The sequence below is a fragment of the Sceloporus occidentalis genome, unplaced genomic scaffold, assembly GCF_023333645.1.
Source record: "Sceloporus occidentalis isolate IW3139 unplaced genomic scaffold, rSceOcc1.0.p SCAF_4, whole genome shotgun sequence".
NCBI lineage: Eukaryota > Metazoa > Chordata > Lepidosauria > Squamata > Phrynosomatidae > Sceloporus > Sceloporus occidentalis.
This window is the reverse complement of record NW_028316984.1, coordinates 98,944,794-99,056,100: the sequence shown is the minus strand read 5'-3', so window position 1 is coordinate 99,056,100 and position 111,307 is coordinate 98,944,794. Positions and strand designations below refer to the sequence as shown.

Genomic DNA, 111,307 nt, shown 5'->3' with positions numbered 1-111,307 from the left:
TGCCTGATGTCATCATGGCAGCCCCCATGTGGACAGGAGGCCATCATGATTATAGCACTGCCATGTACTAGGGTTGCAGGGTGTGCGGTCGCTCCGCCCCCGCACAACCCTAGTACGTGTCCAGGCTGGCGCAAAGATCAGGCCTAAAATGATTAAACTAAGGCCATTGTTCTTTGGACATATCATGAGGTAACTGACATGAGTCATTGGAAGGGAGAATAATGCTTGGTAAAGTGGAAGGTGGTAGGAAAAGACAGTATAGGTGGACAGACTCAGCTGTCATTACAAAACCTGAGCAGTACTGGGGAATTATATAATGTGCTGGATGTTTCTCATTTAGTGAGTCACCATAAATCAAAACTAGCCTGATAGCAGCTAATAGCAGCAGAAAATCTACATGTGAGTTGCCTAGTCTTGTAGTTCAGTGCTGTCTCCAGAATGGAGATCAGCTAGTTTGAGAGGGGGGGCAATTGCCTCCAAAACTATTTCTGCTCTACACAACCATTGCCCTGTTACTGGGGAGAAGGGAAGATCTACTTTAATCTGCACCTGCTTTGCATAATTAATTGGGCAATATGTATACAAAGCTTCCTTATATTACCAGATCACTGGACAATCTAGAACAGAACTATCTAGTTTGAATGTTTAAGTCAACCAAATAAGAAAATGCACACCTAACCCTGTATTTTACTACCTTTCATGTTGTAGCTTGTCTGCTAGGTATGAAACAGCTGTATTTAACTGAGTTATTTTTAAGTATTAAAAGTGTTGCACTCACATTTTGTGAAAGAGCCTGATTATATTGCTTGATTACATGCTTTCTGTATATGGGCTTCATGCCTACATGAACGTATTCACTGGAATCCTATTTTGTTGTTAAAATCATAAAATCCTAGAGTTGGAAGAGACCACAAGGGCCATCCAGTCCAACCCCCTGCCGTGCAGGAACTCTCAATCAAAGCACACCTGACAGATGGCCATCCAGCCTCTGTTTAAAGACCTTCAAAGAAGGAGACCCCACCACACTCTGAAGGACTGTGTTCCTCTGCCAAACAACTCTTACTATCAGGAAGTTCTTCCTAATGTTGAGGTGAAATCTCTTTTCCTGTAGCTTTCATCCATTGCTCTGGGTCCTATTCTCTGGAGCAGCAGAACACAAGCTTGCACCATTGTTGTTGTTGTTGTTGTTGTTGATTTGTGTCTTCAAATTGTTCATGACTTATAATTACCTGGAGAGAAGGGTGTGATTCTCTGCTCAGCCATGGAAACCCACTGTGTGACCTTAGGTGAATCACACACACTCAGCCCCAGAACCCCCTGTGATAGGTTTCCCTTAGGATTGCTGTAAATTGGAAACAACATGGAGGCACACAGCAACATAAATTAAACTTATAATGTGGTTTTCTTGGCAAGATTTCTTTAGAGGATGTTTGTCATTCCTGCCTTCTGAGGCTGAAAGAATATGTGACCTGCTCAAGGCCGCTCAAGGGGTTTCCATGTCTGAAGGGTGATTTGAACCCTGGTCTCTCAAAATACTAGTCCAATAATAAGACCACCACACCACATTAGCACCAGACTAGTAAATTTTGTTGAATTCAGTGGACCTGATTCCAAGGTTATTGTGTATAGGATAGCAGCTATGCCATTCACAATTATTCTCAAGGGCACTTCCAGCTGAACAGAGCATTTCCTACTATAGAATTGCAGCACTATGATTCCCCATTAAGTGCCATGATTCCAATTTATAGATTAATGTGATTTGCTATGTGGGGGACATTTAGAACTATGAACCCCAAGATTCCCTAGGATGCAACCATGACTATTAAAGTGAAATCATGGTGCTATGATTGTGTGGTGTGAGAGAGCATCAGATGATAGGAAAGATCTCAGGCTGAAGCACCGCTAGCTGGTGTAAAGATATTAGCTGGACATATCAATGTCCTTATCTTCCATAAAGGCTTCTTGGGTATTCATGGGACCATATATCTGAAGCAATTTGCAGTTATGGGATAAAGATAATTGCTAATATAGTCAAAAATTTGGAAAGCTTGAACAAATAGATTTTACTCCCATGCAAATGTAATGAAGATTTTAAAGGAAGTATTTTTTAAAAGGGCTTTAAAAACACTTTATACAGTTCATTTCATAGACAAGATGATTATGTGTACATACAGTCTCTTGGAACTTTTAGTTTGTTTGTTTGTTTGTTTTCGGCCTGGTTCGGCCTGGTTCTTTCCCTTGTGGTTTGAATCTGTTTCTGTGCAGATTTTTAATTCTCTTTTAATCCAGTGTTGTTCAAAATTATGTGTACTTCTACGTTTTAAAACTTTCTTACTCATAATCACAAGTGACATATAAGCTTATTATTTACAGAACAATTAGTAAAGTCCCTGGCCCTACCACAATTGCTCATTAGAAACAATTAAAATATTATTCATATGAGTAGCCAAGCTAGAATTAAGACAGAATCAGAGCAATTCACTCATTGGGACAATGTTGAACATTTTAAAATAATTTTAAGGCTTTGTTGCCAGTGGGGGATGGCAATGTCATGGATGGCGACTGTAGGCTGTGTTGTTGTTTACCACCAAGTTGGCTTTGGCTTGTGGTGACCCTGCGAGTGGTTCCCAAACTTTGGCCCTCCAGATGTTTTGGACTGCAGCCCCCAGAATTCCTGATTCTTGGCCAAGCTAGATGAGACCTGTGGGAATTTATGTTCAAAACATCTGGAGGACCAATGTTTGAGAATCACTGATCTACAGGAACTCTGATCATCAACAGCCCTTCTCAGGTGTTACAAGCTCATCTTTGTGGCTTCCTTGATTGAATTAATCCATCTGGAATATGGTCTTCCTCTTTTTGTACTGTTGTCCACTTTTCTTATCATTTTCAACTAGCTTTGAATTTCTTTCTCTTCTGACTGTGTAACTGAAGCATAAACTTGGACTATATTTGCACTGATAGGTTTTCCATGCAGTCTAACTAAAATTATTTGGTCACACTTTGCATTATATGCCCCCAACTGCTTTGCTACATCTTATCTCACTGTTAATGCCATGTTTTTGATTCCTTGGTATCTTCTAGAGTAAAACACTGTATAATTATCTGATTGAAATTGTCCCATTGCCATGCACTTCAGCACACTTGCACCAGATATTGTAATGTTTATATGTTCCATTCCTCATTTTAAAATTACTCACTTCCAATTAATTCTTCTCACAATCCCCATTCCCATGTGCAGTTTTGCACTTACCCTGATCTATGTGATAGCCCATCAGGTACAGTGGGCCCTTGGTATCTGCTGGTGTTTATTCCAAGAAATCTGTGGATGCTCAATTCCTGTTAAATACAATGGCGTAATAAAATCACTGATGCAATTCCCTTATATAAAATAGCAAAAGCAAGGTTTGCTTTTTGGAATTGATATATATATTTGAATATTTTCAAGCTATGGATGGTTGAATCCATGAATACAGAATCCATGGGCATGGACGGCCAACTGTATTTGAAGATTACCAGCTTGTCTCCATCCATCCACTCTTTCCTTTTCAAAATGCTTGCAAAATTTCATTTTGAAGTGATACCTCTGGAATATTTACATGATACATACTGTGGTTTTCTGGCAAATGAGTGAGGGGGGGGGGGAATCCTGTGGAAGATTGTTGACAAGTATCCTTTGTATGATCTTTTGGAAAATATTTTTTTACTTTTAAAAAAGATGACATTTATAGCTCAGTTCTCTACAATGCTCACTCTGGAGTAAATCCGCTGAATTCAATTGGATTTACAAAAAATATGTTTAGGATTATGTTTTGTATACCTACAAGAGTCTTTAAGATTTAAACATGTTCCTTAGATGGGTTCTGACAAGTGTTATCTGTTGACCAATTTGGATAAATGTGTCATTCATGTCATTTTATAGGCAAAGGATGGTTTGTATCAAATCTATTCCTATGTTTTGTCAAGGGAAACACTTACCGTGTTAAGAATTGGGCTAAGACTTAGCCTAACATTTAATGTACTTCTTGAAATTGTTGCTCTGATTCTCTCTTGGATTTAATTTTTTGTGTTAAATATTTTTCTTTTTCTCTCTTTTTGTCTTTTTCTGCTACGCCCTTTTGTTTTAGCAGAAAATAAGACAACTGGCAATGCTGAAAGAGGATTACTTTGCTAGCCATGCTCTGCAGATAGTTACTAAATAATGCATGTGTTGCAATTGCATCAGTGATGTAACTATTTTTGTCATGCAATCCCAAAACAAGCCAAGCTCATGTCTTCTGCTGCACAGTCAAAACCAGAAAGTGTTTTCAACTCTGTATGAACTTGTGTCTAGAAGCTATGTAGAAGAAAACTATCTTTTTTCTAAGGCTGCAGTCTTGTCCATGCTTGTAGGGGAGCAATCAGAATTGATATCTACATCTGAGTAAACATATATAGAATTAGGATGGCAAAAAATCCCATTCTGAGATCTTTTAATACAGGGTGCAATACAAATATTTTAATGAATAAACAGGAAAAAATACAGTATCCATAAGCAATGTCCACAGAGAAGCTGGAACATATGTTTTTCAGTGCTATGATTTGGTCCCATATGTATGACGTTAATAGTGATCCTATCCATGCATTCCTTTTAAATTCCAAAGTGTAAAAATGTAAGTGTATATACTGTTATAGAGTGTGCTATGATACATTTTAAAATTGCTTTGACTCTGGTTATTTCTCTGCAGTTCATACTGACTAATTACCCTCAGAGCTGGTTGTTGGGTTTTCTTTTCCTGCAGAAAGGCAATCTACTCTGGGGCAACCATAGTAACATCCATAGTTCTGGATTGCTTGGTATAATTCTGTAGGGAGGTATCAGGTTGCCATATGAAGAATTCTTCTCAGTAGCAGAGGACAACTGACTTTAATTTCTCTTCCCAGACTTCTGAGCCAGGTGTTTTAAACTGCAGTTACTTCTTCATTGTTGTGTGCCTTCAGGTCATTTCCGACTTATGGCTACCCTAAAGTGAACCGAACCTATCATGGGGTTTTCTTGGCAAGATTTATTCAGAGGGGTTTGCCATTGCCATCTGAGTCTGAGAGAGTGTGACTTGCTCAAGGTCACCCAGTGGGTTTCCATGGCTGACTGAGCTAGGATTCAAATCCTGGTCTCCACAGTACTAGACCAGCGTTCAGACCAGTACACCACACTGGCTTTTGCTGTTACTTCTAGTAATGGCTTTTAGTATTTTCCCTTCCATTATTTGGTTCTAAAGTCACTGCTATTTTCATACAGGTTTCACTTTTCCTTTCTTTGTCCTTTTCTGTCTGAACTGTGCTGCTGCTTCCAACATAGTGTTCCTTTTGTGAAATAGAGCACACATAATCTTATTAACCAAGTGAGGTAAAGGACGATGTTGTTTGTTCAGAAATGCTGAAAGGTGAATTTAACGGAACATACTGTAAAAATGCTTCACAAGTGCGTTAGCTACAAATCTGCCCTTCAAGATGTTAGGACAGATTTGACAGATACATAAATGATCAGACTGTGTCTTCCTTATCCAGAACTCTGAAATCCGAAATACTTGAAAAACCAAAACTTTTTTCATGGGTAGCTGAGATAAGGCAATCTTTGCTTTCTGATAGTTCAGTATACACAAACTTAGTTTCATGCAAAATTATTTATTTTTTTTGTATAATTTGTATTGAATAAAATTATCTTCAAGCTATGTTTATAACAAATGTATGAAACATAAATTAATTCTGTGTTTAGACTTGGCTGTCATCTCCAAGATATCGCATTGTGTACATATAGGCAAATACAGGTATTCCAAAATAAAAATAAATTTAAAAACTTTACTTTTTTTAGATACTGTAAGCCACTCTGAGTGCCACTTTTGGGGAAAGGGTGGGATATAAACAAACAAACAAACAAACAAACAAACAAACACAACCCTGAACTGTCAGTGAGATTCTATGCTTGTTACAGCCATAAAACCTCTAAACTAGTATCCAACCAGCAATCATTAATATCATCTCATTCTCTCTCATTGTACTGAAGAAGGCAGCAAAAATGGATGGTGGATTTGCTGGCTGTTTCAAAAAGGGGAGGGGTAGCACATAAAGTTATTTCAGTAAACATTTGTAAAACACTATTCTTTAAAAGCCTTTTTTTTTTTTACATTTATGGCTCAGTTCTATGCAATGCTCACTCAGAATTGGATCCACTGATTTAGAAACAAAATATGATTTAAGACTGTGAAGTTGAAGGCTTTCACAGGCAGCATCCATAGTTTTCTGTGGGTTTTTCGGGCTGTCACCTGTAACTGGCATCTTCTGAAGATGCCAGCCATAGCTGTTGGTGAAACTTAAGGGATTAAGTCTTCCAGAATGTCACCACACAGCCCGAAAAAACGTCAGAAAACTATGTTTAGGATTATTGCTATGTCAGGGTTATAGGCCCCAAAGGATCCTCCATGTACCGCAAGTGTAAATTAAAACTGCCAGGATTTTCATACGGACAGAGATGGGATAGAACTTTTGTTGACCTTCCAAAAATCTATTTTGGGGAACTCATATATGTCTGATATCTCTTACAGGTTGCAGGCCAGACACAATGTCCTTGAACAACCTTTGCTGAGAAGGATTTCTCACAGTCAGGAAGCAGGATTCCATAATCTAAGAAGACATGAAGGTGAAGGGAGAGAAGTGGGGGATTCTGCAGCTTGCCTGCCTTCTCAGCATCCTCTTTGTTCTCTCTGAATAGATGTGAATACAACTGGCTAATACAGGGATGGGATGACAAGATCCAGAAAAAGTAGCATCACAGGCAAGAAAAAAACATGGGGCAGGTATTTTAATAGGTTCCATCCCCGCAGTTGGAAGAGCAGTTAGGGCCTGGATTATAAATAAATAATGTTATAAATAAAAATATAAATAAATAAACAAGTGAATTAATGATCCAAAAAGCACAAGTGATAAACTCTTTTTCTTGGACTTCTGACAATTCAGGTGGAGATTGTAGGTAAATGAGGAGGAAGGGAGATTGTTCAATTTCTGTTTAATAACTCATTATTCTTGTATTATTCATTTGTGCCTCTGAGTACACCAGATATCAGAAAGCTTGAGTTCAGACATGGCGTGTGGTTGTTGTTGTTGTTGTTGTTGTGTGCCTCAAGTTATTTCTGACTCATGGAGACTAAGGTCAGAACCGACTCATCCATATAGGCGAACTAGGCAACCGCCTAGGGTGACAAAATGTAGGAGCAGCGTGGTGGCTTTTTTGTATAATTTTTTGTGTAATTAAACAATATTAAAGTGAAAACTCATTACAGCAAGCGACGTAAAAGCAAACTACCGTATGACAGTTTCTTTGTACAATGGCCAAAACATAAATGTGCCCCCCCCCCCCCCATGTCTGTGGCACAGTTTTTAATAGGATTTTTTACTAATTCTCAATACTATGATGAGAGATTGGAACCTAAATTTTATGTCATGTTTAGCTTTAACAAACGCAACAGCAGAAATCAAGGGGTGAAAATAATTATGAGGGGTGACAGGGGGTGCCAAAATATTTCTCGCCTAGGTTGGCAAAATACTTAGAGCTGGTCCTGCCTAAGGTGAACCCAACATGGGGTTTCTTGGCAATATTTGTTCAAAAGGGGTTTGCCATTGCCTTCCTCCAAGACTGAGGGAATGTGACTTGTCCAACGTCATTGCCACCCAGTGGGTTTCCATGGCCGAATGGGAATTCGGACTCTGGTCTCCAGTCCTAGTCCAATTCTCAAATCACTACATCATGCTGGCTCTCTGGTGGCAGCAGTTAATCAAGGATGGTGGTATCTGATGGAGTCTGGGGATATAAGATTAATAAAGTTTCACACAGGAACCACGAGGCTATCTAGGAGGTCCCCACAGTTGGTGGCAACAATGGTGGAATAGAAGGAACTCCACACATTGGTGACAGAGATGTGGATAAGTGGAAGCCCTCGCTTTTGGAGGCAGTGATGGGATTTGAGAAAGCTCGCACAAACCCACAACTACAACCTCTACATGCAGAGCTGACCCAATACATTTCACTGCCTAAAGCAGAGTGGCAATTTGCTCCCCCCTCCCCCCCTTAAGATGAATATTATGCAAAGATAGCTAAGCTATTTTGACACTGAGGCAGAAATCCTACATGCTCCTTCCCACTTTTCTAGCAGTAATAATAAAATTAATTACAATGCTCTGCCCCAGTGTGCCTGAAGTAGCCATTTCCCACAGCCTAACAGTAGGCTGTGCAACCCTTGTGGAAAAGAAAGTCTAACAATAAATTTTCATTTATTTACATTGTTTGCTGCTGCTGTTCAAAGTCCATAGAGATAGTAACAGAACTGATCTCTGCCCTGAACTTTACTCAAGGAAATACCCCAAGCCGATGCAAATAAAGGAGATAGTGTGCTGTCTACCAGTAGCATATCAGGAATTCTTTTAATAGGTGACCTCTTTCTTTAATATCCGCTGATCTAATCCCTAAATTCAGGATGTGTTTATATGTAACCATTGCTTTCCTTATTGCCTTCTACACAATGCTGCCAAATAAATGTCAATAGCAGTTGCAACAATATCTTTGTAGTTTTGGTATTGAAAGACTGGCAAGTGAATTAGGCCAATTGCTTGTGAAAGAAAATCTGAATTCCCTTGCATAACAGAAGGATAAGACTATGAAGTAAGGGGAAAGCTTCAGAGATGCAATTTTGTAGTAAGCAATTTTGCTGAAGTTATTCTTAGTTTAGTAGTAGGGACCCCATGGCCTGCTAGATGTTGGTCAACTGTTGTTTCTATTATCTCTCACCACTAGTCAGGCTGATGGGAACTGGAGTCCTACAAAATCTCGAAAGCCCACAGGTTCCCAGTCAAATAGTATTTAGCACTTCTGTGGCATAAGGAATAAACAATAACATCCTCCTGGCTGCGTTTCCTCTTTCTCACTTCCGTCCTTTAATTTCTGTCCAGCATTCAGCTGCTCGCATTATCACATCCACCCACCACTGTGACCATATCTCTCCTGTGTTGGCATCCCTTCACTGGCTCCCACTCCCTTTCCGCATTCAGTATAAGCTCTTGTTGTCTACGTTTAAAGCCCTCCATGGGCTGGCCCCTTCTTACTTATCAGACCTTATTTCTCCTCACCTTCCCACTAGGGCCCTCCGTTCTGGTAGTCAAGGTCTGCTGTCCCAGCCCTGGATTTCCTCTGCCCCATCTTGGATTCGCCCCTTTTCACTTGCTGCCCCTCACTCCTGGAACCTTCTTCCCCCACAAGCAAGAGCCATCACGTCCTTAACCAGCTTCAAAACGGAGTTGAAGACCATCCTGTTCAGAGCAGCTTTCCCAGGCATTGCATAATTGTCGCTTGCTATTTGATGTTCTTTTGGTGCCTGTTTTATCAAACCATTTCCTGTATTGTTATGTACTTTATATGTATTATCCTACTTGAGAGGCAGGCTAGCTCCAACAGGCCTCCCTGGAAGACGATTAACCATCCATTATGAAGTCAAGCCCTCCCTCCAGTCCATCTGCCTTGGTCCAGGCCTCGGAGGTAGAGAGGAACTGCTGGACCTCATCGCCTTCCCCACCACCTTTCCCTTCTCTTTTTGTGTCATGTCTTTTTAGATTGTAAGCCTAAGGGCAGGGAACCGTCTAATTAAAAAGATTGTATGTACAGCGCTGTGTAAATTTACAGCGCTTTATAAATAAAGGTTAATAATAATAATAATAATAATAATAATAATAATAATCTATTCATAAGAGAGCAATGGATGTTTAGATAGACAATAACTTTTCAGGCTTGTGTGTGCTACAAAATTTAAAACATTTCCTGCACATCCCTCATGCTGAAGGACAGAAATGTGTGCTTGCTTTTTCCTCACATAGCCCTTATTCTTGTATAAATGAATCTTCAAACCTCCTGTATGCCAGAGATGGGAATCATGTGGCCCACCAGATGTCACTGAACTGGAACTCCCAGCATTCTTTACCATTGGCTATGCTGGCTACGGCTGATGAGAGCTGCAATCCCACAACATCAGGAAGACTCTAGTTTCCATTGTGGTACGTCGCAAATCCAGCTGAAGACAATGAGCCTACTCTTGAGGAAGTTGTTTGTTTATTGCTGATTCATTATTCAACACTCAGTGAAAGGAAGGAATCAGTCAAGTAAATGCTACTACATGTAGCTTTATTGCAATGTAAATCCAACCAATTATGAGCATCTGGGAGAATTACAAGCTAATGCAGTGGATCTATTGCCATAAAAATAAGCAAATGAGTGTCCATTGGTTAGTTTCAATAAAGCAGAGACTACTCCCAAGAGTACAACTTGACACACTTCTTCACCACTGCATGGCAACATAAGTAGCTTTCAGCCAAGGCATTCATTAGATACTGCTTTGGGAAGGATAATTACACACTTACTGACTCAAGAAGCTAAGCAGTGCTATTCAGAAAGTAATATGCCAAGTTGTGTGTGCGTTTTAAATTAAGGTTTTAAAAACAAAACAAAGCGATAGAACAAAATATAAGTCTGCAAGCGTAGGTCACCATAAAAACAAATTCCAAAAACCCTATATTAGCATAGACAACACAAAGGTCACAAAAACGAGCAGGCCCTCCGAATATGAAGGTCACTTCATCAGGCAAAATGTGACAAAAAGGTAAAGACTTCATGTTCAGCAGGATTTACACTGAAACAAGCACCCATGGAACTCCGTCTTAAGGGTCAAAAGACAGCTTGTGTTAGCCTTTACCTTTAAAAAGAAAGAAAGAAAGAATAGGAAGAGAGTGCTTAACACGACTATTTTGATTTTGAAGGTAATGCAGATCAAAAAGTAAGCAATAAGAAGTAAGGTTTATTTCTTTTCCCATCACCAGAAGCTGGAAAGGGGGAGAGAAGGGGTCTCTCCGCCAAATGCCCAGACACACAGTCCAAAACACAGTGCAGAAATAATCCAGTTTGAGGCCACTTTAACAGTCCTGGCTCAGTGCTAGGGAATTCTGGGAGTTCTGTGAGACATTTAGCCTTCTCTGTCAGAGAGTTCTGGTGCCATAATAAACTACAGTTCCCAGGATTCCCTAGCACTGAGGCAGGACTGTTAAAGCAGTCTCAAACTGGATTATTTATGCAATGTGTTTTGGACCCACAGCACCTTCTCTTCCTTGGTAGAAAGGGCTCATGAATAAAAGCTAGTGTCCACATTGTGCCAAGAGCTAGAGCACTGGCCACGGCAACTTGTGTGGAAGTGTGTGGTTTGGCCCAACAGAGCCCACTTCCTTCTCCCATTATGCTGCCCCAAAAGCTGCAACAGCACTGTTTAAGTTTGGACTGAAAACCTGAACAGATTCACCACCCCAAAATTGTTGCTGTTGGAGAGTAAGAGCAAACAGACAGGAGAAGGATTATTTCCCACAAGCATCGGCCACTGCCTCCTTTTTCTTCCTCTCAGGGCTGGCTGAAGACATTTAGTGACTGAGGTCACAGGACTAGACAGCTCTCCCTCCCTGTTCCATCTAGAGAAGCAGACTGAGACAACACTTGAGTTTTCAGTACTTCTAATGCATCGCCATCCAACCCACTTAGAGAGCCCAAGATAAGTTGTGGGGCAGGAGAGGGCAGCTGTGGGATCCAGAAGGAGGCAGCCCCAGCACCTGCTGCCTGAGGCAATCCCCTCATTGCGCCTAATGATACGGGCAGCCCTGCTTTCTTTTTATGGCCAGACCCAGTGATTCCAGCTGGGCCAACTCAGAGGGCACACAAACAGGTCAGTCTTTGCAAAGGGCGAAGACAGGTAAGCAACCAGACATGATGGATGCAACCATCACTCCCCAAATCTTTGCAGGAAAGACAGGCAGAAGGATACACAATGGTATGGAAGCAACCCAAAAGTCATTGTGGTGTGGCAGTTTGAGTGTTGAACCAGGACTCTGGAGACCAGAGGGTTTGAAACCTTGCTTGGCCATGGAAACCCACTGGGTGACTTTGGGAGAGTCACACACCCTCCGATTCAGAGGACGGCAATGACAACCCCCTCTGAACAAATCTTGCCAAGAAACTCCTGTGTTATGTTCTCCCTGGAAGCCAAGATGGTCAAACTGAGGCTGTTGTACTTTGGCCACTTCATGAGAAGACATGACTTATTAGAAAAGACAATAATGCTTGACAAAGTAGAAGCCAGCAGAAAGAGGGGAAGGCCACATGCCAGATGGATAGACTCAATCAGGGAGGTCACAGACATGAATCTGAGGGACCTAAGCAGAGCAGTGGAGGACAGGGGCTCTTGGAGATGTCTCATCCACAGGGTTGCCATGAATTGGTGCTGACTTGAGGAACGTTAACAACAAGAAGCTGCATTTTTAACCTCCCTATGCCAGACTTTCTCCCCCATGGCTGCGTGTTCCTTAGGCCTCTGCTTTGTTCTTAACTGCCTTTGAGTTGATCTTGACTCCTGGAGGCCGTGTGGATGAGACATCTGCAAGAGCCCCTGTCCTCTGTTACTCTGCTCAGGTCCTGTAAATTCATTTCTGTGACCTCCCTGATTGAGTCCATCCATCTAGTACCCTCTACCTTCCCTAGCATTATTGCCTTTTCCTGTGATCTGTGTCTCCTCATGATGTGGCCAAAATACAGCAGCCTCCATTTGACCATCTTGGCTTCCATGGAGAGTTCAACCTTGATCTCCCTGGAAGCCAGGATGATTAACAGAGGCTGTTGTATTTTGCCCATATTGTGAGAAGGCATGGAATCACTAGAAAAGGCAATAATTCCAGGAAAGGTAGATCTATCTGCTCTTGGATCCATTTGTTTGTCATGTTTCTGTCTTTTGGCTGTCCACAGTATCCTTGGTACTCTCCTCCAGCACCACATCTCAAATGGATTGATTTTCTTTGGCTAAAAATCTGGGGGGGGGGGGGGGACAGCCAAAAAAGACAAAGAAATGGGTCTTTGAAGAGATCAAGCCGGAAATCTCCCTGCAAGCCAAGATGATCAAATGGAGGCTGTGGTATTTTGGACATATCATGAGCACTGGAAAAAGCAATGATACTAGGAAAGGTGGAGAGAAGTAGAAAGAGAGGAAAGCTGCATGCTAGATTTTGTTGTTGTTATCCATCCTCGAGACGATCTTGACCCATGGCGACCCTGTGGATGAGACATCTCCAAGACTCCCTATGCTCCACTGCTCTGCTTAGGCCCTGCAAATCCATACCCCTGACCTCCTTAATAGAGTCCATCCATCTAGCATGTGGCCTTCCTCTCTTTCTGCTTCCCTCCACCTGTGCTAAGGTTATTGTTTTTTCCAGTGAGTTGTGCCTCATGATGTGGCCAAAGTACCACAGCCTCTTATCATCTTGGCTTCCAGGGAGGTTTCCAGCTTCATCTGCTCTAGGACCCATTTGTTTGGCTTCTTGGCTTTCTGTGGGATCCTCTTCTCCAGCCCCACATCTCAAAGGCATTGATTCTCTTCCTGTCTGCTTTCTTGACTGTGTAGCTCTCACAGCCACACGTGGCAAGAGGGAATACAGGGGCTTCTATGATTCTAACTGTTGTGCTGAGTTGTATGTCTGTACATTTTAGGATCTTTTCTAGTTCTCTCATAGCTGCCCTCCCCATTCTTAGGAGTTATCACACAAAGGCGATTGGGAGTTTATCCTGGGCATATGCTGGGAACATTGTGTAATTCTGTGTAACTATTTCACTCACAGGACATTGCACTCAACCCCCATTAAAGAGACATTAATGCGCATCTTTTGTTACTTGTGGTATTTCAGTGGCAATGCATTTCTGACCTGGCTTTATTCCCTCCAGTGCATGCGATCACCATTGGCACCATTCCTTGCCATTTCTGCCTCATTGGCAGGAGGCTTCAAAGGTGCCCTTTCATCTCTCCTGAAGGCCGAAACCAGCTCCCGTCTTTTTTGACTGCCATCCCCACTCCGAGCCAAGTCTGATCCCGGCTCTGGGGCTTCTGGGACTCTTTCTCTTGCTTCCTCGTTGCCTCGGTTGGATCATGGCTTCTATTCAGGGGCTCCTGCTGGGCATGGCTTTGCAGGCGATGCAATGGAGGGCAGGAAGCCCCCAGCCTTGGGGGCTGCCGGCCAGGGCCCCTCCCTGTCCCTCCCTCCTCCGTCCCCGCCGTGTCTCCTGGCACGTCCCAGGCCGGCTGCCCAGCAGGGCTGGCCCTCCCCTCGACGTCACGCGGGGATCCCTACTTAAGCGCCCTCCGCCTCCGCTGCGCCCGCCGTGCTCCAGTCCAGAAGAGGCAGAGGCAGAGGCAGCAAGAGCGGTGGCTGCCCGGGAAGCCCAGGTAGGCTGCTCCCAGGAGGGGAGGCCCTGGCTCTCCAAAGACTCCTTCCATCTGAAGCTCATGCTGCTGCTTCTTAGTCCTGCTCAGGATGGAGGACCTCTGGGAATCCCTCCCGGACAGAAAGGGGGTGGAGGACATTGTCCGGGGAAAGGAGGACCCCTGGTGCAGCCTGGATAGAGAGGGTGCAGAAGGGGGATCCAGTGGGATCTGGTGGGAGGGAGGGAGAGATGTCGCACCCCCTTCTCAGAGCCTGCTCCTCACTCCGTCCACACTCCAGACACAACCCGCTTTAACCCCGTTTTAACAGCCAAGGCCGCTTTGGGAGTTGCTGTTCCCGGCCCCTGGCCGCCCCAAGGCAAGGTGTGTCCAGACTGGGGGCTCTGCCCTGGCCTCGCCCTGAGGAGGAGGCTGAGAGAGTGTGACTGGCCCAAGGCCGCCCCATTGGGCCTCCGTGGCTGGGCCGGGATTCGAACCCTGCTCTCCTCCTCCAGAGCCATGCTCCAGTACTGAAACCACTCCTCAGGCTCCTCTGTCACCCCTTTGGCCTTCTCTGGCCGAGAGATGGGGTGCCCCCCAAAAAGACTGCAGAGCCCAGAATTGCCCTCGCCTGGAGCCCGGGCAGTTAGCGGGGCCAGCGGCGGGTGGAGGCGGCATGGCGCACGTGCGGGTTGCCAGGCCTGGCCCTCTCCCTCCCTGCCTCCCTCCGAGCAGCAGATCCCGCCGGATCCCTTTCCTGCTGCCATCCCGAGCGGATCTCTTGCATCCAGACCCAGAAGGATGGCCAAAGGGGGATCCAGGCGCCCCCAAAGGGAGCAACTTTCAGGGGGAAAAGAAAAGGGGAAGGTTTCCAAAGAAGCAGCTCCAAATGGAGGAGGTCTCGGGGCTTCCTCCCGGACAGAAGGTGGAAAGGGAGCCCTTGAGGGAGGCTCCAAAGGGAGGACATGATGGCCTCCCTCCCTCCCTCCTCCATCGAAGGGGGAGATGGAGGACAGGTCCTGGGAAAGGAGCTCTTAGTCAGGCTCCAAATGGAGGAGGCTTTGAGAGTCCTCCCGGACAGAAGGCTCAAAAGGAGGACAGGTCCTGGGAAAAGGACAGCTTAGTGAGGCTCCAAATGGAGGGCCTTCTGGAGCTCCCCCTGGAGGGAAGGAATGGAGGACGGGTCCGGGAAAAGGAGGACTTTCAGGCTGCCCTTCTCCATTTCCAGGGGGAGGCAAAGGAGGCAGCAGCCAGGGCAGGAGACTTTTTATTTTGGGACCGACTGGTTATGTAAGCAGAGAGGCTGGGAGGAGGAGGAGGCAGAGGAGAGGAGGCAGCCTCTGGCTGGAAGGAGGTCTCTCCTCCCCACTCCACAGAAGGGCAGCATTGAGCACATGGGGGGGGGGAGATGGTGCCATCCCCGGACTATACTGCTGGGAGAAGGGATGATAGGTTAGCCAGCGAATTTTTAAGTGGGTAAGAAAAGTAGGGTCATGACAGTCCTCCCCAGGACTTACTTGTAGGGCACCCTCACCCAACCTTGCAGCTTCCAAATGCCATATATTACAGCCCCCATCACTCTCCACCATGGGGATGATGGGATCCTTGTGTCCCAGCTCCCATCATCTCCAAATGCCTGAGATTGCGACCCCCATGATCCTCAACTATGCTGACTGGGGATGATGGGAGCCACAGTCCAAGGCTCCTGGAAAGCCTCTCTTATGCAGGGTGACGCCTTTTCCAGGACCTATCCCCCATTTCAGCCTTTTCTCCAGGAGGAATCCTGACCTGTCTTCCTATTTGGAGCATGACCAAGAAGAATGGATCTACTACATTTATATGAGTGTTCTGAGCTTTCATTTGGTCGTGTTCTAGATTTCCCTTCATTTTTTTGCAGTGCCTTGTCCTCCTTTGTGGTGAAGACAGTCTTGTCTGGCTGCCCCCCACTGACCTCCTCCCATCCCACCCCAGAGAGAATCCTTAGTCATGTCTTTGGTACTAAGGTTACTCCTAAATCCTCATTCTCATCCATCCCTGAAGGTCATGGCAAGAGTTCTTCTGACGTTAAACACCGACAAAATGGAAACAATATCTGGAAATTACAATATCATACGCACAGCCCAAATGTATTTACGTCCATATTGTTTCATAGGATTAACATGAACATTTGGTGTGCTGTGATGTTCAAGGTCATGTTAAAAAGAACAACAATGGAATCTGTGGTAAATTCATGTTTAAAAGAACTACAACATTATAACTCCCCCCCCCCAATATTTTTTAAATTTACATCAGTTCTACCCCATTAAACCCCCCCCCCCCCCATATTTTCTAACTTTAGGACAGTTCCTCCACTTGTGGAACCAAGGACCAACAGATTATTGGCAAAGATGTGATGTTTGTAAAGAAAATATTTTAAAGATTTTGTTAAAAAAACAACATTCATATCTATCATTTTTAATTTTAATTTAAAATTCAGCTTTTTTAAAAAGCTAGGGGTCTCTCTTCCCCCAGAGCCTCGCCCCACTCTCTCCATCTCTTCATCATTTTAAAAGGATGCAGGTGAACACTATAACCCATTACTGCCAAAAAGCAAATGTTTTGGGGAGCAGTGATGTCGCACTCCATTTAGGTCAGCGGTTCTCAACCTGTGGGTCATGACCCCTTAGGGGTTCGAACAACCCTTTCACAGAGGTCGCCTAAGACCATTGGAAAACACATATTTCCGATGGTCTTAGGAAATAATTTCATGGTTGGGGGGGCACCACAACATGAGAAACCGTATTAAAGGGTTGAAGCATTAGGAAGGTTGAGAACCACTGCTTTAGAGTGTCATCTGGTGCGATCTGCACCCCCCAAGTGATGCCCCTGCCCTGCAGTAAATCCCTTCACCTCAAGGAGAGGCAAAGCCAGTCTGGCTACAGGCTTATGCATGCCCCGTTGGATAGTGCATTTCCAGAGGAATCTGGCAGAGTGTCCCCAGGGCAATTCTCCTAATAACCCAATGGAATTCTAGGCAGGTTAGGAATCGCAGAGTCGTCTCAGCATGTTGGGGTGCTTTCATGCCGGCCAACTGTAGTACTTACTTTAACTGCCCCAGCAATATCTCATGGAATCCAGGGACCTGCAGGTTGCTGCCACACTGCAGAAATAAAGCAGGTTGACACTACTTTAGCTGCCATGGCTCAATGATATGGACGTCTGGGAATTGTTTGTTGTGGCACGTCTGAAATAGAAGGCTAAATATCTCACATAACTATAGATCCCAGAATTCCATAAAATTGAGCCTTGGCAGTTAAAGTGGTGTCAAACTGCCTTATTTCTGCCATGTGGCAGAACCCATAGTTGAGGAAAGTGTATGTGGGATTTTCACCCAGACATCTGCCGTGGGTACATCCTCTGGGATTGGTAGTTTGGTGAGGCAGTATAGCTCTCTGGCAGAGAATTCGAAATACCCCTTCCTCAACTACAAATCCTGGGATTCTATAGGATGCAGCCGTGACACTTAAAGTGGAATCACATTGCTATAATTACATAAAGGGCCCCAAATTCTTAACTATGCAACCAATACTTTGCACAAGGAGCCAGCATTGTCCATGCAAAAGTGGGCTGAAATCAATCGTTACTCCACTGACTAGAATAGAACCATTGAATCCATGGGAACTTGGTTAATCAATGCTTATGTTCCATGTTCACGCTGTACTTTTCTGTTACCCTGCAAGTTAACCTGAGAAAGGGTGATTTACTTTTTCAAGTTGGAAAATCAGGAGATTTGAATTGCGTCAGTGCTATTCATTGCATCCGTTGTGGCCCCAGGACTGATGCCACAAATATGATTCATATTCATCTCATCATACAGCTGCAGTTAGCTGGACATAGAAATTTCCAAATGATTGCCAGTACAGATGCAGTTGTTCACTGAATTAACCTTGAAGCAGTGGGTGGATTTCTGTCTGTGGGGAAGGAATAATGCAATTGCTCTGGCTTGCCATTCAGGCTGCATTTGTTATGCTGATGCTAAAACTACTCCTAGCATCTTTGGGGTGATGAGGTCCTGAAAATGCACAAATGTCAGATTCCAGCTCAGAGTTCTGTGGACAGGACAACCAATACCCTTTACAATGCAGTTCTTTGCCTGCCACATGCTAAAGTTCTGTGTTTGAACAAGTCCATGTGATCATGGCCCCAGGGACCAGTGGAAGCTTGTTGTTGCTTTAAAAAATGACACCCAGTGTCTGCTGGTGTCACCCCGGATGTACAGTTGGGGGAAGGACCACTTCAACACCAAGGAAGTCTGTAGTAAGGGTGTGGCTTTAGAGAAAGTGTTGCAATTGTTTGTATTAAAAAAAACAGTCACAAAATTACACCATATGTGGATTTCCTGTGATTGCAGAAATAAAGTACATAGTTGAATTTATTGCCAGGTCTTCGTCACCTCCACTTATGACAAAAGTATACATGCCACAGAAAAATGGATGGACAAAAATTCCATTTTTGAATCTTGGTTAATTTTATTTTTACTTTTTTCTCTTCATGCACAACATTTGGCCATATGTGGCCCCTATCCTATTTGTACCTCTCCCAAACGTGCTTCCTTGTAAAAAAAAAAAAAAAGGGGGGGGCTGCAGTTCAGGGAACCCACAGGGTGTATGATTCTCTGTTAAAGTGTAACAGCCCTGCTCTCTTTTGTTTTGGAGAAGGAGAGGACTTCCAGTCACATCCCAGGTTGAGGGTTGGTGCAACCTAGGGTGGACCTTTGGAGGTAGAAATTACACACACACACACACACATCCTGACACTTGTCCACTCCTGTTTCTAGGAACTCAGGGCAAGGTGCATTACTCTGACCCATCTCCCCCACCTCATTACATTCCTGAGATCATATCTAAGCTGAGAGAGAGTGACTGGCACAGGGGTCACTCCGCGAGTGTCATAGGGTGAGTTAAAGATTTACACTGAGGTTTTGTGATCCTAGTGTAAATCTGGCTACTACACCACATGATGGGGAATTTTTAAAAAAATGAGTAGCACAACAGCAAATAATGTGAGTGGAGAGCATGAGGACTGCATGTTGCCTACCCCGTTGCAATTTTTACCCTACCCTTTCCTCTTAATGCACAACATTTGTCCAAGAGTTGGAGCAAGAGTTCACCAAGACTCTTGGCCAAGAGTGTAGCAAGAATTCCAAAAGTCTCCCATCATTAGCATCCTTCAATAGGAATATACTTGGGATTTACTAGTCATACTCCCATCAATCTAGCTATGCTGTAAGGGGAAAGGGCATAGCCCAGATCCTGGGCTGCAGTAGACGGGAAGCACATTCAGTGTGTTTTTTTTAATGGGTTTCCATTGTGGGTCTATTACTAGATTAAGCCTGGGAAGATCTTTCTTTGTTCATTTCTCTTGAGGCCTAGGGGAGATGCATTCTCAGACTTAAGTCCAGTTATTAGTCCAAATAGTGTCGATCCAATGAATGGATAAATCTTAGATAATTGTTGATTTACTAAGTTACCATTCACATTAATGGGTCTAACGGGGCCTAACATTTGGATTTAGGCTTCAGATTGCAGGAGAATTGGAAATAGGGCCTCCCTCAGAAGACCAGGTATTTGATATTATAAAACTGCTAACCAGATGAAGAATTTAAAATACAGTGGTGCCTCGGGTTACGAAATTAATTCGTTCCGCTGTCAATTTCGTAACCCGAAAGGCTTTCGCAAGCCGAATTCCCATAGGCGCTAATGGGGAAAAGCCGCGATTCCGTGTGAAATCGCGCAGAAAAGCACCAAAAGTTTTTTCGTAACCCGAAAAAACTTTCGCAACCCGGAACAATAATTTCCTATGGGTTTTTTTCGTATCCTGAAAATTTCGTAACCTGGGTATTTCGTATCCCGAGGTACCACTGTACAATAAAGTAATGTGGAGTGTCATGGTGAGTCATGTATTTGTCTGTACTGCCTAGATTTAAAGTGCATGAGTGTTAAATTCAGCCTCTTCCTGGAAGGGATCATAAAGAGTGGCTTTTAGTACAGATGGAATGAATCACATTGTATAATTAAATAGCTAATTCTCCGTTATGAAATATATATTTTTCCTCATCTTAAAATCCTACAGAAAAGTTCCTAAATAATTAACATGCCACCTGCTTTGAAGTACCCCTTCTTGGCATGTACCTTTAGCTACTGTGTATGGCTAAGCAAATGGCCTAAAAAGATAAAATCAGAGATTAGATGTAAGTGGCCAGACTTCAGTCTGTGTTTTTAATCACAAGGGATTTTTCAATACTCACTCAATGCCACAGATTTTCCAAATGTTTATTAACCACAAAACTGGGATTGGCTAGCAACTAAGATCCTAACTCCAATTACTATATCCACAGTTTCATAATTTGGAGTTAACACCATGTCATGGCAGTGTGAAGGAAGTATGTTGATTTGTGTGCTGTATATGACTAACCGGTAGTGCCACGGTCAAACTAGTGATTTAACACACTCTGTGATTTAACAGAGAGCAAATTAGTGTATTTTACAGTGCATGATTATACAAATATGATACTGCATTAACTGTCATGGCTCTGTCCTACAGAATCTTCAGATCTGCAGTTTGGTGAAGTGCTTAGAATTCTCTCCTGGACAGCTCTTCTCCATTCTCCTGAGCATTAGAGCTCTCCAGGAGAGAATGCTAACACCTCACCAAACGGTCAAATCCCCAAAATCTGTAGAATTGAGCTATGATAGTGAATTGTCACTTGTTAACTGCTATGTCTGTGCAATGTGGATGCATTTATTATATATGTGGGAATTGTAGAGCTTCCTATGCTTTCTCCTTCCTAAAGCTATGGGGCTGCTGTGTGCACAAGTATTTTGACCATGAGAACTGCCATAAATTGGGCCTGCAGTGTTAGATAGGTCAGTGAATAGTTTGCCATTTTATAATCTTCTAAATGCTAATCGTGAATGAAAAGATGACTTCAGTGGCGTTGGAGGTGTCATTTGAACATTTTCTCTCTATTGGTGTTTCAGAATGTACTGTATATTCACAGATCTTTCCAAAGACTCCGAGCCCTGTCATGTTGGGTATATAGTACTTTCCCCTAAGATGCCAGTATCTCTTCCTGTTGGTTAGCAAACTTGGCTCTCCACCACATCATCCGTTAACAAACACATGCAGGTGTTTTTGTATGGCTTGGGTCCTTTGCACATTACGTTAATATCTATTAGACTTTGGTGTCGGGGGAGGAGACCCTGCAGCAACAACAGCAGCCCAGCAGCAGAGGTGATTGCCTGGGCACCTGTGGGTGGAGGACCCTTTAAAAGGCCTTCCCAGAATTTCCTCAGAGACTTTGGTGTTGGGGGAGGAGACCCTGCAGCAACAACAGCAGAGGGGTTTGCCTGGGCATTTGGAGGCCCTTTAACATCCAAGGCCAAGCCCAGGCCTCAGCTGAGCAGCGTGGGTGGAGAAGGCATAAAGCCACTGGCACCCTCCCTCCCTCACAACCCTTCGGCGGAGGTAGTGAGAGAAAGGAGAGGCAAGGGCCCTTTAACACTCAGGGCAAACTCGGGACTAGTTTCTGTAAACCTCTCATCATTTGATGACTATTGGATGGTTATTTTCTCTCCTGTATAGAATATGAATAGAGAGTTTTATAAATCCCTTAGTAGTTCGTCCCCTCCAGACCAACATTTGAAAGAATGCAAGGTACAGTCAAGGATAACCCAGTTTTTTACTAAGAGGGACCACAAATTACTAGATAAGGAAGCCAAATTTAAAACAAAATCCAATTTAATTGAAATGGAAGAAAAAACCTTGCAAAATGAAATGCCAATATTGGACTGGTCATTAGATAATATAGGCTCACTGAAACTTATATCTAGGGATCTCTCCCTTCCAAATCTTGCAATGGAGATAGCAAATGCAGAACTAATTAAATCCCCTGATACTCTTAAGACTGATAATCTATTCTCTTCTGGACTTACTAATCATGATATTATTACAGTAAAACAACCAGCTGAACTTGAAATGGATCAGATGAATCTTAAAACCAAGCCTGATAATAAGCGTAGCATACAGAGACCCTTAAGTGAAAATGAAGCAATAGGTGACTTTATGCCTACATTACTGGATGACTTAACAACAGTTAAAAAATTCCTAGCTGAATGTAATAACCTGTTAACCACATTGGTAAATTTACATTTGCATTCACAAACGAATTTTGTGGCCACCAAGGAGTGAAACATGCCACCTGGGATTGATAAAGCTAGTACACCCCAAAAAATATCTGTCACATTATGTGATGAAAATAACTCAAGGAAGGGACTTAAGCGAAAGAGCCAAAATGAGAAAGTATTAGAAAATCCTAGGAAAATTTATAAAGCATATTTACCCTTAAATCCCCCAGATTCTAGAAAACCATTATCCGGAGATGAATATAAAACTAGAGGAAATCTCTCTTCCCAGAACCCCTTGGCAGAGAAACTGTTGACAGATATAGAACATCAGCACCATCCACAAAATGAGAAATTAAATGGGAAATGCTTGACTCCTAGATTGAGACAAAATTTCCTCTCAAATGCCAGTATGGATGTCTCTTCCCATAAAAATTATGTCTCATTGAATACCTCACAAGTCTCTAGACCCCATACAGATGTATCTTCCTACAACACAGAAAAGGGCTCAATTAAATGATACAAATTCAAAAAAAAAAAAAAATGGAAACTGGTCGTGGTACATCACAACATTATACTTTCCAATTTTCCAAAACCTGTACGTAGGCTTACATTAGCTGAGCGTAAATTTCATTTTTTAACGATAATAGAAAAGTTCTGTCCTAAGCGAATCATTGCTAATGATATCCTGGAAATAAGATATCTACACTCGAATAATTCACGTACCTGGATATTAATTACATTTAAAGATTCAAAATTTGTAACCCTACTTCGCAGCCGTCAATCTCTTTTTGCAGCTAATTAATATCTATTGAATCTTAGGATGTGCTGTGGTGGAAAAGGCATTTAGAGTTCTCTGTCCGAGAGCTCTAGTCTTTCACCAATCTACACATTCTGGGATTTCATGGCAAACTGCCGTGTACTAATTTTTGATGGAGAGTGCTATGGTTTGTTACAGATTTGGATCTCGATTCAGAAAAAACTGGCACATTGCTTCCACTTTCATGCTGCTAAAAGCCCCCCTTAATTCCAGCATCACCTCAATATACTTTCAGGTCTTTGCTTTCAGACCAAGCTTTGTGTCTCTAGTTTCTGCCCCTATTGATGCAGCTGCTGTTATTTCAACAATGTGGGATAGAATGTATACATGTGAGTTTTTCTAAAACACACACTTTGGAAGCTGAAAGGATACTGCCATTAACCATTTGCATGGTCACACAAGAAAAGCAATGCATGCAAAGGAATTCCAACTCTTTCAACACCCTACAGTGCTAAAGCTAAAAACTATCCAGATAATAATCCTATCTAGCATATGTCATGTTTAGAAAGCTGAGATGAGTAAGGCACAACAGGCAGTTAACAATTTATCCTCTACATTGAGTAGCATACACCCTTGAAGTCGTTGAATGCAGAGATATTGCTGTGTAAGTCTGTAAAATAAGTATGTAAAGAGATCTCGTATCTCTTTGAGCCTAACTGAAAGAAGTTGGCAGCATGAGCTTTCGTAGACCCGAGTCTACTTCCTCAGATGTATAGAGATACATCATGCATCTGAGGACATAGACTAAAAACATGGTGACAATGTCTCCATTGCCACTAAAGGATGCTGGGATGCATTTGGGGCCCCTTTTTTGCTATGAATATGTGTGTGAGAGTGTGGAGGGTATATCCCATCTTGGGCTGCTAATCTTCCTTAGTTGCCCACCTTTATGTTAGATAAAACCATATAGTGCTTAACTCTGGGTTTTTGGGAACCATCAAGAATGACAAAGTCAAGCCGTACACCAAGAATGAGACTAACTAAAATAAAAATATCATGCCATTTGTTCTCTGCTGCAAGTGTGCTCTTTATCTTGTTGAATTAATCCACCCAAAGTTAGGCAGGCTGACAAAATTGACACAGAAATATGGGAGGGAATTTCGTTTTTCCCCATTTATTTACCCCAAGCACTTATAAGTAGTTGTTTAGGACTAAGGCCTCAGAAGACTGTGTATACTAAACAAATGAAACAATGCTCCATTAGGCAAATCAGGTGTGGATCCAGTTTCTGGAAGGACAAACATGAAATCATTGGTCTACTGTTCACAGTTATCTAGGTGATGAACATTTAAATGTTGTGGTTTCTCTCCTTGTAATGGAACACCTTGGTGCCAATGGAGAAACACTAAGCTTTGCACATTTTAAAAAAAATAATTAAGATGCCCTTTTCAGAGAGCAAAAGGTCCTATTGTGCTATGTTCTGTGGTGCCTTAAACCACTGGCAGCTGGTGGATCAGATCCCATGACAGTGAGCAGTAAATCTATTCCATTTTTTTGCTTCCTATAAACGAGCTATTAAAGGTGCTTAACTGTGTTAGTAATAGGACTCAGCAACTTGGGTTTAAACCTGGAATGGATTCATTAGCTCACTCCTGGGAGCCACAAGCCACCACCACACACAGAGAGAGACGTTTTGTCAGAGATGCTGGAGAGTCATTTGGGCCATCTGAATGATGGCATGGGCTGAAGTTGTCTTTGGGAAATTGTGGCCATAAGTCGTGGCAGTGGTGGTCCCTCATTGGGCGGGACTTGCTGCTTCTGGGGCATGGAGTGCCTGCACAACCCAGTGTGGCACCTGTGTGGCAATGAGGAGCTGAAATGGTGCCCTTGCGGGCTTGAGAGGTACCCACCCGAGCCCAAGGAGCACCCGCACAGCCCTGAGGAAATGGCACCTGCGCAGAGCCGAGGAACACCTGCATGGTCTTGAGGAGCACCCGCAGGGGCAGGGGGCCAACTGGGTGTCACCCTCCTTCTGGGGTGTCACCCATTGTGGTCTGCACCCCACGAACCCCTCCAGTGACACTACTGAGTCATGTCTATAAAAAGGAAAATTTACATTTTTGAAGGGCATCTGGATAAATCCAGATACTAAGTCAGGGCCATGCAAGGGATATAGTGTCAAGCTAGGACTGGAATAACCAAGTTTGAATCTCTACTGTGTGTGACTCTTGCTGGGTTTCTTCACAGGATGGTTATTGGCAGGATGAAACAGGTAGGAGCAAGATCTACTTACGCTGTCCTGAGCTTCCTCGAGGGAAGCCAGGGTATACCATGTGAAAGCTAAACATGCTTAGGATATCTTTACAACAACAGTGATTGGGGAAAGCAGTACTTTAAAAACACAACCACAGCTTCATTCCCATCAACAAAACAGGTTGGAGGCTGAGAAGTAACTTCACAAAGGATTTATGGTCATACAGGGAATGGAAGAAAAATGCTCCTCCATTCTTCAGGGGCCACCTTTATTCCAGTCCTACTGATACTGAATGTGTAGATCTTTGGGCTCTAGCTTGCTACTTTGTCCTTTCTATTTCATAGCCCTTTCTCCTTGCATTTTGTAGGTTTAACTGTTTTTTTCATGATATATCAAATCAACCTAATAAAAGAAGAACCACTGCTTGCTTTCACTGATGGATGTATAAAGACATGGGAAGGCTTCACTAATTTAGTTAATACCCATTCTGTTAGTGCAGTAGAGTTCACATCCTGGGCAAGGTTGTCTTGCATCATAATCATGAAATAGGTTGACTTTATAACTACAGATTTGTGGACTTTCATTCCAGGCAATCTGTTGCACTGTGACAGTTCTGTGATCCATGCATCGACAGTGCACTTGATCAGAGTCTAACTGTACATTGCTTTCACTACATAGATTTTTATCAGTCTGTGCCTCTTAATTTCTTAATCACAAACTAGACTTTGTGCTTGAATGTAGAATGAACCAAACTAGCAAAAGACTTTGTTGCACTATACCATCCCAATGTGTTCTGCTCTTGCGAGATCCTCTGATAAGATATGATGTGGTGTTAACCATGTATATTGTCTCTCCACTTCCTGGAATGCTCAGCTTGTATCTTGAAACCTTCACTCAGAGTTTCTAAAGTCTTTGTATTCACAGAAAAATTAAAATAAAGATGTGAAGGCAGTAGTCAAGATTAAATTGGTTGAGGTTTCATTCCCATTGAAATTGTAGCAGCCCCTTTCTAATCTGGTACACTCGATCCAAAAGTAGTAGTGGACCAATCTGGCACATTCCCCCACTCCCCCAGTAGGGTTGCCAGGAACAAATATCCCAACCTGCATTGCCTCATATATGACAGAATTCTGGATCATGTGGCCATCATGGTTGTTGTTTTTTTGCTCCAACCAATCTCCACATCATTGTGTGATCTGGAAAACCCTGTAGCAGGACAGAGGACATGTATTATCTGTTTATGAATGTTCTGCAGCTGTTGAGTGACCAACACCAGACTAGTTGGCTACAGGCTGATAAACATAATGGTTAGCAAGCGTCCAGTGAGAATTTATTTTTTCTATAAGGTTTCCCTCCTCAGCCTCATGTTCTTCTTCTCTTTTGAATGAAGTACATCCACAATAGTGAAGACTGTGGATCCAAACATATAGAAATTTTTGACCCATTTCTTAACATGGCAAAATCATTTGCAGTAAAGCAAGCACTGCCAGGAAAAAATCCACTGTGACTTCCATTTCAATCCTCCCGAGACAGTAAAATAATAATGGTGAGGGGAACTTGTGTGAAGGCCAAGGATAAGGTTACTGCCCAGGTAAGTATGTACCTTCTTAGGGACTTTATCACATGGGATGTATCCCATGCAGAAACTGGAATTAAAGTAAAAACAACCCACATGACGTTTGGGGTTAACCCAAACAAAGCAAAAACTCACAAAAGTGGGTAGTTTTTCAGACACAATGGCATCAATGGGAAATAATGCGACATTAATCCGAACAGAAAGTCGACAAGCTTTGGAGAACTTCCATAAGTAAAAAGGAGGGGGTTTTGTTGACTTTCTGTTCAGATCAATGCCACATTATTTCTCATTGACATCAACGCGTCTGAAATACAACCCGCTTTTGCGAGTGTTTTGCAGACTTTTAAATCCCGTTTCTGCATGGGATTTAACCAATTGGCCCCCAATTTGCCTGTGTGTGATAAATTCCTAGGTATACATGCCATACAGTAGGAGTACAGGTGGGTGGCACAAAAAGCTATTTTGTTTAACTTAAGTAGATATATGTAAGTATTATGCATGTATACTGGGAAGACAAAAAACACCCTACAGCTGATGTGGTTTTGTGGCTGACAATAATCTGAGCATATATACAAGGCAAGGAATGCACTTTTGTATCAATGTGAGTTTGGATGAGTGAAATGTGTGGCACAAAAACAAATTGCATTTGGATTAAACTCTCTGTGTGTGAGATGCTAATGGGGTAAAACAAGGACAGGATACTGTGTACAAGATCTGAATAATAGCCCACATGTGGATTTAGCCTCAGTTCCTGCTGAAATTGGGAGTTACACAGCTTGACATATTGATTTAAATTAAACCAATTCAACCAGTTTAGTCTCAATCTATCTGTTCTGAAAAGTGAGAAAAAGAGTGGAACAATTGAATGCAACTTCTATTGATTTGTAGTGGGCTCACACCCCTAACTTTAAGCTTGTGTGCCTTTCTTTACTTAAATCCACAGTCTGTGCAAAAACATCGACACATCTAAGCCCAATGTTGGAATAAAAAGAAAACTGGGGAAATGAAAATCCTTGTAAATTTGCTCAGTAAACTCTGAGCAGTAGATGAGTTGTTTCAGTGATGGGATCCTTACTACAAATAGACAATGCAAAAGTACTGCAACTGCACAATACATCAAGTGACCAAAGCTAATGGGATTTACATTTGGGAGAAAGGTGGGATATTAATTAATTAATTTCTATTAAATAAATAAATAAATATATTTATATTCCTAGTGATTCAAGATGTCTCTCAAGGAGAAGCTGATCGTAAATGTTCACAAAGAAGAGCAACCCCATGCCCACAACAAGATTACTGTTGTTGGGGTTGGTGCAGTTGGCATGGCTTGTGCCATAAGTATTTTGATGAAGGTAGGTAGATTGTGCATCATGTGTTGCTAAGCCAAATGGCCACACTTTAGGTTGGTTCTTGTTCTTGTCCCTTTCAAAACTGTCTGGGGATGAGTTTGGGTGATATGAATGATCTCAAAAAGATGAAACACAGGAACTATTCACCTGACACTTCATTTGCCATCTGTGTTTGCTTGTTGTTATCAAGTGTATCAGGCCTGATCTGGGGCAGCTTATGATTTAGTGATATCTTGTTTAACTATTTCACATACTATGTAACTCAAGTTGTTTTATAATCTGACAGCTTCCAGATGTGTTGGACTATAGGTTCCATGATCCCCAGTGCTAATAAAAGTTGTAATTCAGAACATCTGGTAACACCAAGTTGAGGAAGGTTTGCCCCAGTAGAATATATCTTAGGACCATAATTATAGCTAGATTTTAGGAAGGGCAGCAGGCAGTGGAGAATAACATTAAAGAGATGTGTTTTGAGATTAGTTTTGGTAAGATAGATGAAAAAACTCTGTTTCTAAGAGGAATCTAAGAACTGGCATGTTGGTTTAGTATCCATACATATTAACATACACATCTTTACATTTTGCTCTGATGATGTTGTATAAAGCACATTTAGAGGCCATTAAATAGGCAAATGTGTTTGTATAGATAAATGCATGTGTGGATACAAATTCTAAACTACAATACTATTCCAAATGCAATCGCTGGGTCACTAAAATTGACCCTGTTGGGAGTCACAACTTCCTAAACACTGATGCTTGTACTGCAATAACTGGTAAAACATATCTGATCCACCACACCAAATGCAGTCTGCCCGCCATTTATGGTAACCTCTCAGTAAGCATCCTAGTACCAACAGTCTCTGGTCTAAGTGCATGAGGGCTCATGCCACCACTCAGTGAGATAAGCTTCCCTCTGCAGTAAGATAATGGGGCACCAATGCCTTCCTGAATTGCTGCCTGTCTAAAACTACAAAAACAGAAAACTTGTCAAGCTCATTGGCTGCAAGAAGGATGATTTCCTACATTTGGCTTGGGAGGCTCTTGGGCTGTACAACCTTGCTACAGGCACAGGATTCAGGTAAACAGACACTGGTACAGTTGACATTCACTTTTTACTTTTGTAGGACTTGGCTGATGAACTTGCCCTTGTTGATGTCATAGAGGACAAGCTGAAAGGGGAAATGCTGGACCTCCAGCATGGAAGCCTCTTTCTCAGGACACCAAAGATTGTTTCTGGCAAAGGTAAAAAAAAAATTCTCACTGTCCCAGCTATCTAATTCAGACACTGTAGTTGTAGTACAAGGCAGCAACATCCAGTCTTTCTCTCCCCTAGAAGAAACCCTTCTCTTTATGGAAACCAACATGATCCCTTTCTTGTTTGAAGGGCCCTGAGGATGATGTTGCTTGATCTTGCTATCATTTTAACTGTCATGAGTTCCATCCTCTGGAGCTGTGGGATTTGAAATTTAGTTAAGCGATTTAGTTTTCTACTGGATTATTCTAATTCAGAAGAGTGAAATGTGTTCTGTCAGAGACAATTCTGAGTATCATACTAAACTACAAATCTAGGTATTCTTCAGGTTGGAGCCATGGCAGTTAAGGGTGGTATCAGCTGCAGTCCATGTGAGGAGCTGGACAGCTGATTTAGGCCTCATCCCCACCGAGTTCCCATTGATTCAATGGGTCTGGCTGTAATGAAGAATTGGATTTAGGTCTCAGTCCGAAAACAGTTTGTAGATTTCTAGTGAAAACAGGGAGATGTACCTCTGGGATATTTAAGTTGCTATGTGTTTGAAATGTAGCAATATGCCAATAAAACACTCAGATTTATGCCCAGTGTGTAACAGTTGCTACAGTGTTAGAAAAGCCACATATGCAAAGTCTGTGGAGTTGCATTGTAGAGAAGCTTTAGCTGTCATTGCTGTTTGATGAAGCTTCTCTTTGCTTCATTTCCTATCCATAGCTTTGCCTATACAATCATAATTAACAGAACAATAAAATAACTTAATTACTATGCCAAATGTATCCAACTCTTTTTGTCAGTAATGTTAAAATCACACCAGAGAGCTAAAAATCACACAGTTGCTTTCATTCTCTTTCTAATGTATTGCTATTGAAAACTGTAGCTCTGGGAGGGAACTGAAAAGACTCCAATCGTATTGAAAAATGTGATTTTTGATTAAATGCAATTTCATTCTCTCCCTTTTTTCTCTGTTGGCAGACTATGCTGTGACTGCACACTCCAAGCTGGTCATCATCACTGCTGGAGCACGCCAGCAAGAAGGTGAATCTCGCCTCAACTTGGTTCAGCGCAATGTGAACATCTTCAAATTCATCATTCCTAATGTTGTCAAGTACAGTCCCGACTGCAAGCTGCTTGTTGTTTCCAATCCAGGTTTGTCATTTCCTAATCAAGATGCTTATAGATTGCCATTGCTCCCCCCAGTGCTTTGAAAGCAAAGAGCAACTGCTCTTGTGAAGGAAACCAGGGAATTCCTAAGAGATTCATGTCTTTCTGTAAGACTGTAAACTACTGATGTGCCGTTTTCAGTCCAAAATGGCAGACCTCTTGCAGGGATGATGGAGAGGGGCCAATGTCTTCTTTCCTGTATATTGGTGGCGAGTCTTCAGTAGGTCATGTGGGCTTTCAGCTCTTTCCCCCGTGCAGAATAACCATATTTAAGGGCAATATCAGCCTTGAAACATTAATTGTAGAGTTTACTAGCACCTCACATCATAGTTTAATGTTGAATTTAGATGATGGCTAAATCAGAGGGACCTCCAATCGACCTGTTGCAGTCTTGATTGCTTCAGGGTTCCAGTTCAGATATTCTGTCTTCCTGAGTTTTCTGATACATTCTCCTTTCCTCTGTCCCCACTTCTAATAGCATGCCTGTATTTCATGCCTATTGAGCATACCCAATCTTAATGGGCTGCATTTTCCCCGTCCATCAATTTTTCTGAAGATTCCTAAACTCAGTAATTATTGAAATCCCATTGGATTTGGTGGGTCTCCCTTAAACACACTCTGTATCCAACCCATTGAGACTGCCAGTTTCTCACCAAATTGTTTCCCCTCTCTAACAGTGGATATTCTGACCTACGTGGCATGGAAGATCAGTGGCTTTCCTAAGCACCGTGTTATTGGAAGTGGTTGCAATCTGGACTCTGCCCGTTTCCGCCACCTGATGGCTGAAAAGTTGGCGATCCACCCTCTCAGCTGCCATGGCTGGATTGTTGGGGAGCATGGAGACTCCAGCGGTAAGTATTAAAATGTCTTTCTTACACAAAAACTTTTTTCCCTGTCAGATGGTGAAAATCATTTAGCTATGTGCTAAAGCAGTGGTTCCCAACCTTTCTAATGCCATGACCCTTTTATACAGTTCCTCATGTTGTAGCGACCCCCAACCATACAATTATTTTCATTGCTACGTGCAAATATGTGTTTTCCAATGGTCTTAGGCGACCCCTGTGAAAGGGTCATTCGACCCCCAAAGGGGTCCTGACTCACAGGTTGGGAACCACTGTGCTAAGGTAACTGTCACTAACACACCAGCACCCTGTAGATGTGTTACGTTGCAACTCACAGCCACCGATGCATTCTGTATTCTTGGGAGGTGGAGAGGGGCATTTTGGGAATGTAAATCTAAATGTCATGTTTGCATTGTTCATGCCATCGTAATTGGTTGCCTGGTAGAAGGGAGGGGAGGTAGGACATCTCCTTTGCCTAGATTCAGTCCCTGAACATCATGTCAATATTCCTGGGCAGACCTGGAGAAAGTTTTCTGTGCTGCTCTGTGAATATAAAAGTCAGCTTAGCCTTTCCTGCTGCATGAAGGTAACACTAGATGATCTATATTTGACTCTGGTGGATCTGTTCAGAAAAGGTCAGCCCTGTAATCTAAGTAGGCCAAACTCTATCAAGCTAAATTCTACCCTTTACTCTTAAGAGAAGAGTTCATAATAAATCCTCTCATTTGTGAATATGAATGCCCTAAGGGGCTGTTTAAAAAAACGTGTTTGTCTTAGCTCTCTGTCATCCTAAATTTAGGAGATAACGTGCAGTCAGGTCTTTCTCAGAGTAGCTAGTAGGAACTGATAGGCACAAAATATAATGATGTGAAGGAGCTTTTAAGAGAAACCTAGTATTGGCTTATGCCCTCCCTTTATTTTTTTGGGAAAAGGCATATGTTGGAGAGAGAATGAACCTGGAGTGCTAAATTACTATCAGCATAATGAGACTGCTGCCCTTCAGAATATTAGAATATCTAATACCTGTTCTGGTTACACGCAAGTTGCTGTTCTCTCAACAATGTAGGAGTCTTGTTGCATTAGATCATGGTCTTACCCAGCATTCTCATCCCATAGTAGTCCTCAAGGGAAATCCACAAAGTAAAAATTCCCCAGCGACTGGTAGCCAGAGATAATCTGATACTGGAATGTCAAGTGTGTATAGTCATTGTTTTGGTAATTGTTAAGCCATATTACTTAAATTTCTGTCTCTCCTGGCATATGGTTCTTATTGGTTCAATGTGAATACATGGAATCTGTATTCTGAAGGGCAGGATAATTTCCTAACTTGCACTGAAAATCTTGTATCATTTTATTTAGTGCCTGTCTGGAGTGGTGTGAATGTTGCTGGTGTCTCTCTGAAAGGCTTACATCCTGACATGGGGACTGATGGTGACAAGGAGAACTGGAAACAGGTCCACAAGCAAGTGGTAGACAGGTAATATTTTAATTCATCTGGGTGTTTGTGTTTCAGCCCTGCCTTAAAGGATGAAAAGACCCTAAAACTCATGTTCTGAGCAACAACAAATGCCAAAAGTTATCTCAAACTGGGAGAAAGACAGCTATAATATGGCAGGAGTGTGAATTACTTGGCCCACAAGCTAGACCCCAAAGTCATTTTAGGGTGGCCCTAGAGCCCCTCCAGGGAGCAAACTTCTTCCTAAAGCAAGGTGGAGTGGGCTTTTGCCCTAGCAAAAACAGCTCCATAATCATATGGTTTCCCACTCATGACATATTGAATTGTAGAACACTAAGAGCCACATACATGGCACAGCTGGGATTGTTTCTTAGCAGACATTTCTGAAAAATCTTGACATCACCTTTCCTCACATCTTTTTTTTTAAATGATCTTATCCATGCAGTGCTTATGAGGTTATCAAGCTGAAGGGGTACACATCCTGGGCAATTGGTCTCTCTGTGGCTGATCTAGCCGAAACCATCATGAAAAATTTACGAAGAGTACATCCAGTTTCTACAATGGTAAAGGTAAGGCATTATATCCTGAAGCTGGAGTTTGTGGCTGGTTCACAAGTGTTATTCATAGCTGCTCCAGCACCACTGATCTCTGCCCCAGAACACAAATTGGTTAATGCAATAACAGTTAGGCTTTAAAAAAATAAAATGAAATGTTGATACGGACCACGAATATTCCTTTTGAATGGCTGAAGGAACAATCACTTACAGGTGCCAACTATCAAGAAAGGAATCCAGTTTGTTGACTCCTCCCTTTCCCGACACTATTTCACACATTTTCTTCTTCTTTTGAACCAAAGAAGTAATGTACTTGTGTTTTGGATTCTTTGAAAATAGAATTTTGTGACTTTGTGCTACTACTTTTAGCGCTTACTGATCTATTATGATGCTTCCCCAAAATGCAGCAACCTTCCCCCTATAGCACTTTCAAGTCAGAATTACTGCCTTCCTCCTGAGTTTGCTGTACATCTTGGCTCTTGCAACAGTTATTTGTTGTCTAATCTAAGGCCAGTTTCTATTCCACTGAGGCACAATGGAGTAACCCACCTGTAAGTGGATCGCTGTGATGTGCCATCCATAGAATGTGCTTTTGGCATGACAGACATTTAAATTAGTAAGATTTGCCATTTTGTCATTTTCCTCTTATGACTCCTTTTCAGCACACATTATACAAATATCTGATACCCAACACAGTCTTTATGAGACAAAGAAATTTGAATGTAACTTTATTAATCAGGGATCAGGCCCAATGGTATAGTTGACTGACAGAAGTAGTTCTACTACCAGGATTTCCTGCCATCACAATCTTAAACAGAGGGCTGGAGCCAGGAGCAAAGGAGTCCTATAGAGGATGGAGGTGCTGCCAGGGAAATGCCCCCCCTTCCTGGTTCCACTGCCAGAAATGCTTCCAGCAGCAGAAACAGACTGTTGGATCCTGGCCAATATGTGCACTATTTTACAAACATGATTGTCATCACAAATGTGGGTATTATTCTGAATGCACAATCTAGCTAAGATCAGAACAAGCAGCAAGTTAATGAGGTTGACTGAGCCAAGGAATGTACAAATTGAGTGTAATATTTGGTGCATGCCCATCACAGGCAGACACAACTTAGAGCCAGCAAACCTCCAACAGGATACTTTCCATATTGTTTCTCTGCAAGGTTTGGTGCTCTCCTCCCACCAATGGGAAAACCATTTATTTACACGCAAATAAATATGTTTGCTAGTAGTCTACATTGGCTACAGTCAGGCCTCCATATCCACAGATTTTTTATCCATGGCTTGAAAATATTTTAAATATATATAAGTTCCAAGGAGCAAACCATTATATTTGCTTTTATATAAGGGACACCATTTTACTACGCCATTGTATTTAATGAGACTTGAACATCCATGGATTCTGGTATTCACTGGGCATCCTGGAACCAAACTTCAGGGGGTATCAAGGGACAATTGTACTTAGTTACATATGTGTAACTGAATAACATATTCTGGCTTGACTTTCCCAGTCCACCTTAACAACCAGCAGCCACATTGGGCAAAGATCTGTTTAGCTGCTTGGAGTGCAAGGAAGATAATGTTTCCAACGTTCTCCACTCAGTGAATGAAAATGGGACAAGGAATTGTGACAGGAGTCCTGCTTCTGATTGTCTCACTGACAGAAGGAAACAGACCCTGTTAGCCCAATATGACTGGCTGTTAAGGTGGGCTAGGCACATTTATGTAGCCTTGCAGCAAGACTACAGTGTTTCTGAATATGGAACTGTTACTGATCCATGACTTAGGAATTCACAATTGCAATATTGAATGCCATCAGTTAATTTTATTGACTCCATTCCTTTCAATGTTCTCTTCATCAGGGCATGCACGGAATTAACGATGATGTCTTCCTGAGTGTTCCTTGTGTCCTGGGCTACTCAGGAATTACAGATGTTGTGAAAATGACTCTGAAGAGTGAGGAGGAAGATAAATTGAGGAAGAGTGCAGATACACTCTGGGGAATCCAGAAGGAGCTTCAGTTTTAATCCTGGTGTCCTGTCATGTCACCACTTACTAGTATTGAATGGGTCTTAGTGGATTGTTTTGTTGCACTTTTCAAATAGGTCAAATCCTTTATTCTGTGTCTCAGCTACAAACACATGCAGAGCTAAAACCACACATAACACAGTTTTCTATTTAGTAGGAAACTTGCAGCTCCTGTGTAACACAAGCTTGAGCTGTGGCCAGAACTGGATTGTACATCTTACTATATGGCATAGAGTAATTCTAATATGCCCAGAACCAAGACAGCTGAATAAAAACCTCCTGGCCTATCCTTATCTAAAGTTAATGTCACTGTTCAGCCAGTCTTCCAAAAACTCTAGGGGAAAAAACCAAAGGCTATCTTGTGATCAAAAAGGATTGGCAAAGACAGACCAGTATTCTCTGCTAAAAGGTAGCTTGATTCTGTACTACTGAACAATCCCAAATGTATTTCCCCCAACACTGCAGCTTATCAAATCTTTGTGCATACTCTTCCAGAGACCTTTGCGTAGTCTACTGAATAGTTGTCTTAAATGTAAAGAAAAAGAACACCCTCTATGCAACAATTACAACTGATGCAATTGTCCAACTGTAGTACCAGCCCAACCAATGAAATAAAAAGTTAACTGCTACTCCTGTTTTGTCTTTGTGGTTTGTCATATATCCTATATTTAAACACTAACTTTAATGCCTGCTGCTTAAGAGTATTGTTTGTAGTGGAAACTTCTTTGTAAACATTACCTGAAATGAATAAAATTGGCTACCTACTAGTGACCAGAACAGGTTCAAGGTCTTACTGCTGACATAAATGCTGGGATCCTGCTGATGATACTGGCAGCCATAAACGCCTGCTATGCCTGTACATATGTTATCAAATTGTGCAAGGGATGTTCAGTACCTCCTTATCTAACAATGACCATGCCCTGATCGCAGTCTGGAGTGTAGAACCACAGCCAATCAATTGCTGGGGGAAGGATATCCAGTAAGCTTCTGTCATGTTTTTGTAGCTAAGAGAATTAAGATGTTATCCTCGGGTTGTACTTCCAGCTGCAAAAATGCAGCCAGGCACCACCACCCTTTCTTCACCCAGGTTACTAATTAGCATGGGGCACCCTAGCAGCACATGAGCTGCATGACAGGGACACTGGAAGAATTTTATGTGCCATCATGTTATGTAAGAATCCAAAACTTGAAGTTGGGCTACCTGGAAGATCACCTTCACTACCTTTTGGAATGCCCTTGACTTCTCATATTAAAGAGGTTGCAACCATTATGTGCTTCAGGTTCCTGCTAAACTGATCTCTTCAGCTAGCTCTTCCTAAACTGACTGCTGTGCAGTTTGAAAATTGTGTCCTGAGGCTACAATTTTTAATCTGCTGTACATTCCTTTGAAACAGAAATAAGTGGCAAATATTAATATAAGCATTAAATGTTAATCTGACCATCCCATCATAACCAGCAACATCTTGGACTGCCTGAAGGAAGAGGCCCCTCCCTCCTCAACTGTCATCTTGGCCTCAGAGGGAGTCATCAGGCAGACCCAGTAACATCAGGGACTGTCTGAAGGAAGAGGCCCCTCCCTCCTCAACTGTCATCTCGGCCTCAGAGGGAGCCATCAGGCAGACCCAGCAACATCAGGGACTGCCTGAAGGAAGAGGCCCCTCCCTCTTCAACTGTCATCTCGGCCTCAGAGGGAGTCATCAGGCAGACCCAGTAACATCAGGGACTGTCTGAAGGAAGAGGCCCCTCCCTCCTCAACTGTCATCTCGGCCTCAGAGGGAGCCATCAGGCAGACCCAGTAACATCAGGGACTGTCTGAAGGAAGAGGCCCCTCCCTCCTCAACTGTCATCTCGGCCTCAGAGGGAGTCATCAGACAGACCAGCAACATCTTGGACTGCCTGAAGGAAGAGGCCCCTCCCTCCTCAACTGTCATCTTGGCCTCAGAGGGAGTCATCAGGCAGACCCAGTAACATCAGGGACTGTCTGAAGGAAGAGGCCCCTCCCTCCTCAACTGTCATCTCGGCCTCAGAGGGAGCCATCAGGCAGACCCAGCAACATCAGGGACTGCCTGAAGGAAGAGGCCCCTCCCTCCTCAACTGTCATCTTGGCCTCAGAGGGAGTCATCAGGCAGACCCAGTAACATCAGGGACTGTCTGAAGGAAGAGGCCCCTCCCTCCTCAACTGTCATCTCGGCCTCAGAGGGAGCCATCAGGCAGACCAGCAACATCTTGGACTGCCTGAAGGAAGAGGCCCCTCCCTCCTCAACTGTCATCTTGGCCTCAGAGGGAGCCATCAGGCAGACCCAGCAACATCAGGGACTGCCTGAAGGAAGAGGCCCCTCCCTCCTCAACTGTCATCTCGGCCTCAGAGGGAGTCATCAGGCAGACCCAGCAACATCAGGGACTGTCTGAAGGAAGAGGCCCCTCCCTCCTCAACTGTCATCTTGGACTCAGAGGGAGTCATCAGGCAGACCCAGCAACATCAGGGACTGTCTGAAGGAAGAGGCCCCTCCCTCCTCAACTGTCATCTCGGCCTCAGAGGGAGCGATCAGGCAGACCCAGTAACATCAGGGACTGTCTGAAGGAAGAGGCCCCTCCCTCCTCAACTGTCATCTCGGCCTCAGAGGGAGTCATCAGGCAGACCCAGCAACATCAGGGACTGCCTGAAGGACGAGACTTCTCCCTCCTTTGTCACCTTGTATTTGTATTGCATTAAGATTTTTACTGTACACCGCTATGATCATTGCGGAATAGCGGTCTATAAATAAAACATATTATTATTATTATTATTAAAGTTCTGTTATTAATTTGTTTCAGATAAAATTGTGGTAAAACCATATCTATGGTAACAATGAGCAACTTGTGGGCTTTAAGCATTTGAACTATATAATTCTCATCAAGAGCCCTAACCAGCACCGCCATTTGTGAGGAACAATGAATTGCAGCTTAGCAACATCTAGAGCAGAGGTGAGCCACTGCATAAAGCTTGGCAGGTACATTAGCTTACCAGAAGACCCCCCCCCCCCACTGCACCTACTCTCCCAAAACAATTTTATTGTCTGCGCCCCCCCCCCCCTTTTTTTTTGAACTCCAGGAAGTAAGCAAAATCGTTTCCTTTTCAGCTCAGGTTTCAAAAAGGAACTCCTAAATTTGCCCAAAAAGTTGACTTTTCTAAAGCTGAGTGCAAGGAAACACCTGAATACTGGAGTTGCTTTTTCCTCCAAATCAAACTATCTAAAACTGCAGATCAGGATCTGGGAAAGAAATTTCTTAGTGATGAAGCTTCAAAAGAAATACTGGAAATATGTTATGGAAGAAATGACAGCCTTTGTTGTAGTGTGCCCTCAAGTCGTTTCTGCTTTATGGTGACCCTAGAACAGTGGTTTCTCAGCAAAATTTGTTCAGAGGGTTTGCTATTCCCTTCCTCTGGCTGAGAGTGTGACTTGCCCAAAGTTCCCCAGGGAGTTTCCATAGCTGTGCGGGAATTCGAACCCTGGTCTCCAGAACCATAGTCCAACACTAAAACCACTGCACCTTGCTGGCTCCTTAAATGACAAGCTTAGAAGCAACATATTTATCAAGACTGCTAACTGGAAGATGCTGAATATAGGTCCTGTAGTAAAAACTGTAGTAAAGAAGTACCTGCTCCACTGTTGCTTTCCACCAATTCCTATTAAAAGGACCCCCTGCCTCTGAACCTGCAGGTTTCCTATAGCTATCATGACTAATAGTACACATACTGTACATAAGTCTAGATATTTTAGTTGGAAAGAAATAAAAATAATGTGTAGTGGAAATTAAATGAAATAGCAATCTCGATGAAGCAGCCTCCCAACTGAACTGGAATCTTTCCTGCTAACTAAACTATTTTGTTAGCACATAAATTTAAAATGTGCAGCCACTTTAACCCCACTTTTAATCAGTCTTCTTCTGTCTGTGCCTTAAATAATACCTTTCTTCTAAGAATACACAGTATTGCTTTTAAACCAACAAATCTGGTTTTATGTACTCTACCAAGTGACTTTTGCAAAAAATCAAGATAGCCAGGCACACCAATCCAGTCTGTTTTTAGAAATTAGGACTAGCCACTGCTTCTGTGTAGCAGAAGCCTAGCTGTAATCTGACACCTTCAGCATCTAGCAGTGATTAATTCAGTCTACAAGCTCCACCTTAATACTGTGATCTAAATGCAGCTTCTCTTGTCACATTTGGACTAATTTTTATTGTAATAAAATAATTCTTCTTTAATGTACCTATTTTTTTAATTTAATTTAATTTTTTATGTTTCTACTTGTACTGTTTTTAATGAGTCCCAGTCCTGGGAAAAGAGCAGGATACAAATAAATATAATAAATAAATACTCCTTTCTGGTCCAAAAGTAACCAGCACATGTCCTCAAGAAAGCCTGAAGTACCTGCTCCACTGTTGCTTTCCACCAATTCCTATTAAAAGGACCCCCTGCCTCTGAACCTGCAGGTTTCCTATAGCTATCATGACTAATAGTACACATACTGTACACAAGTCTAGATATTTTAGTAAAAAAATTGATTCCAAAAACCTGAGTCAATTTATCCACGGATCAATGTAAATACTGTACTTTAATTCTTATAAAAAGAGAACAATCTCCTGATGAAAGGCAAGAGTTTAATCTGTTCTGGAACCACTGACAATCCTGCCCTTAGTACGACCACAAACAGTTATGCTTGCTGAACTTCTTTGGCATCATTTTCCTTTGCTTTTCTCCTGGAAACTTTGCTTTGTTACATGCCCCAATGTTTTGATCTCGACTTATTTAACAGGTCATATTAAAATCCATAATTTTGGTCCCAAAAACTGCCCTTGACTTATACATGAGGTCAACTTATAGTTGAGTATATATGGTAAGCACCCTTACACTCCATTAGTTTGTTCAATCCTAGTTATTTTAATGACATTTAAAACAGTCGCTATGGCCACACTAAATTGAGACTGTTATACTTTATCGTATCACGAGAAGGCATGACTCACTAGAAAAGATATTAATGCTAAATAAGGTAGAGGAGCAGAGAGCCAGAATGACGTAGTGGTTTGAGCACTGGACTATGACTCTGGAGATCAGGGTCTGAATACCTGCTTGGCCATGGAAACACACTGGGTGACCATGAGCAAGTCATACTCTCACAGTCTTGGGGGAAGGCAAAGACAAACCACTTCTGAACAAATCTAGCCAAGGAAACCCCATGACTGTTTTGCTTTAGGATTTGCCATAAATCAGAAATGACTTGAAGGCACACAACATCAACAAAAAGTAGAGGGCAGCAGGCAAAGAGGAAAACAGCAAATACAGATGGATAGACTCAAAGAAGCCACAGCCATGAGTCGGCAAAAACTGAACAGGGCTGTCAAGGACAAGATGTCTCATTCATAGGGTTGCCAAAAGTAGAGGTTGACTTGAAAGCAGTTAACAACATCGGCACATTCTGTATATGTGATTTCTATAAATTAATAATATATTGTTAGAAAGGTCCCAGAGACAATGTGTCCAAAGGTGACTTAATTGTTGACCAAAATAATCTGTAATGGAAGGGAAGAATGATCTATTAAAATTATTAAATCATCACCATGTGTATTGGGTCAAAGACTACAATTTTAATCTGATTTGTTTGAGATTAAATCCCAATTAACAGAATGTGTAAATATGCATAGATTAGATTGTAAAACAATCTGAACAAAAGACACATTTTATCCCAAGCTCCTACAAACTTCTATGCTTTTATTACAAATTAATCTTAGAGGTACGCAGATGAAATTTCCAGCTGTATCATATAAGTGTTATATTAAAGCACAAAACTGATATTTACTGCACAAATGTCTAAAGCACAAGAAAAAGGTATTATGCAACAAATTTTGTTCAGCTGTCATCCCACAAATGCAAAAGGTTTACAGAGAATAGAAAGTGCATTAATAAAAGCTAATCTTTACCCCCTCCCCCAAACAGAAGAAAAGAAAATATATTATCCATTCAAAATATCTTACAGTTGCATGATGTAATAAGTTATTCTGGCTACATACTGATTAAAAGAAAAAAATGAACAAGAATATGACCACTCTATGTATACCACTACTGTATTTGGTGGCTCAGTAGAGATCACTGAGTCCTGCAGTTTTCCTTGCTTTCTGCATAAGTGCTCTCAGTTGGAACTGCTTGCGAGACAAGAGACGGACATGCTGAGAAGAGATAAAACAGGTCACATTAAATCACTCAAACATAACACAAAAAATATCTTTCTTTCTTTCTTTTTTGGCCAGATAAACTTGGTTAATTTATTTTATGAAATTTCTATTTACAGCTGCAGATTCAGATTCTGATTTGAAGAGAACTTGCAAAAGAATGCAAATTGTTTGAAAAAGTTCATACATACCTAACAAAATGGACTTTAACTATCAATAATTTCAATGAGATTTAATTTCCCATTAATGTTGTACAATACATATAATTAACAACTCATGAGTTAATGGATTGGTCCTCCAAACCATCCCAAGAATTAGAAACTTGCGTTATATAGCTATCCATCCCTCATTATTTAGGCCATAACCAAATTTGAAATCAAACAAAGTCTGTGATCCTGTATCTGGAGATGCATCTCTGACAAGTAGCTGAAATATGTCTCCTAGTGGAATCCCCATCCCTAAAAATGTTTCACTGTAGCAGCTTCCTTCCCGTACGACAACTATTCCTGTGTGGAAAATCAAGAGAGTGCTGCCTACACATGTCCATTTGTTTTCCTTCAGCTGGACACATTGCAATATGCATCCTCAGGGTGCTCCTGGGGGCCTCAGGAAGTCCCTGAGGATGAGGTTATTGTTATGCAAAGCAGGGAGTTAATTATGGCTAGAAAGGATCAAGAAATGGACCGAAGAGCACAGAAAACAGTGAGAAAACGAAGAGAGAGAAAAGGGCATAGACTTGTACTTCCAGTTTGTCTAAACCAGTGCTTTTCAGGTTCCCTCATGTGGGGGACTGGCAGTTATTGTTTTGCCAGGAAGCAAAATGTCAATTTTGTGCCCATTGGGTAAAATTGTTTATTTCTTTCCTGGAAACTTGCCACAGACCAACAATGACTCAGGGACCGGCACTGGTCTAGAGGCCACCACACTGAGTAGCACTGGTCTAAATTAGTTTAAAGTAGAAGAAGATAAAAAGAAAATATATACTTCCTCATTTCATTACAATGGCATTTGAATTACTTATCAATCTTACCTTTAGAAAGATATCGAGATCTATAACTCCACGTCTCAGTGCTTCCCCCAGGTAAAAAATGGTATCTTCAATGGCATTTTCTTCAGCATACAAGTTCAGAATCTGTTTATAAAGAGGTGCTGTAGGAACAATGACTTCATCTATGTCATTATTTTCTGACTGCGTTTCCATTTTTTCCAAGGCAGAACTCAGTTCTTCATCTTTCTTTTTCAGGAGATCAATGTTTTTGTCAACTTCAGCCTAAAACATATTTGAGTCAATTATTTGTTTGAAAATGCTTTTGTACTCATTAATCAATTTCCTAAATTTCAGCGTAATGCTACTGAACCCCATTAAACAGTATTCTAAAAAAATATTATAGATATAAAAGGCATTTAAGGTCAGATCTAAGATCTAGCTAGTTAAGCATCCTGTTTGCTAGTAAGCAACTTGATGTCTCTGGAAAGCCCACAAGAAGGGGAGGAGACTGCTCTCCAGCTACTAGGGTTCCAGGAAATTGATGGTGAAGAAAGCATCCTGTAATCCTAATTAAGGCCACAACTTCTTCCAATGATGATAATGCATAAACCTGCCATTATTCTCCATCAATTTATCTTAGTCTCTTTTCAAAAATATTGATATTAGTAGCCATCTCCACATCTTCTGGAAGCAAAATTCTACATTTTAACTATGAACTGTAGAAGTACTTCCTTTTATATGTCTTAAAGCTGCCATGTGCCTCGCTGAATGACTCTTGGTTGCTGCTTTATAAGAAAATGTTTCTCCTATCAAGTTTCTCTATACCTTGTGTAACTGTATTTGCCTCTGCCACATCCTCCTTGACTTCCTTTTCTTTCTAAGCTAAACATACCTAAATGTTGTACCTTTTCCTCATTAACTTTTCCTCCAGACCTTGATAATTTATTTCCCCTTTCTAAACCTTTATCAGTTCCTCAGTGTCTTTTCTGAGGTGCCTCAACCAGACCCCTACACAGTACTGTATTCCATACATCTGTATAGACATGATAGTATACCTAAGACAGAATGCTCCCACATATGGATGTCAATGTTTTCCTTGAGCTACCTTCTATGACCTCAAGATTCCTTTTCCTAGTCACTCACCACAACCCACCCAAGACTTACCTTTTTGCTTGTATGTATACCACTCTACAGTTACCTGCACTGAACACAGATGGTTAACCCAACTTGCAGAAATCTTTCAGTTCTTTCCAATCCTCCTTTTAAATATCTCTGAACAAGCTTTAATCATGTGTAAATTTTGCTATGTCACAATTCAATCCTAATTCTAGGCCATTCATAAATGAGTGAAATAAGCATTGGTCCTTACACAGATCTTGGAACTTCATTTTGTATCTCTCTCTGGTAGGAGACTTGTTCATTTATTCTTTTCCCCCACTTCTTGTTCTTTCATTGGTTACAGATTCAGAAGGCCACTCAACCTGTTATCCCATGGTTACTAGGTTTGCTCAGTAGACTTTGAGGATGGATTCCATCCAAAGCTTTTTGAAAGTTCAAAGATCCAGTGTGTATGGAATATGCCATCCATATGCTTAACATTCACAGAAAAGGTTACTGAGTAACCTAAAAGGTTACTGAGGCAACTCTTTCATTTGAAAAATATGCTTGTTTTCTTTGACAAGACTTGTCAGATAGGTCAGGAACTCTCTCTAGTAGCTACTGTTTGTTTCAATTGTTCACTTCCTGAAAATGCTAGTTCTAGTACAAGTTTCTGTCTTTCATTTTCTTTAGTGGGGAAAGGCAAAAAGTGATCATTTCCCTTCTCTTTTTCAGCCCACTTTTAGTTCTTTGTCATCCAATGGTCTAACAAACTCCCTAGCTTATCTCCTACTTCATTCATCTTGTTTTCAGCAATAAGCTCTTCAATTCTGTGTGTGTGTGTGAGTGTGTGTGCGAGAGAGAGAGAGAGAGCATTTATTATTGACTGTCCTTTTATTTTGTTCTCATTTGGGTAAGCCTTCCATTTTATAAAGGAAGAGTCTTCTAGCCACAAAAAGCTTTCTTGACTCTGCTTATTAGCCATGTTTGCACAATTAACCACTGCTTAGATGTTCACAAAATTTCACTATCAGAGCCTCTACTAAAACTGTGAACTTTTCTTCCATAGAATTATCCTTCATCACTTAACACCCATCCATTAATAAACTATTTGCCCCAGCGTGTTTCTTCACCAAGGGTATATGAATCTGATTTGCAGGCAGGGATATTCTGAATCCACCTTGTTCAATCTACTGTTTCCAGCTGAGATGGCTAGATGCTTCCAGGATGTGTAAGAACAGAGCAAAAAGGTCAATGACTTTCACACGCTCTTTTGACTGCTTCCGTTTTTGTACTTCTATATCTATTACGGAGGTTGATCCTATCTGCCTCCCTCAAGGATCACTGAAATCGTGCTGCCAAATTGCAGTGGCAAAATACCAGGAATCCCACATTTTCCTGCACGTTTGGTGTTTCCACTTGGATGATTCCAACAACCTGACAACCTCACGCTTTAGCTTCCTCCTGGCTTCTTTTGGTCTTCAACCTCATTCTAATTCTGCAACTCATTCACTTGGTTAATGTCTTGACCTAGTTCTTGCCACGAAATGTGTTATCTCTGACTACCTAGTAAATGATTTCCCATTATCTGATAATTATTTAATTTCTTTTACTCTTGCTCATACTCCACCTCGTCATATCGTTCAACGCTATTTTTGCAACCTCCAGTCTGTTAATCCTGACCATCTCAGTCAGACCCTGGATTCTTCTCTAAATCTTGGGGATTCTGCCAGTTCTGCAGTGTCTTTATTTAACTCCACTCTTTCATCAACTCTTGACAGCTTTGCCCCTGTATGCGTACATGTGTCTTCTTTTACTAGGCCTCAGCCCTGGCTTATTCCCATTATGCCGATTCTCCGTTCCTGCTCTCGAGTAGTTGAACGTCTGTGAAAAAAGTCCAGAGAGTGGACAAAACAGAGCTATAAAACACTGATCTGCGCCAATGAGCGGTGCCTGCAGTGACTGTTCTCCACTTTTAATACTTTGCTAAGAGCTTCTCCTTCTCCTGTTTCTTCATTATTTTCTTCTAATGATTTTGCTACTTATTTCATCACCAAGATTACTACTATTCATTCTGATATTGTTCCTCCTATTTCCTCAGCTACTACTAATCTTCAATCATTTTTGACTAAAAACCTTTCTGTGTTTCCTCCTGTCTCTTTAGATGAAATCTCTACACCACTGAACTCTTCCAAACCTGCAACTTGTTCTCTTGATCCAATTCCTTCTCGTCTTCTAATTTCTGTTGCTCCTTCCTTCCGTCATTTCTCTACATCTTGAATCTTTCTCTCTCGACTGGCTCTTTCCCCTCTGTTTTTAAACATGCTTTAGTTTCCCCTATTCTGACCTTCTTTCGACCCTTCTTCTCTCTCTAGCTATCGTCCTATTTCGCTTCTTCCTTTTCTGTCGACGGTTTTGGAACAGGTCGTTTATTCTTGCTGTCTTGTTTCTCGAGGCTAATTCCATCTTAGATGCTTTTCATTCTGGTTTCTGCCCACGACACTCTATAGAGATGGCTCTGACAATCTTTTATGGGCCAAGGCTAATGGCCTTTATTCTGTACTTGTTCTCCTTGAACTCTCTGTGGCCTTTGACACTGTTGATCACTGTCTTTTAGTTGATATTCTCTCCGACCTCGACTCTGTTCTTAGTTGGTTTAAATCTTATCTGCCAGACAGATCTTTTGCAGTGATCACTGGTGGTCAGGCTTCCTCTCCCATCCCGTTGTCTGTTGTAGTTCCACAGGGCTCTGTTTTAGGTTCCTTATTGTTTTCTCTTTACACAGTTTCTAGGCAAACTCATTAGTTCCTTTGTCTTTTCTTATAATCTGTACACCAACAACACTCAGCTGTATCTTTACACCCCTGATCTTTCTCCAGGTCTTGAACAGCACGTTTCATCTTGTCTTACAACTGTTTCTCAATGGATGCGGCACCAACATCTGAAGCTCAATATGTCCAAAACTGAGCTTCTTGTTTTCCCACCAAAGCCTACCATCCAATATTCCTTTTCTATTCTTGATGATATCTCTATTTGACCTGTGAAGGAAGCCCGCAGTCTTGGTTTCATTTTTTATTCTTCCCTGTCGTGTATCACCCAGATTCAGGCCATAGCCAAGGCATGCAGATTCTTTCTCTATAAGATTGATAAAAACCCAACTGTTTCTTTCAGCATCTACTGCCAAGATTCTGGTCTATGCCCTAGTGGTCTCACGACTGGATTTTTACAACCTCCTTCTGGCAGGGCTTTCGCTTTCTCACCTCTGTCCTTTAATTTCTGTCCAGCATTCAGCTGCATGCATTATCATGTCTGCTCACTGCTTCGATCACATCTCTCCTTTATTGTCATCCCTCCTTTGGCTCCCCCTCCCTTTCTGTATTCATTATTCTGTTGTTGACTTTTAAAGCCCTGCATGGGCTGGCCCCTCCTTATTTATCCGAGCTTCTTTCTCCTTACCTTCCCACTCATGCCTTCCATTCTGGTAGTGAAGGTCTGCTGTCCCAGACTAGGATTTTCACTGCCCCGTTCCAGATCTGTCCCTTTTCACTTTCTGCCCCTCACTCCTCGAACCTCCTTCCCCCCATGAGCACAGGCCATCACTTCTTTAACTGGCTTCAAAACTGAGTTGAAGACTATACTGTTCAGTCTAAACAACTAATTCTAGTTAGGCTATCTTTGGCCAACTGTGGTACACCTCGGCTGGAATGCATCCCACCTGGGTGAGGGTGATGGAAATTGTACTCCCAAGGGTTACACAGCAAACAGAAAATCAAAGAAACATGTGTGATCATTTCCTTCCCCCATAGCCAGAAAAATGTTCAAGCCGGCTAATATCAGAGGAAAATTCACTCCTCCAGTCTATTCTCAGCCTTTGTATCTTTTCCTAGTCTCAAAATGCCTAGCTAATACTAAAAAGTATGCAAGTCATTAATGCAAATTAATCATTAGACCACTGGTCAGCTGTTAACATTTGACCACGATGCTAACAAGGATTCTAAAACCACCTCCTGGCAGTCAACTCACTACAAGGGTAAATCCTCTCTCTCTTGCAGGGACCCTTTGCCTCCATACAACTGATTCCTCTTAGACAAGTTCCAAGTGCTGCCACCAGAGGAAGCAATGACAATGAAGGGAGAATATCAATGACTTTGAATAGCCAAAGCCGTCTGTACTATTTTTCAATAAGAAATAAAAGGTCAGGAAATCAAACTTTTAATAGCTTAAAGATAAAAATAAACATGCATGGAAATGCTTTATTTACTTACCACTTCCTGGTCTAGGCGAGTTACCATCTCTTCAAGCTTCTGGTGACCCTTTTTCAGATCTTCTTCTGTGCGCTTCAAGGCATTGAGCTCTGCCTGGGCACGGTCCATTTCTTCTTTCATTCGCCATCTCAACTTATCACTGACTGCCGAAATAAGAGAAGCTCGAATAGTATCTTCACTAATTGTGCCATCTCTACTGGGACCTGTGGAATAAAAAACACAGTAACATAAAGAAGGCCTTCTAATTCTAAAAAGGCTTGTAGGGTATAGCTGTTCATAATTTTTTAAAGAGTAAAAGCTACAGAATATTATATCATTTTAATTTGCAAAACTTACACTTCAAAAGGTATATCCATAGACTTCCAAGTTGCTTAAGAATCCATTTCTGTGTTCTGTGTTCCCAATTTAATAAGGTCTTGATCATGTTATTACAAAGTACAACTATATAACTGCATTTACAGCAACAAGCACTAATGGACTTTTATCTGATCAATACTTTTAAGTATTACAATAAGAAAAAAAAAATCAGGCCCTGAACACAGATTCCCCCCTTAAGTCACACAAATCTCACAGCCATCCAGTTGTATTTGAACTATTCAGATGTAGATGGATATACAATAGCTCCAAATTCTCAGCTCTGATATTATAACGCAAGAACATGTTGGTCAGACTCCTAGTCCTAGTTATTATTTGAGGAACCTCTTTTCAAAAGAATGAATTGTAACAGGACTACATGACATATGCATTGAAATGCTACTTTATTTTTTATACCAAATATTTCTTTCCTTCTACATATAAAATATAAAATACTATACAACAAATGCTACATGACATATAATTCCACATGTCTGTCATGAACAACTGGTATTCCTTCTTTCCTTCCCAACCCTCTATCTACAATTCACAACATGCATCCCAATCTATGGTTTTCCCATTGTCTTCTGGTGGATATTATTATTTTAGGCAATTCTTTATATTTAGGACCTCAAGTGTTATAAACTTTAACATCCCATCTTAATTATTATTGTTAACTCTTATAAATATATTTGCAGTAAGTGTTAATTAGACTGTGGATATTAACACACAGTGACAGCAATTATAACAGAAATTAGCAACAGAACTTTAGTATAAAAATTGTATTTTACCTTAATACACCAATTCAAAGTGCCCCACAGGCTTCATATGTAGTCTGAGCTTGCTGCCATCCATATGTGCTCAACATTAAAATTCCTCTTCATAATTATTGCCTTTTTCACAATTATCAGTCCATTCTTTGTCCTATTAAGATGTTTCCCACTGCTACAAACAGCATCCAGTTCCTAAAGATCATCATAGTATGGTCCATCCCAGCTATTTCTTGATCCATTGATCCTCACTGTTAACTTTTTTTTAAAGTGTCCATCCAAAAAAAAAAAAAAAGAAGCATACTATTGGAAATGTATATTCACGCAGTCCATGTTGCTTGTAGATTCATTCTTCATGCCAAAATGATTTTGGGAGCCACAATCTCTAATCTGTATTTCCTATTCAAGACTTGGCACTTCACTTGATAAAAAATAAAGGACATAGTACTATTCATTTCCAGCATTTCTTTCTTCATTCTTTCATTTTCTTTCATGTCAGTTTCAATGGCAAAGAACGAAAATGAGCATAAGCTTCTCAACCTCAAAGATGATTTAAATTAATGATAGTTGAATCTCCGAGTTTGTTTTCCAGATTCTTACAACGCGTTTAAGAACTAGTTATCAGTCCCAGCATACACAGATGTATTCTTATCCACTTTCATTCTCTTCAACACATCTTCCGTTTTGGACTCATGCTCAGTTTCAGTCCATGGTCCTAAATTAATGTTTGCTATGTGAATCATTGCTTCTTAAAGTCTTTCTCCTCTGCTTTTGGAAATATATCAGCTTGCTATGTATATGGAACACTGAAAACTGGTTTCAAACAAAGATTTTTCCACATAATAAGCTTCAATTAAATAATTTCTTTTAAAGCAAAAAACATTAGTTCACCTCAGCTCTGTACAGTGCTGATTTTAAACACTCGCAAGTTTATTTCCAACCTTTTTTGTAATAGTATCCCCCCCCCCCAAAAAAAGCCATCAAACATAAGCAATATTACCTTTGCCTTTATATTGAAAGACAGTACATATTTTTAATAAAATAATCTTATGGGATAAATAATTCCAGGTTCCCCTCTCTCTAGAAACATGATTTTAAAAAACCCATCACAAAGCAACTATGACCAAGAAATACCCATTACTGATACAACATTTTTCATACAATACTTTTGAGATAAATTGTACATACATATTTGTGAAAAATAAGTAGGAAAATAAACAAGATACAATTTTGTTTGACACATGCTGCTATGTGTATACAATCTGTAATTTCAGACCAAACAAAATAATTTTAAAAATTTCTTAACATTCCAAAATGAAACAAGCAGGAACAAGCGAACATCTACAGAAGAACAAATATAGTTTTTCTGTGTTGCTTTTAAACAAACCATGATTTCCCTCATTAAATATCAACTTATATTTGGGAGTTACATCTACTCAAGAGCTAGAGTAACTAGAAAACCAGGAATGCAACCCACCTAAAACAGAGGTGGAAGCAAGGATATCCAATTTTAACTTTTAAATGTTATTTTATGATTCATATGTCACATCAGCTGCTCAAAATTGCAAACTCTTGGTGCAAAACAGTATGTAGTAGCCATTTTCTTTTTAAATATATCTGTCTTTTTGTCAGTGAACATAATAAAAAGTAACACTATATAGGAGAAACAGAATCTCAGATGATTCGTGAAAACTGCACAGTCTAAGTAAAATATGGCTTTAATAACAATGAGATGTTAGGTTTAACTAGGAAAAACAGAATTAGAGTAACTAGCAATCTAAACAAAACTGTGTAAATACTTTAACAATTATCAAGTATGATTTTCTTTCAAATTACTTAAATACTGAGCCAAAAAAAAGTATTTTATTTTTTTGGTGACATGACACAACTTTGGCTGGAGGAATAGCAGAACCTTGTGGAAGAGGAATGGGAAACAACTTTCACCTTTCCACTGGTGTCCCCCACCCCACTCCTGTAAACACACTACAGATATCCTCCAGAGCTAGTTTTCTGGCAGCTGAAAGAGCTGCATTGTGATGGAAAGAAGGCTCAATCACTTTGGTACAACAGTAATAGCATGATCTTGGATTTAGGCATAACGGTTACATCTAGTGGACTAGTTGTTTGGTAAGAATGTGACAGAATAAATGGTCAAATGAAACTAGCAATCTAATACCCTTTAGGGTAGATTGTGAAGATCTTCCTTTCAGCATATGATTCATCTATACTAAGCCTGTTGGCAAGATAAGATGAACATATACACAACACATTAATGAAGATGTTTCTGTAAAGCCAACACACAAAACAAACCTTGTGTAAACAGTGGGCTCAGTATCCTCCTGTATACATTTCTGACCCTTGCACACAGGTATAAGTACAGTGTATTCTGTATATTCACAACTTTGAACAAGCTCTTAAACAAAGATGGTTACTTATAACATCGTCGTCCACAGCTTGAATAAAGCAGGAATATAAGGCTCACTCCCTGTACAATTTTTTTGTGCAAGGTTGCCACCACGTATTCATAAGAAGAAAACTGTAATAGTTTACAGACCTCCTTCAAGTACATGAACCTTTAACAGCTTCTGTAACTTCCATAATTAGCTACTCTTTGAGGAGATGTTATGGCATACAGCCATTTATTTCAGAGAACACTCAAGACATTTAACCTTTGCCATACAGAGTCTGATTTCAGAAATGACCTTATGGTACTGACCTTAAACTACTGCAGACTAGCTTAACTTGGCAGGTGAAGAACTCAAGATATAGTTTTTTTAAAAGATATTTTAAAAAAATCTTTATCACCAAACAGAACGATGGGTTAATATACTATATAAACTTCAACTCAACAGCAGCCCAATTTTGTAGCCCTAGATTATAAGCGAATGGGGAATTTTGATTCTCTGAATGGGATGATCCCAAACAAAGGGCTAAACCGAAGTCAATTCCAACTACAGTAAATTCACTGAAACCAATGGGATTTACACCAGAGGTGACTGACAAGTCCATAAATCTAGTTAGGTTGAACATTTGGTATAGTTAGCTGTATTAGATTTGACTGAGAGGAAACATTTTAAGAAAGTGGTTTTACTGCAAAAAGTCATTAGATATAAATAAGGGCTCCAGAAGAGGCATAAAAACCCATTTTGCTGTCTTCCAAAAATGCCACATAGTACACTGTTCTTTACGTTTGCTGTTGTTTTTGTTATTACCCCATGGGAACCTTATGAATGAGAATTCTCCAAGAGCTCTGGTTATCAACTACCCTGCTTAGGTCTTCCAAACTCAGGGCTGTGGTTTCCTTGATTGAATCAATCTACCTGTAGTGTAGTTTCCCTCCTTTCTTACCACCTTCCACTTTACTAATTGTTATCATCTTTTCCATCTTATTATATGTCCAAAGTATATCAGGCTTGATTTGCTCTAAGACTCATTCATTTTTCTTTTTAGAAGTCCATGGTATCCACAGAACTCTTCTCCAGCTTCATATCTCAATTGAGTTGAGTTTCTTCCTGCCAGTTTTCTTTACTGTCAAGCTTTCACAACAATACATAGAAATCGGGAGCACTATGCATGGGATAATTCAGATTTTGGTACTTAATATATTGAAACTTAATGAAATTGAATTTCACAATAAGCAGAGTTTTGTTCAAAATAAGTTACAGCAGTACAAAGCAGTTTTAGAATTGCTGACACAAGCCTCCTAGGATACATTCTGAACAACTTTCAAGAGCAGCATTTTTAATGTACAGGGCTGTTAAAAATAGAAAATGTAAAATGCTTCTTACTACAAGTAATTCTCTCTGCTAATGACACACCTGATTAAAAAGGAACAATTCCAATGTGAAGTTGAAGGCTTTCATGGCTGGCATCCATAGTTTTTTGTGGGTTTTTTGAGCTATGTGGCCATGTTCTAGAAGAATTTATTCCTGATGTTTCGCCAGCATCTGTGGCTGGCATCTTCAGAGAATGCTGGCATGGATGCTAGCTTTCTCTAAAGATGCCAGCCACAGATGCTGGTGAAACGTCAGGAATAAACTCTTCTAGAACATGGCCACACAGCCTGAAAAACCCACAAAAAACTAGGAACAATTCAATTTGTTTTAGTCTTCATCTTATCAGTAAAGCAATAATATCATGATCTTTATTTCTGTATTGTCTTAATATATAGATTTTGTGTACGGACTTATGGCAACTCTATGGATTTTTCGTAGGGTTTTATTAGGCAGGGAAAATGCAGAGGTAGGTTGCAAATTTCTTCCTCTAAATATATCCTACAGCACCTGGCATTTGTTGGCAGTTTCCCATCCAAGTTTTAACCAGGGTTGACCCTGTTTAGCTTCCAATATCAGAGAGGATCTGATGCCTTTAGGGCATTTCTAAATAGGAGAATGCAAATAATTACAACACTCATCTGCTACAAGGATGCCCTTTAAGAGGAACAGAACATTCACTCTGTTCCCACACAAGGTGCCTTAAGTCTTACTTTGAAGCTCCATTCTTCTGAAAACCCTCAAAATACACTCTTTTCAGAGTCCACCCTGTCTCCAGCAACTTGTATATTCCAGCAAGAACTAAGATTTTTTGAAAACCACCTTGATAACTGAAAATTGTGAGCAAAGGAGGAGCTTTCAGTTCATCGGGATATGTAAAAGTAAACCTAATGTTGACCACTGCTCTTACTTATCTGCAAACATAAGACTACAAGTGCAGTTTCACTGACTTCAAATAATGTGCATAGACCATATGCATACGATATTCAAAAGCATAATGATTACAATGAAGAACAATAAAAGTAAAGACTTAGATCCAAAGAAGTGATATCTAAACTGCATTTGTATAAAAAAAGTTTCCTAGTCATCTCTCTCTAAAAGCCCTCTCCTGACAGGGGAACTGTGCATAATGGGGAATCATGGCGCAAGAGTGTTATTGTCTTGTGCAAGTGGAGGAAATTTCCATTCATGTAACAGGAAGTCTAAATCCAAACAATATATTAATTTATAAAGATAATAGTCACCAAATTCCCTTATTAACCCTTATTAAATTGTTTTTTTGGGGGGGGAAGTAATTGTATTTGATAGTGGACTGAATTGGTGGTAGTGAACATAGCACACTTAGCAACTTGAAGAACATTTCAAGATACATTTGGAGAAAAATCATTCACATCTTTCATTATTCAGTGCTTGCAAACATAACACATGATGAGAAAAGAAAGACTACTATTTTATTTTAAAACAGAAAATATAAATGATACAAATTAGATGGATCAACAACACTTTCTAACATCAGTAAGATAGAAGATCTTGACAGAAAATTGGAATTCAAAGTCCTACTGCTAGTAACTATACAAAACACAGCCTGTTGAAAGCACTTTTAAGTGGCGGTATGTATGCACTGAAAAAAGCTGGGTCAGCCCATAGATATGAAGAATTCAGTCTGTGTTTTTCCTAAAGGCTGTATTATTCATCTTGATAGAAAACCTCAGAGTATTCAACGAGAAGTTGATAAAAACTGAATATTCAGAGTCTTCACCTTAAGTTGCACTGAAGTTCATTTTCAGAATTTAGAATATCCTTAGATACAGTTTTGTAGTCCTACATTCCACAGTCAAGTTATAGCTTCCAAAGTCTACCTCCAGGAAGCTTAGCAGGTATGGAAGTTTGGTCATTAAAGCCACGGCAGTGAAAAATCAACTAACTTTCTTCTGTAGTGAGTTAGTTTCAGAGAAGATAAAACTCTTTTGTTCATTCGCACGCACGCACAAACACTCATGCTTGTGAAAGAACTCAAAGGCACAATACCATATGAAAGTAATATATATGGGATTCTGAATCAAAACACGAAGTCTTCTTTTCTTCTGAGAGTTAAAAAATAGATGACCCTTAAGAACAACTGAATGATTAATTCTATTTTGTTATTATTTTAACAGTCTTGTGCAAACATTTCCGTGTATTTTATTTTGTTCCTAGTAACTACTAGTGTTGATTGCAAAAAAGTATACAGTTAATAGACCTGAAATCCTATCAGACTTTACAAAAATTCTGAGGTATACCTAACTTTTTCAAGACTTTAGCCCAGGGTAATATAATCGTAACAACAGCACTGCCTGGCATTTAAAATCCTTTATAAATACCATCAACCCTCTTAAAGAAAGCATGGAGATATTTTTGCAGACTATGTATTACAAGTAGTGAGAAAATTAAACATTTAAGTGTGTCTCACACCCAAGCATACTAATCCAAATCTAAAAACACCCTTACTTGTAACAACAATGGAAGAAAGCAAATACACCCTCCTTTGTGAGCATGGATCAATTCTCTTAATATAAATGAATGGGAAAGTACATTTACCAAAGTGCTGTATATATAACTTCTCAATGGGGCTATTAAAACTTTTAGGACAAGATTAATATCAAGCTGGTCTTGCACTGACAAACTGACTAAAAGTCATAGTAACTCTCTCTTAAGCACATGTATATAATGTTCTACATTAACACAGCTTCTGCAGTCAAGCAGACTCAAAAATTTCCTCTCTCATCTCCTTTCTTCTGTGTCTTTTAGAACTATCATTTCTCATTATACTTGTAATGGGAACTATAATTTAACTACAGTTTATGAATCAGCATCTGATCAACCCTTGTTTCAGTTCTGGTCAAGAAATTGACATTAAATGCTCTGGCATAACAAGAACAACAACCACCCTGGTCCACTGTGACCAGAAATAAAGGTGGTACACCATTAAGATCAAGTGAGGGACAAGGGTGGAATGTGTGGATCCAACCTTTTTTCCTGGCTTAATAAACTATGGTTTATTACACCATGAATGCTATATCTGAATTAAATACGAGTCACTGCCTCTAAGCTATGTTAATAAACATTCATGAAGTATGTCTGAGCAAACAATTAACTAGCGGTGTATTTTCAAAAATGTGTGATAAAAGAATGCTATAGCTTCAGCTGACTTGACTACTCATATCATCTCTTTTATTTTCTTAAATTACATTACATTTGTTAAATTTCTTAAATTTAAACTGTACTATTAAAGATCCACACTGGTAACACCTGATGATTAGCCCCATCCTACCCAAATGAAGCATCTTTACTAACTTTTATTTATACTTTGGGAGGTTATCTTTATGCTTTCCTCTGAGCATCTTAGGGCATAAAAATCAGAGGATTAAACTATTTGGCACTGTTTCTAAGGAGACATCTGAATCGATTTAATTTAATGCAAAAAAAGTTAATCAAAACGTAGATGTGTAGTTGAACTGGCTACTAGCCAGTGCAAGTGGTTCTGGCATTATCAACCAATGTCCACCACATAAACACCAGGTCAATTTGCCTATTTGTCCATATATTTTCTCACACTGTTTACAATCTTTTTAACAATCTTTATCTGTAGAGCTTCCATACCAGTTTAAATTGCACCCAAATCAGAAATTCTTCCTCCAAAATAAAAGTCAAACCAAAGTCTCCAAGACACTCAATAAATCCAGATTGAAGATATCTGTACCACTTTCTGACAAAAGAACACCATCCAGATGGAACAATCCAGGAGATTCTGGTACAAGTGTATCATGTCGAATTACTGTTCCTCCAATACACGCAATAAAACGGCCAATTTCTTGGTTTACTATTCTCCGGCTTTTCTCCATCACTCTATGCTGAACTTCTTGGTTCCATACTTTACGGGGCACAATATTAGACCAGACTAGAATGCTATTCTTGAATATTTGCTTAAGATGTCCTAAATCTTTCTTCATTCGGTTTATGATATCCACATTTCTGTCTGTTCCCAGGTCATTTCCCCCTAAATGGATCACCAGAATATCAGGATCTGTTAGGCGACGTCGTGCATGCAACAGGGTGGGTATTAACTGATCCCAAGTCATGCCACTCTTTCCTAGCCAGTGTAATTTGGCATCCTCCAGTCGAATGCCCAACTGTGGGCCATAGCTTCTTTCGAGTGCCCGACTTTCTGCCCAGAAAACATAAGAATGACCACAAATCCATACATGTTTCTGCTTTCTTCTGCCATCTGCTATTAAGAGAACAAACATGCATTAATTCCTCAAACTTTGAGGATCAAGCGCTTTCTGAAAATTATACCCAGTGCACATATTGTAATATTTGATGTAACGACAAAATCAGAACATGCGATGATTGCATCTGTCCCAAAATATATGCCTTTGATAGCCATAAAAAAAAACTTTTTGAACATCATTCAGAAAACTGCAAAGCAGTATATGAGGTTTATATGTTAAAACACCTGTGTCTGAGTAATCATATCATTAGAAAGGGATCCATGCTGACCCCTGCGTTTTGACTGACTTTACAAGAGTATCTGTAATAGCTTTTACAAGATAAAGCACTGGCATTTACAGTGTGCCTTGACTGGTAAATTTTCTCTGTTCAGAATGACATTTGTGAAAGAAATGGCACATTAGCACTGAAAGCTGAGACTATTAAATCTCAGTAATGATAAAGGTTATCAAGGAAGGCAGGTAATGGCTGAGAAATCACTGCAAATAGAAGTATATTTCTTTATTAATTTATGAGTAAAAAAGTACGTACGTAGCCATTTCCCTCCTTTTTTTCTGGCACATTATAGTTCCCTTTAAACTGCCTTTTTAAGATGCTTTTTAAAAATTCAGGGCTGAAAAGCATATATTCATTTCCTCACTTTTCTGAAGGGTCCTGCTTTTTGTTGCCACATTTCACCTCATATTTTTAATATACCTTTTTGAAATGCTAGAAAGCCTTCAGTACAATAAATATATGGACTGCCTACTACTACCTGGAACATAGATTGCCTAGTGCTACCCAGAAGAATACTGTTGGAATATGTTATTGGAAGAATAACAATATGGGTGCAAATTTGCACTAAACATTGTATCTGAAATCTACAAACCTCTCCACTTTTATTGAAGTAGAAGACTTCAAAACAACTAGAGAAAAAACTTCTTTTGGGAGCTAAATAATATCAGACTTTCTAAATAAAATGTTAATGTTGTCAAATTTTAGTCATGAAGTAATTTTTTCTAACGAGCAAAAGGAGCCATAATTAGTGCTACAACATTTGAGGACCAAGGTCTGTCTGGTCACTGCTTTCAAATGTATTAAAACATCCTTCCGAAACAGGTCTATTTGTTAATATTTTACAGTACAGATTGAGTCTCCCTTATCTGGAATTCCAAACTCTGAAATACTCCAAAATCAGCTACATGGGTAGCTGAGATAGACACCTTTGCTAGCTGATGGTTCAGTGTACACAAATTTTGCTTCATGAACAAAATTATTAAAAATATTATGTATAAAATTACCTTCAAGCTATGTGTATAAGGTGTATACGAAACATAAATTAATTTCATTTTTAGACTTGGGTCCCACCTCTAAGATCTCACTATCTATATGCAAATATTCTAAAATAAAAATCCAAAATCCAGAACACTTGTGATTCTAAGCAGTTCAGATAAGGGGAGCTTAAACTGTACTTTGCCCAGAACACAACTAAGCAATAATTATTTATAGTTTAATTTATATGCTGCCTTTCCCCCTGAGTTCGATTCGAGGCAGCTTCCAAAAATAATAACACATGTAAGTACCAAACATCTACACTGAAAATCAATGTGAAATGGAAGATAGTTGCTGATCTGTGTCTTTTGCTTGTATATACACATACACTTTACATAATACCTCCACTAACATGGTAAGCTAGGCATTTTATGTTTCTTCTGCAATGACTTCAACTCTTCCATAGCACAGAACTGCAATGAAATACTCCCCCCCCCCCACCATATTGTATCAGCTTTTAATGTAATTTTGGGTTCTGAACTGGGAGGGGGGGAACCCAAAAATGTAATACCGCACACAGTTCTTTCACAAATTTGATATTTTTTATCAATTCAGCTTTAATTAAGTGCAGATGCTGATGCTTCAGTATGATTTCTTTTAGTGCTTTTAGATGGACTTTTGTGCTCCATATCAGTGAATTAAAATGCTTTGAAAGTCTATTAGAAGACTTTAACCCCCTTTTTTATTCTTTGCAAGATCATTTCATTTAGTCAAATATTAGAATACAGAAACATCAAAGCAAATTGTAAAAAACTGTACGTGATGGAGCAAACCTAAGGAGAACACCATATTTCTTTAAAACCAGCATACATTTTAAAAAAAGTTTTTATGACTGTTTTACAAGCCTGTGAGTTGAGCAGATGTAGAACTAGCCGTTCACACACACAACACAAGATTAAGGTGTAATGAGTCCCATTCCAGTTAGGCATGATAAAAAAAGGTTTTTCAGGAGTACTGACTCCACTATAGTCATGGCTTCTTCAATTTGCTTTATCTGTAGTAACTGTTTCCCATTTTCAACAGATGTGGCAGAAGGTTCACAAATGGACTGTAACACCATCATCCAGACTTCAGTTACTCTGAGTTAAATCTCTTCATTCTTCTTATGCCCAAGTAGCTGTTCTTTTCAGGTTCTTGGCATGTTCAGTAGTGTAATGAATCCTCTCTCCCTATCTAAAAACTCATTAACTACAAGATCAGCCTCCAGAATAATGACATTAGAGAACACAATAAATATACAGTTTTATTTTATTTGCCTTCTGGCTTTAATTCAATATGGATTTGGTAGCATCATAATTTCCAGCAAATATCAACTTCACTACTTGGAGTAGTTTAAAAAAATGAAGGGATTTTTGTGTGAGAATAAAAGAGAAAATACAATTAATGATTGTTCTGTAAATCAAATAATGGAGAAAAATAACACCTGTGACATCTTTACTGGCAATAAAACTGATCTTTTAAAAACAATATCTTACTCTTTCCTTATTGGAAAGTTCTTCTGCTGTGTTTGTAGGTACAGTTTTATTCCCTACCTTTGAAATGAAGGCACTTCAAAGTTACTCACCCACAGTGGTTACAGGAGGTTGAGAAGGGTAATGCTGAGTGCTAGTTGTTGCTGGAAATGGTCCACTAGGGGGAGGATAAGGATAGTTGGGATAACCACTTGAAGGGGAAAAAAGGAAAGACATACCAGTGATTTAAAAGTATATATCATTTGAGATAGATGCAGTCTGCTACATTTTCAACCATTTGAAATATCAAAGTAGAGGGTTTTTTTAAATGGCCACTGAGGCAGAAATGATAGAGTACATTTCAACCAATGAAAAAACTGTTTGATTTTCAGAAGTTTCAGCAGTACTAGTCAACAGTAACTGTTTTGATGGCCAACTCTCATTTATGTTTAAAAGTGCATCATGTTATTCACATACCCAATGATGCAACTGATGACAATTTATCCAAACTATTCTGAGTTTATTGTACACTAGTCAGCAATGGAGCTGCACACTGCTACACTGTTTTCATATACAGAGAAGCACAAATTCACTAGCTGATTTGAAATATACTGGGGAGACCCAACAGGCCCTCTTATCTACCAGAATGTGCACATATTTTATGGCTTTCATAAAACATGTTGTCATCATCACCATCACTCTCAAAACTGTATTCTTATGCTCTGCACCTACCAACTGAACTAACACAATATTTCAGTGCACTAAATTTCCTTCCACACTTCTGATTCTCCTGCTGTAGTGCATTCACTGTCCTTTTCTGCATTCACACACAAGATATATCATGATGGAATACACAAACTACAAACATGTCAGTAGTACAAAAGCATAAACTACTATGTTGTAGAACACTGGAAACAAAAATCGACCTATGTACAAGTGTGTACGTTGCAGCACTCAAGGCTATGTTCATTTCCTACAAGTTTAATAGTTCATTTCTATGAAGCACTGTCACCACTGGCTAAAAGATAGAAAATAAGCAAACTAATAAAAAGAAAATATTTCTCGGCCATCTTCAGAAATTATTTTCCACACAGTCAAAAAATGCAGGGAAAGAAGAGTGAGGCTCACAATATCTGGTGGTAAATATCACCATACTTGTTGTGCACTGCTAGTTCTTTCGTGAGACCTCAACATATTGGATAAAAGATGAGGCGGAAGAGGCTACACGGCCACATAGAAGCATGACATGATTTAATACTGAACACAGACAGGTTCCCCCCCTAGGGTTTTCCACTCAAAATACATAGTCCTGAGGATGAAGCCAACAGCAGCAGTGCTGCTGTGGTCAGGGCTATTGCATACAGCAACCTTCCATGGGTTCTTAGAAAATATGGAATTTAATGTCTGAAGACCAGTCTAAAAAGAAGTCAGCAAATGAAACCAAAGGCAGACATTATATAAAGCACAAAGGGCAGTCTGGTAGGCACAAAAGTCATTTCAAAAGTACACTGACATTTCAAATTTTGTGTTTCCCCACATCCTTAATCATTACTTGATTCAAAACTGAGTGTTTAAATGCGACCAGAATTTATGTGACTGTACTGAAATAAAAACAATTCTGTTTCAATTTTACTGAATAGATAAAACTTAACTTAAAATTACTAAAATGCAAACATGATGCTATTTGTTTACAGGGTAGTGGTCTCAATCATAGCAAGTGCAACAAAGAAGCACAATCTAGTCACTGCTGATATTTCGTACTGAACAAGTAGACTTAATAAGCCATAGTTTACCTTGGGTTAGGAGAAGGTCCAGGGGGGAAAGGCGATATTCCACTTGGCATACCTGGCATGTAAGAAGCTGAGAACAGTAACAATTTTTAGATATTTTGATAATTCAGAATAATTATGTTGTTCAGTTTTTTCAAAATTCTACTTTTATAATGAAGTAGTTTTAATATTAACAGTTTAAAATGCAAGAAAGTCTTCCCCAGGATGGGCAACCAACGCTGAAGGAACAAAATCAAGTTCTCAGGCCATTCCCATCTAGTTTACAGCATCATAGCACTGTTTAAATAGGACTCTTCGGGATGCTTCAAACCCAAGTAATTAGGCAGTAATTAAGTAATTTAAATTACTAAAATATTTGAATTATTTATTTTTAGTGCTGATCTACCAAAGCAAGGCTTAAGTATTTACACCACTATTTGTAGGGCTAGATCCAGAGCAGTGCAAACAGGAGTGTACTTTAGCAGTGTGCTTTCCCAGTGTCTCTTTTTCACTGCAGTTTCTTACATCCCTGTAAAAGTTACCTAAAGGTACTGAAGGAGGTTGTAGTGTTGTGGTGGCAGTGTGGCTGGGTGGAGAAATTAATGAAAGTTAGATGGATGTACCTTACATTAGTTTTTACATAACACTTCCTGTACTCCATTTAAAGATGTTAAAAGCAGACACTTTCCGCTATGGAAGTTTTCTCTCTCATTTTAACAACTCCTATTTGCTTAATAATCTGCATGAAAAAGGTCTAGAAACTTTCTGATACTTAAGTTGGTTGTACTGAAAGTATTAACCTACCGTGGTATTTTGATTTTGTCTCATAAGGGAACAGATCCCGATGACAGCTGAAGTTATGGGTTTAAAGCATCAGTGCAGTTTTCAAGCTTGCAATCCCTCTGTTTTTTTAGTTAGGACAGATTAGTTTATATTTGCCTGACACCTACTGACCAAATTGAAGTTGCCTGGTAAACTCTCTCATGAGAAAAATACAGTGGAAAATGCCACACAATGACAGAGCACAGTCTTTAAAATTATCCTTTCAGCATTCACATATATCAATGGTATATTTTTGTTACTGTAGTTTTTAAAAATATTAAACAGGTGCAATTGTACAATCTGAATAAAGCCAAACAAATCCAGCAATACAGAACCACAGGAAACTCTAGTGAAAACATTATCAGTGATCAAGATATCTTCTTTCTGGAAATATGTAATCAACTTAATGATCACAGCTAAGAGTGATATTGGAGGAAAATGTATAAACTGGGAAGTGCTTGCAAAATATATACAAATTTCTAGTAATGTTATGAAAATGAATTAAAATTTCGATGGATTTAAATAAAAAAAAACATGAACATCAGATGTCAGTCATTTAATAGATATCCTGCTTCCCTGCCTTAGATAGTTCTGTAAGTAAAATCCAATCCTATAAAGCAAGAGGGTTCCAGACTATAAACCATGAATCACTGGGTTAGACATAACAGGCCAGTAACAGAATACAAAGATGTAGCCATGTTAGTCTTAGAATAGGTATGTAGAGACATCTTGTAGCACCCTTGAGACTAACTGAAAGAAAGAAGTTCGCAGCATGAGCTTTCCTAGACTTGAGTCTACTTCTCAGATGCATTTAGAGTAGTCCTGCATAGCAATTCTTTCTGCACACTATCATCTCAAAACGAAGAGGAAAAAACTGTAACCCTTCTTGGGACAAACGGTTGCTGAAATAATGGGAAGACTTTTCACTTTTTCACACAGGACATCAGTTAGCAGCTGTACAAAAATGTGAACAGAAGATAGTAACAATAAGTACATCAGTGGTTCTCAAATCTTTTACCCTGTGACCCCGTTTACATGTGAACATCACATCCCCATTCATGTATATTTGTATTTTAACATTATCAGAAAATTGCTCTCCTCCTCCTTCAGGCAGAGGCTCCAAGAGCCCTGTTTGCCTTTCTGTTTCCCCTCCAGCACAGAAGTTTAAGGGGAGGAGAGGAGAGGGATCAGGGCCTTCAACTTTCACCTCCCTTGAGCAACTCTTGCGCCCCCTCAGGGGTCCCGCCCCAATATTTGAGAACCACTGAATTACATGATTAGCTGTACATTTTTCTTGTAAGGTGGACCCTCAGTCCCTGCTGGGGCTTGGTTCCAACACCCCTTGAGGATATCAAAATCTGTGGATGCTTAATTCCCATTATATACCATGGCATAGTAAAATAGTGTCCTGTTGCTTTGGGCGGGGTGTGTGTGTGTGTGAATATCTTTGAATCACAGTTGGTTGAATCCATGCAAGCAAATGTGGCATTCAGAATTGTTTAATATATACTTTTACTTTTCACACTGACAAGCACTCAGAGGGAGAGAAGAACCAGCAGTATCTGCTGGACTTGATCCCCTTCCCCATTCACATTCCATTCCCATTTTGTGTCATGTCTTTTTAGATTGTAAGCCTGAGGGCAAGCAACTGTCAAATTAACAATTTATAAGCTGCTCTGAGAACATTTCTGAAGAGCTCGGTATAAATAAAATAAAATAAATACATACATATTACATTTATGAGAACAAGAGGAGAACCTGAAGTAGTTCCAATTCTTTCTCAGCCCTGCATTTTCTAACCCATGCAGCAGCCATATGGAAGAGCATTTAGTTTTCACAATACATTTGCACTAAGGACTGCCATAGACAAGCCAGTATGGTATAATGGTTTCAGTGTGTGATTCTAGAGAATGGTGCTCAAATCCCTGCTCAGTCAGGGAAATCCACTGGATGACCCTAGCCAAATCACACAGTCTTAGCTCTCAAAAAACCCTGATAGGCTCACCATAGGGTTGCTGTAAGTCAGAGATTACTTGCAGGCATGCAACAGCAACAAGAAGAGTTGCAATATACTTTTGTCCAAGCACATCTTGCTCTCAAGAACTCACCTTCCTTCTTGATACTCAAAACAGTACAAAGATAAAGGGCCAAAGAGACATTTAGCATACACTTCAGCCCAGTTAAGGTGTAACACTAAATCACAGGATTGATCCTGCTTGAGTGCTGTTCTTGAGAACTCAATTTTCTCCTCCTATGTTAAGGCTGGTTTAAAGTGACAGGAAACATTCAACTGCAAGTTGTCACTGTGTGTGTACGTTTGTGTGTGTATGAGAGAGAGAGAGCAAGCGCATGTGCCTTCAGGTTGCCTGTTGACTTGTGGCAACTCCATAAATTTCACAGCGTTTTCTTAGGCAAGGACTACTCTGAGGCAGTTTTGTCAGTTTGTTCCCCTAAGATATAGACTACAGCACCTGATATTCATTCCCATCTAAGTACTAACCAGCGCTGATCTTGCTTAGCTTTCAAGATCAGATGGGATCCAGTGACTTTAGAGTATTTAGGCCTTTCTTAATATGTAGACAGGACTAAAGTGTGAAGCCATGAACAAACTATGTTTCCTAGTCAGGCTTCATTTTATTAAGACATGGTATAAATTAACCACCTTTTGAGCTGCTTGAGAGGTAAATAACATTTTATAATACTTGACTATGCCAATGTCTTATAATAATGTGTGAATTTTGTGATGTTACAGGGGATGGGACTGTGGGCATTCTCCTCTCCTACTTGGATATATTATATATAGAGGATATACATCTCCGTTGGAGTAGAATGTATATATATTTGTGCTACGACAGTACACCTGATGTTACATGTTTTGTAATTTTGCTATATTTTAGTGCTGGCCACGTGCCGTAATAAATTCAAATAAATTCATCATTATAAATATCATTGCTAATTTCTTATTTATCTTTTTTTGTGAATTTCTACTAAGTTTATCAAATTTCTTATATTATGTTTGATCATTCTATTTGGTAAAAAACCCGATTAATCCAAATTAATCCAATCCTTCAAAACCTTTTTTAAACCTTTCTGCCAATATTGAAACAAATAATTTATAATCTGAATTCAATAAATAAATTGGCCTGGAAAAAAAAATAACTGAGGCCTGTTACAGACTGCCAAAATAAAGCTGCTTCGAGTCTCTTTGGAGGTATGCTATTTAAATGATGCATGCATCCTAAGAATCCGGAAGCTGCACCAAAGCTGCACTCCAGTGCTTACGAATGGAGTGTGGCTTTGGCGCGACCTCCGGACTCTTAGGACCCATGCATCATTTAAATAGCATGTCTCCAAAGAGACCCGAAGCAGCTTTATTTTGGCAGTCTGTAACAGGCCTGAAGTTTCCTTTCAGCTGGCTACTTTCCACTGCACATTTGAATGAAACTGAGACATTCCCATCTAACTATGAAAGCTGTTCTTAAAGAAATGTAGCCTATCAACTCTCATCTTAACATCACGATTTTATGATTTTATCATCAATTATTTGTATTAATTTGCACTATTTTATCCTATTGTGTAACTTTAGTATAATTCTATTTTATTAATTTTATATCCACAATACTTGATGTTGGTTAAATTCTACGCCACAGGCAGGCTTTAATCTTTTTTTATTGTTTTGCTTTGTAAAGCACTGTATAATCTCCACAGCACTCTGCCATTAAAGATGCAAGGCAACAGGACAGTTTAAATTTGATTTAAAATTTTAAAAAGACAAAGAGGCTGATCGAGTTGCGTATAATAAGCACAAACCCTCTGGAGTAACTTTGAGACACAGGGCTACAAGACTAAAGAGGAATTGGTGAAAGTCCCTGCTGTAAACACCATCCTTCATCTAAAAGAAGTTCTCTTCAGAGGGACTATGAATTCAAACAAAGAATCTGCTGTTAAGTTTGAATACACTATATAACACACTATCTGTAAAATGTATACCCCCCATATATGTCAAGCTCTCTCAGGCTCTAAATCAGCAGTTCTCAACCTGTGGGTCGTGACCCCTTTGGGGGTCGAACAACCCTTTCACAGGGATCGCCTAAGACCATCGGAAAACGCATATTTCCAACCAAAGTACAACCGCCTTAGTTTAGTCATCTTAGAATCTAGGGAAAGTTCAGGTCTGACTTGCTCTAGGGTCCATTTGTCTCTTTAGTAGTCCATGGCATCTGCAGACCTTTTCTCCATCACCACATCTCAAATGAGTTGATTTTCTTTGGCTTTCTTAACTGTCTAGCTTTCACAACCATATATAGAAATTGGAAATACATCAGCATGGACAATCCTAACTTTAAAATTCAATTGTATTTTTACACTTTAGGATCTTCTCTAGTTCCTTCATAGCTGCCCTTTCAAGTCTTAGTCTTCTTTTGATTTTTTTGACTGCACTCCATTCTTATGTCTGAGTCAAGGTAAGGAAAATCTTGAACTATTTAAATGTCTTCATTATCTAGGTTATTTAAACATTCAACAGTTATATCCAACTGTAAATCTGCTTTTGCACTTTCTTATTTGACTTTCTACATTAACCATTCTAAGTCTTTGTTATTTTCAGCTAGTAGTATGTCATCTGCATATCTTAAATTACTGATGTTTCTTCCTCCAATTTTCATGGTTGCTTCCTCTGAGTCTAGTACTGCTTTACGTATGATATTCTCAACATGCAAGTTAAACAGATAGGATGATAAGATGCAGCCTTGTCTGACCCCCTTGCCAATTGGAAACCATTCCGTTTCTCCATATTCTGTCCTAACAGTAGCCTCTTGTCCCGAGTACAGGTTATGCATTGGGACAATCAAACGCATAACCTGTACTCACCCTTTTTATACAGTGATCCAAAGTTTTTCAAGATCTACACAATCAAAGGTTTTGCTATAATCTATAAAGTACAGGTTGATTTAAAAAAAATCTTTAGTGTACTTGGATCAATGTCTAAAACATTTCAAATAAATATAGTACTAACCATTTGTGAATAGTGCTAGTTATTTACATGCAAAGAGGCATAGTGCTAATAGTTCTAGTTATTTACATGCAAAAGAGACATTTCTTACAGTTTGGTGGTCCCGTTGCCTGATAAGGTGGATAGGCTGCTGAAATGGTAGGCCGAGAAAACACCGGAGGCTCCTCTCCAAACACCACGATCATAACTTGAATCAATCCTATCAAATCTGACTGTGGCTAGGAGTTAAAGATGAGAAGACCAGTGGTTTGTTTCGCTAGTTGTCCATTAAGATTAAGATAGCAATAGCAAGTACATTTCTATACCGCTTACCGATGTACTTAGCGGTTGGTTTACAAAGTGTAATCTAATTGCCCCCAACAGGCTGGTTCTCATTTTAGTGACTTATGGAAGGATGCCAGGCTGAGTCAACCCAGAGCCCCTGGCTGCTCTTGAACTCACAACCTTGTGGTTTAGGAGTGAGTGGCTGCAGTACAGGCATTTAACCACTGCACCACCTGGGCTTCATAGTTTAGCTGTCCATTAAGAATGACAACAGATCCATCGCTTCATCCGGGACAGCAGGTTAATGTCTCTTTCTGCTTATAGTTCATTCCAATTCAGTTAGAAGAAACTAACTCTAAAAAATTCACTGGGAAAATGGGGTTAAAAATGTACATTTTCATCAGTGAACTATACTGGCTATAGAAAGTCTCAATGATTTAAAAGGATTTTGGTTCTGAGGTTTTCAGTTACATGCTTTATGAAAGCAGAGTAAATATGACAAATATACAAATGCTATACGTAAGAAGTGTACTTAAATGGCCAAAGGAGAAATCATCACATCACTTAAAAGGGTGAAATAATTCAGGCCTAATGTAAGAATTTTAAAAGTGTACTTACATGTTTCCATTCATGAAGATATGGAAGATATATCTTGCCATTTGCATCAACATGTTTCCCAGTTTTAATTGTCATTGTACTAGTTGGTTTAACAAAGCAGATTGGGGGATTGAATGGATATGTATCCAACAACCACAGACATATTGGGATGTTATAAGTGTTGCCTGAAAAGTTTTAGAAAAGAGCAGTGAGTGACTCAAATTTTTTGGACAACAGATGGTAATGCTGTAAAATAGTGAGGTATAATACACTTATAGACATTTAAGCAAATGACCAATTGCCTTGAGTCACTTGATTACAGGAATTCTATGAGAGCAAACTGCTTCTAACAAAACCAGGCAGATGCCCCTGGAAGTTCACAAGGAGGATACAGCAACAGCTATCTCATTAGTGCTCAGGGTTCCACTGCCTCTTAACATATTTTAAAAGCATAGCTAGTTGCCACTGACATATCTATTCTTGACACATTTCTACAGTTTATTTTAACACCATCCACGCTAGTGGATTTTACTGCATAACATGGCTATGAATTTTCAGTGGCTCAATCTACTGTTGACCAGGTGTCAGTATAAGGATGAATGACACTTGCAATACTGTTTTTACACATATCTATTTTCTGATCCTTAGGATGCAGCAAAGTTCTAGAATTACTTTGAGAATCAGATAAAGAGTGAAGTTTAATGCAGATGGAGATTAGTTGAGTGTTTCAACTATGTAAAAAATAAAAAATAAAAATAAAAAACTTTTATTTTTATCCCGCTTTTCTGTGACGAGACAATCAAAGCAGCTCACAACACATTAAAATATCCACATTCAACAGTATATCCCAAATTGCCCCTTCCCTTAAAACAGAATTAAGCATGATACAAATAAAATTGGAGATTAAAATATCTATTAATAACACAATAAAAAAATATAACGAGGACACAGCGGTGGGCTAATAAATTATATGAGGGGCGACCATTCTGTGGCCGGACACTTTTATTCAGAAAAGGCCTGCTGGAAGAGATCTGTCTTGACAGCTTTTTTAAAGCTGTCTAAGCTGGCAATTTGACGAATTTCGTCCGGCAGGCCATTCCATAGTCTGGGAGCAATTGCAGAGAAGGCCCTCTGGGAGGTAGCAGTTTGTCTGGTTTTTAAATACTGCAACAGATTCCTCCCAGATGACCTGAGTGTGCGGGGCAGATTATATGGTAGTAGGCAATCCCTCAAATAGGTTGGACCCAAGCCATGTAGGGCTTTAAAGGTTATAACCAACACCTTGTACTGTGGCGGGAAACTAATAGGCAGCCAGTGAAGAGATTTTAGGACAGGTGTTATTCGGTCCCTCCTAGTTTTTTCCGGCAACCAGCCTGGCTGCCATATTTTGCACTAGTTGAAGTTTCCGGACTAGGCACAAGGGTAGCCCCATGTAGAGTGCATTACAGAAATCAAGTCGTGAAGTTACCAGTGAATGTACTGCAGATTCTAGGAGAAGGCACTCATGCCATTTGAACAGGGTCATGTTCTCATACAAATAATTAAGTTTGCAAAGTGGTGCTGGTCTGAGATGACCAAACAGTTGCAATGCCTTTCATTAGCCTATTCTTGAGACATTGGACTTTGCAAGGCTATGCATGCCCTAATCACTTTCATACTGAATCAATTAAATGCCGGCTGAACACAGCTTAAGTTCCAAAGATCCAGAATGTGCTTGCCAGGGTGATACTGGACTGCAGAGCAATACAGCTCCACTACTCTGCCCCCTGTTCTGGTTACCAAACTTTTTTTCTAGAATAATTCAAAATACTGGAATAGATCTCCAAAATTTAAGATCAGAGCATCTGAAGAATTTCCTCAGCACAGGGTCCATTCCTGGATAACATGACACTGAGGTACTGATGAAGTTAAGCAGAGGTAAATCTGATCTCTCCTGGATGAAAGGACCAAGAGCTATATAGTACTTAAAATGGCTATTAAAACACAAACACATATGATGAACCTGTCCAAATTCTTAAGTTCTTCCTACAGGTTTCCCACCATGAGATATATGGCAGGTAGGCTTCATGAATAATGAAACAGCTACCTAGGAAAGTTAATCTTTTCCCATCTACTCCCATTTCTGCTCACCTTTCAACAGGCAACTGAGACCCACACATTTTCTATTACAGCAGTCTTAGATACAAGCTTTAAAATGGTTTCAGACTGTTTTTCCCCACATTAATTGTTTTACAGTAATTGTGGATTTTGTAATTGTATATTTCCCTTCATCTTCTTGAACATCCATGGTGAAGATGTCCTGATAATTTTAGTTGCTTATTCCTGTAATTTAATTTTAGCTTGATCATCAGATGGGACAATCAGAATTTATTTATTTAAAATGTAGGTATACCACAAGGTATACAAAGGCAATGCTTACAGGTTTATTTTCTTAATTATTATTTAAAATGTTGGAATCAACCTTTTGCACCATTGCTTTCATATGAGTTACTGTAATCTCCCCTTTCAGTGGCAATTTTCTATGTCTCATGGAATGTTGCACTGAAAGGTCATCCAGCTTCTAGAAACAGTTTTTGAAAGGTAGTAAAAGCCTTCACACAGGGCACATCACACACAGCATTTTTCATTTTAGCCACTGGATATGCCTTCTTTACTTTCACAGTGCACAGACTATCATGGTCTGATTATTCATTATTACCTCCCAATCAGTTTCCTAGCCAGCTTCAACTAATTCAGTGAACTGGGATCTAGATTTTTAAAGCCCCAATATACAATGTCCATCACTTACTTATACTGAATATCACTTCTTAATCTATTGACTATTCCTCTGTTCTGAAAACAGAGGGGGGTGTTTCCACATTCTCTTTGGTATATTACCATCTTAAATAATTGACATCTACAAAATAAATAATCAAATAATTCACTTCTGTTTCTGGTCCATTTAAAAATAATGTTAACATACTGTATACACTCGTGTATAAGTCGACCTCATGTATAAGTCAAGGGCAGTTTTTGAGGCAAAAATCATGGATTTTGATATGACTCATGGATAAATCAAGGGCATGTTACACTGGGGCATGTTACAAAAGATCTAAAGGGGGAAACAAGGCACCACTTCCCTCTCTACATCTTCCTCTTTGAACCTCTCTCAAGGGTCACGGTATCTGCATGGAAAATGGGGAAACAAGTCTGGGTGCATACACACACACACACACACACACCCCTTTGCATCAGCACTTCCAGGCTCATGGCTTGCAAAAAAAGGGGGGCATCAACCTTGCTTTCTCCCTTGCCTTTAACCCCAGCATTTCCAGGCTCATGGCTTGCAAAAAAAAAGGGGGCATCAACCTTGCTTTCTCCTTGCCTTTAACCCCATCATTTCCAGGCTCATGGCTTGCAAAAAAATGGGCATCAACCTTTGCTTTCTCCCTTGCCTTTAACCCCAGCATTTCCATGCTCATGGCTTGCAAAAAAAAGGGGCACCAACCTTGCTTTTCCCTGCCTTTAACCCAGCATTTCCAGGCTCATGGCTTTCAAAACAGGGTCCAAGCCTGGGCATACTCCCTCTCTCTGTGTCCCTGCCCTCCATCTGTGAGGGAAGGCTGAAGGATCTCTCTCTCACAAACACACACTCTCGCGGAGAGAGCCTGCCAGCGCCGGAACTCAAACGGGGAGCTGTTTACCTGGCTACAGAGGAAGGTGGGCACTTCTTTTATGAATTTTATCAGCAGTAGTAACCTACTGCCCCATACATAAGTCTACTCTTGATTTTGGAGTCCATTTTTAAGGCATAAATTTCTCGACTTATAGTCGAGTATATACAGCAAGTAAGGGAAAGGCTTAAATCATTTATAATGTTTTTAAAATGACACTAAATTTGTTCTACCTAGTGGAACTAGAGAAAAAAGAAAGGGATACTGATGCAAGATGCCTTCTACTCTAAACTAGTTCTACTCCAGAGCTACACCAGAAGCTTTGGGAAGTATAGATACAAAACATGCAATTTATTTTAAAGCTACAACAAATATCAAGGTTGTACTTCCATTTATCTTTCAATAAACTTCTTGATTTTTAAGGGATATAAATAAAGCAATGGACAGGTGTTTTTGAAATACCAGAGAACACAATTGTACAGCAATCATGACAAACTACAATCATGGTATCTGAAAGCAGTGAAACTGACTGAGATGATAAATACGTATGTCACAGAATCAGAGTTGGAAGAAACCACAAGGACCATTCAATCCAACCCTCTGCCATACAGGAACACACAATCAAAGCACCCCTGACAGATGGCCATCCAGCCTGTTTAAAAATCTCCAAAGAAGGAAACTCCACCACACTCTGTGGGAGTGCATTCCACTGTCAAACAGCTCTTACTGTAAGGAAGCTCTTCCTAATGTTGAGGTGGAATATGTTTTGAGGTATTATATATACAAGCAACTCAAGACACATACATACCTCTGTAACTTACAGGAATGGTTCCAGTGAGGCTCATCAACTCTCTTGATGACCCATCATTAAAAACTGAAAAGAAATAATTATTTAATCTGATTATTTTACAGTTAGCAATCATCTGTATATACACCAAAAATGCATAACAGATGTCTCTTAATCATGTATTTTTTCCACATATAAGTAAGCATCTGGTTTAAAAAGTGCCAGCACTACCCATTGTATCATGCCTAGCATATCATTTGGTGCTTTCTGATAAATGGGTAACTTTTTCCACACCTCTCAAGAATCTATGACAAACACAGTTGGTAAACATGTTGACATATATTCATGCTCACGATAGGCGGCACTTTGCTTACCCCAGCTCTAAGTGAAGATTCGGCTCCCTGTTTTATATTACACAGATTGTGTCAGCAATTCATCTGAGCCATATAACCAATGCTGGCATATAGCAGAGTATAACTGGCAAATTCAGAAACGTGGTTCACAGCCCTCAGTAGAGATAACAGCAACTGGATGTCTTCCAGAAACTGAAGGAATGCAGGAATCTCCAGGGACTCTCAGCAACTGATGCCAGGCTTCAGCTGATTAACGACCAAACAAGCCAAGTCTCCCAAAGTGCTATCTTTATTTACAGAGTGCTATCCAAATCACCAATGCTATAATACAGATCACACGAATACCAACTCCTACTACAACCCACAAGCAATTACTGGAAGCCCTTGAGTTTATATAGCCTTCAGACCATGCAGTCTCCCAAACTCAATCACTTCCTGTACCACACTCTAAAGTGTCCTCCTGTGAAATCCAGACACATATTTCATCACCCAGGCTTAGTGCACGCAGGCACCAGAGTGTCCTTGAGCCTATGAGCATCAGCTGTGTATAATCAGCCTTGTCCTTCCCAGTGCTGAATGCTCATGGTCAGACACACACACATCTAAGCATTTCCCAGTGTGCTGACTTTAACCCTTTGACAGATTTTCCCTGTTTTATATTACTCAAATGTGAAAAAAGGTTTCTATGACCAATTTATTGAAGAACACATTTCAAATTCAAGTAATTAGTCTAGTAACTTGTCTTAATCATTTTCCTCAATAAAATAATGTGTGCATAACGAGTGAAATAATGATAAGAAATAAACATGGACTGGCTGAATGCTAGCTAAATTATTTTAGAAAATGATATACACTCTTACCCCGGGTTACGAAATTAATTCGTTCCGCCGCCATTTTCGTAACCCGGAAGGCTTCGTAAGCCGAAAAAGCCATAGGCGCTAATGGAGAAAAGCCGCGATTTGGTGCGAAATAGCGCCGAAAAGCACCAAAAGGTTATTCGTAACCCGGAATAACCTTCGTAACCCGGAAATATTTTTTATTTTTATTTTTTTCGTAACCCGGAAATTTCGTATCCCGGCGCATTCGTATCCCGGGGTAAGAGTGTATAATAAAAAGTACAATATACATATTAATTATAAGCACAAAACAATGCAAATAATATAATACAGAAACTTACCATAGCCATCCATTACAGGTTTGAGATCTTTGTACTGGGCAATGACGCTGATAGTTTCTTGAACAGACAGGTCTCTGTACTTGTACTATAAGGGGGAACAAAATTGTATAATGCTTCAAATTGTACTAAAAGCAAGTTCTGCTGACAAAATCTGGGCCTATCTAAAAGTAAATGACTATGACAATCTTCCTTTACAGATTATGACAAGTGGTATTTTATGAGTGCTATGAATTGTATATATGCATAGCATGTTTTTCCTCTTTCCAAAATGTAACAGAAACAGCAAAAGGCAGGACCCTTTTTACATATATATAGTATATACAGAGCTGCTTTCCTGGATTACAAACAAGAACTGCAGAGACTATTTCATTAGTTAGGGTTGACTGAATTCGAAACTGTATACCACAATACAAATTCACAATCCCATGTTTAGTATGCTTATAGACAGTAAGAATATCCAAAATACATTATTTTATGTCTTGTATGTAGAATGAGCAAATGCAAGTCTCCAAACAAAATTAGAGTATTTACAGTCATCCTTTTAGGATAAGCCTTGTGATGTAATGTGATGGATCTCCTTTCTAGGCTGGCTCCACAGTTCCAAATTCTTTGGTTCCTCTCACTCCCCTTTCCCTCTTTCCCCTCAAGACCCCTCCCTGAGTCAGGTACTTGGGCCTCAAAGTGATCCCTATATAAACCAATGGATGTTTTTTCAGAGGGTTCACTGTGGTAAGAATGACCTGACTCTATCAAAACCTAACAGAAATAGTTGTAAAAAACAACAGACAAGGAGAAGCTTGTCAATACATAATGAGATCATACATTAACCCCTGAATTCATTCACATTTCCCCAAAACTCTATTCAATTCTTCCCTCTGACTGACTGTCCTGCCTCTATAACAACTTTTATCTGCCTCTATGTCATATTTCCTCTTTGCTATTGTGTGCTTCCAAGTAATTTCTGACATAAGACAAACCTACCACAGGGGTTTCTGAGGCTGGGAGTGTGTAACTTGCCCATGGGTTTCCATGGCTGAGCAGGAATTTAAACCCTAGGCTCCAGAATCATAGTCCAACACTCAAATCATTATGTCACACTAGCTCCTCATCTTTCCCCCATTTTCCCCTTATCTTTAGGCCACCTCTCCCTTATCTCCCTACAATCTTTTCTTTATCTCTCTTCTTTCAGAGACAAGCCTCAGGTTTGTATCCTTCCTCTCTCACAAGCTCCACTTCACACCACTCTCTAAATTGTGACTGGTTGGCACCAACCAGGCTTGGCCAGCTCCTCCCTTCACACTTTCCCAATGCTGTGTATGACAACAACTCCAAAACACAATAAAACTATGAACAATTATGAGCACAGACTTGAACAGGTTTTGTGGTTGCCTAATCTATCCAAGCGATGCCAAGTGAAGAGGAAAAGAAAGAGGGAAATGTGGGCATATGGGAAGAAAAGAAAGCAATTTGACCCAGCAATCATCCCAAAAACATTTTCCAAAAAACTGTGGTTATATGCCATCAAACACCAACCCTATGAATAAGAAATGTCCAAGATACAATGTTATTAACAGATTAAATTTAGCAACCGCAAGGTCACAGCTTCCTTGATTAGGTCAATCCACTTGTAAATTAGTCTTCTTCTTTTCCTAGTGTCTTCCACTTTACTGGGCATTAGCCATTCTTCCAATGAATCATGTCATCTCATGATGTGTCCAAAGTATGATAACCACAGTGCAGTCATTCTGGCCTCCAATGAGAGTTCAGATTTGATTTGCTCTCCAAATCCATTTATTTGTCTTTTCAACAGTCCATGGTATCCACAGGATTATCCTTGAGCATCACATTTCAAATGAAGTGCTTTTCTTCCTTTCAGCTTTTTCCACTGTCTAGTTTTCACAACTATACATGGAACACTGGGGTCAGCAGACTGGTGGCTGGGAGCCGCTCTAGCCCTAGTCAGCCCAGGACAGTGGTAACTGGATGCCGTGGTCCTGAAGCCGGCCACTGGCAAGAAGCAATTTTTTGCTGCTTCTTTCCTGGCTGGCTTCGGGCTGCCTTAGGGCTGCCTTAGGAGGCTTCAGAGTGGCTTCCAGAAGCCACACTTTTTGGCTCATCTGTTTCAGGCTTCTATGGCATATTTATTCTGACTTTGATATTCAATGGCTTTTCTATTTTCATCATACCTGTCCTTCCAAGTATTTGTCATTTTTTAATTTCCTGAATAGTCTCCATTTTGTCTAACAGCTAAGACAAAGTATACAAAATCTGGAGCACCTTCAATGTCTTTATCACCCATTCTAAAATTATGTAAATCTTCTGTGGTCTGTACCTTTTCTTTTGCATCTTCTCTTCTGCATCCTGCTTTTGCACTTTTTTCTTTAAAGTTCATCAACAGTCCTTCCAAATCTTTACTATTCTCTACTAGTAGTTTGGTTTCATCTGCCTGTCTTAAACAGTTGATGTTCTTCCTCCTAATTTTCACACCTCTTCTGTATAGTCTAATCCTGCTCTTCATATGATATGCTCTGCATATAAATTGAACAAAGTGATAAAACACAGACTTGTCTTTTAAACAAACAGACAATTAAACAGACAAAGTGACTACTCTACAGTTTTTCATGATCTACTCAATCATATTGTTTTTACAGTATTCATTCATTTATTCATTCCGAGTTTTTATAACCTGCTCCTCTGCCAGAAAGGTTTACAAATCGTTAATTGCCTGGTGGAGTTGTCCTGCCTTTCTTTCCCTCTCATCCATTTATTGATGGATTTTAAAAATGTATTGATTTTATATGCTCTTTCAACTGATGTTATGTGTTGTGTTATTTGTTGTTCCTTGCCTCAATACACAGGGGGAGGTACAAAAGAAATAACAACTACAACTACTACTATTATTGCTTTACTGTAATATATCTTAACAACAGTTACTGGTCAATCAGATCAACCAGACATAGAAACAAAGAACTACCTACCATATATACTTAACTATTCGTTGGCCTCATGTATAAATCAAGGGCAAGTCATTTTTTGGGAGGCCAAAATTATGGATTTTAATAAGAGCCACAGATAAGTCAAGGGTAAAACTTAGGGCCATGTAACAAAGTATATAAAGGTTGAAACAAAGAAAGCAAAATGACAAAGAACTTGACAAAATTCCAGCAGGCACAACTGTTTGTGCTCATCCTAAAAGCTGGATAAGAGAATAGAGTGGGGTCAGTGCTTCCAGGACAGATTATACTCTTTCCTTTAACCAGGGGATGGTTCCTTTTTAAAATAAGAGTTAAAGTACAGTACGAACATTGATGTGTGGATAAGTCAACACTGGTTTTGGGGTCAATTTCTTGACTAAAATTTCTAGACTTATACATAAGTAATACAGTAAATCAAATAGACAATTTACTAGTAATACATCCAATTTGCCTTTTCAACTCCATTAAACATTTGCTTTGGAAATGAAAATAAGTAAGATGTTGAAAGAACTCTGAGGTCTTATCACCCATTTTTAATTTGTTCTATCCAGTCTTTAACAATAACATGTGTGCGCATACACAGACAATAAAGAAACTGCAAGTCAACAGGAACATCTGTTAAGTTTTTATAGTCATGGAGAGCCAGCGTGATGTAATGATTTGAGCATTGGACTACAACTCTGGAGATCAGGGACAGATTCTGATTGGCCATGGAAAGGCACTGAGTGACCTTGGGTGAGTCACAGACTCTTAGCCCCAGAAAACCCTGTGATAGGTTTGCCTTGGGGTCATCTTCAGTTGGAAATGACTTGTGGGCACACAACAAAACAACAAAATATACATCCATCCTATTTACATGCCTACACCAAAGAAAATATAAAACTGAACTTACCATCAAATGTCCTAAGGGGGAACAAGGACAACAGAAAATTCTACTTCTAACCCTAGAAGAAGAACCTCTCTCTACAGTCAAAGAATATGATTATAGCCAAAAACTGTAGCTAAATAATTTTTCCAAATATAAAGTGCCGTAAACATCCTCCAAACATGAAAGCAATTGAAAAGGAGGTTAGAGTGTGAGAAGGCCCTATCTACCTAGGGGGCAGTGTACAAAAGCCAGTACCAAAAGTCCTAGCAATCCACAACACATAAGAACTACCAGCAGAATCACTGGGGGGGGCGGGCGGGGTTGCTGGGTCCACTCTCCATTGTGACTTTCAACTCCTGGTCAGCAAAGAAGTGGGGATCCTAGAAAAGGATGCCTAAAGCAGTATCACCTATGGGTGGCAAGGTGATTCACAAGTCCCATGTTAACATCCAGAGACAAAAGGACACTTCAGCTAACAGGTACTTAATGTATAATAGATGAAGGCAGAGGGACCAGCCATGCTCCTGTCACATTAGTCATCAGCACTCTTCTAAAAGAGATTCTTAGGGGAATGAGCCTAGCAGGGACTTGTTTGTTCAAAGTGCATGCAAAGATCATGTACTCCAATATCCAATAGCTGATGATGCAGCTGGACATCTGATGAACTTCACTGTCAAGCTTAAATGAACAGGCTGTCTGAAAGCCTAATCTCTTGCATCTCCTTGTTGGAGCCAGAGCCCCAGAAAGCAAACTTGCACAGGGCATACCAAAAGCCAAGGTTCGGAAAGGGCACTTTGGGCACAAGCTAAGGAATCACTTCCTCGGGTTGGGAGGGCGCATCCTGCAGATAAACCAGAAACCATCTTAACCTAATGCCTAATTCACTTGGGCCTGAAACAGATTTGGAGATTGCTAGGATAATAATAAGTCACTGCAGTAATAAAAAAGGGCTATAAAGTATAATGGTAATTAATGCATGCAAATAATATTAGCAGTGGAAGATTACAGCAATGTTTCATCTACTGGGAGGCTCCCAGTCCACAGCAAAACATGACCCATCATTCAAACTATCTGATGACCTATGAGTGATGTGGCAAGGCTGGCACTCTTAAGCATCTCTCTAGGATGGGGGACACCTGGCTGAACAAAACTACATGCGAAAGGGATCTAGGAGTCCAAGTAGACCACAAATTGAACATGAGTCAACAGCGCAATGCGGCAGCTAAAAAGGCCAATGCAATTTTAGGTTGCATCAATATAAGTATAGTGTCTAGATCAAGGGAAGTAATAGTGCCATTCTATTCTGCTCTGGTCAGGCCCCACCTGGAATACTGTGTCCAGTTCTGGGCAACAAAATTCAAAATGTATGTTGAGAAATTGGAGCATGTCCAAAGGAGGGAGACTAAAATGGTGAAGGGTTTGGAAACCATGCCCTATGAGGAACAACTTAGGGAGCTGGGGATGTTTACCCTGGAGAAGAGAAGATTAAGAGGTGATATGAGCAAGCTTGTTTTCTGCTGCTCCAGAGAACAGGATATGGAACAATGGATGCAAACTGCAGGAAAAGAGATTTCACCTCAATATTAGGAGGAACTTCCTGACAGTAAGGGCTGTTTGACTGTGGAACATACTCCCTCAGAGTATAGTGGAGTCTCCTTCCTTAGAGGCCTTTAAACAGAAGCTGGATAGTCATCTGTCAGGGATGCTTTGATTGAGATTTCCTGCATGGGAGGGTTGGACTGGATGGCCCTTGAGGTCTCTTCCAACTATGATTCTATGTAAGGAAGTCCACATGTTTACACTTTTGACTAGTAGCTCCTGATTTGATACAGCTGTGTCCTGGATACGTCTGCATTAGGGCACCGCCAGTGGCAGCAGTAGGAGCTGGAAACAACACACAACAATGCTTGGTCTTTCTAAGTTCCTTGCTCTGCTGACAACTGACCTTGGCTTAACAACATATTCTGGCTCTACCTCACTGGACATGATGGAGTCTTTTATTTGTTGGGACTTCGGACTGGCTTCTTGAACTCTGCTTTCAGGCAATTTAACTTTTTGTTAACTCTGTGTGAGGGTTCTCTACTGCCTTGAAAGGCACATGCCACCTGGAACCAGTATACACATAGGTTTAAAGGACTTGACACACATCTAGCTTAAGCCATTACTTTTTTTTGGCACATGATTGGTTGGGACAAAAAGATGACAATGTTACAATGAAAGATAGGAACAGAATCATAGAAGCATAGTTGGAAGAGACTTGAAGGGCCATCCAATCCAACCCCCTGCCATGCAGGAACACACAATCAAAGCACCCCCCAACAGATGGCCATATTTAGAACACAGTTGAATACTGGTATGTTCAAATATTGTTTCCTACCTTTATCAATACTCTGATTAAAAACAAGCAGTCTCCAAAAGGAGAAAAATACGGCATACAAACTTTTATTATTATTAAAAAAAACTGTCACCACCCTTAGTCAGAATTACCTACAGAAGAATTAAATCCTTAGTCTCTAATTGGAGAATGCTGCATTTCTGCATTCCTTCTGCTCCTGTTCATTCGGCAAGTAGCAAATTAATTAGCAGGTGTGCAGTTTTTCCTGCCAACCAAACATATACTATAGCAGAAGATGGCTCAGATGAGAATACAAACACCAAATCCACTTAAAATTCTGAACTTAAACTGCATGTGTATGTGCTTTCAAGTTGTCTGATGACTTATGGTGACACCATGAAATTCACAGTGTTTTCTTGGGCAAGGAATACTCAAGAGGTATTTTTGCCAGTTCCTTCCTCTGAAATACAGCCTACAAGACTTGGTATTCTTTAGCAGCCTCTAAAACAAGAATTAAACCAGGGCTGACCTTGCTTAGTTTCCAAGAACAGATAGGATCTGGTGCGTTCAGGATATTTAGGCTGAATTTAAGCCATCCAGCTAGGCTTATGGGCAGAGGAATCCTTCCACAAGAATGGGGGAAGATTTCATGGTAGAGCAACCATTACATCAAAAGCTCTGCTGGCTTATTACAGCCACGATTGGAGGTTACTTTCTCTTAGTTTTTCCGCTCCTTCTCCCCTGGCTGTGTATTGGGGAAATCATTATTATATAATGTAATACAGTAATGCATTATAACTTGGTGGCTTCTGGGAGGTGACATGTCAGCTCAACTAGGAGGAGGCTGCAGATCTACAATGTTCCCCAGTACATTATTGAAATGTCCATCTCTAGTACCGTCCACCAGTGGAATAATATGGGTGTGGCTGTGAAAACAGTGAAACTTTCCACTGTCACACCCAAAGAACCTCTGGCGCTGCATGTGGCATCCTGCCAGCAGACTTTCCTTTACACTTCCTGAAGCACTTCTGCCACCTTATGTGGCCTCCTGGTTATCCTCCAGTTGCTCCTGGCTGCTGAAACCCTAGGCACACTTACAGTCTGATCACTATGTATGCTTAGATGGACCTACGTTTTGCTATATACAACAATGTTTACTTCCAAATAAGCACATAGAGAGGCTTCTGCATTATTTATGAGTGCCAGTCAACTGAAGCTTGTGTTCATCCTTAAAAATCACTATCAAAGTTTAATTCTAACATGACTTGTGACAAATTACAATACATTATTAGGATTATTGTACCTTGAAAATAAGTTGTTGTTGCATCCTTTCAAGTCATTTCTGACTTATGGTGACCCTAAGGAGAACCTATCATGGAGAAGGTGTCTTACCTCAGGTTACCTAATGGGTTTTGATGGCCAAACAGGGATTTGAACCCTAGTCTCCCAGTGTACTAGCACAACATTCAAAGACTATACCATGCTAGCTCTCTGGAAAATGAGTACTCTACATTTAACAACTAACTAAATTTGAATACGAGACTCATACATATCCAATTTCATCTGACAGTATTTCATGATAACCTCATCACCACATAAATGCTATTTAAACAAAATTTGAATTGAATATTATTTATTAAACTATTTATACCTCAATATTACTATTATTCCATTTATTATTGTGTCAATACTGATTTATCAATCACATCCACATTTTATGTTTACTCTAGTACCTGTTACTGTCTAGCTAAAGGTAAAATCTTTTATGTTCTACTGATTTTTATAGGAAAAACAAACATGTTACGTCTTGTTCCATAAAAATAATTACCGGTAAATACTTTAGTTGTTAGATTTGACTGGGTCATGCTCCTGAATGTGCCCTCAAAATAAAAATGCTGTTTACGCAGGTAATTCATAAATTAGCCTCTTAGACAGCATAATTTTCTTTGCAAATGAAGGAAGAATTACCGTATTACCTACGTCTTGTCCAATAATATTGTTTTTCAGTTTAAACATTTTTACCTTCTACGGTTCAATAACAACTATGTATCAATGACATTAGAATAATTAGGAGCCTTCAATGCTTTCTATGCCAGCCGACAGGAGCACTGCTCACCTGCTGTTTACTAAACAGTGCAAAACAACAACCCCACAAACATTACCGCTCTCTTCATTCCCATTTCCAACATTTTTTTCTCCTTACTTTTTTTTATTTCCTATAGCTAAAATTGTCTTCTACTTAAATGCTGCTCATTTAAATACAGAAAGATTTACTGTATATACTCGACTATAAATTGACCTCATGTATAAGTTGAGGGCACATTTGGGGGGCAAAATTATGGATATTGATATGACCCTTGGATAAGTCGAGGGTAAAACTTGGGGACAAGCAACAAAGGCTCTAAATGACGAAGCAAAGGAAAATGCCCAAAACAGCAGGCATAACTGGAAGGGAGAGTAGTCAGTGCTTTCAGGACAGATTCCACTCATGCCTTTCACCAAAGGATGGTTCACTTTGTCATGAGTTAAAGTATAGTATTTACACTGATCTGTGGATAAGTCAAACCTAGGTTTTTGGGGTCAATGACTAAAATTTCTAGACGTATACATGAGTATTGACAGTAATTTAAAGCAAACCATAAGAGAAAGAAAGTGTTTGGGGAAAAGAAGCAAGGCCAAAAAATAAAAAACCTCACAAAGAATATGGAGAATTGCCCACACACGAACGCATCACTGTAGACGCCACAGGAGCTTGGCAAGCTGAGAGGAGGAGGAGGAGGAGGAGGAGTGGGACGACTGGAGAAAGGCAGGTGGAAGGGGGATTTCTGCTGGCCATCCCCTTGTAGGTGGCTTACTGGATCACTTTGGCCCAAGCTGCTTTGTCACGGACCCATAGTGCATATCGCATTATTACATTGTTACAGTACTAGTATTCCACTCTTACAGCTATGGCTGCCTCCTGGGGAACCCTAGGGTTTGTAGCTTAGGGAGGTCCAAGAGCTCTCTGGCGGAGAAGGCACTGCAGATGTATGGAAATGGGGAATACACTTGTTCCTCCTCTCCATTTGCAAACTGGGAGTCCAAACAGACAGGTCACTTTGGGGGTATGCTGTTTAAATGAGGCATGCGTCCTAAGAGTCTGGAAGCCACACCAAAACCACCCTCCATTCCTAAGGACTGGAGTGCAGCTTCTGCCCTCTCAAGACGCATGTGTCATTTAAACAGCATAGCTCCAAAGTGACCCAAAGCCTCTTTATTTTGGCCTGTCTGTTCAGGCCCTTGAAGCCCGCAGTCTTGCTCCTTTGTGGCTGACCCAGGATTTGGACCCTGGTCTCCAGAGTCATGAGGTCCAACACTCAAAGCACTAGGCCACGCTGCCTCTCAATGTATTAGTGTGGCATATATTGACTGTCATGAATACAAATAGCAGAAGTGCAGCCTTGTTTGTCCTGGTGCGAAGTGGGCAAAGGCTTCTCTAACGGGGAGGCAAGGGAAAGGCAAAGGGTGGCGAAGCTGTGCCCACGAAGCGAGGACTAGGCACCGTTTCCTCCCGCCCTCCATCTCAGCCTCCCGCCCAGGGGGCTCCCAAAGCCCCTCCACCTTCAGCCTCACACTCAGGGCCCCCTTTTCCCGGACCCGCCCTCCATCTCAGCCTCCCGCCAGTTCCCTTTGGACCCGGAGCAGGCGCGGATTTCACACTGCTGGCCTTTAGGCTGCTGCCGTGCCCTCCGCTTTGCGGCGCCTGGTCCCCTGCCTTGGCTGTCGGCTGGGGCTCTTGCTCAGAGGGGTCTCCTACTGCACCTACACTCTATAGATATACATATACCCCCTTGAAGGCCCTCCATTTGGGGGTGCCTTGCCCTGCTTTGCGGGCTGAGTCCCGCAATGGGGGCGAGGAAGGGGGGACTGCTTGGGGGGCCTCCCTCGCCTTACCTTGCCCAGCATTTTCTTCAGCTGACTCTCCGACACGGCCATGGCGGCGGGGCCCCTGAGGCGTCCGGCCCTCGCTCCTTCCTCCCTTCCTTCGCTCCCAGTCCCTCAAAGAACAAGAAAACTGCCTCCGCCCCGCTTCCGAGAGTTTCTCTTCCGGTGCACGGAGTGACGTCACTTCCGGCCAGCGTCTGCTGCCTCACGCGCGCAAAGGCCATAGGCCTCTACGGAAGAAAAAGAGGAAGAGGAGGAGGCGCCTGGATTGTTGTTGCTCTTCAGCGCCCCCAAGTGGCTGCCTGAGAAGAAGGAGAAGGAGAAGGTAATAATAACTGATAGTAATAAAGATCATAAATCGATATTAATAGTGATGATGATGATGATGATGATGGATCAGCAGTAATGAAAATACTAAATAAATAATAATAGTAATTAATAGTAATAGTAATGATTCAAAATAATAACAACAGTGATGACAGTATTGATAATAAATAAACAATGATAATAATAAATTAATAATAATAGTAGTAATAATAATGATAATGAATCAATAATAATAACGATAATAATAGTAATATTATCAATAACAATAACAATAATTGTAATAATAATAATAAACCAACAATGATAATAATAAATCAATAATAATAAGAATAGTAATAAATAATGATAGACTTCCTTGGAGGTCTTCAAACGGAGGCTGGATGGCCATCTGTTGGGGATGCTTTGATCTGGATGTCCTGCATGGCAGGGGGTTGGACTGGATGGCCCTTGCGGTCTCTTCCAATTCTATGATTCTATGATAGCAATAATGATAAATCAACAACAAATCAATAATAAATAAACAACAACAGTATGTAGAGAGATCTTGTAGCACCTTTGAGACTAACTGAAAGAAAGAAGTTGGCAGCATGAGTTTTCTTAGACTTCAGTCTACTTCCTCAGATGCAATTATTCTTATTTTTATTTCTTGACTTAGGGAGCTGGGGATGTTTAGCCTGGAGAAGAGAAAGTTAAGAGGTGATATGATAGCCCTGTTTAAATATTTGAAGGGGTGTCATATTGAGGAGGGAGCAAGCTTGTTTTCTGCTGCTCCAGAGAACAGGACCCAGAACAATGGATGCAAGCTACCGGAAAAGAGATTCCACCTCAACATTAGGAGGAACTTCCTGACAGTAAGGGCTCTTCAACAGTGGAACACACTTCCTAGGAGTGTACTGTAGTGGAGTCTCCCTCCTTGGAGGTCTTCAAACGGAGGCTGGATGGCCATCTGTTGGGGATGCTTTGATTGGATTTCCTGCATGGCAGGGGGGTTGGACTGGATGGCCCTTGCGGTCTCTTCCAACTCTATGATTCTATGATTATTACCTACCTCTTCCCATGGATCAAGGACAACAACAAATCAACAATTAACAACATCAATTACACACACAAACTGAAACGTGCAACAGTTTAAAAAGACAAAGGATATTTTTAAACACTACCTTTGAAAGTCAGCTTATGGTGACCCTATCATGGAAATTTATTTTCAAGATTTGTCCAGAGAGGCTTTTTTTTTTGCCTTTATCTTCCTCTGAGGCTGAGAGAGTGTGACTTGCCCAAAGTCACCCAGTGGGACTCCAGTAGGGATTCGAGCCTTGTGTGCCTTCAATTTGTTTCTGACTTTTGATGATGCTATCAAAGGGTTTTCTTCAGAGGGGGTTTGTTATTGCCATCCTGAGGCTGAGAGAGTGTGACTTCCCCAAGGTCACCCAGGAGGCTACTGTGGCCAAGGGGGGAGTCCAATCCTGGTCCCCAGAGTCATAATCTGACCCTCAAACCCCAAACTGGCTCCAACAATACTTATTTCTTACCCGCCTCTCCCCATGTATCAAGGCCTGGAACCACAGCAAATCAATAATTAACAATATCACTTAAACACATGCAAGTGTTTAAAAGGATAAAGGATATTTTAAAACCGTCTGTCTTTAAAATTCAATTTTTTCAATTCACCCTCTCAGTAAAATTTTTCTTGGCAAGATTTGCTCAGAGGGTTTGGGTTTTTTGATTTTGCCTTTCTCTGAGACTGAGAGAGTGTGGCTTGCCCAGGGTCACCCAGTGGGGATTCGAACCCAGTTCTCCTGGAATCCTAGTTTAGTCCAACACTCAATTACATGGGCATTAAAGAGGTTTGTTGCCTTTATTTGCCTTCAGGTTGACGTCAATGTCTTGCAAACCCAGATATGGGAGACCGTCACCATCCTGTGGAATTCTGGGATTTGTAATTTGTTGTGGCACCAGTTTGTTGTGAGCATGGTGACCAGAGGTCCTCCATTTCCTGGACATATCCTACATTTCAACCTTCTGTCCAGAAGGAATTTCGAAATGTTCTCCATTTTGAGCATGATTAAGCAGCATGAATTTACATTTATGTGAGTGTCTTTAGCTTTTATGTTCTAGTGTCCTACATTTGTATTCAGTGTCCTCCCTTGCTGTGAGGACATCTGGCCACCCTGGTTGTGAGCCAGAGTGGCATAGTTGCTTGAGTGTTGGACTATGACTATGACTCTATGACTTTGGAGACCAGGATTCAAATCCCAGCTTGGCCATGGAAACCCACTGGCTCACCTTGGGCAAGGCTCACTCTCTCAGCCTCAAAGGATGGCAATGGCATTGGCAAACCCCCTCTGAAGAAACTTGCCAAGAAAACCCCATGATGGGTTTGTCTGACGGATATCATAAGTCAGAAACAAAGGCACACAACAAAAATAACACATTTTAATTTTCTCCTAGCTAAACACAATACAAGCGCACAGCAGCAATAGTGGCACCAGAGCTCTCTGACAGAGAAGGCTGAATATCTCGCAAAGCTACACATCCCAAAATTCCATAGCAGCCCTGGCAGTTAAAGAGGTGTGAAACTGCATGATTTCTGCAGTGCAGATGCAACCTTTATTTCATTTAGTTTTCTGCTTTTGAGATAAAAAACTGCTAAACTGCTCTGCAGTGCACTGGATGGTTCTCGAGCTGTAGCCGCTCAACTTCTCCCTCTCCCATTTCTGCCTTATTAATAATGTTAACAATTAGTAAATTACTCTGAATTGGATGCAGTATAGCTGTTTTAAATCAGTTACAAAACTAATAGACCATTCTATCAGCACTGCTGTTTTCTTAGGAGTTTATCAAACGGGACGGGAGTCTCTGTGTTTCGAAAGAGAAGACAGCGAGGTCAATTTGAAAATTCAGGCAATTACATGATTACTTATCACACCTTAAATTTGTTGTAATGGCCTACTCGAACGCGACCCAGATTCTGTGCAAAGTAAGCCATCACATCGGTGGGTTCTTAATTGCGAATTGGCACCCTTGCACATGCTCAGTGAGACTCCAGATGACTGGAACATAGCATATTGAGGCGAGTGAGAGAGGAACCCCAGAGTTTACAAAAGAGGTTGGTGGGAGGGGAGGCAGGAAGAATGGTTGAAAGAACATGCTCTATTCACGTTAAAATGAGCATATATTCACTCTTGTCACGTTAAAACATGAATATAATGGTTATCCAATAGCTCCAGGTCTATGCCTCTTAATTAGCAGGCAGCAGCCCCCCTCAGCAATGAAGGACAAGCAGAAGCAAAATTGAAGCGGAATTGCAGCGTGGCTTCATGGGAAATCCCCCTTCCAGATCGGGGAAAAACCAGGACCAAAGGAGACATGTACATCACACCAAACAACAGCGCATTGAGTGCGAAGTTGCCTAGGAATAGAGTTTATGACTTCGCTAGTTCACCGAATTTACTTAACTGTGGATTGATGTGTGATTGCATTCAGAGTGCGTTCAGACTGCCAGCGATCGCGTGGTAACCTTTCGTGCAATAATGTGAATACGCATGATTCTGTTCAGGATGACACTGGATTATACTTCCAATTTGAGTTGTTATATCCTCCTCACTCTCCCCTTAGCTCCTTCTCCCCCAACCAACAATATAAGGATTTATTATAGTGTACATCGTAATTAGATCTGTTAAAATAAAGTGTGCATACAATGAGGGGTTTATTATAACATACATTTCCTACACATTCTAAATGGTTTGAAATCTACCCTCATTCCACACGAAATAATTCCTGAATAAGAAAAACTCCCACCTTTGAGTTTTTTTGGGGGAAAGGGCAAGCCATTTCCTGATTATTTGGGATGCATCTACATTGTAGAAATAATGTAGTTTGACACCACTTTTAAGTGCTGTAGGTCCATTTTACGGAATCCTTGGATTTTTAGTTTTACAAGGTCTTTAGCCTTCCCTGCCAATATTGGTGCCTCACAAAACTACAAATCCCAGGATCCTTTAGGATGGCGCCAGGGCAGTTAAAGTAGTGTTTATTTCTACAGTGTAGCAGAGCTACTCCAACAACCGGTTTCCCCCATTGTTTCTTCTAGGTATTTTCTGTCTGTGGAGAAGGAGGGAAAAATCAAAATAGGTTGATTCTTTAGTCAGTCTAACCTTTGTTTGCCTAAGACCAAAGCTTTGGAAACAAAGGAAAACCTTCATTTCCATTTGAGTACCCAAGGAGACAAATATTCAGCAGGAGGTTGGACTGGATGGTCCTTGTGGTTTCTTCCAACTCTATGATTCTTTGATGCTGGTAGCATGAGCTTTTGTGGACTTGAGCCTATTTCCATCCTCACCTGAGGAATCAGGCTCAAGTCTACGAAAGTTCATACTACGAGCGTCTTTCTTTCAGTTAGTCTCAAAGGTGCTACACGATCCCTTTGCATATTGGCTTTCCAGATTAACATGACTCTTTTTGAATTCTTAATTCACCTGTGAAATTGACAGCAAAAATCAAGAAGCAACAGAGACACATCAGATACCATTACCCAGTTCTTTGGCTATTTTTATTGAAGTTACCTTTCTTTTTGTATTTTTTCCCATATGGAATTTGCTTACATGTGTAATGCAAATGGAAAGGCAAAATTTCATCCAGTTGTATAGAAAGTACAAAATATATACATTCATATCCAGGCTGACAAATATTTAGCAACTAATGGGAAAAAATGCTAAAACCTATCAGTGCAAAATATGGAGCAGTGCATTGTGGCCTAGTAAATATTATTAAAGATAAAATAAAAGATTACTCAGATATATAGAATTAAAAATAGTCCACACATGCTGTACCTTGAGTTGCTGAATCACCATTTAAAGTTTCAGTCTAGTAAATTTTGGTTAACTATCCAGTAAGTACATTCTTATCATTATTGTTTTAAACCATAATTTTAAAAAATCTAAAAGATCATATTATATTATCCAAAAATAGCTGTGTGTCTTAATACATTTCTTAATACCCTTGCATGAAACCAACCCATATAATATTGCATTTACAAGTTACCAATCAGAATCTTGTAATCCATGTGTGAGCTAAAAGCACTAATATGTACATGTGGAGAAGTCGCAAAATTTCCTGCTCCATCACTTCTTCTGTGCTCAGTTTCCTCTGGAGAATCACACGTTATTCTGCCCTGGAGCATGGTTTTCATGGAGCAGGAGAAAGGAAGAGGCATAAAGCAGCAGTACATACACAGAAGAGTGGATCTGGATCTTGGACAAGGTTTGCTTAAGAATATACATTTGATATAACAAACCACAGCAGTTAGTAAGTATAGGTTTCATTCATTTATGTGTGTGTTGGCCTCCTGCATGCACGCCAGGTGCATACACCACTAGAAATAGTGCAGGTCACCCCTCCACAGATATCTTAGATCCACAAGTTAGGAGGGAAGACTGTATAATACACATTTTTGACAGTTCTGTCCATAAATGCAAGGTGGCAATAGCTTATCACACACACTATAGATGTGTAACAAATGGTTAAAATAAGACCTATGAACAGAACTAATTTTCCTGCATGGACAGTTTGAGAAGGGAATTAATTGGTGGTTGTTAAAAGCCCATTGTAGTTCTGTATACTAAGCGTGACACAGAGGAGAAGATGAAAAACACTGTTCATTATTGTTACTGGAAAAAGTCTCTGTATAGGCAAGGTTATATGGCCCAAGAACAAAAACAAAAACAAACCCAACAACAAAAGCAAAATGACACATTTGACCCAGAATGTAACAACAGAACTAAGTTCCACATTACAAAATTGATATTCTGTCAACACTTTACATTCTAATAAAATATATATGAACTTGCATTATTTTGATTATCAAGAAAACATGTGTTCAGAGCGTTTTGACTCTATCTATTATTAAATATGCTGGAGTGTAATAAAGCTTCAGTGTTGTGAGGTAACGTTTAAGCAGCCAGACAAGGAATAGTGTTTCAGTTTCTTCTTCTTTTTTTTAATCTCAAGTATTTTTAGGAACACAATGATCCTCCACACTATTCAAAGCTTCAGCTGCTGTTGAAGATCATTAATTGATGCAGCACTGGACCGCAGTTTCTCTGCTACAGCATCCTGATCTGACAGTCTATTCATTTCAATTATTCCATTAATTCCAAGGACACAGGGTATACTTAAAAATACTTCACAGTTGATATCATAACATCCCTAAAGGGGAAAAAATTGTAGACATTCATGTACAGCTATTATACAATATTAATTATATATACATTATTAGAATTTCATTCATAAAGTGGTAAACATTGTTAACGTATTTGAGGATGTAGTATTAGGCACATTATCTTGGGAGTAAGTGCTATTGAACAGATTGGGACTTATATCTGAGGACACAATCACAGTGTAAATTACATTGTTATACCCTGCTGCACCCTATAGAAGACAGGAGTTAATGTAACTGGCTTTTAAGTCAAATACTGTAGATGCTTAAAAATGGGTAAGTATCAAGAGACATGACAGAGCCAATACCAGACAAAAACATTTCACTTTTAAGCAGACATCAATCCTCCTTTCCAGACCCTCCACCCTGAGGCCTGCCATTAGCTACAATTCCAGGTCACACATTATATTCAACATTTACATGAAACCGCTGGGAGAGATCATCCGGAGACACGGGGACACAATATTATCAGTACGCTTATGACACCCAAATATGTTTCCCTGTGTCTCCAACTGATGCAGTGACCAGGGATGGCATCTCTCCTCTAAATGCCTGTCTGGAGTCAGTAATGGGCTGGATGAGGGAAAACAGACTCAGTTTGAATCCAGAGAAAATGGAGGTGCTCGTGATAGGCTCCCCTGGCCCGGGGATGGATGTTTGTCCACCTGTCCTGAATGGGGTCACACTCCCCTTGAAGGACTCAGTTCGCAGTCTGGGGGTGCTCCTGGACTCGTCGCTCCACCTTACATCTCAGGTGGATGCGACGGTCAGGAGCACCTGTTATCAGCTTCAGCTGATACGCCAGCTGCGTCCCTACCTGGGCCAGGGGGACCTTGAAACGGTGGTACATGCTCTGGTAACCTCTCGATCGGATTTCTGTAATGCGCTCTACATGGGGCAACCATTGTACCACTCCCAGAAGCTACAATTGGTTCAGAATATGGCAGCAAGACTGGTCACTGGATCTTCCAGGGCCAGTCACATAACCCCTGTGCTTAAAGATCTGCATTGGCTGCCCATTCGCTTCCGGGCGCAATACAAGGTGTTGGTTATTACCTATAAAGCCCTAAATGGCTTGGGCCCAGGGTACTTGGCGGACCGCCTCTCTCCATACAATCCGCCCCGCACACTCAGGTCTGCTGGGAAGCAACCACTACGAGTTCCAGACGCAAAACACTCTACAACAACACAGAGAGCCTTTTCCATCTTGGCCTCGCAGCTCTGGAACTTGCTTCCCGGCGAGCTCCGCTTGGCCACCTCCCTCAACCTTTTCAGGAAGGGGCTAAAAACCTTCCTTTTCCAGCAGGCTTTCCCCTAATGTCCCAGTTGTAGCCCCTGCTCTCCCTTTACTGTTTGCATTCGTGCTAGATCGGATGTTATTAATTTCTATCTTTTAATATGTATTAATTGATGTGTTTTTTGGCGACTTTGTAACACTGTTTTTATATTGTAACCCGATTTGATCTTTGGAAAGGCGGGCTATAAATAAATATTTTATTATTTATTATTTATTATATATACCCAAGTCCTTCCCAGGCAAACATTATCTGAAGATGCCAGCCACAGATGCTGGCAAAAAGTCAGGAAGAAACTTTTCTGGAACATGGCCACATAGCCACAAAAAACTATTGTCATGGGATATATGATATGTTATGGGTGGAGTTTTTACATACATGAAAAGGTGGTCTTAAAATTGATCACATGTCTTGATCTAGCCAATGAAAACAGAGAAAATTATAACAGTAAATGGTTTATAATCATTGTGTAAAACATGGGGCAGTTGTGCCTACAAACCTGAGACACCCCTTCTTACAAGATTGTAATTAATAAATTAGAAAATTCTGCTTCACTTGCTTTGTCCTGATTAATTTGATTTGGTACATTTATACTTAAAAATCTATATCTCACACTTACCTTCACCATAGTTGATATGGAATGTACTTTTCTTTTATCATTCAGTATGCTGTCAGAGAGATCAGCTATTGATAGGCCAACAGACCAGGACCTTTGGCCTTTGCCTTTCAAAACTTCTATGGCTCTACAGAAAAGCAAACAATGAAATACCCAAAACAAATAAATCCAGCATTTAAAATGCCTTTTCCTAGCCAGCAACATGGCCCCTTTAAAGAAAGCAACACCATATGGTGGTACTTAAAATGAGTGGTACAAATAGTCTGCACATGAAAGAATACAATTAATGCATAATGGACTGATAAAGACAAACAAATTGAAACTTAATATAGATAAGACAGAGGTGCTCCTGGTCAGTCAGAGGACAGATCAGGGAATAGGGATTCTGCCTATGCTGGCTGGGGTTACACTTCCCCTGAAATGTGTGTTCTCCTGGACTCAATCCTGAACTTGAATGCCCAGGTTTCAGCAGTGGCCAGGAATGCCTAGTAAATCTGAGGAGCCAAATCTGGCTTTGATAACAAATGCCCTGATTACAATCTGTTTGAACTACAGTAACACATTCTACATGGGGTAGCCTTTAGAAACTAGAAACTTCAGTAGGTCCAAAATGCTGCAGGCAGAATATTAATTGGGGCCAGTTACAGGGAGCATATAAATCAGTTTCACTCACTACCAGTTTGTTTGTGGGCACAATTCAAAGTGCTGGTCATGATTTATAAAGTCCAATACATCTTAGGCCCAGATTATCTGAAAGACTGCATACCCATATGAACCTCCCCAGGTTTTAATATCCTTGGAGGAGAGCTAATATGTAGAGAGATCTTGTAACGCGTTTGAGACTAACTGAAAAAAAGAAGTTGGCATGGGCTTTTGTAGACTACAGTCTACTTCTTCAGATGCATTTAGTGGAGTAGAAACCAGGGACAGACATATATATGCCAGCTGCCTTTTGGTCCCATAACCATTACCATCTTGTTTGGTGAGGACATGAGAGACAGCCTTCTCAGTGGCTGCTCCCATTTCCTAGATCGGTCTTCTGTTTTCGTTTTGCCTGCAGGTAAGGATATTTTTTGTTTAAGCATGTTTTTAATGTGTAGTTTTTAACTTTTGTATTTTTATTTTCAACTTTTGTATGTCTCTTGCATTATTTTATACTGCTTCAATGTGATTATTTTAATTGTTTTTAAAAGTTTATTGCTACATTTTAATTTATTATTTTTCTAAGCTACCTTGTGCCCCATTCTGGGAGAAAGGCAGCATATAAATGAAATAAATAAAAATCGACATTATTTAAACTGAGATAAAAGGTATATATATATATATGTGTGTGTGTGTGTGCGCGCGCACAAGTATGACTCTGTCATCACTTCCTAACAGCAAGCACCATTTAACTCAGAGTGATTCATTACTGAGTGTGTATGTACATCAGTGGTACCCCAAGGCAGGGGAAGAGTTGATCAAGGGGTGTGTGCAAGACTTGAAAACCCTGATTCCCCCTCCTCCTCCTCCCAAACTTTATCTGGCCTAGAGGGGAGACAGTTAAGCACTGAATTTATTTAAATAAAAGTATTCTAATTTGAACAATGTTATTTCCCAATAAAAATTTAAAATATGAATATACCTGAATGTACAAATGAAAATACATACACTAAACAAAATATTTTAATTCATATACTACATGGGGGGGGGGGTATAACATCTGTATGTAGATGTAAAAGACGGTCCCAAGGATAAAAAGTTTGAGAACCATTGTTGTGCAGGACTGTACTTAGATGTTTACCTGTTAGCCAACTGCTGCTCGGCATTATGGTTTGTTACATCTCCATCATGCTGATTTGTTACGATATTAGTAGCACTCCATGCTGTCACTGAATAAGATAATAATCATTATTGTTGTTTTCAGATACAGTGGAACCTCGCCATACGCGAGCGCGCCATACGCGGCCTTTAGCATACGCGCTCAAGCCGCGGTGCGCATGCGGGGCGGAAGGGGCGGCGCGTCCCATTCAATTGAATGGGCGCACGTGCCCGTTGCGCCCTGTGCGCGTCCGCGCTGTCACGCACGAGCCCCATTGTTTCCAATGGGGCTCGAGCATAAGCGGAATTCGCCTTACGCGGAGGGATCCGGAATGGATCCCCCGCGTAAGGCGAGGACGGACTGTATTTGCATTTTTATCTTAACAAGGATTCCTCTTTAGAGTTATTTTTCTGGTTTTTAAATTAAACACCTTTAAAACTAAAGAGTTGAAGACTGTATGCATAAGAGTTTTCACCTTTCCATCTCTTAAAACAGCATTCTGTGGTCTGCACTTTATAATAAATCATTCAGAGATTAGCATCTTCCCTTTTCCTGACAGCGATTTAAAGTTTAGCTTTTTTGTGAATAAATTAGAGAGCTAGGGAAATTTAGAATGCTGTATCTTGTTGATGTACAGCAATACAACATGCATGCAACTATGTGTAGATAATGGCATAGGCACAAAGCAACCTACATTGACAAAAGGCAATTTAAAGCAAAACTATAAAATATGTAAATAAGAAATTGGCCACTGTAGATAGAATCACAATACTCCCTTCAATTTCTCCTCTTACCTATAAATTAAAGAAATCATAATATAAAGCAGAGTAAGGCAAGATGTGGCCTTCCCAATTTTATCAGATTTTTAACTCCCATCTTCCCTAGACAGCAAAGCTAGTGGTCAGGGATCATGAAAGTTGTTAGCCTCCCCAACTGACCTCAAAGGGGCGCTATATAAATAAATTATTATTATTATTATTATTATTATTATTATTATTACTACTACTCAAAAATAGCTGGGATGCAACTGCACGGCAGAAATAATCCAGTTTGACACCACTGTAACTGTCAGGAATTCCTATGGAATCCTGGCCTTTGTAGTTTTTTTTCTGACAAAGGCAATTAAATGTCTCACAAAATTTACCAGAATTCCATAGCATGGAAGTTAAAAGTGGTGTCAAACTGGATTATTTCTGCAGTAGAGATGCAGTACTGGAGGCTTCCAGTTGCCCAACCCCAGGTTTAAGGTTACACTAAGTATCTACCTTCAAATATATTAAAAAATTATGATATTTTCTGAAAATAATCTGCAACAATCCAGCTGTGTTCTAATACAAAATCCAGAGAAGATCTAATACATTGAGTCATGTAATCATATACTTAACCTTTGTCTTCTCCTTGTTCACCAATAATCCAATTATCTTTGCCTCTGGTTTGGGCTTTCAACACGTTTGTAATAATATGTTGAAATCTTGCTGAATCCAGATTACAACCAATGCCAATAACTCTGCTTTGAGGAAATCCACTCATCTTCCAGGATACATATGTCATTATTTCCACTGTACATTAAACACACACATATGAAAAGGCATAAAAATTACACTGTTTTTCTGGAAAACATTCAAGTGAAAATCCTTGCTTCTATAAATCTTATACTAGTGACAGGAAGTTGGCTATCAACAATTCTACTTATTTTAGTGATATTAATAAAATCTCCTAAAATATCGCAACATATCTTTTAGTAAGGTTCTTTAAAATCTTTTTGCATTTATTTTCAAATTTCAAAAGCATTCCTAAATTCTAATATCCCATACAACATTTCTCTTTATCTTAATGAAATCACATTCTTTGCACATTGCTATTACTTTGTAGTTTTTATTTTATGCAATGGCTTGATTGGCTGGCACAGTTACTACAACATTTATATTTGGCTGAGCAAATGCCTTATGGATGGATTATTATCCCAAGGGGATAACCATTAATTCTCTTTGAAATTACATCCAAAACTAAGCATGTTTGCCCAAAAGAAGATCTTATATAGGTGGTATCCAATTAGTGTTTTTCCAGTGTGCCTCTATCAGTGGAATGAAGACAGCAATTTTCAGTGATTTTGTCTTCATCAACGATTTCAATTAGACTTCCCAGTAAGTTATTTGGGATCACTGTCTTGATGTTTATTGCTTCTTCGAGGAAATAAGCAAAGGAATTTAGTATAGTAGACATTAAAGATAGCTTTATGTAACCTTTTGAGGCAACGAAGTACATTTCCTATCTTAACATCTGTCTAAAGGAGAATGCCAAAAGCATACATCCTTATAAGTCAAGACATACATAACACACCAAAATTCAAACTAAGGGACATGCTGACATTGTAGCAAGCTGGGACATAAGGCAGACAGCTGAGGCTTTCCTATTAATGTTTGCTAATGTGTAACTTGACATTGTTTATACTTAGATATAGTCTGGGCCTTTAGCAAATCAGCAAACTCTGAGGAGATAATGAAGTCCAAGAAATGCACAACAAGAAACAGGCGTTCACAAAAGCTAAAGGAAGCTTAGGACAGAAAGAATCCATGGTGGGATGTTGAGGATTAAGAAAGGTTGTGAAGAGAATCTTGAATATTTATTTTAATTTGTTGTTTGCTATATTTTATTGTTTGAATGTTAATATGTATTAATATATATTATGTTTAATTATTTTTTGTAGAATGTACACCATAGGCAAGTTTATTTTATTTTATCTATTTTAACTGATTGTATGGACAGTGTAAACTGACAGCGCTTTATAAATAAAGCTTAATAATAGATAGATAGATCATGTCACCAGGAATCTTACAACAACAACAGCTACATTCAGGCACCTGCAAGGGTTCCACTGAAAGCTATTGATAAAATGTATTCATGATAAGCAGTCCTAATTAATGTGACTGCTCAGGAGAGCTGACCCTGCTACACCAGTCTACTGTTGCTGCTGAGATGCTAATATTAGGTAAACAAGCACAGCTGACCCTACACATTTGCAGCTTTGACTTTTGTGGGTTTGATTATTTGCAGATTTGATAAATAGGTTCTTTCTAGGAATCTGTAGGTCATCCAGTGTGACTCTATGGCCAATTTTTGCCAAAGGTTGTGCAATGAATATGGAGGGCCCTCTGTACTGATTTCTAATACTTTGCAGATGTAGGACAAAAAACAGAAGGTAGACTTCCTGGTGTAAATTATGTGTATTTTTAAAAAATCTTGATTGAATTGTACAAGTTTTTCTTCTGATACGTGACTTGATGTCTTACATAAAATGTATTATGTATTACCATATGGACTGCTTGTATGAATAAAACATATTAACCACTGTTATAGAAATATGTCCCTGCTATTTTCCTGAATCATAGGACTCATACCAGTTGTGAGTAACAGGATTTTTTTATGACCCCTGCCTGCCAAGACCTGCCTGTGATCTACATACATGAAAGCTCAAATAACCCCAAAGGTAGACTGCAAGGAACTCTGCATTGACTCAGGCAGTTAGAAAAAAGTTGAATCATCCACTGAGAGAAAGTGTGTGTATGTGTGTGTACCATGACCATTTCAACCTATACACAAAGTATCTATCTTGCGGGTAGTTATTATTACAAATGGAGCAGATCTAATCAGCGAGCTTGCCTGTTAAAGGAATATTAATTACAAATCCTGTTATAAGCCAGAGGCCACTAAATCAAAAAGATAAACTTTGCCTTACCTGGTTGAGAAGCCACAAGCAGTACACTGTTTTGACTGTAATGTGCTACTGATGGAATAATGCCTCTGAATAATTCCACATTGCTCTGTACAACATCCAGATAGGAGTCAGCACTGCCTAAAGAATTCACTGTAAGCACCACCAATTTTGAGTGTGCAGAGGCAGAAAAATCTAATACAGACAAATAATGTTAGTCCATTAGTGCAATGTAATACCAGATTTCATCCTTACATACACTGCATTTAAAAGTAAAATCATTTCGCTCAAGAGTCTTCCTATTCTTGAATGTAGGAATTTGTGTGAAACTCTCAGAAAAAGTACACATAATGTTTTAAAAAAAACTACAGATTTTAAAAAATATATATAAACAGGGTTCTGCAGTGGTAGCGACAGAAGGCAAAGAAAGGGTCGAAGCTGCCCCTTCATAAGCTGGATTGGGGTCATGGCAACTACATGCCATGCCCCCAATCTACCTTGAAGCCATCCAAAAAAGGAGCGGCAAAGAGCCACTCCTTTTTTGGGCAGCAAAAAGCCAGCTTTGCCACCCCACGCCATGGACAGAAGCCAGCTTCACAACGCTCCGATAGCATGCAAGTCTAAACACCGAGTGTTATGAAGCCATCCCCATGTGATTGGCTGGGCAGCTTCTGGGCAGTTTTTGAGTGTGCAGCGTGTAAGGCAGCTTAACTTGCTGGTCTGTTCCAGCCCAAAATTTGCCAGCTTTAAGTAGTGTATTTCTCCTTCATTCCTTCCTTCACAGCCAATGCCTGCAGCTTTTTTCCTCCTGACATCACCAGCTATGTTGGTGCAATTACACCAGTGCAAGACACTGAAGCACATATAATCGTTTAAACACAGGTAGGATTAGCTATATATTTCCGCTGAGACAAATTAAATACATTTTAATTTCTGGCTTCCACATATTAACTTTATGATGGGCAGAGCCATCTTTACAAGAAATATTTCAGTTTGCAACACAGATAGAATGGGATGAACAATCTATTGCTCTCCAGATGCTGACTGCAACTCACATCATCCCTCATCATTGACTATCCTTTCGTAGGTCAGTAAAATGAATACCCAGTTTGTTTGGGGCAATTGGCTTGCAGACTGTAAACCACTTAGAGAGTGCTGTCACTATGAAGACGTATTAAAATGTAAAAGCTATTTCATTTATGTCAGAAAAAACTCTTCTAGAACACAGCCACATAGCCCCAAAAACCCACAGAAAAGCTATTGCTATGTTGGCTGGGACAGATTGGTACTGTAATCCAACAAGATCTAGAAGGTCACAAGTGAGCCCTAAAACCTAAGAGATACTCAATTAGTACAGTTCAATTTTAGTTATGAAGGAGTACAGATAAACGGGGTGCATTATTCCTTTTCCTAATTTAACACTGCACCTCAATATTGTCATGTTAATCCATTATTGCTTATTGAAATATTTTCAGCAATAATGCTGATAATTACTTGGAAAAATAGTTTAAACAATACAGGGAAAAGCATGCACATCAGAAATCAATGTGTGAGATTACCTTTGCTGATTTCCACCTTTGGCAAGGCAAAGATTTCCAGATCCATTGTGCCCCCTTTTACAGTACCTTCAGAGCAGTCCAAAACCACCACCTTGTCAGCAATATCCTGTAAGGATTTAAAGAGAAAAAGAAAGTTCTTAATCCAGGAAATTATGGTTTTGTATTCAGAAGGAAGTCCATGGGATTCAATCTAATCAAAGTACACACAAAGCTACCAAAAAGAAGGGTTACCAGGTAAAACAAGGGACAGGGCTTCTGTACCTTTATTAGTTGTGCAGAATGAGGCATTTCTGCAGATGTTGTTTGTCATGCAAGATTTCCCTGCTGAAATTCTTCTATACTATCATTAAAGGTACAGGAGACAATCTCTTTATTTCACTTGGCAACTCTATCAAAATGAAATTAATTTTATTTCTAATTCCAAATATTAAATGAAAAAAAAATTAACAGTCAACTCCTATATATTCCCACTCAGGCAGCTTTTCACTGGATGACCTTTGGACAGCATGCTAAATCTGACCAATTTCAATGGGAGGCACTGGCAAAACACCGCTTGCATTATTTACAACATCATCAGCATGGATTGCCAAGTGTTGGGAGTTATACAAACTAACCCTTGCAGCATAACCCTATGCAGTTTTATTCAGAAATGTTTACTGCAACATCCTTCCAGAAAAGTATGGATGGGGCTTACTCACAGGTAAGTCCCATCCATACTTTTCTGGAAGGATGTTGAATACAGCAAGAGTAAGGGGTGAAACACATGGGCAAAATAAAGTGGTTTCCAGCCAGTTTGAAGGCAGGGAGTTTAGACGATACATGATGCAAAACCAGGTGGAAAGTGAAATGAAGCTGCACTCCAGGCTAAAAACTGGAGCAAAAAGTAGCTGGGATACTCTGGTTCAAGGTGGAAAATGCACATTTTCATACTGGCATGTGAACAGCCCTGCACCAGTACAGGACTGGCAAAGCAAAAAGGTGATCCCAATAATGCCATGGATATAATTACAACTTACACAAACCAGATAATCCAACAGGGGGCATGAGATGAAGGGGGTATGTATTGGGGGCCTCCATGACTGTGCTTTGCCACTGGGCACACCAATGCACTGTACAGGGAGGGCATCACATGTGCGACTGTGTGGCTGACCATATGGGTGTCAAATGGAATGGCATCTGGGTAGGAAGAGGGAGGTAATTGGAGGTCAATGGTGATGTGTTTCTGCGATGGTGCATATGCATGGTGGGCAAGCAGCAAAATAATAATAATAATAATAATAATAATAATAATAATAATAATAATAGTTGCAGAGCGCAGTTTGACATCCCACAGTCTGGACAGCCCGTGGGTGTTCAGCCAACCTTGGGAGAGCGTCGTGGGGACAGTGAGGTTTCGATCTGTTTTCAGAAAATGCAGTATCAAGCTCCAGCTCTTAGTAAGTCTACACATATAAAGTATGATCCATTAATTGTATCCAGACCTGATTTAAATGTATTTTGTGAAGGCATCCTCTCTCTCTCTCTCTCCCTCTTTCTCTCTCTCTCTCTCTATATATATATGTAGAAAAAGGGAGATAGAGAGAGAATGCTTTTCTCTCCAAAATCAATGTGTGAGATTTAATTTTTACTTCAATAATTTAACATTTATCTAAAATTCTCTGTCTCTCTCTGTGCGTATATATATATATACACAAACACAAACACACACATACATATGCAGAGAGAAAGAGAATTTTAGATAAAAGTTAAATTTTATATGTGAAGTATACTGTACATTTTCTTGAATTATTCTGTTTCTTGAATTACTCTGTTGCAGAAGCAATACTGTATAGTCATTTGATTTGAATACCTTTGCTGAAATAGCTAGTGCACAGGCAAGGCCCAGATCTCCTGCTCCAACTATTGTAATTTTATTAAATTCTCTGTCATTTTTCTTCACATCTCCCTTTGATTGCATGTTGTTTTCACCTAAAACCACAAATGATAAATTATATAATAAGTCTAGAGAGCTGTAAATATCATATTTGCCTAGAAAACATTATTGGGTCCAAAGAAACAAATTTTAACTACTGAAATTATTGTGTTATAATGGTTAGAATTACAACCATTGGCCAAGGAATTAGGATACTCAGGTTCAAGTTACTACTGGGTCACAAAGCTCACTGGATGACCTTGAACCAGTCACTGTCTCTCAGCCTGACCTATCTGACAGGGAGGTTGTGATCATAGTTTGAACAGTTACTCTGAAAAAATAATCAGTTACAATTAAAGTAATTTAATTGTACATTTGTTCATATGAAAAAGGGGTGGTGGCAGTAGTCTTTTTTTACAATTACTTTTGAGCAATACTTGGAGTTATTTACTTTTAAAAGTAACTTTCTAAGCTCTAGCTGTAAGCACAAAGTTGAAAGAGACCCATGGGCATTTCCCAGCTTCTGACAGACACTTTGCAATGCATTCAACCTGCAGAGCCTTAGGGGAAAGATTTTCTTAGGGGAAAGACTTCCATAGATGAGCCAACAAGACAAGGAACTTTGTTGCACCAGCCTTCCTTTGGATTTTAAGCTTTCTTCCTATAGTTGAACAGGGCATTGGATTGGGCATTTAAAGTAAAACCGTAAAGAGAAGCCTCCAACATGAGGAGAGGGGCTGTGTTTCAGGAGTTAAACACATACTTTGCATATAAAAGTTCCTAGGTTCAATCCCCAGCACCTCTGAGTAAGACAGGGAAATCTCTCAGTTGAAACCTTGAAGCACCAGTGCCAGTTAGCAGGCTACATGAACCATAGTCTGACTTAGAAAAAGGTAGCTTCTTACGTTTCTAACACATGACCGGTCACATTTATGAACACCAGATGAACAGTTCCTAAAAAGATGCAAACCTTCAGTGATTTTTGCAATATAAGACAGCAACTCCAACTGTCTAGCTGCATCACCAGAGGATAATGAATACAATGGGAGCTCCTCTTCAAATTTCATGATCATTTCCTTTATCAACCCTACAATCATTGACTGTGGCTGAAATACAGAAATGATGAGAATCAGATTTTAAATAAATGTTCTAACAGATAGAAATTCTACAGAAAAAAAAAAGCACTTCCTTTTTCTAAACTTGGACGCGGCACAGAGCGCCAATAAGAAGTGCCTCCCCAGCGCCTCTCTTTGCTTTGCAGGAGTGCCACAGCAACCAAATTGTGCGGTGCTGCTGCACAGTAAAAAGGGAGCTACGACACCGCAAAGCACCAGAGACTACGCAGTGACGTTGCAGCTGCATCGTGCCGTTTGGACGCAGCACAGCTGCAACGTCATTGTTGCGAGCGCCGTCTGTACGGCGCTGTGCAGCTGCAGCACGTCCATGACATGCTAGGGTTGCAGGGCCTGTGCATGCCCCACCCTCGAGCAACCCTAGCATGTCATGGGCGCACCGCAAAGGGCCCGTCTGTACCGGGCCTTTGTCTTTTTCTAATTTAACATGAACACGTCATGTTAAAAGATGCATATTTACACAATTAAGGTATATATATGATATAAAAAACTGAACTGATTTTAGTAGCATTTCTTATAATGCACATATATCCTTACATGGCTCCAGTTTTGTAAATATGGCAAGTAGATTCTTCCTTGGGCATCCACATGTTTTCCTACAGAAATTCCCATGTTTGCTGTGGGCTTCAAGAAGCAAATTGGAGGAGTAAAAGGATGAGAATCTAAAATCCATAGGCAAATTGGAATGTTGTAAGAATTTCCTGTCAAGATATAACATATAAGATATTATGATATCTGCTTGATTCATTATGTAAATGTTTTAAAATATACATTGGATTTTTAGCCCAAAGCTTGGCAGGTTCCCGATATGCTGGATTTATTTTACTGCCCACAAAAATCCCATGATTTTCCAATTAGAATTAAGTGCAAGCTAGCAATATAAAAGGGCAGCTCTCCACATAATATTAAGGAATAAGGGGCCTCTTTCATATTCTAGGAATTTTTTCACTTCCTCAATTGCCTTACAGAGGTCCCCTCCCAGTCTCCTCTCTTGTCCTCTAAACCCTCATCATTTCAACAGTCTCATTTCCCAGAGAGGGGAAGTTTTTTGTCATTGCTACTGAACAATGTATGTTACCATCTGCCTCTATTATTGAAAGGACACTTTACTTACTCCAAGAGTATATAAACAGCCCAATAAATATTTCCCAGGCAGATTACACACAGAACACTATAATCTATTTAAAATGAATAAAATAACATAATGAAGCACAATGAAAGGTAAAAGAATTAAAAAAAGTATTTGACAAGACTGGAAAGACATCAGTGTATGTGTCTGATGAGCTCCGTAGGGAGAGTATTCCAAGGCAATGGGGTACCACAAATAAGAAGACTTTTTCTCCCACCACCACATTGCTTCAGATTTTGGGGCCACCCGGACAAGGGCTGCTGAAGACTGTCTCGGCATCCCCAGATTAAGAAACATTTATTCTAACTCCAAATTAAGCAGCCAAAACAAAACCACTAAGAAATGAGATGGATGCATCAGCCTGCTGAGGAGAACTACAAGGTTTTCAGAAGTACATTCAACATAATAACAGGATATCCCCATCCCCTAAAATCACCCATGAACATTGAACATAGTGTTACTTCTGGCTGCAACAAAAAGTTGAGTTTCATTTGGAAAACAAAAAACTCTGTGTGTGTGTGTGTGTGTGTGTGTGTGTGTGTGTGTGTGTGTAAAATGGAGCAGTACAGAAATCGTGAACAGGAGGCTATATCAGGATTAGACGTAAAGACACATTATGTTGGCTATGATTGGAATAAGTATAAAGATGAAAGTGATCATGCCCTACGTTAAATGGAAAGCAGCTGGAGAGAGCAGCAAAAGAGAGGAAAAGAGATTTCACTTATCATTAGGAAGAAATTTCTGACAGTAAGAGCTGTTCAACAGTGCATGTGCTTTGACTGTGTATTCCTGCATGGCAAGGACTGGATGGCCCCTGTGGTCTCTTTCAACTCCATACATCTATGATTCTATGTTTGTTGTTAACCTTGACTCATAACAATCATGTGGATGGGGCACCTCCAAGACCCCCTGTCTCCAGTGCTTTGTATACATGTTGTAGATTCTTGCCCGTGACCTTCCTAATTGATTCTAGCCACCTGATGTGTGTTCTTCCCCTCTTATTATTGCCCTCAACCATTCCAAGAATTATTGATTTTTCTAATGGGTTGCACCTTCTAAGGATGTGGCCAAAGTATGACAGTCTCAGTTTGATCACCTTGGCTTCTAGGGGTATTTCAGGCTTGATCTGTTCAAGCACACATTTGTTTTTGTTTTTGATATCCTCATCACTCTTGTCCAGCATTACAACTCAAATGAGTTGATTTTCTTTTTATCTGCTTTTTTCACTGTCCGGCTCTCACATTCATATATAACGATGGGGAATACCATGCCTTGGATGATTCTAATGTCAGTGCTCAATTGTATATCTTTACACCTTAATATCTTGTCTAGTTCTTCTATTGCTGCCATTTTTGTTAAAAGGACTTCACAAACCAGTTATCAGTAAATATAAAAATATTGTACTGTATTTACCTTGATATTTTACTGGAACAGTGCCGCTAAAATTCAGAAGGTCTTTCTGAGACCCATCCTTGAAAGCTGAAATTGAGAACACTGATTTGTATATATGTACATATTTCATTTTTTCCTCTTTCAAATGTCTTTAATGTTAATACTGCCTGGTTCATTTTTTATATCAGCATTACTTATCATTTAGCAGGTATCAGAGTTACTTTAAAAATTGAAGTGATCAAGAAAATTTAAAAAAAACAGAGCAAAAATATCAACACACCAAAATGTAAAAAGAAGCACAGTAAATAGAATTACTATATATTATAGTATATAATATAGGAGCAAAAACAAGAATCTAAAACAAATTGCAGCTGATTTCCAATAGTTTCAAAAGGTAAATGATAATAATTAGGGATACAATCAAGTTTCAAATAAGAAATCTGATTCCACTTATCCCCCCCCCCCCCAGTTTTTACTAAACACAATGGGTGTACTGCTTAGTAAACATGCACAGGATCATACTTGACATGATACCCTAAAAGTGACTATTAGTCCCTAGCTGGAGGAGACCCATTGAAACAATGGAAGTCACAAAAGTATTGATACACTACGTTTTTATTTATTTAACAGGTCTATTAAGATTAGCAGTTTGGTTCAGGTCTATACTGTCAACGAGTCTAAACATTAACAAGGGAAATTAAATTTTTTATTTGAAATTACAGTACTTGTTTTGGCTACAAGTCACAACTACATATGAATCACTATTTTTATTCATTAGGAAAATTTATATCCTCTTTTCATTTTCACAGAGAATCCAAAATTGCTTCACAAAAACAATAAATACAATTATAATTTTATAAAATTATAACAAGGGACAATAAAAACAACCAATAAAAATAATAGCAATCATTATTAACAATCAGGGTAGCTAGCAAATGCCTAGGCAAAAACACATGTCTTAAGTTTAAAGCAAAAACAATCCACACTTGGATCCCTTGCATGCTAACACATTATCAAATACTGAGAATAATAATATATTTTATTCTTACAATAGGTGCTCATGGCAAATCTGACATTTGGATATAATTCGTTTACACTCTTCAGTTCTTCTATGGTCAGATCTCTAAATTTATACTGGAAACAAAACAAATATAATCCTGTTATTTTAAACAACTTTATTTTGCTGTAGCCTTGCTTTTAACACTTATTAATATACTTAAGCAATTAATCATTACAGCTGAAATCCTAAATACATGGAAATGCAAGCCTCTGCCTCTTTTGAATTACTAGTTTGGTGTGAGCCTGATGATTTTGTCAACACAATCAACATAATTTGGGTCTTACACTGCATATATAAGTATAAAGATGGCCTTACCATTTATTACTGATATTTGTTTCACTAATGAAGGAAACCTTCTCATTTCTCAATTAAAGTACCACTTTTGTTCTTTGAAAACATGCATCATTGTTAAGTATGCATTTAAGCATCATTCATCATTTTAAAGCTTCATATATTCAGAATGTCAAAGTTTGATATTCTAGTGATTCGTTGTTTTTTTCTTCTTGTTGTGTGCCTTCAAGGTATTTTCAACTTATGGCAACGTTATAATGGGGTTTTCTTAGCATGATTTGTTCAGAGAAGGCTTGCAGTTGCCATCTGAGGAGGCAGAGAAAGTGTGATTTGCTCAGGGTCACCGAGTGGGTTTCCATGGCCAAGTGGGAATTCGACCTCTGTTCTCCAGAATCATAGTCCAGTGCTCAGACCACTACACCACGTTGGTTCTCATAATCTATTGAATCCTTGATTTAACAGATATTATATACACATCAAGGCTGCAATCCTATGCCCACTGTTTTGTGAGTAAATCTTACTGAACATCGTAGGGCTGTCTTACTTCTGAGTATACTGAGGCAGGATCCTGCAATGCTGCACACAGTTAATCCATAAGGGAATTTCATGGTACACAGATGGTCTCACTTCTGAACCATGTATAGAATTGAACTGAAAGTGCAAAAGGCTTTTTTTAACTTATTCCTCACTTTCACCATAAGAACTAATTTTTATGATCTCCTTGTTCTTGCTATATATATTGTATAAAGCACTGGGAGTTCTACATTCAGTCCAAAAGTTGGCTTGTGGGAGGGAGCCAACTTGACTGTGGGAATAATGAACAAAAGAGAAAAACTATACATTTTATGGTGACCAATGCAAAGTGTACACAATTGTGAAGTCTCTTCATTACTTTGTGAAAGCTATTATGCAAAAGGGGAAAGGGGGAGCTGATGTTAAATTCACTAAGACTGCATCTATACTGAAGAATTAATGCAGTCTGACACTGCTCTACTTACCATGGCTCATTGCTATGGAATTCTAGGCTTTATAGTTTTGTGAGATATTTAACTTTCTCTTGCAGAAAGCTCTGGTACCACAACAAACTACAAATCCCAAGATCCCATAGGATGCAGTCATGACAGTTGAAGTGGTGTCTAACTGCATAAATTCTGCAGTGTGGATGCAGCCTAAGTCTGATTAAAGAAAGTTTTTAAAAGGAATGGAGAAAGAGTAATAAATTTAAATGGATTAGATTCTACTAGACATCATGCCATTTTTACAGTAGGCTTAGGATGGTTGCGATAAAGAAAACTGTAATGACCAATTCCCCCACTGATCAAGACATTTCATTCCTTTTTTACATGACAAAAACAGCTCTGCTGGTCAGTAGGAAGAAGAAAAAAAGCCCCAAATCCACCAGTGGAGCAACAGCTACCAGAGTGAGCAAGCTCTATTTCTTCCCCAGTGCTTAACTGTCAGTACCTTAGCCTGATGAAGACCTCTAGTGATCTAGAGAGCTTGGCTTGCACATATTTGAAGGATTTTATTATGGTGTATCTGGGGTGTATCTGGGGTTTTATTTTTTATGTATCTTAGGTTGAGGTTGCATTCACTATCTGAAACATTTATAACCATTACAGGTTGGGACTGAAGAGTCATAAATGGCAGAATAATTCCAGATTCCCACAACAGTGTTGACCCCCTTTAACAAATACAAATGAATAAATAACAATGAGGGGTGCTGGGGTGGATCTGCCTTGGATCTGTGGAGAAAGGATGAAATGTTACCACTTTTGTGACAGTCAGACAGGAAACAACTGGCCCATAGAAAAACAGGAAGCAAGTGTGGCGTTGCCAAAATGGAAAATGGACAGGGCTCCTGTACCTTCATTGGTTTTGTAGAAGAGAGCCAGGGTAACATAATGGTTTTATCACTTGGCTCTATCTCTGAAGACCTGCTAAACCATAAAACCCACTGGGTGACCTTGGCCAAGTCACTTTTGAACAAATGATGCCAAGCCCATGATAGGTTCACCTTGGGGTAGCCGTAAATCAGAAATGACTTGAAGGTACACCACCACAAGGAGAGGGAAATTCAACGGATGATGTTTGGGGCCATTCACACTATACCCTTATAGTGCTATTATCCCACTTTAACTGCCATGATTCCACCCTATAAAACATTGGGATCTGTAGTCTGTTGACCACTATAGCTCTCTGCCTGGGAATTTTAAATGTCCCTCCTGAAACTGCAAATCCCAGGACCAACCCACAGCACTTTAAACGCAGAACTATAGCACTACAACTGCATTGTGTGAATGAGCCTTAAGTAACAAGCAGCAATTCCTCCTTCTCAGGGTGACCATGTGTCCTCACTGCAAAGGAGGGCAAGGAACTCCAGAATGTAGGACATTCAAGAAAAATGGAGGAACACCTCCCCACACAAAAAAACCCCCTCAAAACACTCCCAGAAATGTCAAAGCATGCTTCTTAGTCCTGCTCGAAATAGAGGACATTTGGGAACTCCTCCTGGACTGAAGGCTTAAATGGAGGACAGGTCCTGGAAAAAGAGGACGTCTGCTCAGCTTGATGCTTCTTAGTCCTGCTCAAAAGGGAAGACATTTTGGGATTCCTCCTGGACAGAAGGCTGAAATGGAGGACAAGTCCTGGAAAAGGAGCTCTTAGTCCTGCTCAAAGGGGAGGACACTTTGGGACTCCTCTGAAACGAAGGCCAGGTCCTGGAGGGGGAAAAGAGGACCCCTGGCCACGCTGCTCCTTCTGCACACCAGTCAAGGCAAAGAGGAGCCCTCTCCAGTTCTCACTGGGGCAGCCCTAACTCTGCAATGGCTCCCAAACTTTGGCCTCCCAGATGTTTTGGACTACACCTCCCAGAATCCCCTGAAACTCCTGGCCCATCTGGCTGGGGGTTTCTGGGAGTCGGAGTCCAAAACAGTTGGAGGCCCAAAGTTTGGGAGTCATTGGAGTAAAAGGAAGTGGGGATCAGAGGGTTTCACCACCACTACCATCACACACACACAACATCCCCCCCAAAATGGAGGCTGGCACTCTAGGGCCCGCTTGCCTTGGTCAGGCATTTCCTCAGTTTCTCCTCAGAGAACTCCATGGCGTCCCCAAGGGCGACGGCGCTTCCTCCTTCGGGGGCTGAGGGCAGAGGCAGCAAGGCGGCCAGGGGAAGGGAAGGGAAAGAAAAGAAGGCAGCCAGGCCGGCCTTGCAACCTTTACCCCCTTTCCCCTCCTCCTGCAGCCCGCCCTCGCCTAGGTAGGGCCAGCCCCAGGCCTCCTCCTCCTCCTCCCTTCCTTTCTCAGGGAGCAGGAAAGATACTAACCCAAATAAAGGGAAGTACTGCAGATACAGATTGGAGTTAATAAAAGAAAGAAAGAAAAACACAGCAACATATAGATAACAGTTCGATTGATGGGTACCCCACAAGGGATGGAGACATATGTTAGGTGCAATATATTACAACATCCAATTAATATGTAGGGGTGTAAAGGTTTATTTTATATGTAACCAATGAAATGTGATTTGTAGTTTTCTTTGCTCAAGGAACTATAAAGAGCTGTTTCTTTGGGGGAATCTGGGTCCCAGTAATTTAGTAACTATGATTCTATGATTCCTCTGGGTACAGCTGCAGCAAAATAAACTCTGTTTTCCAATGGGGCTCCTGGGGCTCCCTGGTTTTGGTTTTAAATTCTACAAGAAATCTACTACACTGCCATGGGGTTTTCTGAGGCTGAGAGAATGTGGCTCGCCCAAAGTGGGTTTTCCATGCAGGGTGACCAGATGTAGGACGTAAAAAAAGAAAATGGAGGACATGACCCAATAAAAGCTAAACAAACAAAAAAACAACCACTCATATCAAACGGCAATGCAGGCTTCTTAGTCATGCTCAGAATGGAGGGTATTTTGGCATTTCTCCTGGACAGAAGGTTGGAATGGAGGGCAGGTCCTGGAAAAAGGAGGACTTCCAAAACACATTGCACAGATGATCCAGTTTGGCACTACTTTAACTGCACTGCATCTGAGGAAGTAGACTGAAGTCTAGGAATGCTCTCATGCTGCCAGCTTCTTTCTTTCAGTTAATCTCAATGGTGCTACAAGATCTCTCTACTTATTAGTATAATTATTGCATCTAAATGCAGCTGAGGAAG

At 40.2% G+C, this 111,307-nt stretch overlaps 3 protein-coding genes across 9 annotated transcripts; 1 reads left to right on the top strand and 2 right to left on the bottom strand.

Annotated features, from left to right (window-relative positions):
- Nucleotides 1-28,235: 28,235 nt before the first annotated feature.
- LOC149314403 (L-lactate dehydrogenase A chain) lies at nt 28,236-36,319 on the top strand. Its single transcript, XM_089521033.1, has 7 exons — nt 28,236-28,401; nt 29,522-29,639; nt 30,619-30,792; nt 31,485-31,658; nt 33,009-33,126; nt 33,551-33,674; nt 35,525-36,319. The coding sequence occupies exons 1-7, from the start codon at nt 28,276-28,278 to the stop codon at nt 35,687-35,689; spliced, it is 999 nt and encodes a 332-aa protein (XP_089377159.1). The 5' UTR covers nt 28,236-28,275; the 3' UTR covers nt 35,690-36,319.
- Nucleotides 36,320-41,419: 5,100 nt separating this feature from the next.
- Nucleotides 41,420-84,871, bottom strand: LOC149314402 (tumor susceptibility gene 101 protein). 3 transcript variants are annotated; one of them, XM_089521032.1, is made up of 10 exons: nt 84,721-84,871; nt 74,610-74,694; nt 73,101-73,166; nt 68,661-68,824; nt 67,870-67,996; nt 61,970-62,036; nt 60,290-60,387; nt 48,249-48,451; nt 42,928-43,167; nt 41,420-41,894 (listed from the first exon to the last, which is right to left on the bottom strand). In XM_089521032.1, exons 1-10 carry the CDS (start codon nt 84,760-84,762, stop codon nt 41,805-41,807), a joined length of 1,182 nt encoding a protein of 393 aa, XP_089377158.1. In that variant the 5' UTR covers nt 84,763-84,871; the 3' UTR covers nt 41,420-41,804. The 3 variants fall into 3 exon arrangements, with proteins under 3 accessions (XP_089377158.1, XP_089377156.1, XP_089377157.1); XM_089521030.1 differs by lacking the exons at nt 41,420-41,894; nt 42,928-43,167; nt 48,249-48,451 and adding an exon at nt 54,575-57,412; XM_089521031.1 differs by lacking the exons at nt 41,420-41,894; nt 42,928-43,167; nt 48,249-48,451 and adding an exon at nt 54,575-57,409.
- Nucleotides 84,872-90,695: 5,824 nt separating this feature from the next.
- UEVLD (UEV and lactate/malate dehyrogenase domains) lies at nt 90,696-107,233 on the bottom strand. 5 transcript variants are annotated; one of them, XM_089521026.1, is made up of 11 exons: nt 106,851-107,230; nt 105,823-105,888; nt 103,818-103,981; nt 103,118-103,253; nt 102,085-102,203; nt 100,236-100,341; nt 98,701-98,871; nt 96,350-96,523; nt 94,947-95,034; nt 93,167-93,290; nt 90,696-91,242 (listed from the first exon to the last, which is right to left on the bottom strand). In XM_089521026.1, the coding sequence occupies exons 1-11, from the start codon at nt 106,861-106,863 to the stop codon at nt 91,078-91,080; spliced, it is 1,326 nt and encodes a 441-aa protein (XP_089377152.1). In that variant the 5' UTR covers nt 106,864-107,230; the 3' UTR covers nt 90,696-91,077. The 5 variants fall into 5 exon arrangements, 3 of the variants coding, with proteins under 3 accessions (XP_089377152.1, XP_089377153.1, XP_089377155.1); XM_089521027.1 differs by lacking the exon at nt 93,167-93,290 and adding an exon at nt 92,926-92,963 and having other exon boundaries at nt 91,151-91,242; nt 106,851-107,233; XR_016280920.1 differs by lacking the exons at nt 90,696-91,242; nt 93,167-93,290 and adding exons at nt 92,947-92,963; nt 94,135-94,217 and having other exon boundaries at nt 106,851-107,233.
- Nucleotides 107,234-111,307: the final 4,074 nt, after the last annotated feature.

Bases quoted from the DNA above. Each gene is read 5' to 3' on its own strand.
- UEVLD (XM_089521026.1), bottom strand. The intron at 93,291-94,946 runs GTAAACATCTAA...GCTTTTCTGTAG, and splicing joins GAGCAGCAGTTGGCTAACAG to AGCCATAGAAGTTTTGAAAG. The intron at 91,243-93,166 runs GTAAGTGTGAGA...TTTCCCCTTTAG, and splicing joins CCATATCAACTATGGTGAAG to GGATGTTATGATATCAACTG.
- LOC149314402 (XM_089521030.1), bottom strand. From the start codon at position 84,762: ATGGCCGTGTCGGAGAGTCAGCTGAAGAAAATGCTGGGCAAG. The intron at 67,997-68,660 runs GTAAGTACACTT...TTTAACTCCTAG, and splicing joins ATCTTCATGAATGGAAACAT to CCACAGTCAGATTTGATAGG. The intron at 62,037-67,869 runs GTAAGAAATGTC...TACTGTTCTCAG, and splicing joins GGCAACGGGACCACCAAACT to CTTCTTACATGCCAGGTATG.
- LOC149314403 (XM_089521033.1), top strand. From the start codon at position 28,276: ATGTCTCTCAAGGAGAAGCTGATCGTAAATGTTCACAAAGAAGAGCAA. The intron at 28,402-29,521 runs GTAGGTAGATTG...TTACTTTTGTAG, and splicing joins CCATAAGTATTTTGATGAAG to GACTTGGCTGATGAACTTGC. The intron at 33,675-35,524 runs GTAAGGCATTAT...TCTCTTCATCAG, and splicing joins CAGTTTCTACAATGGTAAAG to GGCATGCACGGAATTAACGA.